Raw genomic sequence first — 144,179 nt, 5'->3', positions numbered from 1 at the left:
AATCTAATTAGTATATTACTTATCAAGAACCAATTATGAAACAACACTATAACAAGCATTCACTGTAAACATATTTAATAAAACTGAACCACATTAATATGGTTGATTTTTCACAATTTTTCATGGTCATTTAAATATAAATATCCTTTTTATATTATTATTCATGAAAAAACTGGGAGAAGAACCACATTTTGATTTTCCCTCATGTAATATCAATAACTCTACACCATACCTTTCTTCTCCATTCCAAAAAAACTTTATTGAAAATAAAGAGAATAAAATCATTAGTTGAAAGGCCCACAACAAAGATTAAACCTTATATTATATTACTCTCCAAATACATACATTTTTCATAACCAATACTTAAATGTACAATCACCCAAACTTACCACAAGCCTGTACTTTTCCAGAAATGATGTAATTTTCCTGTAGAATTATTTGCATTAATTTTTATAATGTAGGTTGTAAAAGTCCTTTCAGATAAGTAATGTTTACCTTTCTGCATTGACATACGAAATTCATTGGTAATATTTGATTTCCCATGAGGTTTAAAATATATTTTATTATGCCAAAATTTATTAACATGATTTTCAACATCATAGGCAGTTTCAATCAATAGTTTTGATTTTATATCCTGTTTCATAAAATCTAAATAATATATTCCATTCAGATAATTATCAGTTAATGATTCACAAGTTTTATTACTTCTCAATAGTAAAACAATTAGGAAAATTTGTAAAAACAATAAAATGTTACAGACAGTCTGTATCCATAACATCTTGTTACACAGAAGAGCTGCTACACGAGTCAAGAATCCAACCTTGGTCATAAGTGCTTCATAAGTGCCTGAAGAAAAAGAAAAAAATCAATTACAATGTGAAAAATCTGAAAAATAAATATTTGCTAACGGACGACTTAATGTAAGTTACACTCTTTCATGTAACTATAACCTAGAATTAAACACCTCAAAGTAGCACTATTTAAAATGAAAAAAAAAAAAACATTAAGGGAAGTTTAGGGCTTGTTACTTTCAAGAAAAAAAATTCCTCAGTGAAAAAAATTCCATTACTTTCAACAGGTTCTTTAGATCAAGGAATTAATGTGATGTGAAATGATAAAAGCAGATGTCCACGTACTATTAAACTGAGGTTAAATGCACATTAGTTCAGAACAGAGTAATCAAAGCTGCAAAACCTAAATAAAAATAGATCTACATACTTATTAAAACACCCAACAATTTAAATATATTTTACATAACAGACCTAAAGACATTATTAAGCAAATAATTTCTGATTTATAACAATAAACACTATTCATGAAGTCCATATAAAACAAATTACTGTGTGTGTTTTTAAACTGTTAATTCACTACCCCTAATATTCAAGTTTTAACTTTTCAGGCATGTCTACTCTGTCTAAAGATTTATTTAAAAAATATTGCATTTTCCCAATTTGCCATTTCACTAGTCACAAGCAGATTATTAAAACCCTGATAGTTTTAATTTTAATAAATGCATCAAGTCACTGCTTGCTTGTTTATACCGCTGACAAAGAAAGATTAAGTCTCTTTTGCTAAACATGACATTATTTCAGAAATCTGTTTTTGCACAATATCCACATTTTTGTTTCATTAATAAAATAAATGGTACCAAACTTTAAACAAGTTCAAACATCACTTCAGTGGGTATGTTTTATGATAATGATACATATAATACTTTTATATTCAAATTTTTTATAAATACATGTATTTAATCAAAATGTTTGTCTCTTGCCTGCAGCTAAACTCCCAGTAGAGGATTTAAAATTTTTACCAACAACAACTGTATATTTCTCCTCAAAATTAAAACTCCTCTCACAAGAAAAATCAATAAATACTTTGGGGGTTAGAACAACATTTGGAACAATTAGCTGTGAAAAGACCAAAACTGTATCTGAAATAAATGTATATAAAATTAAAATAATCAGATTTTACATTCCATTATTATGTGTATCTACACAGAATTACTTAAAAAGATTTGAATCTTGTCCAAATGAGTTTAAAAGAATGCTTAAAAATGTATCTCAAGAACTTGGAGTCCCCAAAGTAACTGAAGGTAAGGTGTAGATTTGGTGTATCTGGATCTTCAAAAAGTAACAAGCAACGTAAAAGGTTTGTGAAACAATTGTCTCTGTAGGTATAGGGGATATCTTAACTAACTGAATAGAAAAGTGGCTTGATGGAAGATGGCAGAAGGTCGTAACAAATAAAGTTCAGTTAACTTAAATTAATATCACAAGTGGTGTACTTCATGTTTCAGGTTTAGGACCACTGCTCTTTTCAATTTACATCAGTGACAAAGATGAGGGAATAGTTAAAAAGTTACTCAAGTTTACAGATGATATTAAAGTTTTGAATGTTCTGTGAAGAGGATGCTGCTGATTTACAAAATGGTGTAGACCATTTAGTAAGTTGGGCAAATTAAATAGTTTATCTGCTATTTTAATTATGATAAATGCTGGATGGTGGATGTAGGTTATCAAAATTTAAATTATAATTTAATTTGAAAGGAAATAACCTAAAGAGTGTCATGAAAGATAGTGATCTTAGTGCTTTCCAAGCAGTGTGTTGTTATAAGGGGTAGGATAAATAAAGAAAGTGATCTTGGTACTTTCTGAAGCCATCCAAGCAGTGTGTTGTTATTAGGGGTAGGATAAATAAAGTAAGTGATCTTGGTACTTTCTGAAGCCCTCCAAGCAGTGTGTTGTTATTAGGGGTAGGATAAATAAAGAAAGTGATCTTGGTACTTTCCAAAGCCATCCAAGCAGTGTGTTGTTATTAGGGGTAGGATAAATAAATAAAGTGATCTTGGTGCTTTCCAAAGCCAAGTGTGTTGTTATTAGGGTTAGGATAAATAAAGAAAGTGATCTTGGTGCTTTCCAAAGCCAAGTGTGTTGTTATTAGGGTTATGATAAATAAGGAATGTGATCTTGGTGCTTTCCAAAGCCATCCAAGCAGTGTGTTGTTATTAGAGTTATGATAAATAAAGAAAGTGATCTTGGTGCTTTACAAAGCCATCCAAGCAGTGTGTTGTTATTAGGATTAGGATAAATAAATAAAGTAATCTTGGTGCTTTCCAAAGCCATCCAAGCAGTGTGTTGTTATTAAGGTTAGGATAAATAAAGGAAGTGATCTTGGTGCTTTCCAAAGCCATCCAAGCAGTGTGTTGTTATTAGGGTTAGGATAAATAAAGAAAGTGATCTTGGTGCTTTCCAAAGCCATCCAAGCAGTGTGTTGTTATTAGGGGTAGGAGAAATAAAGAAAGTGATCTTGGTACTTTCCAAAGCCATCCAAGCAGTGTTTTGTTATTAGGGGTAGGATAAATAAAGAAAGTGATCTTGGTGCTTTCCGAAGCTATCCAAGCAGTGTGTTGTTATTAGGGGTAGGATAAATAAAGAAATTGATCATGGTGCTTTCCAAAGCCATCCAAGCAGTGTGTTGTTATTAGGGGTAGGATAAATAAAGAAAGTGATCTTGGTGCTTTCCAAAGCCAAGTGTGTTGTTATTACGGTTAGGATAAATAGAGAAAGTGATCTTGGTGCCTTCCAAAGCCATTCAAGCAGTGTGTTGTTATTAGGGGTATGTATGACAACAGTATATTTATATTATGTTTAAAATAACACCCGAGAACAGTTGTTGTCAGACAGAATGAAAGTATGTAAGACAACAGTATATTTACATTATGTTTAAAATAACACCTGAGAATGGTTATCACACAGAATGAAAGTATATGACAACTGTGCATTTATACTATGTTTAAAATAACACCTGAAAATGGTTGTCATCAGGCAGAAAGAAAGTATATGACAACTGTATATTTATATTATGTTTAAAATAACACCCGAGAATGGTTGTCATCAGGCAGAATGAAAGTATATGACAACTGTATATTTATACTATGTTTAAAATAACACCTGAAAATGGTTGTCATCAGTGATCAAAATGTTGTGCCTGTTCGAAAAGAAAACATTCTTAAAGTTGAAGTTGTAACTTGGTATAGGATATTTAAAATACTCATTACATGGTGTATGTGAATTTTAAATTACCAGTCTATGTATATAAAACATTACCAATCACTACATGTGATTGTCTTTATTTAAAGATAAACCTCTGGGTTTAATTATTTCCATCAATTTACTTTCATTCAGTTCTGTGTGTTTAGTCAAGAAAACAAACACATTAATGTTGATTTGGTCTGTTTTGAATTTTGTGCAAAGCTACACAAGAACTAACTGCACTAGCCGTCCCTAATTTAGCAGTGTAAGACGAGAGGGAAGGCAGCTAGTCATCACCATTCACCACCAACTCTTGGGCCACTCTTTTACCAATGAATAGTGAGACTGAAAGTCACATTATAATGCCCCCATGGCTGAAAAAGCGAGCATGTTTGGTGTGATGGGGATTCAAACCCACGACCCAAAATTGTAAAATCATCCAACAGTACACAGTTGTTACAGCTAATGACATCTTTTGATACACTTGACAATTTTTGTATTTTATAGTAAATTTGTGTTCATTTAAATAACATTTTAGTTCATAAATTGTCTTACTGATGTAGACTTTCCTACATTCACAGATTATTTTATAAATTCTCTGTCTGAGCTTGTTCTCTTATAATAATTACAAATCTTTTTCAGAGTACTTCGGTAGACTATTAAAAACATTTTTCCATTTGATTTAAGATCATATAGTTAAATTATAGAAAACAAAGTAAGTATTACCTGTATTGTCCTTCCATCTACTGTTGACTTCAACAATGTAAGTATTACCTGTATTGTCATTTCATCTACTGTTGACATCAACAAAGTATTACCTGTATTGTTATTTCATCTACTGTTGATATCAACAAAGTAAGTATTACCTGTATTGTCATTTCATCTACTGTTGATATAAACAAAGTAAGTATTACCTGTATTGTCATTTCATCTACTGTTGATATCAACAAAGTAAGTATTACCTGTATTGTCATTTCATCTATTGTTGATATTAACAAAGTAAGTATTACCTGTATTGTCATTTCATCTACTGTTGATATCAACAAAGTAAGTATTACCTGTATTGTCATTTCATCTACTGTTGATATAAACAAAGTAATTATTACCTGTATTGTCATTGTGTGTTGTTATTAGGGGTAGGATAAATAAAGAAAGTGATCTTGGTACTTTCCGAAGCCATCCAAGCAGTGTGTTGTTATTAGGGGTAGGATAAATAAAGAAAGTGATTTTGGTGCTTTCCGAAGACATCCAAGCAGTGTGTTGTTATTAGGGGTAGGATAAATAAATAAAGTGATCATGGTGCTTTCCAAAGCCATCCAAGAAGTGTGTTGTTATTAGGGTTAGGATAAATAAAGAAAGTGATCTTGGTGCTTTCCAAAGCCAAGTGTGTTGTTATTAGGGATAGGATAAATAAAGAAAGTGATCTTGGTGCTTTCCAAAGCCATCCAAGCAGTGTGTTGTTATTAGGGGTATGTATGACAACAGTATATTTATATTATGTTTAAAATAACACCCGAGAACAGTTGTTGTCAGACAGAATGAAAGTATGTAAGACAACAGTATATTTACATTATGTTTAAAATCACATCTGAGAATGGTTATCACACAGAATGAAAGTATATGACAACTGTATATTTATATTATGTTTAAAATAACACCCGAGAATGGTTATCACACAGAATGAAAGTATGTAAGACAAGAATATATTTATATTATGTTTAAAATAACACCCGAGAACAACTGTTATCAGACAGAATGAAAGTATATGATAACTATATATTTATATTATGTGTAAAATAACACCCGAGAACAACTGTTATCAGACAGAATGAAAGTATGTGATAACTGTATATTTATATTATGTTTAAAATAACACCCGAGAACAACTGTTATCAGACAGAATGAAAGTATATGACAACTGTATATTTATATTATGTTTAAAATAACACCCGAGAATGGTTGTCATCAGGCAGAATGAAAGTATATGACAACTGTATATTTATACTATGTTTAAAATAACACCTGAAAATGGTTGTCATCAGTGATCAAAATGTTGTGCCTGTTCGAAAAGAAAACATTCTTAAAGTTGAAGTTGTAACTGGTATAGGATATTTAAAATACTCATTACATGGTGTATGTGAATTTTAAATTACCAGTCTATGTAAATAAAACATTACCAATCACTACACATGATTGTCTTTATTTAAAGATAAACCTCTGGGTTTAATTATTTCCATCAATTTACTTTCATTCAGTTCTGTGTGTTTACTCAAGAAAACAAACAAATTAATATTGGTTTGGTCTGTTTTGAATTTTGTGCAAATCTACACAAGAACTAACTGCACTAGCCGTCCCTAATTTAGCAGTGCCAGACGAGAGGGAAGGCAGCTAGTCATCACCATTCACCACCAACTCTTGGGCCACTCTTTTACCAATGAATAGTGAGACTGAAAGTCACATTATAATGCCCCCATGGCTGAAAAAGCGAGCATGTTTGGTGTGATGGGGATTCAAACCCACGACCCAAAATTGTTATATCATCCAACAGTACACAGTTGTTACAGCTAATGGCATCTTTTGATACACTTGACAACTTTTGTATTTTACAGTAAATTTGTGTTCATTTAAATAACATTTTAGTTCATAAATTGTCTTACTGATGTAGACTTTCCTACATTCACAGATTATTTTATAAACTCTCTGACTGAGCTTGTTCTCTTATAATAATTACAAATCTTTTTCAGAGTACTTTGGTAGACTAGTGAAAACATTTTTCCATTTGATTTAAGATCATATAGTTAAATTACAGAAAACAAAGTAAGTATTACCTGTATTGTCATTCCATCTACTGTTGACATCAACAAAGTAAGTATTATCTATATTGTTATTTCATCTATTGTTGATATGAACAAAGTAAGTATTACCTGTATTGTTATTTCATCTACTGTTGATATCAACAAAGTATGTATTACCTGTATTGTTATTTCATCTACTGTTGATATCAACAAAGTTAGTATTACCTGTATTGTTATTTCATCTACTGTTGATATCAACAAAATATGTATTACCGTTATTGTCATTTCATCTTTTGTTGGTATCAACAAAGTAATTATTACCTGTATTGTCATTGTGTGTTGTTATTAGGGGTAGGATAAATAAAGAAAGTGATCTTGGTACTTTCCGAAGCCATCCAAGCAGTGTGTTGTTATTAGGGGTAGGATAAATAAAGAAAGTGATCTTGGTACTTTCCGAAGCCATCCAAGCAGTGTGTTGTTATTAGGGTTATGATAAATAAAGAATGTGATCTTGGTGCTTTCCAAAGCCACCCAAGCAGTGTGTTGTTATTAGGGGTAGGATAAATAAAGAAAGTGATCTTGGTGCTTTCCGAAGCCATCCAAGCAGTGTGTTGTTATTAGGGGTAGGATAAATAAAGAAAGTGATCATGGTGCTTTCCAAAGCCATCCAAGCAGTGTGTTGTTATTAGGGGTAGGATAAATAAAGAAAGTGATCTTGGTGCTTTCCAAAGCCAAGTGTGTTGTTATTAGGGTTAGGATAAATAAAGAAAGTGATCTTTGTGCTTTCCAAAGCCATCCAAGCAGTGTGTTGTTATTAGGGGTATGTAAGACAACAGTATATTTATATTATGTTTAAAATAACACCCGAGAACAGTTGTTGTCAGACAGAATGAAAGTATGTAAGACAACAGTATATTTATATTATGTTTAAAATAACACCCGAGAACAGTTGTTGTCAGACAGAATGAAAGTATGTAAGACAACAGTATATTTATATTATGTTTAAAATAACACCTGAGAACAGTGTTAATTTAGGAATATTATATTTTAACCTTACATTATTTATTCTATCCCTTATGGATTTTCGAGATGAAGAAGAATGTATGATAAAATTTCAACCACAACCTGTTCGCCATATCTGTTATCGATGACGCACTTCGGTGAGAACAGCGCTCTACATGACGACTTAAACACAACATAAACCCTAACGGGTCCTGGCAGGGCCAAGCGCATAAGGCGTGCGACTCGTAATCCGAGGGTCGCGGGTTTGAGCCCGCGTCGCGCCAAACATGCTCGCCCTCCAAGCCGTGGGGGCGTTATATGTTTCGGTCAATTCGTTGGTAAAAGAGTAGCCCAAGAGTTGGCGGTGGGTGGTGATGACTAGCTGCCTTCCCTCTAGTCTTACACTGCTAAATCAGGGACAGCTAGCACAGATAGCCCTCGAGTAGCTTTGTGAGAAATTCCAAAAACCAAACCTAAACCCTAACGGACTGGGAAAATATTAGGTCTAAAGTTTGCAGCACTGATGACACAGATAGACTTTTCACTCAAAACTGAAAGGTTCAGTTCATAATAAAAACAGCAGGAGGTGATCTAATTATAGTTTACATTAAGTGGAAGATCGATATAATGAAGACATATATGACTTTTTTATGTTAAATCTCAGAAATAATAGGACTTAAGATCGAAAAATACAGGCCCTCAGCTGTTTTATTTTTCTAAGTGGTTAACAAAGATAGGATGTGAACAGCAAGGTATCATTAGGTTATTCTAAGCTTTTCTTGCACACCAATAGAAATATAAATCAAACTTTTACCGTTTTTTTATTTTCTGTTTCTCCCATTTTTTCATATGCACATCGTATGTATTTGTTTACGATATAATTACCTAAACTCCCTCGGAATTGTACATTATTAACCTACAATGATTTGTTTCTCTCCTTCTGTTGATAATTCTGCAATGTAATGTTGTAGTTTTCTGATGTAGAAAGAAACACCTATCCATTATTCAAAATTAGCATGTAAACTAAATGTTCTCAGGTGTAGTTTATGGAATCTATATCGTACAGTTAGGTCATTCGGTCAAACTGGTCAACAGCGTTTCTTATAATCATGAGTAACTTATCAACAAGAATCAAAAGTAACTTTAAACATAACTCTCTGCCAAAACTTAGACTTCAAGTTTTTTTATTTATTCATTAAATTATATGTTTTTTAAGAAGCGTGTGTATTTTTTAAAGTAAAATCAGATGAAACTATCTTGTGTTTGCCAAATGTCATCGAACCATTGATTTTAATGTTCTAAATCCGTAAACTCACTGACTGCCCGCAGAAGAACATTTTAAGAAGCTTGTCACAAAGATTCTTAAAGACTCGACTACATTCAGGAATTATTCGTGCATAGCTTCGAAGCTTCTTTCTTATCTTATTTTATTTAGTATCAGAGCAAAACTGCACAGTGTGCTAGCTTCATTGTATCCGCCAGGTGGATGGTGGAATCAAACTAAAATTTCTCACGTGTAAAGTTCCTGAGCTACTGGAAGGTTACATTCGTTTCTTCCCCGGTAGATTAGCAGTAAGTTACGGACATACATCGGAATATTTTACTCATATAAAAAGGTGTTGTAGGTGTTTTTGCAATAACATGGCCTTAGTTTGGTGCGTGACCAAGACTGGTGAGTCCGTGCGATTGCATAAAAATAGTAAAAGAAAATATTATATGTTGAAATTCACAACATTGACACGACTTCCAGTTGTACAAACTGACGTATTTGTTTTTGAAATATAAAAACAAAAACAGAGATCGGTCAGTGTTATGTCGGTTGTCATGGTTACGAAGCGAAAGTCTTGTTGAGAAATGCTTCATTGATTTGTTCAGTCAACAGCTAATAGTTGATTTACTTACGTGTTTTTACTTCTTGAACGTTTATTGCTTCAAGCAGACATGATCCTCAAAAAATATAATTTTGTACTGATTCTTTAGTCGTTTTAGACAAGCTGTGTTAAATTTTTAATTGCTTGTAGTCTTTCAGTAAAGTATGATAAAATTTATCAATTCAAACGATGATTGAATAGCTATAATGAAGTGGTTTTGATCCAGTCCACTGAAATGGGGAGTGCAAAGCCGATTTAAAGAGTTTTGACATGTCGTGTCTTTTCCTTCGTTCGTAAACCTGGCCAAAGTCATCATAAATTTCATATTTCCCCCAATGGCTTAGTGGTACCTCTAAAAATCAGGTTTCAAATGCGTGTTGGGTACAGCACAGATGGCCTGTTGTGTAGAATCCTAAGAGATTCAGGCAGTCTTATGAATGTGATTGGAAATAACATTTGTAAGCTAGAACCCACAGTATGATGTGTCCAGCATTACAGTAAGCGAGATACACTGAAAGGTGATGAGAATTATCTAATTGATTACAAAACCTTCGTATCTACTCTGAAAACAAAGAACAAGACGCAAACAAACAGCTAAGAACATAACAATCTATGTTTGATCTTAGCCAAGAACATAAACTATATTTGATGTTAACCAAGAAGCCGAACGGGTAAGTCAACACCACAATATCACACGTACAGTCTTCTAAGTTTACTACTGTGTACTAAGGAAGTCAAAAACTTGGGATAGCGTCACTAAATCTGCGAATGTTTTCATAAAACTTTGTGTTGAATTTGAGTTCAACCTGAAAACACTAAAAATGACGTGAAACATTAAGATCTGTCACAGTCCTGGGTACCAGGCTCGTGGAAACACTGTTTACATTTTTAGATTGTCTTTAACTTATGATTTAATTGTATTCCTTTTTTAATACATACAATGATATGTAACTTTAAAAATAACGTCATTTTCTCAGCATTAAGAACCATGGTGGATATTAACACTAACGGCTGATATGGGTATTAACAGTTTTACTGATAAAACAGATAACAATGTTTCAATCTTCTTAGGTTAACCTGAAGATGATCTAAGAAGGTCAGTACGTTATTTTCTGCTTTATTAGTGTTAATACCTGAACCACCTGTCCTGAGATACAGAAAGTAAGACCGAAAGGAGGACAGAAGTATGCTGTCCATTGATCTTCCTAATCTTGTTCCATATTACTTTGAAACTGGTGGTAAAAGATATGCTGACTGTGAACTTAATCGAAGATTCCTTTTAGCTTTGATGTCTTACCTGCCGAGCATGTGCATGGGCCCACTGAAATACGATGCAGTTGAAAAGTGTGAAACATCTACAAAAGGTATCCTTGGCCCGTTTTTTGAGCCTTTTGTCCCACGTGGCAGAATGATTCCACCACGGACGAGGATACCATGGAAAACGTGTCAAGGTTTTAAGAATACATTGAGCAGCTGCCTGGACAATACAGTCAGTCACTGCTGTCATGCAGTCATTTATTGACAGATTACAGAATCAAGTTCTAAGAGAGCAGTGAAAGAGAGCCAGTTTGTCTGGTCCAACTTCCATTGAAGCACGTCGGTCAGGTGACATTGCCCATGGCCACTCTCTCTCAAAATCATACAAAAATGGTCACTACCCCGTGGGTCACTGTCGGCCCTCTATGAAAAGTGAGAGAAAAGTGAAGGGGAGCAGACAGAAAGATCAGTAGCAGAATAAAGACTGACTAGGTGCATGAAAATAAATATAAGAACCAGTATTGAAGAAAGAAAGGTTGTGATCTGAGCGCATACACTGTATGAAGCGATCTTTTCCATAAATATCAGTACCTCCACAGAGAGGGATTATGTTCATTAAAGTTTCCCAGGATTAAAAGGGAGATGGCAATTGTTCAATGAGAGCAAGACAAAGAGAAGGTAGAGAGAATAAACAGTGATGGTACAACTCAAGGAAACACAGATGGCTATGGTTTCCAAGGGTGAATTAAGTGGCAATGACAGAGTGGACACATGCCGATCGGCCGGCAGTGTCACCCCTCCATGCACTCATTCATCACAGTACCTGTCATTTCTGTACAAAGAAAACTGCAGAAAGGTGACTGTATCAGAAAGTTTCAGAAATATTTCTAGCAAGGAAAGACACACTGGATGGTAAGAATCAATCAGCGCTTTGGTGACACAATGTGGGCCCATTTTGCAGTCACAGGCATCATAGTTCTTGTCACTGCAACAAGCACACGTTAAGGAACTACGACATGATGTTTTTGAGTGACTGAACTGCTGACACTGGAAACATCTGAGAGGGTTCGGAATATATGGCCGTATTTTGCAATTTAGATAACCTGGCTTGATTGTAGCAGGTGGAAATTTAAATTAGGACAGTGGTCGGTATCACAATCCCATCTTTGTGGAGGTGGAGATTTAAATCAGAACAGTGGTTGGTATCACAATCCCATCTTTGTGGAGGTGGAGATTTAAATCAGAACAGTGGTCGGTATCACAATCCCATCTTTGTGAAGGTGGAGATTTAAATCAGAACAGTGGTTGGTATCACAATCCCATCTTTGTGGAGGTGGAGATTTAAATCAGAACAGTGGTCGGTATCACAATCCCATCTTTACGAGTGGAGATTTAAATCAGGACAGTGGTCCGTATCACAATCCCATCTTTGTGGAGGTGGAGATTTAAATCAGGACAGTGGTCGGTATCACAATCCCATCTTTGTGGAGGTGGAGATTTAAATCAGGACAGTGGTCGGTATCACAAATCCTTCTTTGCGGAGGTGGAGATTTAAATCAGGACAGTGGTCGGTATCACAAATCCATCTTTGTGGAGGTGGAGATTTAAATCAGGACAATGGTCGGTATCACAAATCCATCTTTGTGGAGGTGGAGATTTAAATCAGGACAATGGTCGGTATCACAAATCCATCTTTGTGGAGGTGGAGATTTAAATCAGGACAATGGTCGGTATCACAAATCCATCTTTGTGGAGGTGGAGATTTAAATCAGGACAGTGGTTGGTATCATAAATCCATCTTTGTGGAGGTGGAGATTTAAATCAGGACAATGGTCGGTATCACAAATCCATCTTTGTGGAGGTGGAGATTTAAATCAGGACAGTAGTGGGTATCACAATTCTATCTTTACTATGGAGATTCGCCTCACTGCAGAAACTCCTTGGGTGGATAAAACAGTGAGATCTCTTCAGTGATGTCGAGAAACCCACTTGTTGAGAAATTTATATGCAAAAACGGCTCGTTTGGGTTGAGAAAATATTTTACATAGAAGAGCGAACAACGTTTCTCAACCCAAACGAACCGTTTTTGCATATAAAAGTGAGATCTCTTACTCGGGGATGTTCTTTAACTCTCTTTCAACAATAACTCCTCATGACGAATTCAAAGTAGCATGTGGTGTTACCTCAATGGGTATATCCCCAATGGCCTTCGAATGCAAGAGGAGTTCGCTATGTTTAGGAGTGGATGTTTTTACCAATATGTCACCAGGACGAAGCTTTTTGACTGACTTAGGAGAGCCAGCTCTTCTGGTCCCTTCTGAATAAAAAGAAGCACAGTTGCTCCAATGGTTTGTCTGATGAAGAAGTAATAGCAGAAAATTAGGAACAGATGTTCAATAAGTTGAAGGTTGTTGTTAACAATCTTCAAAACGTGGTCGTTTACCTATGGTTTGCCTTTTGAGTTGGGGAATCTATAATAAAAAAAATTTTTGTTTTTTGAATTTCGCGCAAAAGTACTCGAGAGCTATCTGCGCTAGCCGTCCCTAATTTAGCAGTGCAAGACTAGAGGGAAGGCAACTAGTCAACACCACGCACCGCCAACTCTTGAGCTACTCTTTTACCTACGAATAGTGGGATTGACCGTCACATTATAACGCTCCCACGGCTGAAAGGGCGAGCATGTTTGGCGCGACGGGGATGCGAACCCGCGACCCTCAGATTACTAGTCGAGCGCTGTAACCACCTCGCCATGCCGGGCCTAATAACGAAAAAATATTTCTGTGCCCCTGACCTCACCCACCATGGAACTCTCCAAGGGGACGTACTAGAATGCCAGACAAGGACATTGCAGCAACGTCAGGGTTTTGTGAGCACTATACCGAAACACAAGCATCAGACATAATGCTCACAACACCCGTTGAAAAATATATATGTAAAAACGGCTGGTTTGGGTTGAGAATTTTTTTATGTAGAGGAGCGAATAACGATTCGACCTTCTTCGGCCATCGTTAGGTTCACAAAGAAAGAAAGAGGTAATTGACCAATAGCTGACCAGATGTTTGAAGGGGATTGTGTAATTGAGTGTAGGAATGTAGAGGGCGTGTTTATATGTTGGATATATTCATTAATATAGGTATAAAGGTGTTCCTTTGTATTGATTTATTTTGGGCTTGAGTTGTATAAGTAAGGCTTCTTTATTTTTGCGTTTGCTTCTTTATCTAGTATTTGAGTGTTTTCTATGGTTATGTTGTGTTTATTTGATTTGAAGTGTTCGAAAACGTGTGAAGGTGACTTTTTATGTTATTTGAATCTGGTTTCCATTTTTCTACTTGTTTCTCCAATATAGAAGTCGTAGCAGTTATCACATTGTATTTTATAAATAATGTTAGTGTGATGTTTGTCAGTGTAGTTTTTACATAGTATATACCTCAGTTTTGTACCTGGTTTTTGAATAAAACTGGTATTAACTGGAATGGGTGAGTGGACGTCCCAGAGAAGGTTCTGTTTTTTCTCTTTACCGCCTCTGGAATTTAAACATCTACCCATGTGTTCACTGTGTGTGTCGACCCGTGAAGGAGAGGAGAGGATATTGTTGGTTGAGAGGGTCCAACCATAACACACCTTTTAGACCTTGAATTCCTGTAGACGGGCGGCCTTGCGATGGCCCCTCAGGGTCAATCAGTTGATCTATTTGGGCTAAGGTCAACTGAGTACCAGTGTTGGATGTTTTCAACGGGTCAGTGATGACGAGAAAACCCACTTATAGAGAAAAATATGTATATGTGTAAAAACGGCTGGTTTGGGTTGAGAAAATTTTTATGTAAAGGAGCGAACAACGTTTCGACCTTCCTCGGTCATCGTCAGAGGGACGTCCACTCACCATGTACAGGAATACAGGAGGGGACTATAACTGTCAATTTGAACGTATGTATTTAAACCAGGACCTAACAGAACAAACTCCTCAAGTTTCAACGTATGCATTGAACGATAAGGTCGATTAATTGATTAATTATTTGGAATTAACCACAAAGCTACACAATGGGCTATCTGTGCTCTGCCTACCACGGGTATCGAAACCCGGTTTATAACGATGCGAGTCCGCAGACGTATTGCTGTACCACTGAGAGCTCAGTCCTAGTGACCTACTTCTAATTTATCATCATAATTAAGTCAGGGACCACATATTTAAAAGATGTGTCAAATGATTAGGTCAGCATCTCCTCATGTTTCAAAAGACGTATAAAAAAGCTAGGTCAGAGAACACTTCTCCATAATTCAACAGGTGCTTTGAACGATTACGTAAAAGATATAATGTTTCAACAGATGTGTCAAATAATTAGACTAGAACTCCCAACAAGTTTCAAAATATATGACGAATGGATAGGTAAGACCCCAAGTCTCAAGCAAACCCATCTATAATTTAGAGTTTCTAACAAGTGGGAGAGCAACACATTATGAACACAATCCACTTACAAGTGGAATTGAATGCTAAGCCAATAATGTTCGAAAAACCATCCACCTGCTGATGGATTTGTTTGTACAGTTTAGTGTTCCACGCAAAGCTAAACGAGTGCTATTTGCGCTGGCCATCTCTAATTTAGTAGTGTAACACTAGAGGGAAGGCATCAAGTCATCACCACCCATCACCAACACTTAGGCTACATTTTTCCCAAAGAATAGTGGAATTAATCGTAACATAAAGCGTCCACACCACTGAGGAGACGCTCAAATTTCGTGTCAAGGGTATTTCAAACCGCGTCCTTAAGATCACGAGTCGAGCATCCTAACCACCCGGCCATACTATGCTCCTACTAGTGGAATTAAACACCAAATTCATAACCTTAGTAAGTTTGTAACGTTAGTTACAAGTGGTATTGAATACTCTACAACTATGTATGTTATGTTACTAATGTCTACATCTGAAACTATCATTGTTTCTTAACTCAACTGTGTATGTCATGTTACTAATGACAACATCTGAAACTGTCATTGTTTCTTAACTCAACTGTGTATGTCATGTTACTAATGACAACATCTGAAACTGTCATTGTTTCTTCACTCAACTGTGTATTTTATGTTACTGATGTCTTGATCTGAAACTGTCATTCTTTTTTTACTCAACTATGCATGTCGGGTTAGTAATGTCTACACCTGAAACCGTGATTGTCTTTTTATTCAACTATGTATGTCATGATATTAATGTCTACATCTTAAACTGTCATTTTTTCTTAACTAAACTATGTATTTCAGGTAACTAACTTCTACATGTGAAACTGTGATTGTTTCTTCACTCAACTATGTATGTCAGGCTACTAATGTCTACATCTGAAACTGTTATTCTTTCTTCACTCAACTATATTGTTATGTTACTAATTTCTTCATCTGAAACTGCCATTTCTTCTTCATTCAACTATGCATGTCAAATTACTAATGTATACATCTTAAACTGTTATTCTTTCGTCACTCAACTATGTATTTTACGTTACTAATGTCTACATCTGAAATGTCATTTTTTGTTCGCTGAACTATGTACGTTATGTTACTGATGTGTACATCTGTATCTGTCATTCTTTCTTCACTCAACTGTGTGTTATATTACGAATGTCTACATCTGAAATGTCATTTTTTCTTCGCTGAACTATGTACGTTATGTTACTGATGTGTACATCTGTATCTGTCATTCTTTCTTCACTCAACTGTGTGTTACGTTACTAATGTCTACATCTGAAACTATCTTTCTTTCTTCAGTCAACTTTGTATGTTATGTTATTTATGTCTACATCTGAAACTGTCATTGTTTCTTTATTCAACTATGTACCTCAGGTTATTGATATCTAGACATGAAACTGTCATTCTTTCTTCATTGAACTATGTATGTGAGGTTACTAATGTCTACACATAACTGTCATTGTTTCTTCATTGAACTATGTATGTGAGGTTATTAATGTCTACAGATAACTGTCATTGTTTCTTCATTGAACTATGTGTGTGAGGTTATTAATGTCTAGACATAACTGTCATTGTTTCTTTATTCAACTATGTACCTTAGGTTACTAATGTCTAGACATGGAACTGTCATTGTTTCTTCATTGAACTATGTATGTGAGGTTACTAATGTCTACACATAACTGTCATTGTTTCTTTACTCATTTAAGTACTTGCTTTTTCCGTATTAGGCTTAGCATTTCAAAGTTTCTTTGATCCTGTGCGATTGTAGAAGGTTTCGAAACCTAGAAAGTACAAGGAGAAATTATTAATTCATTTTTCACATTTGCCAGATATACCCGTACGTTATCTAATAATATAATATAATATAATGTAATATAATGTAATGTAATGTAATGTAATATAAATTCATTTTGCACACTTGTCAGATATACCCGTACGTTATTTAATTATCTGATATTTCGCGTTATTTTCAAACCTAATAATTCTTTGTTGTTATCCGTTTCTTACTCGTATTAGACGATTCATGGTTCACACCCCCTTGATGTAACGGAATGATCTGCACTCTGAGACCGTGGTGAGTACTGTTGACAAGCTGTCTGCTTCCTTGTATTAAGCTAGTTAGTGACAGAGTGCCTGGCATGGCCAAGCGCGTAAGGCGTGCGACTCCTAATCCGAGGGTCGCGGGTTCGCGCCCACTTCGCGCTACACATGCTCACCCTCCCAGCCGTGGGGGCGTATAATGTGAAAGTCAATCCCACTATTCGTTGGTAAAAGAGTAGCCCAAGAGTTGGCGGTGGGTGGTGATGACTAGCTGCCTTCCCTCTAGTTTTACACTGCTAAATTAGGGACGGCTAGCACAGATAGTCCTCGAATAGCTTTGTGCGAAATTCCACAAACAAACAAGTTAGTGACAGCGCATATTTTCGTCAAAACCATCAACTGCAGTTTCTGTGAGTTTTATCAGATGGTCTGTGGTTTATCTTTTTATCCTGAATGTATGTTATATTTCCAGTAATTTTGATGTCAGCTCGATACAGGCTAAAACTGGTGATTTTTAAAGTTGCTTATAAATCCAGTTGGTTCAGTTGATTGGTCTGTTTAAAGTAGCTTATCAATCCAGTTGGTTCAGTTGATTGGTCTATATACCTCTAGTTTATTTATTGGCTTCTCTTCTTTCAGAATTATTAAAACGTTTGGTAGCACCGAAGTACTTGATGTGTAACCTGATTGTATAAATAGTTTAAATATAGCAACTAGATGGCCACACAGTCTTGGTGTGTAACCTGGTTGTGTAGATAGGTTAAATATAGCAACTAAATGCGATACAATCTTGGTGTGTAACCTGATTGTATAGATAGGCTAAATGTAACAACTAGATGCTGATACACTTGTCTTTAAATAAATATATATTATATTTTGTAACGTCTTTTGTGTCTTATGTGTCTGTATGTTATTAGTTTATTTAGTTGTTGAATTGTGTTATCTCGATCATTGCTAGTTACTAGTTGGACCGCTAGGAGCCGACGGTTTTGTTTGTCTTAATATGAGTTTTAACTTTATTGTAGAATGACGTGTTATTTGTCGATTCGTTTGGAGTTTTGGATGTGTGTTGAATATTCAGGCTTGTTTGATTTGGTTTGAAATTCGTGAATAGCTGAGCGAGAGCTATCTTTGCTAGCAGATCCTTAATTAACAATGATAGTGGATGTGTGTGCATTTAGTTCTGGCAAAGCCATCTCGGGCTATCTGCTGTGTCTACCGAGGGTTATCGAACCACTGATTTTAGAGTTGTAAATCCGAAGACTTACCGCTATCTTAGTGGGGAACAACAGTGATTGACTAGTAGGAAGGCAGCTAGCCAACTCCACTCACCGCCAACTCTTGGACTACTCTTTTACTAACGAAACAGAATTGATCATAACTTTATAACGTCAGCAGGGCTGAAAGGACGAGTATATACAGTTCCAAGAATTTGAGCCCGTACCCACAGATTTTGCGTTAAACACCAGGTCTGGTTCTCTCTGGAAATCACGAAAGGGATTACAACAGCTTGCCTCAAGTTTTTGTTATCTAATTATACTTATCTTACTCCATTGTCTTGTTTCCCTGACAACCATTTCAGAAGATAAATAACAAGAACGACCACTAATAACTTCTTTTTCCTTTCACATCAGAGTTGCAGAATTCCAAACGTGTAAGATATATTTAGCTCCTCGGAGAACAGTGATCTGATACTCGCCCGCTTTCAGTTGTTTCTTCTACAGAAAATGTTTTTACGAACAGGACGTTTTTTCATCTATCATTTCACTCGACTTTTATATTCCAACCATCCGCGTTTGTTCCGGGATCTAGTTTCTAAATATAGGTCTAATTTTATTTTAAAAGAAAACATTCTAAGACAAACTTATTTCAACATTTATATCTCATGCTTGGGCTAAAGCACCTAAAATTCATCTAAGGCCCACAACGTCTAAGGATACTACAAATATACCTAATTGTCAGTTTCCAACGCTACGCTAGCCTTTTGTTTTAAATGAGTTTCAAATAAATCTTACTATGTTACTATTTTTGAAAGGATTGGTTAAAGAATTACACCTCTGGCATTACACACAATATCTGTCAAAAGAAGACTTGTCATCTCTAACCAATGTTTATCGTAATCTACAATTATTCTGCCTGAGTTTAACTCTTATTGTTATTAACATAGTCGGAGTTTCAGGTTTAAACAAACTTTCAGATGACGTCAACCCTTACTCATTGTTTATAAACCTAATTTTGGGATTTGACTAATGTCTGTGGAAGAATGAAGAACAGGGGATTAGTGTTCGTGGAAGAATGAAGATAAGGGGATTAGTGTCTGTGGAAGAATGAAGAACAGGGAGATTAGTGTTCGTGGAAGAATGAAGAACACAGGGAAGAGGGTCTGTGGAAGAATGAATAACGTAGGGAATAGTGTCTGTGGAAGAATGAAGAACAGGGAGATTAGTGTTCGTGGAAGAATGAAGATAAGGGGATTAGTGTCTGTGGAAGAATGAAGAACAGGGGATTAGTGTCTGTGGAAGAATGAAGAACACAGGGAAGAGGGTCTGTGGAAGAATGAATAACGTAGGGAATAGTGTCCGTGGAAAAATGAAGAACAGGGGATTAGTGTCTATGGAAAAATGAAGAACAGGGGATTAGTGTCTGTGGAAGAATGAAGAACAGGGGATTAGTGTCTGTGGAAGAATAAAGAACAGGGGGATTAGTGTCCGTGGAAGAATGAATAACAAGTGATTAGTGTCTGTCGAAGAATGAAGAACAATGGGATTAGTGTTTGTGGAAAAATGAAGAACAGTGGGATTAGTGTAGGTGGAAGAATGAAGAACAGGGGATTAGTGTCTGTGGAAGAATGAAGAACACAGGAAATAGTGTCTGTGAAAGAATGAAGAACAGGGGGATTAGTGTCTGTGGAAGAATGAAGAACAGAAAATAGTGTCTGTGGAAGAATGAAGAACACAAGAAATAGTGTCCGTGAAAGAATGAAGAACACAGAAAATAGTGTATGTGGAAGAATGAAGGTCAGGGGGATTAGTGTCTGTGGAAGAATGAATAACACAGAAAATAGTGTCTGTGGAAGAATGGAGAACAGAGGGATTAGTGTCTGTCGAAGAATGAAGAACAGGGAATAGTGTCTGTCGAAGAATGAAAAACAGAGGGATTAGTGTCTGTCGAAGAATGAAGAACACAGGAAATAGTGTCTGTGGAAGAATGAGGAACACGGGAAATAGTGTCTGTGGAAGAATGAAGGTCAGGGGGATTAGTGTCTGTGGAAGAATGAAGAACAGAGAATAGTGTCTGTGGAAGAATGAAGAACACAGGAAATAGTGTCCGTGGAAGAATGAAGAACACAGAAAATAGTGTCTGTAGAAGAATGAATAACAGGGAGATTAGTTTCTATCGAAGAATTAAGAACAGTGGGATTAGTATCTGTGGAAGAATGAAGAACACAGGGAATAGTGTCTGTAAAAGAATGAAGAACACAGAAAATAGTGTCTGTGGAAGAATGAAGAACAGAGGGATTAGTGTCTGTGGAAGAATGAAGAACAGGGAATAGTGTCTGTCGAAGAATGAAGAACACAGGAAATAGTGTCTGTGGAAGAATGAAGAACACGGGAAATAGTGTCTGTGGAAGAATGAAGGTCAGGGGGATTAGTGTCTGTGGAAGAATGAAAAACAGGGGGATTAGTGTCCGTGGAAGAATGAATAACAGAGGAATTAGTGTATGAAGAAGAATAAATAACAGGGAAATTAGTGTCTGTCGAAGAATGAAGAACAGTGGGATTAGTGTTTGTGGAAAAATGAAGAACACAGGAAATAGTGTCTGTGGAAGAATGAAGAACAGGGAAATTAGTGTCTGTCGAAGAATGAAGAACAGTGGGATTAGTGTTTGTGGAAGAATAAAGAACATGGGGATTAGTGTATGTGGAAAATGAAGAACAGTGGGATTAGTGTTTGTGGAAAAATGAAGAACAAGAAGATTAGGGTCTGTGAAAGAATGAAGAACACAGGGAATAGTGTCTGTGGAAGAATGAAGGTCAGGGAGAGTAGTGTCTGTGGAAGAATGAAGAACAAGGGGATTAGTGTCTGCAGAAGATTGAATAACAGGGGAATTAGTGTCTGTCGACGAATGAAGAACAGTGGAATTAGTGTTTGTGGAAAAATGAAGAACAGAAAGAATAGTGTCTGTGGAAGAATGAAGAACACAGAGAGTGTCTGCGGAAAAATGAATAACATAGAGAATAGTGTCTGTGGAAAAATGAAAAACAGGGGTTTACTGTATGTGGAAGAATGCAAAACACAGGGATTAGTGTCTGTGAAACAATGAAGAACAGGGTGATTAGTATCTATGGAAGAATGAAGAACACAGGGAATAGTGTCTGTGGAAGAATGAAGAACACCGGAAATAGTTTCTATGGAAGAATGAATAACACAGGGAAGAGTGTCTGTGGAAGAATGAAAAACACAGGGAATAGTGTCTGTGGAAGAATGAAGCACACAGGGAATAGTGTCTGTGGAAGAATGAAGAACACAGGGAATAGTGTCTGTAGAAGAATGAAGAACACAGGAAATAGTGTCCGTGGAAAAATGAAGAATAGGAGATTAGTGTACGTGGAAGAATGAAAAACAGGGGGATTAGTGTATGTGGAAGAATGAAGAACACAGGGAATAGTGTTTGTGGAAGAATGAAGAACACAGGGAATAGTGTCTGTAGAAGAATGAAGAACACACGGAATAGTTTCTGTGGAAGAATGAAGAACAGAGGGAATAGTGTCTGTAGAAGAATGAAGAACAGGAGGATTTGTGTCTGTGGAAAAATGAATAACAGGGGGATTAGTGTATGTGGAAGAATGAAGAACACAGGGAATAGTGTCTGTGGAAGAATGAAGAACACAGGAAATAGTTTCTATGGAAGAATGAATAACACAGGGAAGAGTGTCTGTGGAAGAATGAAAAACACAGGGAATAGTGTCTGTGGAAGAATGAAGCACACAGGGAATAGTGTCTGTGGAAGAATGAAGAATACAGGGATTAGTGTCTGTGGAAGAATGAAAAACAGGGGATTAGTGTCTGTGGAAGAATGAAGAACAGGGGGATTAGTGTTTGCGGAAAAATGAAAAACATGTTGATCAGTGTCTGTGAAAGAATGAAGAACAGGGGATTAGTGTCTGTGGAAGAATGAAGAACACAGGGAATAGTGTCTGTGGAAGAATGAAGAACACAGGGAATAGTGTCTGTGGAAGAATGAAGCACACAGGGAATAGTGTCTGTGGAAGAATAAAGAACACAGGGAATAGTGTCTGTAGAAGAATGAAGAACACAGGAAATAGTGTCCGTGGAAAAATGAAGAATAGGAGATTAGTGTACGTGGAAGAATGAAGAACAGGGGGATTAGTGTATGTGGAAGAATGAAGAACACAGGGAATAGTGTTTGTGGAAGAATGAAGAACACAGGGAATAGTGTCTGTAGAAGAATGAAGAACACACGGAATAGTTTCTGTGGAAGAATGAAGAACAGAGGGAATAGTGTCTGTAGAAGAATGAAGAACAGGGGGATTTGTGTCTGTGGAAGAATGAATAACAGGGGGATTAGTGTTCGTGGAAGAATGAAGAACCCAGGGAATAGTGTCTGTGGAAGAATGAAGAATACAGGGATTAGTGTCTGTGGAAAAATGAAGAATACAGGGATTAGTGTCTGTGGAAGAATGAAGAACAGGGGATTAGTGTTTGCGGAAAAATGAAAAACATGTCGATTAGTGTCTGTGAAAGAATGAAGAACAGGGGATTAGTGTCTGTGGAAGAATGAAGAACACAGGGAATAGTGTCTGTGGAAGTATGAAGAACACAGGTATTTGTGTCTGTGGAAGAATGAAGAACAAAGGGAATAGTGTCCGTGGAAGCATGAAGAACAGTGGGAATAGTTTCTGAGGAAGAATGAAGAACAGGGGGATTAGTGTCTATGGAAGAATGAAGAACACAGGAATAGTGTCTGTGGAAGAATGAAGAACACAGAGAGTGTCTGTGGAAAAATGAATAACATAGAGAATAGTGTCTGTGGAAAAATGAAGAACACCGGGAATAGTGTCTATGGAAGAATGAAGAACACAGGGAAGAGTGTCTGTGGAAGAATGAAGAACACAGGGATTAGTGTCTGTGGAAGAATGAAGAACAGGGATTAGTGTCTGTGGAAGAATGAAAACACAGGGAATAGTGTCTGTGGAAGTATGAATAACACAGGAAATAGTGTCTGTGGAAGAATGAAGAACAGGGGATTAGTGTCTGTGGAAGAATGAAGAACAGGGGAATTAGTGTTTGTGGAAGAATGAAGAACATTGGGATTAGTGTCTGTGGAAAATGAAGAACAGTGGGAATAGTGTTTGTGGATAAATGAAGAACAGTGGGATTAGTGTTTGTGGAAAATGAAGAACAAGGGGATTAGTGTCTGTGGAAGAATGAAGAACACAGGGAATAGTGTCTGTGGAAGAATGAAGAACAGGGATTAGTGTCTGTGGAAGAATGAATAACAGAAGGATTAGTGTATGAAGAAGAATAAATAACAGGGGGATTAGTGTCTGTCGAAGAATAGAATAACAGAGGATTAGTGTCTGTGAAGAATGAAATAACAGTGGGATTAGTGTCTGTGGAAGAATGAAGAACAGGGGATAAGTGTCTGTGGAAGAATGAAGAACACAGGAATTAGTGTCTGTGGAAGAATGAAGAACAGAGAATAGTGTCTGTAAGAATGAAGAACAGGAGATTAGTGTCTGTGGAAGAATGAAGAACAAGGGATTAGTGTCTGTGGAAGAATGAAGAACAGGAATAGTGTCTGTGGAAGAATGAAGAACACAGGAAATAGTGTCCGTGGAAGAATGAAGAACACAGAATAGTGTCCGTGGAAGAATGAAGAACAGAAGGATTAGTGTATGAAGAAGAATAAATAACAGGGGGATTAGTGTCTGTCGAAGAATGAATAACAGAGGGATTAGTGTATGAAGAAGAATAAATAACAGTGGGATTAGTGTCTGTGGAAGAATGAAGAACAGGGGATAAGTGTCTGTGGAAGAATGAAGAACACAGGGAATAGTGTCTGTAGAAGAATGAAGAACAGAGGGAATAGTGTCTGTAGAAGAATGAAGAACAGGGGGATTTGTGTCTGTGGAAGAATGAATAACAGGGGGATTAGTGTCTGTGGAAGAATGAAGAACAGGGAATAGTGTCTGTGGAAGAATGAAGAACACAGGAAATAGTGTCCGTGGAAAAATGAAGAATAGGAGATTAGTGTCCGTGGAAGAATGAAGAACAGGGGGATTAGTGTCTGTAGAAGAATGAAGAACACAGGGAATAGTGTTTGTGGAAGAATGAAGAACACAGGGAATAGTGTCCGTAGAAGAATGAAGAACACACGGAATAGTTTCTGTGGAAGAATGAAGAACAGAGGGAATAGTGTCTGTAGAAGAATGAAGAACAGGGGGATTTGTGTCTGTGGAAGAATGAATAACAGGGGGATTAGTGTTCGTGGAAGAATGAAGAACCCAGGGAATAGTGTCTGTGGAAGAATGAAGAACAGAGGGATTAGTGTCTGTGGAAGAATCAAGAACAGGGAATAGTGTCTCTCGAAGAATGAATAACACAGGAAATAGTGTCTGTGGAAGAATGAAGAACACGGGAAATAGTGTCTGTGGAAGAATGAAGGTCAGGGGGATTAGTGTCTGTGGAAGAATGAAGAACAGGGGGATTAGTGTCCGTGGAAGAATGAATAAAAACTGATGTGATGAACAAAGTTCTTTAATGAATGTAATTGCACTTTTCTTAGTGTCAAAGTGAAGCCCACACAGTTTGGAACAGTTCTATTATGTGGTATTCAATCAAACTGATATCTGCAAGTTTGGATACGTTGTATTATGTGGTATTCAATTCACAACCTCAGGTTCGCGGGTTCGAATCCTGGTCCTTTCCAACATACCCTCTATGAGCCACTCACAGTCGAAGCTATCATATAGACTGTTTTGTCCTTTCACAGTCAAAGCTATCTTTCATAGTTTTGTCCTTTCACAGTCAAAGCTATCATATATACTGTTTTGTCATTTAAAAACTATTTGTACCGTATCTATTCACGACCTTACGAATGATAAACATTTTGTGAAGTTAACAACAGTTAAAGTATAAATGTTATCATCCTTAATATTTTTAACACTTTGCACATCTATGTTGAAAATATACAGTTGACACGCCCCTTTTTTTAACCGTTTTCCACTTTACTCGGCGACGAGTAAACAAACAAAGCTTCGTCCACGTGTTTAACCTCAATAATGCAAGGAAATGACTATTTACAGCTACAAACCGGTTCAAGGGGTGGTGTACGTTTTTTTGATGTTCCTCAAGGTCGACGTCGTCATTTTTGTTATTTTTTATGAACTCTTAGAAGGTGAGTCATAAAGACTTGAAAGTAATTCAAGTTAAAACTACAATGTAACCATCGCCACACGTTAAATCAGTACAGTTTGTTTTGCTGAATTTCACGCGTACCTACTCTACGACTATCTGCGCTCGCCGCTCCTTATTTTGGAATAATGGACCAGAGGAAAGGTAGCCACCCGCCGCCAACTGGTAGGTTTCTTTTTACAAACGAATAGTGAGATTGACGGACACAAAATGACCCACACACTATTCAATGGGTAAGCATGTTTAATGACGAGATTCGAATTAGCGACTCGCAAATTGCTTATCCAGTGACCTTTCTTCTGGTATCAGGCCTTATCTTGGCTAATTGCACTCTGACTTATGAAGGGTTCGTCATTCAAAACGTCACAGAAGACACACGTTTTAAGAACTTTACTTGTGTGTTTGTTGTGACCCCTTTATTCTGACCTTTGCGGTTATCGACACGAGATTTTTAGTGTCATAAGCCATCGGAAATCTCGCGGTATCATTGGTGCACCAGGAATCATTTGCATAATTTGTAAGGTAAGATGATATTATAAAGCTCTAATTTGGCTTTAATCCTCAACTTGGTAAACAGACAAACGTATAGGACATTGGCATAAAAAACAGTGAACCTTATAAATCATCTAAAACTGAATGAGTTACATATAAATAAGACAAAAATAAGGAAAATGAGATGTAGTCATAATACAGTTGGTTTTTATCCGTATATGTGGAATATCTTTACTCTGTTAAAGGGTCTAGCGTGTGTTAATGGTTATCGTACAAGAATATAAATCTCTGGGTCCAGTGTTCGTGTCCTGTTACCGTCGGAAAAAGTTATAAAAAAGCGTTCGTGGATTTTTTAATCGGTCAAATATCAAATATCGCTACCTGGTCAAACAGTACTAGCCCACGAACTACTAGCGATCGTTATTGTCTATCTGCACTCCCTCTAGTCTGTCAGCTGAAAATTAGATATGACATGCGCAGTCCTCGAGAATCTTTTGACAAATATCTTAACACAATGAAACAATGTTGAGCTTAGCAATGACAACACTCAAATAAATCACCATCTGTCATCAAAGAACAGTGAATATCGTGGATGTACCAAGACATATTGATAATAAATATTTCCAAGACACGTCGATTTTGAAGAGAGCCTTTGAAGACTTAATAAATATTGAATGTTACTGTAAAAAACTTGATGGAGTCATTAGTATCTTCCGTTGTTAATTTTCTCACATTATAGAAAGTTTAACTGTTATAAAAATGAACCTACTTTTTATAAGATAAAGGTTTTGGGGACAGCTTGACAGGGTAATGACCAAACTTTATTACAAAGGTACGATTTGAGAACGACAACATTTTGTCGAAACGTCGTCCGTTTATGATAACGTTGTTTAAGTTATACAGTCAAGTCGTCCCCAAAATTTTGTTTAACAATTAGTTATTATAATTCAGGAAAGGATGATAAATTAATGGTGTCCCCCCCCTCCGGATTGCAGTTGTTCTGTTTATCGTTTAAATCGAAGTGTTGATGTTCATATGTCTTAAAAAAACGAAATGACCTATAAAAGAAAGGCTATCATTAGATATATCTGATGGAAGGTCGAGGTACGGCTACGGAGAAATCGTGTCCCGTAGTCTTTCGGACACGTGGTACGTCGAACCACGTGAAACAGTCTGTGTACTGTTTTCGTGTCAGCTCTCACTGGCCTCTCGAGTGTGATGTATAGGTTACGTTTCCCGTTACCGCTAGAGGGCGGCAAAACCTAACATTCTGATAGTTTTGTCTGGAGGTTGCGATAAATAGAAGACATCTGGTGGGTTGTTGACTGTCGTGTTCATTTGTGTGTTAGAAAAGTACCAGTTGTTTGGTAAGTAAAAGTAATGTCTTTTGTGATATATTGTAACGTAATGATGTGAGAATGAAGGTATTCTGTGTATGGTTGTCATCTTAATGTGATAAACGTACGTGAAAATATATAATAATAATAATAGATAGTTTGATGTCGCTGTATTTAAGCGCAAGAATTCTTATTGCTGGTATTTACCTTGCAGATTTGACGTTTTTTTAATTGAATTTTTGTAGTAGTTCTGGTTAAAGTTATAGTAACCAGTAATTATATTCTTAATATTAAGAGACGTAACCATGTCCTGACATCAATAGTAACGCTTGTGGTTAAAACGTGTTCGACAAACATCGCAATGTCCATCGTTATGTCGTGAATGTGAAGTTCTAACCGATTTAAATAAACGATATGTCCGTGTTTTATAATACCATTGGTCTGTCATCCGATGTGATTTTATGGGGAGATGAAAGTTAGAGGGGGGAAAGACTCTTGTGAGATTTAAAACTTAAAAACAGCGTAGAAATAAACATTGTAAACAAAAAATATCTATGGGGTTTAAGTTGTTAATGAATAAGGAACTCGTTGATTTAACAGTTTTAATAACCGTGGGAAATATGACTTAGGTTTTAGTGCCTCCGTTAACGATTTTTCACACAGTGTCAGTAGATAAATAATACGTTGTTGTAACATCTATTGATGGAAAGCGAGTTCTCGTGCTCTCTGCGTTAAAACATTTTGGTTTGTTGTCTGGCTGCCTCGGCAGACTGGGTTCTAACCAATGCGTCTTGTATACAAGATTCTGATTGGCTGGCTGTTCGGTGTTCACTGTTGCCTGGATATCGCTCAGCTAGGTCAAGTTTGACAACTGTGCTCCGCGTTCAAAGAAATTTCAAAGCTATAGAACGACTTTGAACTGATCGTATAGCACGTGATATTGAAACAATTCAATAAACTTTTTGTTTATCTTCGACGAAACCGTAAATCGTTGAAGTTAAGCTAAGCGAATATGTGATGAATTAAAATGCATTTACTATTAATGTGTATACCTGTATGTTTCGGGCAAATCTGGGTAAGCAGAGTCGTATGAGGTATCGAAAATTGCACATGTTTTTAATTATTTTTATAAAAGTATTTTATTTGTATACGTAATAATTACTTTGATTTATTAAACTACCAAATCTTGAGTAACGTTAACGAGTGCTGTCGTTATTGTTTTATTTTCCATGGATCTGTCTTGTAAAAAAAATAATAATTAATAAAGTAAGTCTTTTTCTCTGTTCGGTCCCAGTAATATAGAAGTAGAGAATGTTCTATGTTGTGTGGATACTCATAGCTGCACACGTGTGTGTGTGTGTGTGTGTGTGAAAGAAACTAAGTTTATTATGATAATCTTCAAAATACTTGCGTAAAACGTATTTATACATTGATATAAATACGTAACTATTTTAAATGGACATCCTTTTTGTATTAAAATAGATCGACGTAAGAAATATTGGCTCGTAAAATCCGTAACAAAATTATTGGCACGTTAAGATATTCCAAATATCTATTTTTCGTTTTCCAACGTCGCTTGTAACCTTTCATCTAAATAACAAGACTCTAGGCTACTTCCACGAAAAGGGGCCGTTGACCTTAGTATGTGACTTAGGCCTATTAGTTTTATCTGTTTTCATACAGACTACAAGCAACACTGGATCCAAGTCTCATCCTGATTTGAAGAACAGGAAAAGGGAAGCCTAAATCCGGTGACCATAACGTTGAAACCCCGTGTAAAACCATTAATGTTTAATACGCTTCAGAAGTTCTGGTCTAGTGTATGAATTTCAGTCTTTTAGCATTTAGTGTAAACAAAAAAAGTGTTAAAAATTCTGTAACAAGACAGTTTTCGATTTATGTATTTTTAACAAAGCTGCTGCAGTTATCTGCTTTTGTCTCCACTTTAGTCACTTTATTTCTGGTCAGCAGTTCATGTTACAGCACCAAATTTCTCACGCTACCCTATTGACTTTTCACTGTTATAATGCACCCATAATTTTTAAAGTGCGTGGAATATGTTGACACCTCTCAGAGTCGAATCCAACTTATCAATTTTGATACTCTGACCTCTACATGAAGAGGTTACAGTCTGAGGCAGGACAGCCCCACCCCTAAAAAAACAAAAATACTACTAATATCTGAAAATAATCTATTTAAATTTAGTTATAAGAGCAACGTTTTAGTTTTTGAAGTTTGTTTTCCGTTTCATCTCTTGGCATTTCCTTTCGTTATGAGAAACTGCAACATGCCAGTAGTTGGTTCAATCGCTTGTGTCGAAACATCAGTGGATTTATCCAGAGCAATAAAAACAGGTAACAAGTTATTCTAGTTACAGAACGCTCCACATACACTGATTTTATACTGTAACCACTTTTAACCTTCTTGGGGGACATGTTCCCCGCACTTTACAAGGACAAAACACTATTATCTACAACACGCACCCCTGGATATCCACTATAAGGATATCCTGTTTCTCCAGCTAACTTTAACTTGTGCTAAACATTTTTATAGGTCAATAACAAAACTAAACTACCAAGAGACACGAGTAACTGTAACAATCATTTTCTTTCTCTAGAAAGACCAAGAGTTCTAATGGTTGAATGTTGATTAATTTAAGGAGTAGTTGTATTTTCTATCTACAGGCTGTTTCTATTGGTCAGAGGAGGTCACATGCCTAAGATCAAGTGACACTCGTAATGAAATCCAGCTGTTCAATGAGACCTGAAGCGCAGCTCTAGCAGCCAGGTCAAAAGTTCTATCGTAGAATTATGTTAAACTACAAGATGTTTAGTTAAGTGATTTTGTGTTGTAAGGTCTGTTAACGTTAACTTCTTGCTCTGACATTTTCAGATATTAAAATCATAAATGTACACGCTATTGATAAGTCCTGGCGCGATATTTTGTGTCTCTGTACACATTAAAATGACCTTGAGATATTGGATCCTGAACGGGATCTCTGGCATGTGAGTTAAGTATTATGTTATCCTGTTTGTGATATTCTTGTGCGTGTTTCGTACCGAGCAAAAAACCTTTTCTGGTGGGTTTTGATTACATTACGTTCGTTTATTTATTCGATGTTTATTTCCGAGCAAGAAACAGCATGTACTATTTAAATAAAACTTGTTTTTATATCTGTTACGTCCAAAAGTATCAACTTGCCGTTGAAAACTCTCGTGTTGGAAAATACAATCTTGTGCAGAACGTATAACATAAGAGCCGATGCTACACAATACAGTATTTCCAAGAAAACACATTCTAGTCGGTGATGTTCGACAGATCCTAAGAATCAGTTTCTGTGGCAATCTTCAATGTATATACTCCTAACGTGTTTCTATATAAGCAGCTTAGACTGTCGTCCTTTAAACTTAATTTAACAAGTGAGTTTACTTCTTCAGGAGTGTGTGTGGGGGTGAGTCGAGGGATACTAGAGGTGAAATTTTATTTATGTTGAACGTATTCAGATCACGAAACGTCGAGACCATGGAACTTCCAAGTATTCTTAAATTGTCTTGAAACCTTTTCGGGAGGAGACTTAACATTTATTTAACTTTTACATAAACTATGTGTAGACTTTTTTTTTCTATGTATCAAAAAATGTACTGAACTTATCAATTTCTGAGGAAGTGATTCGTTGTTGACATCATAAAGGTGGCGCCCCCTCACGCAATATTTTGAATCTTTGTTTCAGAACATTAGTAGATTACTAATTTAACTTAATCCAATTCATTAGCCAAGTTTCACTCTTAACAATGGGACTTTTGTTTACGTGTTTGTCCACTTGATCATGCTTAGAACGAGTGATGAGACTCTAAACACGCTCTAAGATTTAGAATGAGAGTAATTTTCTTTGTCGTCCTGGTTTTCTTATGTAATGGCACAAATCTATTTCTGGCGACAATCTTTGATTAAAATTACTAGACGAAAACTCGCAGCCAGACAGAGGGGGAGAGGGTCGGCGACGGGTAATCTTCACTTGTAAACATGGAAGAATTTTGGTTCGATACTCCCAGTGGCTGTAAAATAGATAGCCCGTTGTGCGAATTTGCATGTAAACGCAAGTAATGAAGTCGTTTTTTTTTAAGTTTTCTTTGTATGTATAATTTCCGTCCAAAGCATATTCCCCCACCCCAAAGTATGTTTGAACTTCTGTAAATCGGGTTTGAATAACCGTACCGTGGGGAGCAGTACACACAAATACAAACTATGGTGTCTATCGTTGCATGGGTTCTCATGAGGATAAATCTGCCGAATTCCTTCACGAATTACTTTGTTTTTCGTCTGTTTCGTGCCGCATGAACTGGTTCTTACTCGTGCCAATAAATATAAAGTAAATTGATTTTGTAGTTGTTTTTTTTTTTTTTTTAACGTTTATAACCAATGACAGCTCTTCGTATTTTTCTCAACTTCGTTATCTGCTATACAACCTTGAATCGTAAACGGGAATGTTTGTGCTTTGTAACAAAGCCTTTTTGAAACAGGTGTGTCATGTCAATTTCATGTTACTTAAAGGTTTTCCAGCACTTCTGTGGAGGCCCTTTAACTTTATGAATAGAAAAGTATAAAACATTAGTATTTGAAGCCTCGCACTTTCCAAAACAGTTGCACACTATAAGACACCTGAATCGTATCGGACTAAAATACTGTATTTCTTTCTACACATCAAGCTTGTAATGTTTACTGAAAGCTTGCCCAATGTTATGAAGATACACGAACCATATCTGATGTATCGATACAATCAATTCGCGTATCTGCGTGTCGCCCCATCTTTAGTCTTAACTCGCATACTGGCTAAATTTTAACTTGCATTTAATTTACGTGTATTGAAAATAAGAATGAAATGTACATAACTTGATTACTTCCAGTACGCAGACTAAGTTTTGGCTATCTGTGGTTATTGAGTCCTTGGTTTGTAGTTATTACTTAACTGTTCTGCATTTGTTCACAAGGTAGGATGTAATTTTAATTTGGGTAGAGTATATAACACCTTTATATAACAAGACATAAAGGAAACGAAGTTATTTTGTTTTATCTAAATCTTATTTTTCTCTGCGATCAAAGAAAGAACTATAGGCGTGGTTTTTGTTGTATTTAGTTGGCCAGTACTTAATCTTCAGTTTTCATACACTTTCCCCAATCCTTTCATCTCTTTTTGAAAGAAGTGAAGTACATGTATACTGAAGTTGTTGTGCTTGTTTCTGTTATCCTCATTGATAAGTGCCTTTACTTTCAAGTTCAATTTCCAGTTAAAATTTACCGATGAGGAAAAACAAATTTAAATGGGCAACTTTTATTTCATCTGAATAAATGGTGAAGGGAACAGAGAACCTGGAAACTGGAGGGGTTACAAACATTGAAGGTTTACGCAGTTACTCTGTCTTGGACACAAACTATTGTTCATAATCACTCGTGAAGTTATCTATAATTCCATATTGTTGGTGTTTAGAAACTGCTATATGTAGACCAACATCATGGATGGATTGGTTCGTACATAATCAAACTGTTTATTATTTTGAAAGATTCTGATCTGTATTAACAGCTACTTCCAGTAGCTTGGGATCAAAGAAATCTGGTAATGTAATTAATAGTATAATTTCTATCTTTGTGATATTTTCATATGTTCTGCTGGCAAACATCTGTAAAACATTGACAAACATTAGTATGTTCACTGCAGCATTGCTTCTTTAATTTTTTTAATAAACAAAATTATAATCGCGGAAACTGAATTCTTGACCCACTTGTTTTAGGTCTAACTGTACTTAAGCCTTTTAAGCATGACCTTCGTTCCAGAAAGAAAGTTAACACTAACTTTTGTATGATTTTTAATTTAGTTAGAGCTAAACTTTATCGAAGTTGCTAGTATCAACTAGTAAACTTGACTACAAAGTAATGTTAAGACCTTTTTTTTTAATGTGTTGCATAAACTGATTTTATTAAATTATATTTACATCCTTCTTTTGTTTACTTTTATTAAATGACATGGCCAAGCGTGTTAAGGCGTGCGACTCGTAATCTGAGGGTCGTGGGTTCGCATCCCGGTCGCGCTAAACATGCTCGCCCTTTCAGCCGTGGGTGGCGATGAATAGCTGCCTTCCCTCTAGTCTTACACTCCTAAATTAGGGACGGCTAGCATAGATAGCCCTCAAGTAGCTTTGTGCGAAATTCAAAAACAAACAAACAAAACTTTTATTAAAAGGGAGTGCGCCCGTAATTTCGAGATGAACGAAACTGAGTATTGTTATTATAACACAATTTTCCTCCAGTCATAGGCTACTCGCTTCTAACTGACATGAAGCGAAATTATTTAACTACATAAAAACAAAACAACAAACTGCTATAACATTAGTGCATGATCAAGGGACGCACGCACAGTGTTATAGTGGGAGATTATATAATTTCATTGTTTTGTAATACTGTTCTGATAGTCTTGCATCGTGATAATGTTTTAACAGCCTAGCATTGTTTGTTTCTTCTTTCCAAACCCTACTACTGTGACCCGATCGTCTTGAACATCTACGAGCCTCTCAACTTTTGATTTTAGGCCTCGTTCAAATGATAGAGATTCACAAAATCAAATATTACAAAATGTGCATCTTAGTTTTGTTATGTGTTATTTGTTCTCGGAGGACATTTATCATATTTGCCAATAAGACAGAAATCTGTATGGATCATTCTCAACACATTTTAATATACAAACAATTTATAATAAAGCGTATTACAAATAATGATTCATGTACCCACTTGTTACAAACTTCCAAGCAATACGTCGTTTTCTATATGATCTGGAACTGTCTTGTTGACGGTTCGCGACGAGCCAATCAGTATCAAGTTCATCGATACAGTTCACTTAATGGGTCGCTCTTTTCTCGGCTGGTCTCAAGCTGTTTATAAGCTTTCTTGTTTTTCTCCAACGAAAATACTTTGTCCTCGTAAAATTACTAACGTCCGAAGTTAATTTACTGAAGTTAAATTGTTTTATAATGTTCGAAATCTTCAACCGTTTCTGGTCGAATATCTGTAGTTTTTCGATTAATAAGCATTTATTACATCTATAGCTGCCTAAATTTAGTGTTAACTGTGGCAAACAAACAATATAAAACTCTTCTGGCGCGTCTATTTATAAATCTTGGGCGAGGTTCTCGAAAGTTCAGTTCGCCACCAGTCTAGTAAGATTGTTTTTTATTCAAGAGGGTGTGTGTGTGTGTGTGTGTGTGATAGTACAAGTGTCAAGCTGACGAATAAATCCACTAATACTACTGATGAATTTGTATAGTCTATGTATCAAAGTGGTTTATTTAATATAACGTTCAAATATTAGTTTTAATTTCTACGAGTTACTGAATTAGATTCACGTCCTTGAACAAGGCTAATAACACAGGAATAACATCACAACCACAGAGCTTTGGGTATCGCATTATTGTCCGACATGACAGTGGTCACTTTCAAACTCTTACACGTGTAAAAACAGGTCCAATGTGTGTCGTGGGAATAAAAAGCAACAAGTCTCTAGTTATCGAGCCGACTACACTGAACAAAACTGGAATAGTTATCGCGTGCTTGTATCTGCTCTGTGTATCGTGGAATGACACATCAGAGGGAGGGGCCACGTTTGTTGTTTTGGTAAGAAGGAAGACTCTTTATCTTGCATTTCTTAACCAAACCTATTCATTGGTCACCTCAACTTTCCTTCAATACATGGTCACCTTAACTTTCCTTCAAAACTACCTGGGTAAAGGTTGAACCTTTATTCTGAAGCCATGCTTCAAATATTTTAAGTTGACAAAACTTGAATGTTGTCTTCTCTCTCAATTCCTGAAGAGAAAGGTATCTATTTTAGAGTAAGATTTTATTTGTATTAACTAGTCACATAAATAACTAAGTGGACAGTACTAACGTGATACACATTCGAAGATATACCGTTCACGGTTGGATTCAAACAATTCACGATAGGTTAATTGTCATCATAGGAAGAAATCGTGTGTGTATAATTTATCTTATTTTTCAAACTACAGTCTTAAATTCGTATCCTGGTTGTGATGTAAGAACATTAACAAATAAACGTTTTAGAGGAAGGATAGAAATCGGAATCTTACTGGGACGGGTATAACTAGTAATAGTCATCCGTCTCTCGCAAAAGACTCGCGACTCTTGTTTTTGTTCACGAATCCTATTCGACTTTTCTAAGTTTTTGTTAGAGGGACCGATCACACATTTCCAAAGCAATTGTTGGAACAAATGCACATGCTAGTTAGTGAACACAACCTCCAATGGCACGACATCTGTTTTTGTGTGAGCAAAGCCTCGATCAGTCCTAACATGATGGTTGATCATTGGTTTGATTATAAACTCCCGTCTTCGCTCCCCCAACTCGAAATATCGAATCTTTCACTGTAATGTATTCTAGTTCTTGTAAACTCAAGTCATTATTTTTGAGTATTTTTTTTAAGGTTTTTCTCAACCCTCAACATTCTAGGTTTAACTTAATTTGGTTGTTAGTGGTACTTTGTTTCCCTCCACAAAAGTGATAGAATAAACTAAAATACACGAAGTAATTTTGAGTTCTCTAAACCCTAATGACTTGTGATGTGGACTCAAATTCTTTATCAAAACAAGTGAAGTATCTGTTATCATTTTACCTAATTTTACATTGTTTCCATTTACAAACATGGACGAAATACCCTCAGCCATATTGTACTGTTTACCCAGACCTTTTCTCTTCCCCTTCTTACTCTCTGATAGTATTGATTGGCATCCCGTTAAACACCTGACACACCTGCACCATTTCTAACTTTCCCAGAATAAAACGCCTAGTTTTAGGTGTGCTTTAGGTGAAATTTAATTCTCTTCTCACAAGTAACTTTTAGACCGTTCGTTTGAAAAGGGCCCGACGTGGTTAAGACACTTTACTAGTAATCTCTGAGGGTCGCGGGTTCGAATCTCAGTCTCATCAAACATGCTCACCCTTTCAGTCGTGGGGGCGTTACAATGTGGCAGTCAATCCCACTGTTCGTTGGTAAAAGAATAGCCCAAGAGTTGGCGGAGGGTGTTGATGACTAGCTGCCTTTCCTCTAGTTTTATACTGCAAAATTAGGAACGGCTAGCTCAGATAGCCTACGTGTAGCTTTGTGTGAAATTCAAAAACAAACAAACAAAATAAAACCAATCATTTAAAAATAAACCTATATCGGCTGTAGAACACGTAAACAATTTTTCTATCAGTTTCATCAATATAATGCAAAACTTCTGTTCTTGTAACATTTTACAATAAAAACGTTACTGAACTATGTTTTTAGTCATAAATAATCTGACTGAAACTGCAGTTACGAAAACTAAAATTATATTTCCACGTTGTAGCATAATCTTTTTATCCAACCGAAAGTTGAGTATTTTAGCTTATCTGTTGTTTACCTCCTTTTGAATATGTGGATGATCACATCTTGCACAGAAAACGTCCACAGACATCACAGATCACATGCCATCGTATCTCTTCCGCTAGGAAATGCATTTCCTTAGACTTGTGTTTAAAAGAAAATATTATGCTGTGTGTGTGTGTGTATACGGCTTGTTTTTTCCAAATGTAACTTCTTTCTTTAATGTTTTGGTAATGGGGGGGGGGAGAAAGTTAAAATAGAAATTGGTAAACAACCACCACCTTAATGTTTGGTGTAAACCTTTCAATTGTAAGCTTGTCAACACCAAGTTCTCTATTTTAAGCTAAAATATATATTCGCCTTTGTCTCTAACATTCTGTGAAAAACAACTATATCTAACTACGCACATCTCCATTAAGCGTGTCGTTTTCTTACATTTACATTTTCTTTTGTGATTACTTACTTAAATTTATATTTCAACATCCTGACTTCTAATTCCAATAGTCGACGTTAGATGTCGGAGCGATCGTGTGCAGCTAACTGCTGTTTCAGATAAATCTTAACACTACTAAAGTGTATCGACCGGGCCATATTATTGGTAGTAACAGTAAAAACTTTTCCGGTTTGTTTGTTTTTTGTTTTTGGAATTTCGCACAAAGCTACTCGAGGGCTATCTGTACTAGCCGTCCCTAATTTAGCAGTGTAAGACTAGAGGGAAGGCAGCTAGTCATCACCACCCACCGCCAACTCTTGGGCTACTCTTTTACTAACGAATAGTGGGATTGACCGTCATATTATGACTCCCCCACGGCTGGGAGGGCGAGCATGTTTGGCGCGAACCCGCGACCCTCGGATTACGAGTCGCACGCCTTACGCGCTAAGCCATGCCAGGCTTAAAATATACTGTGTGTGTGTGTGTGTGTGTGTTCTTATAGCAAAGCCACAGCGGGCTATCTGCTCAGCCCACCGAGGGGAATCGAACCCCTGATTTTAGCGTTGTAAATCCGGAGACCTACCGCTGTACTAGCGGGGGGCCTTTTCCGGAGAATGCTGGGAAGACAACCTTTCCCACCAATATCTGCTTCGGTCTATTTTATACTTCCAACAAAATTCTGAAACTAGAAACTACGCAAAAACTGGATATTTGAGGGAGGGGGCTGGAGTCATTGTTATTTGTTTTTATTCTACACATGATTAACAGTAATATCAATAGTTCATTTCATAAAAAATAAAGTATTGTAATAACTGGTTAAATAGGTGTTATGATTATGTTCTGTAGTCGTATAACGTAAGTTTGTTTTGCTTTGTGTGTTTACGTTACAATATAATTCTTTCTTGTCAACAAGTTTTCACTAGAACTGACTACAGCTTTAACCTTTAACCTGTAACCTTTCGGAAAGTAAAAAGTAAGATTTCCTTAAGTTACCTCGTGAGATTAATTTGAAAACTGCCTAACAACAAGACTTAAATGCACATTCTTATTCATAGTAAAATCAAGTTTCTTTATATTCATGTTAAACTATTAAAAGCCCCGACTGGAGACCGGTAAATCTATGAACTTGTAACTATCTACACGTTGTAAGAACATTGGTCCCACACTTGTACATGCGTAAAGCCCTTTCTTTGTCTGTATCTGTAGGCACAGCTGGTCACTTGTACATATAGCAAATCAACGTTTCCATTATTAATTCGTATACAATACTATAGTGTACATGTAAATTTCGATTTCAATCGGCAGTTCACTGTACACTAGCAGCCAGTGTTTCGTTAATGAAACGATTCATAAGTGACGGAAGTAAGATTTGACGTATGTGGTTGTGGGACAAGTAACAGTTGCTACAACAATAACTATTCTTTATTTTCCTCTTGGGATTTTTTTTTTCATAACAACTTAAATTATTTCTCGATAACTAAACTTGTTCTACAACTGATCAGCAGGGCCGCAGCCAAGAAGTGTTGGCCCCAGTACATATTTCCCGCCCTTCATCTTCGATCTAAACTATATAAACTTTTTATTTCGCCTTTCTTTCAAATTATTCCAATCTTACTATTGTGGGAATGGGGACGACTTTCTTAAAAATACAGTAGGGCTATAAGAACAATATTTCGTTATACAGATTTGGAAATTAAATCGCACAGTAATTCGTATTTGTATGAAGTAGCGAGCTATTTTAACATGCACAATTAAACGATACGTATTAAAAACGATAAACGATACGTTCTGTGTATTGTATTATTATACGTCTATCCTCACCTTGTATCTACTTCAACATTAGAGTACACACACCGTACTCTTTATAGGTTGATTTAACCTGAGGCTGACTGTAAACAGTCAGGAATCTGGGGTGTCCAGCACGTGAGTCCATTAATCTAGCTTTGCCTCAAACACTGCGTTTATTATCCTGTGTGAAGCCAGATATACTAAGAACGATGGTGTTTCGTTTGTTCGCGCTTTCGCTCGTGCCCGAGCAATGATGGATAACGCTAAACCCATAGATCATTAGGCGAACTTTAAGGGAAGTCATTATAACCAGTGGACGACTCATGACGAGATATTTCTTGTTCTTTGCACGACTGTCGTTCGTTGTTGAAGTGTTTTCTGTCCTAAACTAATGTTCTATTATATAAACGTGGTATATGTGAACTGTATGAATCGTACATTGGAAATAACACTAAATTTCAATATATTTTAATCCCATCGCTGCACGTTTATCAAAGCCCAGTCCATGTCGTACATTAGACTATATAACCTAAAACTGTTATATTTCCAACTTAACTTTTCCACCACTAGAGGACGGTAGTGGCTAATGAGCGAAACTTTGAATCTTAAGATTGACGTTTCATTTCCATACAGAGTACCTAAAACCACTTCAAAGTTCATGCATAATTACTCAAATACACAAACAATACCAGATAGACTTCTACATAGTACAATAAAATATTTTGATAAAAAGTGGCGAAAAAATGAGTTGTTATGTGAACTAGATAGGTATTGCATATATGATGAAGAGAGATCTAAGCACCTCCCCATTAAATCTATACATTAGATCATTAAGACAAAATCATTCAAAATAATAATAGTAGTATTAGAATATGGATAAAATACAACAGGCCACCTATGTTCTAGACTTACTAAATAATTAGTAATAATAAAAGATCAAGAAGAATATAAATGGACAGTGTCCTGAAAAGGACCAGACTAAATTTAATCACTCCAGCCATCCTGTATTTAAATCGAAATGTATATTAATCTGGCCACTCCAACAAAGTTACGGAAGGAGGAAGAGGTCGAGTGTACCTGACCCTCCCGGGTATACACATAAACATACCCAAACACCAGAGAGATTAGACTAGTTTCATTTCCACAAAATGGCGCTCTTTTGTGCGTTTATAATTGATAACCAAATTCCGATATTCGATTAGCGAAGCCTAAGAGTTTGCAGTGGATTCCGTTAACTAATGCCCTAAGGACAGTTTTGCACGAATATCTGAAAGAAAACTTTCCCCCTCCTACGATTAACTCTCTGGATAAAAGGAAATTTCCTCATTCCCGAACTGAAATTTTCAACATAAATGTTAATAGGCTGAGGAGGCGGATTGCGATTTGTTGTTGCTGTTTGGTCTCTTGTTGTTGTGTTGTAATTGGCGCGTCGGGTTGTCACGAAAGACCAAAGGTATCAGTCGCAATATGCTGACGGACATGCTCTGTAATTCTAGTTGTTAGGGCGTAATAACCTTAACAAATTTTGATATTTATTCCATTTATAATTAACAGTATAGGCGGAAGGTACTGCTGACTAGTGGCTTCTTGTGTCTTCAGTAGTTCTACATCATCCTACATTTGAAGTGTGATCTGGCTACGTAACCTATTTAGCCAAATGTAAAAAGCCAAATACTGACATATGTCTTGGTTAGGTGTCGTTATTGTACTCTGTTGCTAAAGGACCCAAGTCTGTCTTCACTGGTTAAAGATGCTAAAGTTCTCCTAAATGTTGTCTTCACTGCAATGGCTGCTTGTGGTCTCTGTTTTCTTCCTTGGTTTTACCAATATTTTGCAGACTGTAAACTTTTGTTTTTAACATTTTTCTTGTTAAAATAAAATTATAGAAACATATTTCATTACAACAGTATCCAATATACTTTCTTTGTTTGTTTAACATGGCCTGGCATGGCCAAACGCGTAAAGCGTGCGACTCGTAATCCGAGGGTCGCGGGTTCGCGCTCGCGTCGTGCTAAAACATGCTCGCCCTCCCAGCCATGGGGGCGTATAATGTGACGGTCAATCCCACTATTCGTTGGTAAAAGAGTAGCCCAAGAGTTGGCAGTGGGTGGTGATGACTAGCTAGCTGCCTTCCCTCTAGTCTTACACTGCTAAATTAGGGACGGCTAGCACAGATAGCCCTCGTGTAGCTTTCTGCGAAATTCCAAAACAAACAAACAAACAATTGTTTAACATGGTCATGTGACTTACTGATCTTGTAATTTTGTTTAGTTTCTTGAACATTGTTGTATTAAAAACTGTTAGTCTTTTTACTAATATTGTAAACTTGAACTGGAGAGTAAAATATTTACTTCACTTAGATGAAACACTTTTCAGTATTTTCTTAACTTTTATAATTTTAAGATGTCGCTGAAACTTGCTAAACTCTATCTCCTGTATCAATAAAAATTATATATATTTTTTCCACTTTATGTTATTAAATTTTCTTGTTCACTTGTGATTCTAAAGGAGCCATGGCACACATTATTAATCGACTTGGGCTTTCCTTATCTGGATTAAGTAGAATTGTCAACAGAGGTTACCAAAGACCACTGACTTTCGTACGAATGTCTACGTCTAAAGCTGAAACCCCAGTATCTAGTGGTGAGTGAACGAATTCATCTAGTTACTTGTAATTTTCGTTAGAATGTTGTTTATTTGTACAGTACTATTATAAAATACTATGACCTAAGGACTTATCAGTTATGGTAGTTAATCATTTAAGATACAATAAATTAAAATATTTCGATATAATAAAACTAATCGATTTATTGTGATGAGTAATTCCTTCGAGTATATACCAAAATGTACCTTTATCTCCTCCATATCCTTTAACGTTTAGTAACTAGTAGACGGAAAGTGTGTGACCTCTAAGGATGAGTCATCTCTTCCAAATGGACTAGAAGACTTTTATTTTTCCGCTGCACGAGTTAGTGATCACTGACTTAACATTTTAAAATATTTTTTACTAGTTCTCTTCAACTGAAATTCTCTGGTACCAAGTTGTCAAACTGCTTTTGCTGCAGAAGATTCTAAGAGTGTTTAGGGTTAATGACATCTGAAGTGGCTACTAACCTTCAAGTGTTTCAAGTTTAACATATTTTGTGATTGGCCGCATCCTCTCGTATGGGCTATAATTTTGTCTCTTAAAGGGTCATCAGCACAAAATGGAGTAAAAACAAATTGCAAAAAAAACAACAAACAAAAACGCAAACACACACACACACACACACACACACACACACACACACACACACACACACACACACACACACACACACACACACACACACACACACACACACACACACACACTTGGTAAATATAATAACCAGAAGTGTGAACTTCCTGTGTTCAATGAAAACTGTTTACCTGAAACTGATATTTTAAGTAATGTACATAGAAAGACCAGTAGCACCGAATCAAAACTTTCAACTCTTGCAGTCTGTTGTCTTCAATATCTGTATTTTATACCAGAGATTGCTATAATAAATTCGTTGTTGGTCAATTGTGAATTTTACTGCTGTCAATGCTACAAGTAGTGACGTCGCATGCGTTACCTGTATAACGTCTAAATAGGTGGCACAAAAATTTCCTAGTTTACCTTTTTGGCAGAGCACTCTCGTGGAGAATGTTCCCACCGACAGTGTGTAATCTCTTTTAGAATTGTTGTTATTGGCCGAAGAAAATGACTTGTACTCATCGAACCACCTATCAATAATTCCCACGTGCTGGATTATTACGTCACATCTTTGGAAACTTTTTCAACCGGAATGTAAATATAACAGTTAGTTGGTAGAACATTTAAGTATTCATTCGCCCTTTAATAAATAAGCCAAGAAAATGAACATGTTCTTTCTTAAAACGGCAAATCTCCGTGTGTTTTATCCATCGCCATTTATGTTAGTTTTTGTGATATTTGTGTGCTACAGTTAAATGTCCAATCCTGATTTATTGAAGGAATTTGGCAATTAAAATATGTTCCACTTTACTAGTTGACCGTCTGCTTTTCCTTCTATCTTTTAGCAGATACTCCTTATCTGTAAGTACATTCCCCTTAAATCGACTTTTATAAAAAGACTGGCAGACAGTTTTTATAACCGGTCAAAAAAAAAAGCTAAATATAACCTGTTCTAGAATACCACATTTATTGTGGCTTCATAAAATCCTGACTCTTGCGTATACAAGTAAACGCAGTTTTCTACAAATATTTGGCTTCATAAAACTGCCTCTTTCTGTGGTGAAAAATTGCATATAAAGTAAGTTTTTTTATGTTTTATCTGCGTAAATTATTTCTCGTGAATGAGAGTTAATGCAGTTGTGTGCCTTTCTCGTGATGTAGAAAAACTGTTATATATATAACAACCAGGCATTTCCTAGAGGCGAAGTGTAGAACTTGTTTTTAATAACGCCTACATGGAGCAGAAGAGTAGGAATGGTTATCGCACAATCATGGTAACATGGTTCCAGTCTCTAAGAAGTACGAAGCTAGGTTACCCCGGATCATTTAAAATACGATCACCCCACTTCCCTAACAAACCACTTAAGGCATCAGAACTCGCGAATAAATGAACGTGAAAATGAAGTTTAGGGATGACGTCAGAAGCGTTGAAAGAAGCACGAGCATTCCGAAATTCATTTCTTGCTAAAGTTCACTTGCTCTTTATCTATATTCGATACGTAGTAAATTCTACATCAAAGTTTTCTCTCCAATAATGGAGAGAGAGGGTACATGTTCACGCATCTTATCGTATACTTCCTTGCATCTAGGAAGACTTTTTTAATCTTAAAATAAGTACTCAGAAGCAAATACCTTATTTCTAGTGATGAACCGAATAACAAAATGGTACAATAATGATAGATTAGTATTGAAAATTGTATACATCTCGTGTCTTTATGGTCACAAATCTTGGTGTTAAGAGGGAGTAACTCTAGTTTTAATAACGGCATGGTCCACTTCATCCAACAGGGGTAATACTAAGAGACTCTTTTTCGGGAAAATATCTCTAATTTTGGCTTCTATTACAACTATTCTGTCCTCTGTTTGTCTTCCACTCAACTTTCTGATGGTTATTCTGCCCAGGAAGCTGTTAGATGAGTTCTTCTCTGTTGAGGCCTGACGTAAATTGTGATCAAACAACCAGGTGGGATCAAAGTTGAAAGTTTGGTTACATGACATGTTTACCATAAAAACCTAAAATCTTGAGGGAGTGAAAACAAGAGTCGCTTCACAGTAGTACCTCATAAACAAGAGTCGCTTCACAGTAGTACCACATAACCAACCAACTAAGATCATGATGCCTAAATCATTTTCTGTTTATGGAACTTACGATGTCTGAATTCCTATAAGGTCAGTTTTTTGGTACCAAATAAAACTAAACTTCGTAGTAATATTTTAAAATCATTTTCTTGGTAGAATGAAGATAGCTATTAGTGGTTAAGTGAACACTATCAATCTTCTGTTTTTGATAACCTTTAGTTTCGTGTCATTCTGTGTACTGATGTTTTCCTTCAAAATATAAGTATGTTCTATTTAAGGAAAGAACTTATTTAAAGTTCTGACAGATGTAAACGAAATTTACTTCAGCTTATTCTGACGTAACTGATGCTAATATCATGCTTTTTGGTTCTGCATGGTGACGTACACAACAATCTGACGCTGATCATTAAGTGTTTAAAGTAACCTCAATTGGAGTATTTGTTCTCAGTGATGTCATTTTCATGAGTTAACCCTACAGTGGTTTAGGGTTGGGGAATTTTTACACATTAATCAGTAAATCTGCAAATCTATATTTGTACATTTCGTCACGGCTGTTAAAAGGAAGTAACGCAAAACAAAGTTTTATAAGTAAGTACATTAGGGTAATGTGTGTGTGGGATCCTCTTCTAACACTATAGTAAGGGCACAATGAATTTGTTTAGTGTATAATACCAAGTTTTAGGATGAAAGCTTAGATCGTCAATATACATTTATTATAAACAAAATTGCAAAAAGTTCATAATATCTAGTGGGAACGAAACCTATTCAGTCAGTACATATATCGTGTATAACTTCTGTTGTTTACTCTGAGTCTCATTGTTTATATTTAAAAAAAAACAACAACAAAAAAACCAATGAACAGAAAAAATGTTTTGAATAAATAAATGATGATTTAAAGTTCTTGTAAATTTTTGTGCTCATTTTAACTGTTACTTAATAGTTTATAAACTATCTTAGTTAAAACAGTTTATAGAATGTTTGTTTGTAATTACACATTGAGTTCTCCATTCTTTTTACTACCACAAAACCAAGTATAGCTGTGTCCCGGAACTGGTATTGGTCTAAGTTTTATACCTCTCTTCAAAACGCGTGTGAACAGCAATAACCACTTATTTGATTAAAAACCCTAATGTTTAATAAACTTAAGATCTTGTTTAATCATACTTATTTGTTTGATTTGTGAATTTCATGCCCTAATTTAACAGTATAAGACTAGTAGGAAGGCAGCTAGTCATCCCCATTCACCGCCAACTATTGGCCTACTCTTTTGCCAACGAATAGTGGGACTAACCGTAACATTATAACGCCCCCACGGCTGAAAGGGCGAGCATGACTGATACGATGGGGATTCGAACCCGCGACCCTCGGATTACGAGTGGAGTACCTTAACCACTTGGTCGTGCCGGGCCTACTTATTTATCCGATCTTAGTAAACTAGCCATTGTTCTTGAACATTGTGTTCTTACGTGTATTAATATTCTTTTAGTAACTTGTATCGTAGGATATATCCTGGAATACAGCCATGCAATTTAAACCTAGTTGTTAATTAAGTTCTTAAAATTAAGACCTGCACTTCTAGCCTTCAAATGTTTAAAAATTTCTTGGCCTCGCTGTCAAGTTTTTATATCGGGTTCTCTAGAAGAAAATTATTAAATGGTCTTTAGAAACCCATTTATAATCAGATGGGGGCACACTGAACAGTTCGAATGTGACGTAGTCTGTCATTTAGATTACTTCACAATCTTAGCGACGGCCAGTGACAAATGTATCGTCCGTATCAAAACTTTTCTACCCTGAGTGAGTTCCGAGATTAGCCAAGTGAACCTCTCATGTAAACTACATATATAATATAATCATGATGATGGACGAATGTCATGGTGTCGACGTTTTCTTTACTGCCCCAAAATGGACACTAGCTATTGTACAATAAAACCTACAAGTTCACCTGATTTGCAAATGAAACTGTTTTAACTTTTAGTTTCAATTCAAGCTAAATATTTTACGCAGGCCAATCTCTTCTGAAATCAGTCCAATAAGGGTATTGTATGAATATCTTAAGTTACATTTTCAGTAGTATTGACATGTAGAGATTTCAAAATATGTGACAGTGCACATGACACTGTAAAATGCTTTGATGAAGAATATCTTCATGTTTGAAATGATGTTTCGCTGTCCTTGAGGTTGGATCGCTGGTGCAAGCAGAGCCATCTAGTGGTTGTTCTAATGTAGCTCTAGTAACATTTGAGGCACAGAAAATCGTACACAACTGTTCAGGTAATCAAGTGAATTATTAGCTTATTTCAAAAAATGACTTTTAGCATGGTTTTCTACCTTAATTAACACTCGTAAAGTGGATGCGGTGAATACTGAAAGGAAGTGTAGCGATTAAACATGTATGATTTTACACATTCTAAATAGTAACTGAATTAAACGACTTTAAACTGTGATGCCGAGAAAACGTAAAAAAAAAAAAAATTCTCAACCCAAACGAGCCGTTTTACATATAGATTTTAAACTGTGTGTAAATTAATTAAAACCGATTCGAACTGTAAACTATTTGTCATTGATTGTTTTTTCTCTGATTTAGAACACGAACTTACCTACCATCGCCCTAATTCTTTTGAAAAACGTCTGTTAGTTTGGTTCCGAAAATACCCGTCGTACGGGGAAGTTCCCGACTTTGTTCCGTAAGTATTAATATAACCATTGTATTTGGAAGACTTTGAACAAGTGAGAACCTGGCGGGATTCGAATTTGTGTGTTTTCTTATTGTTTTTGTTGTTTTTTTTCAATTCAACTCTTACCTTTTTTAACAAGCCCATTTAGTTTTAGTGATTTTTATTTACGTTTGAAATATCTTCCTAAACTTGGTGACACTTCTTTCGAAATTCTCTGCGAAAATATGCCATTTGCTTTTCTTGAACGATGATGAGCGCTGTGTAGTTATTAACTTTGTTTTACATATTTGTCATTTTATTTCAAATCTACGTTTTTTTTGCACAATTTCTAAATTATGGACTCAGGTTCTATGATTAGATTTATGCTCTTTTTATAGTATTTGTATTTGAAACATTTTTCGCAAACAATAATTTTAATTACTTTAGATGTTTTGATTACAGCCCTATATTACGAAGTTCCGAGGGACAAATGTTCTGAAATGTTACCGTAAAAAGCAACTCGTGTAAGCCTAATATTGATTTCAAGTTGTTTGTGTAATGTTAAATTTAGGGATAACAATCAAGTACGTTTTATTTTTATTTCTGTAATTATTTCAGACATAATATTGTTATCTGTAATTAAATCTTTAATCTTTTTGTAATTTTGGTCAAAATTCATTTAAAAACCTGAAAAAGTTGAATAACATTGAACTTGTACTAAGGGCGGAAACTTTTCGGAATATCGGTCTGTTTGTGATGTTTAAATGACGTTTATTCAATACAAGTTAGTTTTACTTCTAACATTTTATTTTCTTAAACTATGTGATACAGTTAAAATTTTTTTTTTTTTTCTCTAAAATAACGAGCACTAATGTTTACTGTTTCAGACAAAACGTCATGGAACGTGTTCGTAACAAGGCTCGTATTAGAATGAACATATATTTCTGTATCTTGGCTGCCATTGGCTGTTTCGCTATGGTTGTTAGCGGCAAAAAGGCTCACAATAGAGGAGAATCCATGAGGAAGATAAACGAAGAGTTTCACGAGAAGCACGCGCATAAGAATTAGGTCTGATATACTGAGTACGTTTATGATGTTGTAATCGCACTTTCTTATGGTAGATCTATCTTCAAGATGGCTGTTATTAGTTTTTGGAATTTATTCGATAAGTAACTGTCATTTTATTTGTTGCATAATGTAAACCTGAAACCTTCAGTTTTGTCTTTTAAACACACTTGTTTACAACTAGTTATTGTTTTATTATATCGAGATGTGATTTGAAGGAAATTCGTAACGAAAAACAGAATATTGTAAGTGGTAAACCAAATACGCAAGTTTAGCCTTCTTTCTTCTAATAACATACCAAAATAAAAGAGAATAAAACTAATGTAATCTAATTCAATCTTGAACGACGGCGTTTTAACTAAAACATACATTATTTAGAAGATTCTCTAAAAATTTTGTTTTCGCAACAAACTGAGTAGACTAAAATATGAACACTTGTAAACTACAGTCACTTAATTTTTTATACTGAAAGCTAATATTCCAAATTTTAACTACTACAGCTTAAATATGGGGAAACTTGATTTTTTATATGGGAAATGAACTTTTGTGTGTTTTTATAATGTATTTCAGGTACGAAGAACGTTGAAACGTGTATAATTGTAATTCATGTTAATTGTAATAAGAGAAATCTGAGCTTGATTTTATATGCTAAGTCTGTGGATGTTTTCATACTTTAATAAAAAAAAAAGTTTTGCTAACCCTTCTCACTGTTTCATACAGAAATGTTTGCTGTAATTGTTAGATAACAATATAATATTGGTTAGTGTATTACATATGTCTAGTGAGATTGTTTGTGATGATGATGTACTTGCCAATAAAATATTTTTTGTCTGAATTTCGGATGTACTCCTTCAACGAAGGGAAGTTTGATTATAATTTATTTTTATTTGGATGTTTTTTTCTGACAATACAACTAAACTATTAGTTTACATTGTACATCTTTAATAAAATATGAAGTTCATTTGTCGAAACAGATTTTTTTTTTTTGTATTTTAGAATTTGCGAATATTATCGGAGAATTTAATACTGTTATGTAAAATAACTATATACTACTAAACCAAAATATCTAGTGCAGTATCCTACTATCCTAAATGACCACTTATAATTGTAATTCTTGTTAAAGGAGAGTAGCGTCCATCACATACAAAATTATCCTTTTAACCACCGTATATAAAAGCCTAGTTAAGTGAACACACGATCTCTTGAACGACCATTTGTTGGATGTTTTAAAAAGGACAACTAAGCTTGCACTACTAACATCTTGTTAGAAAGGTGTTAGTGCATAAACACCTTGACCACATTCTTAAATGTGTTAGTAAAGATGTATTACTTTTGAGTGCTATAAATGTTTGATAATATTGCTTTCTGGTACAATGGACGTCTTCACATGTTTACCTTCGTTGAGGTCATGGAAAGTGACATGTCTTAGTATTTAATTTCTTGCAAAGGTACTCGAGAGCTAACCGAATGAAACGTTGTTAATGTTAAAACGACAGACTGGAAAATGCACCTAATCAACAGTGCTTCTTCTTGACCTACTCTAATCAGTGGAATAGTTAGAGTTTGTTATCAGACCTCTTAAACAGCATAAGCTGAACCCAGCAAATATAAACTGTTTTCGACAGAACGATCTCCATATTTTGGTATCTCGTGTGACCTACCAAAACTGAGTGCTTTTAATTCTTAAAATAAAGAAAGAACAAACAAAAATAACTAAACTGTTTCTCAATCCTACAACCCTAAACTAGTAGTTTCAGTAGTAACATTTCAAGAAGAGTCGCGTTAACCATGAAATTCATAACTGAAAATAACAGTAATGAATTATCTTCATATATACCACTCAAAAAATAAGGGTAAAATATATTTACTTCTTAGAAAATCAAACCTATTATTGTTATAGAAGGAAATATAAGTTGACGAGATGAATTTGTCTTATCTAACAATTTTACAAAAAATAAAATTGACTAGAACAACTCAAAGGTTTATAACTACAAACTTAACAATAGAAAGTAAGTCCAAGAATACCCTTCAATCAGAATATGGGAAAACAAATGTTGAAAGTAAATCGACTAATCGTATTACACGATCCAACTAGCCGGACAAAGTTCAACACAATTTGCACAAATAATGGAATATTGAAGTAGTCGATATCTTGATTTTATAATTCTAAAACATAGGGACATTTCGAAGACAGAATGAAGAACTTCAGGTAGGACAAACTAAAATAGGACTGTGCACATTTATGGTTAGAAGCTATCCACATGTACCCATAAACCGAGAAATAATAGATATGTAATATTTCTCAACTTCGGTCGTCTTGGAACAGAAAATAAACTGGCCTAGTTGGAATCCATCGACGGCAAACACGAAACCATCAATATTTCATTGAGTGAACATTGGATATTTGTTTCAATTAATAATTAATTCTCCATGTTTTCAACTACTGAAAGAAAACATAAAATATATTTCAAAATTATTCCAGTCAAAAATACGTTACTTCAGTAGCTGAATTATGTTTGTTATTTCTAGATCACAAACTATTTAAAACTTGTGTTTCAGAGAAACCTTTTATCTGTAATGTAAACATATTTAAGACGTTAACCTTTTTTTCACGCTAATTCATAATAAGCGTATGTGAGGTTAATGGTTAGAATTAGGTTCGTACTTACTTCGGTCTATTTTATTTCTCATACATAACTTCAAACATGACGTCATATTTAGAACTGTGAATGTTGAACATGTTCACCGTACACTAGAGCACTTACTTTAAATAAGTTTCTAATCTAGTTACTTTGGAATAACTTATTCTTGCATAGTTAACTTTTAACTTCAAAGAAATGTAAATACACATATGGCAAGGAGATTCTGAAACAAGCGTTGCTTGTTCACAAAGAGTTGTAGCGAAAATATGTGTGCCTAGAACGGTTTATTTCATGCAGTAACCTTGATTTTTTGGCGTCGAGAAAGATCGATGTGTGTAAATCGTGTTCTGTTTAGTGAACGAACGATGATGAAATATCCGAAAGGAAAAAAGTTACGAAATTGTTAGAAAGAATAAAAAATTCAATGTAGTATTAGTTGTTTTTTTACTTGCATGGAAATTATATTTAAAAATACATTTTAAGAAATCGATACGCAAGCACTATTAAATTATGAGAATAGAGACCCTATAATGTCCAATGTACTGGCTTTTTCTTACTCTCGTCTGTCCATTTCTAAACAGACCCGAAAAGAAAGAGAAACAAGTTAAATACTAGTGTTTCAACATATATCTGTTAAAGTTATTGCTATAAATGCTGCCTGCTATTTAAATAATTCTAATAATATTGATTAATTATGACGAGTAGAATCAGTTACGAACGCCCTCCACAGATGAAGCAGTTTCCTGGAATGTTAATTTTTTACTGCTTTACATGACTTTCATAGTAACTCTAAACCGTTTATATTTCTGTTTCTTATTCATTTTGATCTTCGGAATAGCTGGCTTATGTCACTGATATGTATGGTATATTACAAACTAAAGACGTAGGTTTGTAATATTATCCAATACCTTGAAGTTAGTAGAAAACCATGTAGTTTTTCAGTCGTGTGAAATATTACAATCCCAATGTTTAAAATAAAAGCAGAATCATATTATCGTGTTGCTGAAGTATCAACAGAGGAGAGAAAACAACGATAGTTTAAACACATTCAAAACTACTAACATTTTAAGAAAAACACTTCAATCATCTATTCCAATTTTCTGCAATACTTCTATAACGGGTTACTGAGTAATGGTTTTTTCAGTTGGTCTTTTATTAGTTATAGGGAAATTAAATTTTTCTTGCATAATCATAGCAATATTAATAACTAGGTCCGTAAGCAATGAAATATAAATTATTTTATCAAAGAGTTTATCATACTGTTACGTATTATAACTTATTTTGGACGAATTTTTGATTTATTATGTAACATACGTAATGTATTACGGTTTCGAATAGTCGGTAATTTGAATATGAATTTAGAAGTCAAATAAAAGTTCAAATGTATCAAATTTATAATATTTGTCAACAAGATTGAAACACGATTTTTCTTTCTTAACACAAATATATTTTAATATACAAAAAACATCACAATTTTTAATAACCGTATTACAAATAATGGTTTATATACCAGAGTTTTACAAACTTCCAGACATTACTGAGTCTTATATCTGCTCTGGAGCTGAATATTTTGTCGACGATCCAGTTTCATGACGAGTAAATTAATTCTGAGTTGATATTGTCACACTTCGTTCAAGCTAACTAGGTTGGTTGGCCTCACACCGCTTCCAAGCTTGCTTTTCACCGACGAAGATATTTAATGTGCTCGTAGACATACTAACGTCCAAAATTAATTCACTGAAGTTGCACGAGTCGGAATGTTCAAAATCTATAAATGTTCCTGGTCAAATTCTTTAGTTTTCCGATTAATAAGCGTTAATCACAATTATAGCTATTGAGGATTATAGTGTACTGACTGTAGCTGACCGATAATAATAATTGTCTCTTGATGTGCCGGTTTTATTTACCAATCGCGGAATATTGTTGAACTTTCAACACTGTTCGAAAACACGCTAGAGTTTTCGTAAAACAAATGTTATTGATTCTTGCTCTCGAGAATATTCTACAGATTTAGAGAACAGACGGGACTTGCGCAATGCACATCCAACAATAAATGTAAAAAAGCTATACTGAAACAAATGTAGGTATTTATAAAAAAAACGTATATCGATAAATCCGTCACAGATTAACAATAAACATATATTGTATTTTAAATTTTAAACACAGTCGTGAAATAAGAACTCTCTCTTTCTTAACCTGAAAATGACCCAGGAAGGTCGAAACGTTGTTCTCTCCTTATCAGTAAAAGTGTTATTACCCATACCAGCCGTTCTGAGATACATTTTTATTTCAAATGGGTTTCTCGTCATCAAGAAAAACCTGTAGGTATTCTTCGATATTGCACATTAATATTTATGACTGGAAATTGAACACCTGTTATCAGTTTTCTGAGCTATTCTAAAATAACAATAATAAGAACGTGGACTGAAGATTCGATAAAAATAAATAATGGGCCCGACAAGGCCAGCTGGTTAAGGCTCTTGACTTGTAATCTGAGGATGGCTGGTTCGAATTTCTGTCACACCAAACATACTCGTGCTTTCAGCCGTGGGGGCGTTATAATGGACGGTCAATCCCACTATTCGTTAGTAAATGAGTAGCCCAAGAGTTAGCGGTGGGTGGTGATGACTAGCTGCCTTACCTCTAGTCTTACACTGCTAAATTAGGAACAGATAGACCTCGTGTAGCTTTGCGCGAAATTCAAACCAAACCAAACCAAACCAAACCAAACCAAACCAAACCAAATCTAAATAATGTGAGACTGGATAAGTTTTTGTTTGAGTACGTTTTTAAACACATTGATAGTTTCACAAACTGGGGAAGACTATCACAGTAAAAACATAATGTTTTAGTTCAATCTGCAATGTCTTGATTAAAAACGGTTGATACTTATGTACGATGTAGCTGTAAATGAATTAGAACATATAATATAAATTAAAACCAAATTCAGAACGCCGGTTTTACGGTTTATTTACTGAACACATAAGACATATTTTTAAGTCTGGCAGCTTTTAAGAGGTTTATTATTAGTGATTTTTTTTTCTACAAGAATATCCTTCTCCACATGGCCACTGTGAGCTTTAGGCTTGTCTTGAGGTTCTCTGGATCACTGAGACTTAGTTTTGTTTTCATTTTGAGAATAACAGAAATGCCTAGTAATAACAACTTGTGGCTAGTCTGATAAAAACAAAACAGCTTCTTTAGAAAGGCCAACAGTTTGGAGTTGTATAATGAAAGTCACAACTTAAAATGCCTGTTCAGCTCGGGTTTTGATAAGTCTAAAGTTCACCTAGTGATATAGAGTTACAACTAAAATGTACTCCAGATAATAATTAATTTGTTCAAGTCCGATTTCTGCAGACATCTCTATATAATAATTTTGTAGACTAGTTGGAGTGAGAAGGTGAAGAAAACTACAGAAGGTGTACAACACTTTTTTACGATAACATGTAACTAAAATTATTAAAAGTTTAGGTGTTTACAAAAGCCGGTGTTAAATTCGGATTTGAGACTACATTTCAACAGATCTCGTCGAGTGCTTTATAAAAACATCATCATCCACCGCCAACTCTTGGGCTACTCTTTTACCAAGGAATAGTGGGATTGACCGTAACATTATAACGCTCCCATGACTGAAAGGGCGAGCATGTTTAGTGTGACAAGGATTCGAACCCGCGATTCTCACATTACGAGTCGCACGCCTTAACACGCTTGGCCATGCCGGGCCACGCGATCACATATGGCACAAAACAGAATACACGAGAAATCTAATAATCAGATATAAAAACTGTCAACTGACGTCAGAGAAAAATTATTTGAATGTGTGTGTGAATTTATGATATGTATTTAAGAAACTCACGCCTGTCGAATTCCATGGTGCTTTTAACATTTTTTTTAATAGAAAATTTCTAAATTTTAAAATATCACACCTCAGTTTTCTATAATGTTCCCTGAAGCTTACATATCTAAGGAAAAGAGGTCGTTCTTTATGCAGCACGTGTCACCAAAACATTCGCGAATATTGACGCAGGAATATAGTGATTACAAATAGAAGAAGAGAAAGTGGAAAGGTAGTAAAAGAAATTTCTCTGAGTTTATAAATATTGTTAGATTTTATTGTAAGTTGTTTTTATGGTAGAGGAAGTATGAGAAAATTATGCATTTTGAACACTTCAAACTATGCTAAAGTCTGAACAGAAAAGTACGTGAGTTTTTAATGTTGAACCTTATAAGTTTTATTAATGGTATGACATTTTACTGCAGGCGATACAGTTATTAGTATTACAATTACCTCATAGATAGCAGGGGTATATTATAGATAAGTAACAAGTGTAATGAGATTCAGTATCGGATTTTTATAAGATATTTTATACATAGCTTAAATTGTTTCCAAATATTTCTTAACGTTATATTTTTGTTTATATTGTAATGAAACCACAATCGACTCGGTTGACTTTTGTAAACATTACTAATGAAAGGCGTGGTTTTTACGTACAGTACGTGCAGGTCAAGGACTGTATACTTTTTTTTTCTCCTGGAATTTTGCAGATGTCTTCTGTTATTACTGGAATATGCAGAATCAAAGAATTTGCGAGATTCCAAATTAAAATTTTTATGTCTGTAACATTCTCTATATATTTTCAGAATAGTTTACTTGTATTAGCACTACTTGGACTAATCAGATGTAATTTACAGGCATAATTATGTTATACTTACATTCTTAAACGAAATTATTTTCATGAATATTTCTCCTTTTTTATTTCCATTTCTAAAAATATCTTTCAATCACATCAAAAGAATAAATGTTTAAAATATGCTCAAAATTCTGATTACACTTTACAGATTCCCTTTTATCAGTGTTTTACTTCCTAAATAAATGAGAACCATGAATCTGTTATACCATTTGATATGATTTGATATATAAGAATGGTTTAGCAGTTTATAGAAAATGTAGTTGTGTTACTCCATGTTGTAGTTAATCTACAAAAGTTTAAAGTAGTGACACATTTGAAACATTTTCAGAGTTATTCATTAATTAAATTCACCATTAAAAGCATCTGCTGGTATAATGTAATGGTTGCTATTTGTGTTTTGTAAGAATTACCAAGTATCCCTGAAATATATTTTAATATAAAAGCATTTCTACACAAGTTAAATTGAAATAGCTTGCACATCAAGGTGGATTTAAGTTTCAAGTTGAAGTTAAGTAACAAAAGGTAAAGAGCTTGCATTTTGAGTCCATGGACAGTTTGTGCTTTGGTAACTCTTTCCTTCTGTTATCTTTCATGTGAAACATTTGGTATATGAAAGAGCTATTTAAAATTCCTTTTGTGCTTATAAAAAAATGTTTAGCCTAGTTTTAAATCTAAGTTAGGAAATTATTGACTTTATAGCTTAACAATTCATAATTTCTGATTTCACTTGCATCATTTAAAACATTATAAATTACATTTAAATGTAAAATAATAAAACATGTAACATAAATGTTACATAAAAATGAGAAATAACTGTAATTTTTGTAATAGAAGAATAGAATAATACATATAAAAAACTGTTGAATAAAAACAAGTTATTGCAAAATTGAGCAGCTGTGCAGGAATCTCACAGTTGAGCCTTATCTTACACTGTAGTGTTGGTGAGTTCCATGTTTGCAGGGTGTTGGAATGAATTTGTGGAGTTCCAAACACAACTGTTGATTTAGTCTGTAAAGAGTCATAGAATTTTTTAATACTGTTACTTTGTGATTTATCAAAAGCTGGATTTGAGGCCAGTGAATTGTATCTATTTGTCTCTATAACTGGGAGAAGTGTGTTTTTACCTTCTCAGTAGTTATACTCTTAGGAAATATTTGTTTTGACTTGAGTGCTGTTATGTACTGAAATTATCATAACCACTTAAAGTTTGTTGATATAACAGCTATAGATAGATGATAAAAACAACCAATGATTAGATAACCAATAACAGCAGCAGAACAAATGCAAGAGAAACAAATAATTCCTTAATGTGTTAAGGAATTAAGAAATTATGAATTATGTTTGTCTTTCTCCTTCACTTAATTCATTACCATTTCTATAATGCAACTATGTTCATCATTAAATTGGTTCTTATAACCCTTCATAGAGTTAAATTTTACAATTAGTTTCAATCTAAACAATTATTCTTTTTTTAATTATTACTATTAACTCTAAATAAAACTTGTTTCTTGACAAGCGATTCAGTTTGTAAAGGTCTTAGCAAATTACCATTATAACCAAGGTCAAACAAATTTTATTAAATATAACAACAGAATAAAAAACAAACAAACAATCAAACAACAAAAATGTAGATTTTATCATTTACAAAAACAATTAGTAAACCCATGTCTGGTCAGGACAAGATAAACATGTTAATAAACAAGACAACATGAATTTCTTTGGGATTAATTTTAGTAAGTATCAGAAGAAATTAGGAAAAAAACCTAATTCAACAAAGAATAACATAGGTTGAAAATTAAACCACTTCTCTATTCAAGAACAATACTGAGCAATAATTAAGAATAATTGTTTTTTAACTAACAACATCTCATGAACTTATCCATTTTTAACATCAAGGATGTGGTTAGACCGAGAGGTTATATTTCATGTGACTTGCTATACCACAGATTTACATAAGCTTTCACAACATTAATATCCTGAATGTTATTGCTGTATTAATTGCCAGGGAAGCACCTGTTCTTTCTGTGGTTGGATGTCTGATCTCTATTTGTGGACTCTGTACAATATTCATTTTCATATAGTGTCATCTTTTCCTCACAGACAAAGTTTATCCAGCAGAGTGGTCTCTTGATCCTCATGTTTTCCAGTGGTTATGCAGTCAGTGAAGTACTCCACATCTGGGTGCATTTGTCGCAATCTTCGATACAAAGTTACCTTGGTTTTGATTTGTCATTTAATCCATTTGCACTGACTGCAGTATACATTCAGTTAAGAATGATTAGAAAAATTCCTTTATGTGTATCCTCACATCTTGCTCCTTTCCAGGATGATCCATACCATTATTTATCAACTCCATCTGATTGCCTTGTACTGGCCAGCCCAGCCATGATTTTTGCAGGTGCTCCAGGTCCAACCTGCTACACTGTTGCCTCTTCCCATAACTTCATTCTTTATACAGCAATCTCGGTCACAGACAGTTTGTCCAGTCCTTCCTACCCTTTGTCTTCATGTCCAGAACAAAGAGATCCAGTTCATCATGACCAGTATCTCCACTTTTAGCATGTTCTATTTACCTTTCCTCCATGGAGAGTTATCATCATAAGTGTAACATTTTCTGCTGTTGGCCTTAGGGTCATAGGTTTCTCCTGCTGTCCCATTGTTCCTAATATTATGGATTTCCTGACTTAGTTATCAGAGGGCTTCTATTTCCTCAGTCAAAGGTTATTGGGTTTTCTTATCCCACACTGTTTGTGTTTACATCTTGTATCTTATTGCTGTTGTTGTGACCCTTCAAGTGTAGTAGGCCTCCAATGTATGCTGTTCTTTGAGGTTAGGATGTCAATGTGATGTTGCTCTGCTTTGCTTTACCTCCATTTGAATCTTTGCCATCGTGTTCCATATGTCATTTATCACTTAAGGCATAACCACAGAAAGCTTGTTTTGAAAAGCAGACCAAACCAAAATTATTCAGTGCAAGGAGTGACTGAGATCTGCAGTAATTTTCTTCACCATGAAGTCCATGGATGAGTATGGTCAGGAACAAGCATATTTAAAAAGCATATATGTCTCACAAGAATACCCTATGAGTAATCTCATGTAACACCCTATCTGTAATGAAGTTTTGTGCACGATAGTTTGCATACAAGAATTAATTCAACCATGTGAATCAAGGGTTGCATGGGAATGAAAGGGTTGTGGCATGCAAACAAAGTTTGGAAATAGAGGCACCACTGAACGAAAATAGGTGTATATGTTAGCACAATAAGTACCTGTCTAAAGAATATATTTTCAGTATAGGAAATTAATAACTATTTTATTAATTACTGTTTTTAAGCTTGGTTCTGTTCATGTTTCTCAATTATTTTTTATAATATCACAGAATCATAAAATTTGAACACATCTAATGGTCATTATTTGTAGAATATAAAACTACAGTTTCTTTTTTTTTTATCAGTCTTTGGTGACTAGTGCCATCAGGCTTAATCATCAATAGAGTGTTTAATTGGTTCTACTTGTAGTTTATAATGGAAATGTAAAATATTTTAATGGCACTTAAATTTGGAATATTTTCAGCAGTAGTAATTATTTATTTCTTGTTTTTCTGTAAACATTTTCAAATTTGTTAAATTGGATCTTACCATCTTTGAATTTAGAAATATGATTTTAGTTTGTTATTTTAACCTACTATATTATTGTTTTGACGTATCTTGCATTTTTTTCATTTAACCTGAATATAAAAAGTGACTTCAAAACCTAAGGCTTAACCTTACATTCCTTTCTTTGGTGTAGGCTGGTACATTAAACAAGAATGCCACAACTACAGCATGAACTTTGGCAACTTGGATTATTAATTTTGTGTGTACCATTACAGTTCATTCTAGTACAACAGTGGGGTCATAATGAGAGCTCACGTAGTTATGCCTTAAATGGGTAAGTTTTTATATACTCTAGTTAAAATAGGAAACAAAAGACTCATGTGAAAGTTGTTGGTTGAGGTTTTTGTTATGTTTCTTCTTGTACTATATTGTGATGACCACAGAAGTAAAGCTGATGTGTTACTTTAATAGTTTTAAATCTTTTCATGAGGATTTTCTTTGAAACATTTAAAAACATTCATAATAGATCCAAAGTTCTTATTAAAACTTTTTCAAAGATATGGAAAGATATACAGGAGTGTTGGTTTTTTCGCAGGTATTTTTCATAAAGCTGTGCTACAGGTTTTTTCTTTATTTCTCTTTAATTCTTGCATGGAATTGGACAAGATGGTTAATCAAAATTAAAACAAATGATAGCCTTGGTCAGTGAATATAAAACTGTCCTTCCCTTTTACTTGTATCACATTTCTCCAAAACCTTTCAAGGCATTTTGTTAAAAAAAAAAGTGTATTATGGTCAGAAAACTTTGAGAAATTCTGCAAAACAAATCTTATATTTGGATCACATTGAAATCAGTTCAAAATGAAATGAACTTCATTATTATGTATAAAAATTAAATAAAACTGTTTTATTGAATATGTTTCAACTCTGAAACTTTTTTTTTTTTAAATACATGGAAGATAAACTATAGACTTGTTTCCAGTTTGTCATCCATACAGTCATCTAGTGTGATAAGTTTAGCAAGTTTGCATCTGTAATATTCTGTTTTAATGATATGTGTTAAGTGTTACTAAGTGTGAACTACTGGCTGCTGTAGTTAACTCATGCAATTATGTACAGTCCTAAGTAAGTGATGTTGTGGCTTAAATGATCTTGTACAAATTAAAATGAGCCCTTAGAATACTAGAAGTCAAATTATCAGCTGTAAACAACATGCTTACAAATTTCTTCTCTGTGATTCTTATGTCCAACTTAGAGCACAAGTAATGTTTACTGGAACACTTATTTGTTCTACAAGTGATTCTAAACTCTCTTTCACGGGTCTTTTCACTGTTTCATCTGATGTGTCTGTTAATCTGTTTTGTGTAGTTCTTTTTTCAAAACACAATTATCAACATATAAGATCTTAGTCGTCCTTTATGAAAGTCATACTCAAAAAATCCAGTAAATACTGGAGCCCAGTAGTCAAGCTCTGTGTGGAGCCAATATGGGACAAATATTGTCATTCATGAAAATATTTAAGATTGGGAAGATATAAATAAGAAAAGTAATAAGTGAATACAGATGTACTAAAGGAAGGTAATGCCTATTTATTATGTTTTTACGTAGCAGCTTAAGGCGTTAGACTCATTACCTGAGGGTCACGGGTTCAAATCCCAGTTGCACCAAACACGCTCGCTCTTTCAGTCATGGGGACATTATAATTATGTCAGTCAATCCCACTATTCATTGGTAAAAGAGTAGCTGACTTCCCTCTAGTCTTACACTGCTAAATTATGGATGGCTAGCACAGATAGCCCTCATGTAGCTTTGTGCAAAATTCAAAAACAAACAAATAAATTCAGCAGTTTATCTAGTTGCATTTCAGTAATTAACAAAAATCATTACTACTTGGTGTTTAAAGTTTCTGTGATCTGAAAAATGTGTACTTTAAATACCAAAAGTGTAATGTTACTGAAAATGTCCTTTCTTATGACTTACTTGTATGTTTGATATTATGATGTGCTCTAAACTAAACGACACTGATAGGGTCACTACGATAGGTTGTCTATTAAAACTTAAGTTTTATTTTTAAACCACTGAAATATGAATAATGTTTTTCATGTTTCCATAATCCTCATTTGTTTCATATAAAAAAATTAAAGATTCATTGTGATCCGTATGGTTAGTGGTTGCTCTACTGGTTAATTAGTTTTCATGCTTTGTACGTGAAATGGATCTATTTACTCAAAATGTTCATATTGTCTTAAACAAAAGAATATTTCACTGGTACTTAGTGTCCTTGTTTTCTGCTAAGTTGGTATTTCATAGTCTCTCTGTTATATACGACTTTTATCAGAACGTTAGTGAGCTGAGTCTATCATTTTTTCTAACATTTATAATCTAATCTAATATATTAACTAATTTATCTTTGTTGTGAGATGCTATTTCACAAAACCATGGTGATAAAATACCTGACGAACAGTTGTCAGAAAACCATGGTGATAAAATCCCTGAAAATCAGTTGTCACAAAAGTTAAATTCTAGTTAAATTTTTTCATCATTTTCTTATATATTATCTTTCTAGAAAGAAAAATACTTTACACTTTGCATTTCTTTTATTTTTGATTTAGTGAATTTTAATGCGTATTGATTGGCCCATGTTGTGTATTTTTTGGACATGATTATTTCCCCATATTTTGGTCACATATTACAAAGAGATGATTAGTTAGTTTTTGCTCACAATGTGATTAGATCTTTTATGTGGTAGTTAATGAATTTAGTGTTAGCTGTTTTTTATGTGGTGGTTAATGAATTTAGTGTTAGCTGTTTTTTCCTGAAATTCCAGTACTGCATTCTAGCAATAATTTTGTTTGAAAATTGTTATTTTTACTGTTGAATAAATTGATTTATTGGAGAATTGCAGATTCAGTATGAGCTCCAGTTATTAATTTATGCATGTTTGTTCTCCCTACACACTAACAATAATAAGTACATATCTTGTACTTTCTGTATTTAAACTACATATACGTATTGCTTACAAGTAAGACTTGTATTTACCTTCCATTTGTGTAGACTTTTTAGCAGTCTTCAGAAGTTTAAATCTGAGTATTTAATATGGGATTCTTGGAAACGTTGGTGCAACCAACTTCTGTCCAGACTGAAAGAAGAACCAGAGAATAAATCCCCTTCAAATTTATATGATGTTGATTTAGACAATCCATTGGGTGAATCTCCAGCTGTGGAAGTGTTCCAGTATAAAAACAAAGATGGATTTTTTGCAAGTAGGTTTTCCAGACACTTTCATTCACTTAAAATAGGTTGTTTCGTTTTTTGCTTCTCTTTAATTAGAATTTGTAATATATTGCAGGAAATTTAAAGAGAACAAAAGACATGTTTGACCATCATAGTGTCCTATCTATGTAACTTTAAAATGAAACTAAAAATATTTAAAGTAAATCCTTCATCATTCAAATATTTATTAAGGCTTCTTTTAAATTCTCTTAAATTAATTATGTCTACAACATCTGAAAGTAAATAACTTCGATTACGATCCTGTTAGAAAAATGAAAATGATTAAATGCCAAAATACTTATCCAAGGCAGTGTATCCAGCTTTGAAATATGAAATTATCTGGAAGGCAGTGTATCTAGCTTTGAAATATGAAATTATCTGGAAGGCAGTGTATCTAGCTTTGAAATATGAAATTATCTGGAAGGCAGTGTATCTAGCTTTGAAATATGAAATTATCTGGAAGGCAGTGTATCTAGCTTTGAAATATGAAATTATCTAGAAGGCAGTATATCCAGCTTTGAAATATGAAATTATCTGGAAGGCAGTATATCTAGCTTTGAAATATGAAATTATCTGGAAGGCAGTATATCCAGCTTTGAAATATGAAATTATCTGGAAGGCAGTGTATCCAGCTTTGAAATATGAAATTATCTGGAAGGCAGTGTATCCAGCTTTGAAATATGAAATTATCTGGAAGGCATTGTATCCAGCTTTGAAATATGAAATTATCTGGAAGGCAGAATATCCAGCTTTGAAATATGAAATTATCTGGAAGGCAGTATATCTAGCTTTGAAATATGAAATTATCTGGAAGGCAGTATATCTAGCTTTGAAATATGAAATTATCTGGAAGGCAGTATATCTAGCTTTGAAATATGAAATTATCTGGAAGGCAGTATATCTAGCTTTGAAATATGAAATTATCTGGAAGGCAGTATATCTAGCTTTGAAATATGAAATTATCTGGAAGGCAGTATATCTAGCTTTGAAATATGAAATTATCTGGAAGGCAGTATATCTAGCTTTGAAATATGAAATTATCTGGAAGGCAGTATATCTAGCTTTGAAATATGAAATTATCTGGAAGGCAGTGTATCTAGCTTTGAAATATGAAATTATCTGGAAGGCAGTATATCTAGCTTTGAAATATGAAATTATCTGGAAGGCAGTATATCTAGCTTTGAAATATGAAATTATCTGGAAGGCAGTATATCTAGCTTTGAAATATGAAATTATCTAGAAGGCAGTATATCCAGCTTTGAAATATGAAATTATCTGGAAGGCAGTATATCCAGCTTTGAAATATGAAATTATCTAGAAGGCAGAATATCCAGCTTTGAAATATGAAATTATCTAGAAGGCAGTATATCTAGCTTTGAAATATGAAATTATCTAGAAGGCAGTATATCTAGCTTTGAAATATGAAATTATCTAGAAGGCAGTATATCCAGCTTTGAAATATGAAATTATCTGGAAGGCAGTATATCCAGCTTTGAAATATGAAATTATCTGGAAGGCAGTATATCTAGCTTTGAAATATGAAATTATCTGGAAGGCAGTATATCTAGCTTTGAAATATGAAATTATCTGGAAGGCAGTATATCTAGCTTTGAAATATGAAATTATCTGGAAGGCAGTGTATCCAGCTTTGAAATATGAAATTATCTAGAAGGCAGTGTATCCAGCTTTGAAATATGAAATTATCTAGAAGGCAGTATATCCAGCTTTGAAATATGAAATTATCTGGAAGGCAGTGTATCTAGCTTTGAAATATGAAATTATCTGGAAGGCAGTGTATCTAGCTTTGAAATATGAAATTATCTGGAAGGCAGTGTATCTAGCTTTGAAATATGAAATTATCTGGAAGGCAGTGTATCTAGCTTTGAAATATGAAATTATCTGGAAGGCAGTGTATCTAGCTTTGAAATATGAAATTATCTGGAAGGCAGTGTATCTAGCTTTGAAATATGAAATTATCTGGAAGGCAGTGTATCTAGCTTTGAAATATGAAATTATCTGGAAGGCAGTATATCTAGCTTTGAAATATGAAATTATCTGGAAGGCAGTATATCTAGCTTTGAAATATGAAATTATCTGGAAGGCAGTGTATCCAGCTTTGAAATATGAAATTATCTGGAAGGCAGTATATCCAGCTTTGAAATATGAAATTATCTGGAAGGCAGTGTATCTAGCTTTGAAATATGAAATTATCTGGAAGGCAGTGTATCTAGCTTTGAAATATGAAATTATCTGGAACAGTGTATCTAGTTTGAAATATGAAATTATCTGGACGGCAGTGTATCTAGCTTATTATTATTAGTGTATTATTCTCACAAGTAATGTGTGGTCATTGGTACATACACAAAATATCAGGTTTTTAAATTATGTATCAGTTTTATCAAAATTTTTCTCATGAATATTTTCTGAAATTGTTGACTATCCAATGTACAAAGTAATTCTGATTTTAAGGTTAAAATACTTTTCTTTGTCTAAAATTGTGAAGTTTTATTTGTTTAATCTCTATATCCATCTAGAAAAACATCTAATTTTTTAAAAATAAAAGTATATTTAATCTGCTAATTTATCAGTGTTAACTCTGTGGAGTTGGTCAAGTTGTTGAGTGATCTTGTAACAATCATAAAAATTAGGAAATACATCTACATTACCTTTCTTTTGTTCTTGAATAACTGAAAATTTATTAACTTATTAACAGTATAATTGTCACTACTAGAATTTTCTAAAGTACTGTGAAATGTTTATGGCAAAAGTTTGTAGAAAGTCTGGATCAGGCCAACAAACTTTGGTAGGTATGTTGGTCAATAAGCACACATTTTAAATCTCAGGTCTGAAAACAGAGTGGATACGATGTATCAGGTTGTTTACACAGTACAGTAGTTGTAAGAAGAATATCTAATTTACTGTATAAAAGTGAGAGGAAATATGCGAGATGTGGTTCTGTATAAAATTGAATCCAGTCAAATATACTGGAGTGGTTGTGGTATAGGTGAATATCCTGTTTCCTATTTTACCATATTACACAGGAACCAATAAATGCATATTTTCCAATATTTTATAAGGTACAGTGAGGTGTTGGTTACCATATATTGCACATGTATGTATATATATTATTACTATTTACAAATAATTTTTTTATTTAATTTATTTTCTTAATGTAGAACAATAAATAAATAAATAAATAAAAAATCCTAAAAATAAATTATCTCCATTACCTACAATATTTTGATGTTCTTTTTTTTTTTTGCACTTGAATTGCACTTGCTAACCCTTAATTTGTATTTGGATGTAGGAAAAAAATCATTTTATTAGACTTTATATGTGCATTTTGAAATAAAGATCAAAAATTTATAAATAGATATACTGACACCACAGAAGGCTACTGTAATTTACCAGGCTTCCTAACTATGCTGTATTTGGGTCTTAAAAATTAATTTCTGTTTGGAATACACTGTTGATCATAATACTTCAAACTCTCCAATGACGTAAGAGCTTTTCTCCCATAAGTAACTTAGAATGACTGACAGATTTATGAAGAAGTGTAGAGCTTTTTATTAGCTATAAACTTGTAGGTGTAGAAAGGTAGGCACGTATAAACAAGTCTTAAATTATGATGCGAGTGGATCCAGTATGGTGGATTTGATAAATATTATGATATCTCAGCAAATAGAAAAGATAAGAGGTTCTAATTTTATATTCCAGTTTTTCAATATCTGAAATATGAGTTTATAATTCATATAAAAATATAAACATTGTGTTGTGGGCATCATAAAATATAAAGTGACTAAACCCATAAGATGACATACCAGAGTGATACACAGAAACTAATGTCTAGCAACATTCATCATAAAATATAAAGTGACTAAACCCATAAGATGACATACCAGAGTGATACACAGAAACTAATGTCTAGCAACATTCATCATAAAATATAAAGTGACTAAACCGATAAGATGACATACCAGAGTGATACACAGAAACTAATGTCTAGCAACATTCATCATAAAATATAAAGTGACTAAACCCATAAGATGACATACCAGAGTGATACACAGAAACTAATGTCTAGCAACATTCATCATAAAATATAAAGTGACTAAACCCATAAGATGACATACCAGAGTGATACACAGAAACTAATGTCTAGCAACATTCATCATAAAATATAAAGTGACTAAACCCATAAGATGACATACCAGAGTGATACACAGAAACTAATGTCTAGCAACATTCATCATAAAATATAAAGTGACTAAACCCATAAGATGACATACCAGAGTGATACACAGAAACCTAATGTCTAGCAACATTCATCATAAAATATAAAGTGACTAAACCGATAAGATGACATACCAGAGTGATACACAGAAACTAATGTCTAGCAACATTCATCATAAAATATAAAGTGACTAAACCGATAAGATGACATACCAGAGTGATACACAGAAACTAATGTCTAGCAACATTCATCATAAAATATAAAGTGACTAAACCCATAAGATGACATACCAGAGTGATACACAGAAACTAATGTCTAGCAACATTTTTATATTAACATTCATCATAAAATATAAAGTGACTAAACCCATAAGATGACATACCAGAGTGATACACAGAAACTAATGTCTAGCAACATTCATCATAAAATGTAGTGACTAAACCCATAAGATGACATACCAGAGTGATACACAGAAACTAATGTCTAGCAACATTCATCATAAAATATAAAGTGACTAAACCCATAAGATGACATACCAGAGTGATACACAGAAACTAATGTCTAGCAACATTTTTATATTAACATTCATATGAAAAAATTGACCAATGTATAATATTAAAGTCTGAATGACAGTCGAAAGTGTGATACCAGGTTTAATGAGACATATTCATAAAATAGTAGGTCAGTAAAATTCTAAATGTAAGTCTACAAATGTGATGACTTTGCTTTTAAACCCTAGCTACATGTATCAATAGGACTAACAATTTTAAGCACCTCAGTTATATCATCTATAACAATTTTTTCTCAAGAGAAAACAATTTCAGAGATTTTAACCTGTCCTCGTATGACAATCTTTCCATACCAGATATCCCAGTAGATGTCTCCTTAACCTTTTCAACAATTCAATGTTCTTTCCAAGGTAAGTAACATAAGAAACCAAAGTCTAAATGAAATATTCCAAATATGGCCTAACTAAAGACCTATACAATGAAATTATAAAGTCTTTAGACTGGTAAGCAGTATTCCTGTAGATACATCCTAAAATTGTATTTGTCATTGATGGAAATCAAAAAGAGCAGCAAGAGTTACTCTACTTGTGACATTAGTTTGACTGAACTCCATTTATAACAACCTTCTGCTTTCTTCCATCAAACTACTTTTCTATTCAATGAATGAAACTATTCCCATATTTAGAGGCAATTTTTGGGGGTACCTTGTCAAATGCATTTTTGAAAATCCAGATGCACCAAATCTACATTCATACATAAGAACTAAACTCTACAAGGAATGTCAAAAGATCAGTAAGATATGAAAACACCATTCTTAATTAAAATATAAAAAAAAAACTTATCTTATAATTTGGTATTAACATGCCCAGTATACAAGCCTAAAATTAAAATATTCCATAATTATGATCTCATGAATTTTTTATATTGCTACAGAATTTTTCATTAATTTCATCACTATCATCTGGTGGTCTGCAACAAATTCCAACTTAGTATTCTTCCTTTATAACAACCAACAGAGGTTCCAAATAGATTCAACCTCATTGCTGTTAGCTTTGCTATCCTCAAGTTGAACAGATGTATAAAGCCACCCCTCTTTTTGGCACTCTATCCTTATTAATCATATTGCTGTGGGTTTTCTTATGCTAAGGGATCAAAGGGCACATTACATTTGTAGGCTTGTATTTAAATTTTTATTGAACTACTATTTTACAAAAGTATGTTAGTAAGTTTGGTGTTAAATTATAGATTATGCTGGTCTGGTAGAAGAAAGGCAAGACAGATTATTTTGTGAATACCATTATTATCCTGTTAGATGTTGTAACATGTGCCATGATTACAACTTATGTAATGTGTTAGAAATGGTTGAAGGGTCAATAAAATACAAATAGATGTATAGTGTTACAACTTTTAAACTATTTAGAATAAACATTTTTGGTTTCATTTTACAATTTGTAGTCATTCTAGAACAAAAAATAAGCACAACGTAAATGTTATTTTCAAATGTTATAGTGGTTACAATGTTGGTGAATTTGAATAAACCCTTACAGAGATAAAATAATGATGGATAAAATATAAAGTGTTTTAAATAAGTTTGATATTTATCTGTATCTTATCAGGAAGTTGTAGAGATTTTCAAAGATAAAATGTGACAAATTTCAGATGAATAAAAGTATTTTTAATCTTAAAATCAAAATTACGTGTTGCATAGTCAACATTAAAAAAATCCATGAGTAAAACATTACTTTAAAATTTAATTAAAGTTTTGTGTACAGAAATCATGTTTAATGATAACATACCAAATTTCATGAAGGTGCACATATTTCATTAAAAGTTACAGTATGTCAAAGTAATGAGGCTTATTACTTTTAATATTACATATAGTAGCAGTATTTAGTAAGTAGATTGAATAACATAGGTATTGTTTTTGGCTAAGAATTCTTCAGTAAGTGTCTGTAACTTGATGGTGATAAATTAAAAAAAATGAAGAGCACTTGCTTCTCATTTTACAAATAATGTATGTGTATGTGTATATATTTGGAACTAGCTAAATGTATGTGCAACAAATTCTTTACATTAGAGATTATTGTAGCCATATCATAAATACTATATTGCTCTCTTCTTGTCAATAGTCAGTCCATTTAGGCCTGTTCAATTGTTTTAGTTTCAATTGACAAGCAAAAATATTTTTTCACTGTTACTATTGCAAAACTATCTGAGGACAGTTAAGTTACATTTTATCAAGTTACCACAATTGGATCCTATACTTTTAAAAATCATCTGCTCTTTTTTTTTATTTAAGCCTGCTTCCAATAAACATCTACTTCTGTCAGTCCAAACAGGCAAGTTTAATTACTTTAGAACTCTTTCTGATGAAATCAAGTATTTAAGTCAAAATATTTACTCACAAAATAAATCAATAATATCTACACTTAACTGTCTTTTATATCATGACAACTCTAACAACCATGTAACTTTTATGAGTTTGATATTGAAAGGGTTTAACAGTCTACGAACCTTGTACACTTAACCAGGCTTCAGTTATTCCCAGTATATTGAACAGTCTACTAACCTTGTACACTTAACCAGGCTTCACTTATTCCTAGTATATTTAACAGTCTACGAACCTTGTACACTTAACCAGGCTTCACTTATTCCCAGTATATTGAACAGTCTACTAACCTTGTACACTTAACCAGGCTTCAGTTATTCCCAGTATATTGAACAGTCTACGAACCTTGTACACTTAACCAGGCTTCACTTATTCCCAGTATATTGAGATGCTCTGTTCTGACTAGCACTCTGACTTCCTATTCTTTAATTTGCATATTTCTATCATTACAATAGTAACAATTTAGCCTACATAAGGATTAACATCATAATTTGTTTTTACACTTTAAATTTTCTCCATATCTTACTTTTTCTTCATTATTCTGGCCTTTTCTACTGTCTAATCATAGCTTAAAGCTAGTCTTATAGTTAACTTAGAAGCCTTTGTAAACAAGTTTGTGCCTATCCTATTTGAATGTAATCCATGTATTCCAAAAAGCTCCCTTTTCCCATTGAACTGATCCAACAAATCTAACCGAATTACCTTAATCTAAACCTAGCATTCAGTTCTAGTGATGTTGATTGACTGCTTTGAGTTAAACACAAAGTTGCAAAATGGCTATCTGTACTCTGCCTGCAACATGTATTGAAATCCCATTTCTAGTGATGCGAGTTTGCTGACATACCCCTGTGCCACTGGGGACTCAGCCGTAGTGATTTGCTTCTAATTTATCATAATTAATTATGTCTTGGCAATATCCTAACAGAATTACATTATCATGGTCCTTTTCATTAAATGGCTTTATCAATCTTTTGTACTTATCAATACCTCCTCTGACCTTCCCTTTCTGACATCATTAGCTCCTACGTGCACTAAAAAAAATGTCTCACTGGTAACACTTTCTACTATATTAATTGTTCTGTCTCTGCTCCTTGCATATGTAAATTATTTTCTCCTTACTTACTTCACAGACTTGTCTTGTACTAAATGATTTGTCCATGATGTAGCTTTGTACTTAACTGCAAACAGATAAATACTAAAGAATCACCCATAACCATGAATAAGATTATTAGTTATCATATCTTTAATTTAATTTGTTTCTTTATTTAATATTTGAGTGTTTTCTATGGTTATGTTGTGTTTATTTGACTTGCAGTGTTCAAAACGTGAAGGTGACTTTTTATGTTCTTTGAATCTGGTTTCCATTTTTCTACTTGTTTCTCCAATATAGAAGTTGTGGCAGTTACCTCATTGTATTTTATAAATAATGTTAGTGTGATGTTTGTCAGTGTAGTTTTTACATAGTATAGACCTCAGTTTTGTGCCTGGTTTTTGAATAAATTTGGTATTAACTGGAATATCATATTTTGTTATTAGTTTTTGCCAAATGTTGGTTATTTTTCTGCTGATGTCAGGAATATATGGTATGCAGCAATATATGGTTTCATGATTTTTTAATTTGTGGGATATATTTTTGTTTGTTGATTTTGCTTTCTGTCTAGGTGAATGCGTATAATGTTTTCTATGGTTTGTGGAAGAAACTTGTTGATGTTGATGAAGTATTGTTTTATTTTGTCTACTTCATTGTTAATTTTATTTGGTGAGCATAGTTTTATGGCTGTGATTATTTGGTTTCCTAGTATGTTGAATTTTTGTTTTGTTTCATGTGCTGAGTCCCAAGGAATGTATAGTCCAGTATGGGTGATTTTTTGGTGGATTTCTGTTTTAAATTGTGCGTCAGTTCTTGTAATTTGGAGGTTAAGAAATGATATTTGATTGCTATTTTCCTGTTCACATGTGAAGTTAATGTTGGGATGTATAGAGTTAATGTGATTGAAAAAATTAAGTGTGTGTTCTGTAAATCTGAATCCTGCATACATGTATTCTACATATCTGTACCAGTATAGTGGTGGATGTAATGCTGTGTTTATTGCTTGTGTTTCAACTTGTGTCATAAAAATATTGGCTAGAACTGGTGATACTGGGTTGCCCATGCTTAGGCCATTTGTTTGTATATAGTTGTGGTTGTTGAACATGAAGTTTGTCTTCATTGTGGTGAATTCTATGAGGGTTGCTAATTGGTTGCTGGGAATGTCTATAGATGGGTTAGGGTCTTGGATATAGAGTTCTAAGGCTATCTTGCAGGCTTCAGTGGTTGAAACTTCTGTAAAGAGGGATATAACATCGAAACTGGCTATTAAGGCTTTATGATTAAGTTGATTTAGATTAGACTTGAAATTTAAAGAGTCTTTGATGAATGAGCTGGCTGATGTTACATATTTGGAGAATGCCCATGCTATGTATTTACCAAGATTGTAATTAAACGATTCATATGTGGACATTATTGGTCGTAGTGGACAATCTGGTTTATGAGGTTTGGGGATGCCGTATATTTGTGGTGTGCGTCAGTCGGTTTTACATAGGTAAGAATAAAGTGTTTGTGAAATTGTGTTGGCTTTTTCATTTTTAGTAGTATTTTGTTTATTTGCATTTCATGTCTTTGTTGGATTTGTGTGTATTGGTTTAAATTTGTTCGTGTATGATAGGATGTTATTCATTTTTTGGATGTATTCATTCGTGTTCATTATGACTATAGCGTTACCTTTATCTGCTTTTAGAATTTTTATGTTTTTGTCTTGTTTTAGGTTTTTAATGGAATTAATGTCTCATTTTGTAAGGTTGTTTTTTAGTTTTCTGTTTTGTGAAATTATGTTGATGGTTTTGTGAGAAAGTTCTTTGAAAAATTTGTTTAAGATATTTTTTAGGTGTTTCTGGAAAATATAAATTTTAAAATTTTTCTGGGAAGTTTGGCTGTTGGATGTCAATAAAATTGTCAAAGTTGTCTTCTTTCTGTTGGTTGTTTTCTTGGTTTTGTTTTCTGTAGAAAGTATCACAAGTCTCCTGGCTAGATCTTCTAAACATGTTTTGATTTCTAAGGTTGGAATGTACCTTGGTGCTATTGCGAAGTTGAGTCCTTTGTTAAGTAGATGTATCTCGTTTGTGTTTAATTGTTGGTCGGATTTGTTAATTATGAGGTAAGTCAATGGTTTGTCGCGATGTCTTTTCTGTTGTTTGCATCTTAGTTTTTCTAGTTTTTTGTTGTGGAAGATCTTTTTGTCTCTGTCATTCCTGGTGTGGATTTGGTTTGTTTCATTGTACAAGTCCGTAAATCTCTGGTTTAATGCAGCATGCCAGTTGATGGTCTAGGTTCATTTTTTGTTTTTGTAAGTCATGTAGTCCTTTGTATTTCATGTTCAACATGGCTTTTAGTAGTTTTTTCTGTAAATTTTGGATAATGTTTGTGTATTTATTAACATTTTTTGATGCATATACCTTTACAAAATTAGGGTTAGTTGTTCCTTTCTACATTGTTGAATGAAATAGATGTCATTTCTTCTATTGATAATTCTTTGGTTTAAATTTTTTAGCTTCTTAACGATCGTGTACTGTTAATAATGTTGAAAGGTGAAAATTTCCAGCAGTTGACCAAAAACATTGTAGTGCTACAGCAGTACTGTTTGTACATACAAACTGGCCAGGACAGAAAAACAGAGGCTTACTACATCAGTACCAAAAATATTATATCAAAGGGAACCAATATCTTGTCTGACTACCATCTGCACTATAAAGAAACTTTTAAACAGTGAGTAATCAACAATGTTCTATGAGGTGTCATAGATTCAAATTACTGAAGAAAACAACAACACCAGAAATTAATAGAAAATAACTCATTGATAATTAAAAAAACATAAAAACCTACAGTTCCAAAACTGGCTTGAATCCATGTCAGTCTAAAATCCAGGTAGAGGAAATTAATGACTGTGAAACATGTTATAAACGTTAGCTATCAACTGTACTATCACTTAAATATAATGTAGTGCAATTATTAGAAGACACAGAATATTCCAGAAACAGTCACAAAAGAAAATGATATAAAACCTCACCTCAGTGTTTGTCACTTCTGGTTGTAGGTGCATGCTTTGCTCTAAGTATAAAACTTACAGGAGCATTCATATTGTGATGCTAAAAGTAAAATTCTTGGACTGTTGCAAGACGAACTTCTGTGGAAGCAATTGCGAGATGGTACCCGTTGCTTTTAGATATTGAACCATCACATTCCTTGGCATCACATTCTTGGCATCCAGATTAACATGGAAAAAACATGTCAACAACATAAATTTATCCATCTAAAAATGCATTTCACATTTGTTGATCATAACTAGCAAACACTCAAATTGCTCACCAAAAACTATAATTCAAATATAGGAGGCTTACATCTGTGTGTTAATAGAATATGGATGTCAAGTCACTTACAATATGTCTAACAACACACTACAGAAGATCCAAATACAGCAAAATAAAATACTAAGAGCAGCAAACTGACTATCAACATACACATCTGTCAACTATGTACACAAAATCAGTAACCTACTCACCTTCAGAAATAGGTTCACAGAAATATCATACAAATATTACTTAAAGTAGAACACAGAAACAAACTGTGTCATTATGCAAATTAGCCAGTGCTTCTACAAAGTACATCTCACCATATAACATATTTCAACAATTACAAACAACTCAAAATTCATAATTATTAATAAGGTGCATATATGTTTATATGTATTTTTTCAGATCTGGGCACAGGACAGGTAAGACACTCAGCACCTGTCCTGTGAAAATGGGTATACTTGGAGCACTCCTGTTTCCCTCACATCTAATTCTTTGAAATTGGATCTTTAGATTCCAGCCAAGGCAATATCCTTGCCTGGCCTCGAATCGTGCCATTTGAGTTGATGTTTCGTTTCGTCTCATCAGCTGTGCAGACAATGGGTTCTGGCCTAGCCTACTTCCTTTGTGCAGACTTTATCTCACTCTCTTTTCACACCTGTCATTTTCATACTGCCCCACCTCACTTCATCATCTTAAGGCAAATCAAAATACAGAAAAACTCTCACATAAAAGTAAATAATCTTCTATCAGGGGTGATGAAGAGGAACCACAATGTTCCTGCCCACCCCTGGTGGGGAGAGAATTCATCCAACTTCTGTCTCTCTCTCTAAACTAAACCTCTGCCAAGTTCATTTCCTTTTGTGTTTAGACATCACTTGATAAAGTTGTATATAGTGTCTGCCCGTAAGGATATCATGAAACTAATGAAAGAAAAAACAGCTGTAAAAGAGCTTTCAACAAACAATAATCCAATTGTAACAGAATGAAACAAAGGGAAAGATAAAATAGAAGAACATATTCAAGACACTTCCATCTATGCAACATTAAACAAAAATTAAACAAAGACAGTTAAAGAAAAATCATAGATGCTTAACCATCTAAAAGAAGAGTGTTTTATCATTAAAATTACTAATAGAATTGAAACCCTCCCATAGCTTGTATACCTGGACTATATGGAATACCTGAAGACCATAAATAAAATTTACCTCTAAGACCCATAATGTCAGCATATGACTGCTTACTAGAACAACTGTTTAAACCTTGTCTAAACTAAGTTCTATTCCTTCTGTAGCTCCTGTTATATAAGAACACATGCACCTAATTTGCACCCAGTATTAGCAGCTGTAGTGTTAAATGACAATCATTTAACCATCTCCTTCAAACCTCATTCATTAAGAGCTGTGATTACAGCCTTGACTTGTTCTGATCCTGTCCTGTTTGCTAACTTTGCAACTTCCAGCAGCTGGGAGACCTTATCACCAGTAACAATAATTGACAGGCAGTTAATATGTTCCTTGGTTGTCAAGTTCCTGAGGGGTTTTTCATCCCAACGGAAAATCAAATCACATTATCTTGAAACTCAGCCTTCAGGGTTTCTGTGAACATTTTCCAGTGATTTTAACACGTGCGGTTGATGTTGAAATCTTCAGGATTTTTACTAATTAAACATGCCATTTCTGTAAGTAGCATCCCTGGCTGTCAGGTTTGTTCTGTCAAGATTCATTGACAGTGATTGAAATATTATGTTCTTTTTGGCTCTGAAACATTTTGAAAGGTTGGATTTTTCAACAGCAACAGCAGAACCTTCTTCATCATTTGGTAGATTCATCTGTGCTGCTGCTGAAAGATGGCTCCAATTGTACTGTTTGAGGATACTGTGGCTTCCTTCTTCCATTCACTTCTTAGTTCTTCTGTTCTCTTTTGCAGCTTGCTTGTAATCAGTTAGTCCCACTGTTCCTCTACAGCCTGCTTCCCATTGATCAATCAAGAATTCTGTCTTCTTGATTTGTCATTGTGAGGGCATCAGAGGTGGTTATGTCAAAGAAGTTGGATATTTCTGCCTCAGTCATTCTCCTTTTGTATCTGTGAGGCTGATATTCTGTTTTACTCTTTCTTCAAACTCTGATAAACTGTGTACAGTTTCTTGGATATTTCTGCCTCAGTCATTCTACTTCTGTATCTATGAGGCTGATCTTCTGTTTTACCCTTTCTTCAAACTCTGATAAACTGTGTACAGTTTCTTGGATATTTCTGCCTCAGTCATTCTCCTTCTGTATCTGTGAGGCTGATCTTCTGTTTTACCCTTTCTTCAAACTCTGATAAACTGTGTACAGTTTCTTGGATATTTCTGCCTCAGTCATTCTACTTCTGTATCTGTGAGGCTGATCTTCTGTTTTACCCTCTTCAAACTCTGATAAACTGTGTACAGTTTCTTGCTGCCTCAGTTATTCTCCTTCTGTATCTGTGAGGCTGATCTTCTGTTTTACCTTTTCTTCAAACTCTGATAAACTGTGTACAGTTTCTTGATATTTCTGCCTCAGTCATTCTCTGTATCTGTGAGGCTGATCTTCTGTTTTACCTTTTCTTCAAACTCTGATAAACTGTGTACAGTTTCTTGATATTTCTGCCTCAGTCATTCTACTTCTGTATCTGTGAGGCTGATCTTCTGTTTTACCCTTTCTTCAAACTCTGATAAACTGTGTACAGTTTCTTGGATATTTCTGCCTCAGTCATTCTACTTCTGTATCTGTGAGGCTGATCTTCTGTTTTACCCTTTCTTCAAACTCTGATAAACTGTGTACAGTTTCTTGGATATTTCTGCCTCAGTCATTCTCCTTCTGTATCTGTGAGGCTGATCTTCTGTTTTACCCTTTCTTCAAACTCTGATAAACTGTGTACAGTTTCTTAACTTTAGTAATTGCATTATCTTTATGGATCATTGGAATTATTGCTTTCTCCAGGATTTCTGTTACATGCATGATTTGCTATTATGGCACTTTGTCTAATGGTCTTCCCCTCCTTAATGTGAAGGTAGAGAAAGAATGAAAGAACTTGTCCTTTAGAAGGAAGTTTTGTTCCTTCAACCTCATCATCTGGTTTACATAAGTAATTTTTAGAATGAGTTATCATGATCAATCACTGATAGGTATCAATTATTCCTAAAAAAAAATGAAATTATTACAATATAATGAAAAAATTACAGTAAATAATTAATGATAATACTAATTAATTCATTAAATTTGTCCCACTGGTCTGTATACACCAGATTACAGGTGTACTGTACACATTTAAAAACAACTTCACAATGTGCAGATCATAGCTAGGACAACTGGAATGACAAAAATCACAAGTATAGCAGTGGAGAATAAATAACCAAACACGTATGTGAAATTACACACACTGTGTGCAACCCCTACATTTTGTCCAAATGACTTACAATTTCACCACAAGGGTTTTTTCATACATACAAAAAAGGTGAAGAGTTGGGAACCTGACTGTTACAAGTTTCATTTTGAAGAACTGTCTTGAATACATGTAGAAGATGATGTGCAGTATCGTTCACTCCACATTGATCAACACATTTTTATAGCGAACAACACATTATGATAGACTTGAAATAGAACATTACAAGCAGTTTTATATTTTATACATTGCACATTATGATAGACTTGAAATAGAACATTACAAGCAGTTTTATATTTTATACATTGCACATTATGATAGGCTTGAAATAGAACATTACAATCAGTTTTATATTTGATACATTGCACATCATGATAGGCTTGAAATAGAACATTACAATCAGTTTTATATTTTATACATTGCACATCATGATAGGCTTGAAATAGAACATTACAAGCAGTTTTATATTTTATACATTGCACATCATGATAGGCTTGAAATACAACATTACAATCAGTTTTATGTTTTCTACATTGCACATCATGATAGGCTTTAAATAAAACATTACAATCAGTTTTATATTTTCTACATTGCACATCGTGATAGGCTTTAAATAGAACATTACAATCAGTTTTATATTTTATACATTGCACATCATGATAGGCTTGAAATAGAACATTACAAGCAGTTTTATATTTTATACATTGCACATCATGATAAGCTTGAAATAGAACATTACAATCAGTTTTATATTTTATACATTGCACATCATGATAGGCTTGAAATAGAACATTACAAGCAGTTTTATATTTTATACATTGCACATCATGATAGGCTTGAAATAGAACATTACAATCAGTTTTATATTTTCTACATTGCACATCGTGATAGGCTTGAAATAGAACATTACAATCAGTTTTATATTTTCTACATTGCACATCGTGATAGGCTTGAAATAGAACATTACAAGCAGTTTTATAATTTAGCGAATATACAAACATCAAACAGTTAACCCTGAAGAAGCTGCAAAGGTGAAATGTTGGCTTGAATAAAAATAAAAATATTTTATATTTATATGGAGTTAAAGGTTATTTCTTAAGTTTTAAAATAAGAACTGACAAGTAGGTAGTATTTATATATTTAAATTTCTGGAAGGGTAAAGAGTAACTATAGATTTTATCTGTTAGGATATTACATTTATAAATAGTTTTAAGACTAGAAGAAATATTTAGTGGTTCAGTGTAACTTAACTTTTATTCAATTTGTGATAATATACATGCATCAAAGACAGTTAAAGCAGGTACACAGATATATGAAAGAAAATAACATATAGAAATGATAAAAGAAAAGTGACAAACAAAAGAATTCCAGATTCTGCTAGAAGACATTTTCTTCTCAAACAATAAAGTGTCATTTGTTTTGCAGCCTCACCTGAACCAAGAAACCCAAGGCTACCAACTATAAAATATCGTGTTGGTCAAGTTATTGTGCATAAGATTTGGAAATATAAGGGAGTTATTATTGGATGGGATGAAATTGCAAAGGTGTGTATTATGAACATATGATGTTTTAAATATATTTCACATAATTAACACTAATTTAAATTTTTAAACCAGATTACTACTAATGGGTGTATTGTCCCAAACGTTTTTGGTAATATCGTTTATTTTTAACTATTTTTACATGAATTACCCATAGTTTCACTGATCATAATACATCATGCAAAAATTTCTGAACAGATCTCTATTTGTTTTTTAGGTGAGTCAGTGTACTTTTACTACTTAAATTCTGATAATTTATGAAAATATTTTGGATCATTTATCTGTTAGAGAATTAAGAATGATTTTAACCAATAGTTTACACACACAATTTTTATATCATCATATTGGTGGAGATGTAGGTTACTACCCAGAATAACAGTAATAAAAGACTAAAGCTAAGAAAGACAGTTTTATGACTCCATGTCTTATAGGTATTGAAATTTTAAGAGAACTTAAGTAATTATTTCTGTTATGCAAGTCATAAAAAAGAGATTGTTGAAAATTTCCCCTTGAAATACTGTAAGCCTTTCCTTGTTGACTTTGTTCTCATGCTGCCATACAGTATCACCCCAAATTTTGAATGTATTACATAAGATGTATCGTTTGTCTATAATCTTTCATGTTAAGTGGGTCAAGAAGTCTTGCATACTTTCTGAATTCCTACCATGAATTGGATTTTCTTTTTTTGATAGACATGCTGTTCATCTTGCATGCAACCATTTTGTTTTTTTGAGAGAGAAATTTTGTGGTTTGTTAAAATCTTTGGCTAATTCACTCATGTTTCTAATGATATGAATACCTTCACTTCATGTCATCATTTTCTGACATGTAACCCAGATAATATTTATTGACCAAAGTATTTGGGTCCCCTGCTGGTACAGCGGTAAGTCTACGGACTTACAACTTTAAAATCGGGTTCGATTCTCCTCAGTGGACGCAGCTGATGGCCTGATATGGCTTTGCTATAAGAAAACAAACTAAACCAAAGTATTTGGAACATTAGTTCTCTGGGTTTCACTAGTAAATAGTAGGGTTTCTTGCATTCTGATGTAGTTTCATTTGAAGTATGGGTCAGATTCTTTACAGTGGGTGTCTGTCAGTTGTTGGTGATAAATTTCAACAATAAACAAACAGCACAGAGTCAACTTGTTTTAAAATTATATATTATAACAAGTTGAGCATGTATACAAATGTTCGTTACACTGTTAGTTATCACAGTTGTAGTCGCAGCTTTAATCTTTTCACAATGGTCAGGTGTAAGTTAAACCAAAGGATGTGTGTGTAACAATACATACATTAATTCTTTATGTATTCTCACAGAAACTAAGATTTTATTAAATATTATAAATACCTTTTACACAAAGAATAATAATATTTTAAATCTTTCTGATGCAAATATTTTATTTTATTGTAGTTATTTATACTCAAATTCTGAATGGTTTGAGTGCAAAGTGATTTACATTTTAGTTATAAAAATACCCATCTTTATCTTTCACTTTTCATATTTAATTTGCATAATCTCTAGAGGTTGGTAAAATTTATTACTTGTTTCTACTGGATTCAACAAAAGAACATTGAATTATTAGTGTTAGTAGAACAAATAAATGTACTTATGGTCTAGACATAAATGTACAAGCATGGGTTTATTCCATTGAATACAGAGTTTGCAAAATTAGAAATTTTTCATAACTCGGAGAAGGGTCATGTGACAAGAAGATGAAATTTAAGTATTTTTCAGGTTGTTTTTTTTAAATAAAGGAATTAAAACTTAGATAAAACATTGAATTGTAACATACATTACAATGTTAATTTCCTTGAGACAGAGTTATAGTAAACTTGTTTAATTACATGTTGAATGTAATTCAGTGACTTGTGTAGAGAGGAGTTTAAAGGGGGTACCCATTATGAAAGGATAAAATAATTATATTTTCATTACTTAAAGTCCACACAAAATGGTTAAATTATTTTAGGGCACAATTAACCAAACAAATTATTCTTCTCTACAGTGTTATTACAATACAATCCATGATAATTGCATTTTGAAAATCATCACTATACACTCTTATGGCAAAACTCACAATCATGCAGCCTATATTGAACTATCAAACTGCAATTTTTAATGCATATTATTTATACCTCAATAGATGTCTAGAATGATTTACACACTACTAGATATTATGATGTAATAATACTGAATTTAAATGAGAAAAATTCAGAAGGTGCTAGTAACAGGACATAATATAAACAATCACCAGTTTATAACTATTAAACTCTGCAGCATATGATTCATAAACAAACTTGTGATAAACTCTTGCTTCTAAAAATAAGTATATTTTTTCTTTTTATATATTTAACAGGGTCATCACTTTTTGTTTTCTTTTCTCCGAGAACAAACCATTTCATTTTTTCAGGCTTTTTTACGTTTATCTAAGAAGAATAATTTATTCTCCAACCTTAGGCCTGATAAAGCTAATGCTGAACGTTTCTTGTGTCTCAAGTATGTAAAATGTTTAATGTTTAGGAAATCCTGTTTCACTTAGTCTATGATTCATTACAAAACTCCATTTTGGAATATATATTTTTTTCTACCCTCTTCTGGCAATTGGGTTATAGCTGATGCTTTTAACAACAGTGGCTATTATGAAAGACCTAATTTGTGAACAGTGGTCATTATGAAAGCTCTAATTTATCTTGTATTTTACATTTCTCTTGCTTTTTAGAAGGATCTGTTTGTCCTTTTAAACCTTGGACCTTAGGGGTTGCTCCCCTTGTGTTTTTAGCTTTGCCCAATAATTGTGCTTATTTTATAACTGTCCTCCTCAGCTCATTATCATTCTCATTCTCCTAATTATTTTTCAGGAACATCTGAATGTTTTACATGTTTTTCTTTTTGAAGCTCTTTTTAACTTGGTTTCATTTACCTTGTGGCTTGCTTGTTATTTTAATTTATTAGATTCTGGAGCTATTTTACATCACTCTTCCTTCCAGTATATCTTACTTGCATAACCTTGTGTTTGCAGGTGTTCCTTCCATATTAAAACCTTAATCATGTGAAGCTTATCAACAGGAGCTGAATGAGGATCTGATTGTGTGTTTTTGTCTTATGTTGTCCTTATTATTTTATTCTTTAGACTTGTATAACAACTCCTCCTTATGTTGTCCTTATTATTATTTTATTCTTTAGACTTGTATAACAACTCCTCCTTATGTTGTCCTTATTATTATTTTTATTCTTTAGACTTGTATAACAACTCCTCCTTATGTTGTCCTTATTATTATTTTTATTCTTTAGACTTGTATAACAACTCCTCCTTATGTTGTCCTTATTTTTATTCTTTAGACTTGTATAACTCCTCCTCCTGTTGTGTTGTCCTTATTTTTATTCTTTAGACTTGTATAACAACTCCTCCTTATGTTGTCCTTATTTTTATTCTTTAGACTTGTATAACAACTCCTCCTTATGTTGTCTTTATTTTTATTCTTTAGACTTGTATAACAACTCCTCCTTACGTTGTCTTCTTTATTTTTATTCTTTAGACTTGTATAACGACTCCTCCTTACGTTGTCTTTATTTTTATTCTTTAGACTTGTATAACGACTCCTCCTTATGTTGTCCTTATTATTTTTATTCTTTAGACTTGTATAACGACTCCTCCTTATGTTGTCCTTATTATTTTTATTCTTTAGACTTGTATAACGACTCCTCCTTATGTTGTCCTTATTATTTTTATTCTTTAGACTTGTATAACGACTCCTCCTTATGTTGTCCTTATTATTTTTATTCTTTAGACTTGTATAACTTGTATAACGACTCCTCCTTATGTTGTCCTTATTATTTTTATTCTTTAGACTTGTATAACAACTCCTTATGTTGTCCTTATTATTTTCATTCTTTAGACTTGTATAACAACTCCTTATGTTGTCCTTATTATTATTTTTATTCTTTAGACTTGTATAACAACTCCTTATGTTGTCCTTATTATTTTTATTCTTTAGGCTTGTATAACAACTCCTCCTTCCCTTTTTTGGGAGGGAAGGGGATATTATATTCCTGTCCTTGACTTTTGGACCTTCTGGTCCATAAGATTCTTTAGTTTGAATTTTCACATGTTCTGATTCACCCACTATTTTCAACTAATATTCAGGTTTGGTTCAATTGACAGTTTACCATTGTACATTCCCTCTCCTTACTTCTAGGTTGCACCTGCTTTATGATGCATCCCACCTGGCACTGTATTTTCATGCCTCATTTGGCTGTTTTTTTACACACAGAAGGTCTGCTATTTCTTCCTTTGGCCTTTTTCTCTAGGCCCAATTGACTAAAATGTGTTTTGAAATTGAATGACATTACATAATTCAATGATCAGCCAATCACACCACAGCTTGTTACCATCCTCTCATGTGATGTTTCCTTAATTAGTATGAAGAAACTGTATATACTCAACTGGGTACAATCACACCACAGGTTGTTACCATCCTCTCTTGTGATGTTTCCCTAATTAGTATGAAGAAACTGTATATGCTCAACCAAAACTACCATCTTCTCTTTAATGGGCACTCTTCAGATCATTCTCCTATTTTTATGGATGGTTCAAAAGTGGAAGACTTGGAGATATCTTATGGCTTACTGTGATTCTGTGGCTGTTTGTAGGATCCCCTGAGTTGTATATTTCACTTGCTCTGGATCATGTAGCAGGTAAGAAGTATCTTCAGTGACTTGTTTAACTGTTTGAAATCATTTGATTTCAGTTCTCACCCAGATGTCTTGGATATTCAGAAATGGTTGGCTCATTTCTTTTGTATAATCCATCTGTACTAAGTTTTTATTCCTGGTCATGTCAACATTTTGTAATAAGCTCCCAAATGCTACGAGCAAAGCAGATATGTTTTAGCACTTTCCATGAACTTGCTTGTCTCTTTTTATGGACTTCAGATTTGTCATTAAAGGCAATGCTCTTGCCAGTTGGCAGCCATATTTTGATTAGCAATATCAAAATAAGGTTGTTTTTTTTCACATAATGTCTTCTGTATCTGTCTTTTTTTAATGTAGGAACCAGAGGGAGGAGATTGTTTTAAAGACTCTACATTGGGCACAGTTTCTTTTAGAAGGAACTTGTTACATATTTGTAGCTTTTGTTACACTAAAGTCAGAACTGCCCACATTTTGTGCCTTTGATAATCAGCAATGATATGATTTTCAACATTTTGTGGTTTGTCTTTGACACCTAGAGACTTGTAATATGTTCCAGATTGTTTTTTTAGCTCTTCTTTACAGATTTTAGGCCTTTTTTTAATGTTTCAGTTTTTAGCCATGTTTCATATAATACACACCAGGGCATTGACATTTTATTTTCTACATATAATTTGTTTGTTTTGGGGGGTTTAACTACCTTTGTAATCTCTGTTACATGTATATAAGGCTTGCCAACTGCAGTCAGTGTATGTTCAATCCATCTTCAAATGTTTCTGGTCCTGTATCCTGCTACTAATGTGCTTGAGTACACCCTTATAGCAGTTTAGATTATTTTATTCTTTCACTGTAACTTTCAGATTTATAACTTTTTATATCATTTTTACACCCACTCACTAGTTACCACCTTTTTTGTTTTAAATGAGAGTATTCTTGCCCACAGTATTTGAAAGGAAAGGTTATTCAATGTTTATTTTACATTTAGAATTAAAATAGATACTGTTGAAGCACGTTCACATTTTCTTTCCCACAACCAAACTAAATGTAGTTTTCATTACAACTTTCAAAACAACTGAATTAAGTTAGTAAAGCAGAGCTCTTATAATAAGTCACATTGAATATTGCAGAACAAAAGGTTATGGGTAGGTGATGCATGCACTGCAATTTGTAAATGACATTTAAAATTTTGAGTCATGTTTGTTGATAGTATGAGAACAAAGTCAGTAAAGACTAGACTACAATATTTTAAAGTTAACTATCTGGTTGAAATGTATTTTAACTTTAAAAATATAAAATATTTTACCTTTAAGATGGACGGTCATCACTCTTGCATGTCTTTAGGTATATAATGTAAGACAAGAACCAGTGACACATGGCTACAACTTCAAAGATCACTGTTTTTCTTTCATTGAAGTACTTTAACTTTATGTAATCTGTTTTTCTTACTATTTGATGAATTTTGATTTTCTGTCATAAGTGAATGTCATGAAGGTAAACTGATCACGTGAAATTTTATATTGTTTGTTTGCCACTATTAGGCTCCGAAACAATGGTTACAAGAAATGCATGGGAATAAAAATCCTGTAAGTATAGATTGTTCTGTCTTAACTTGGCAAGTTTTCCATTATCTAGTGATTGTGTCATAAATTGTAGTCCATTGTTGTAAAATGTATTCCATAACTTTGGGTCACAGGTATAAGAATGATTATCAACATCTCAGTATCAGATGAGATACGAGAAGCCCAAGAGTAGGTAATGGATACTGTTGTCTATCTGCCTTCCCCCTCTATACTGTCAGTTCACAATCAGAAATGACTGTGTGTAGGTAACTCATTTCTAGATTTTTGCAGAATTCTGAAATAAAGCAAGTAATAAGTTAAAAACAAAACATTATTATAATTTAAAGATGGCAATGCTGAAAAATAAAGAAACAAGATAGAGATGAATACACAAAACCATTTAAAAATCATTCCATTAGTTCTCAAATTTTTCCAAGAATAACATTTAAATACAACTAAATGTTAAATTCCTGTCAAGTGTGTAGATTCAGGTTTGAATAAAAGTACTTAAACTGAATAGTACTATATGGTCTTACATTTACTAATAACCATAAACTAGTAAGGTTGACTCAGTACTTACTGACTGCCTATATAGAGATTTTGGTATTGTTTTCTGTATTCCTTTCTACATTGTATTTAATTTTTTGTAAACTTTGTGTTTATTACTTGTTTCCTTTCCTTTCTTTTTAAAAAAAAGTCATTGAAGTACGTTGTTAAGTAAACATTTGTTATATTTTTATAATTCAGTATTAATTTTCATTGTTTATATCATATGAGTTTTGTCAGTTTCTGTAATTTTGGATTACATTGGGGGCTAATGAAACTGAAATGGTTCCTTCAGGATGGTAGAATTACCTTGGTGTGTCATAATATAAAAGATTGTGTAATGGAGATGTTGTTATTTTGTATATTTTATGAATGAATATTATATGAGTGTTTAGGTTTTTATTATAAGAGAGTTAAAAGCAGATGATTATTGGAAGTTATATTTGTAATTCATTGATAGCAAACAGATGATTTAGTAATAAACAAATAAATAGTATGAGATGAGAAGGAAACAGCAGACAGACATAGACAATAGCAGAAGAGAGTAAAGTCATGGCCAAAGAAAAGTTTGGTGTGAAGTTAACTGCCTTGGAACTAATAGGCCTAACATTTAATATGTTCAGTAAGACTACCGTGTTTCTCCGAAAATAAGACAGGGCTTATATTAATTTTCACTCCAAAATATGACACTAGGGCTTATTTTCGGGGGATGTCTTATTTTGATATATTAAAAAAATGAAGTTACAAAGTAAAATTATTAAACTAACCATTTAAAATAAACTATTATTAAACTATTAAACTAACTGATTAATACTTAAACAAACTAATTAACTAACTATTAAACTAATTAATAAATTAATTTTTTTTATTTTTTTCCTCTTCCTGCCACTCTTAACTAGGGCTTATTTTAAGGGTAGGGCTTATATTAAAACTATCCCCAAAAATCACATTAGGTCTTATTTTATGGGTAGGTCTTATTATCAGAGAAACACTGTAACAGTAGAAAAGGAAGAATAGTTTATTCTGCCAAAGAGTGGTTTTAAAGTAATTTAAGCTGTCTGAGTGCACTTTGAAAAAGGAATAGAAGATAATATATTATTGGAAGAGCAGTATATGGCTGCAGTAGCTCGCACCACATTGTCAGTGAATTATACACAGAATACTAATGTAAGAGAAATAGGTAAAAGTAGTTTGGTTTATCAACTGAAATTCTAAAGTAACTGAATAGGCTTAAGTAAACTTTTGTCACGAAGAGAACCATATAGTGTTTATCCCTGTGATCACAATGTAAAGTATTTATTGTACATCCATTAAACTAGTTTTGTATATACATTATTTTCAACACAAGTTGGGAGTGTGTTGTTTGTGTATCTTTTAATTTATTACTAGCAAGTCACAGACACCTACTGTAGAAGAATTCTAAGTCCAACAACACGGTGTGTGTGTATAGTATTGAGAAGTACAAGTAAAAGCCTTTAATTGACAGTTGGCAAACACCAACTGAACATGTAATGTGTTGGGCTGATGTTAAGAGGATATTCACAGAACCCTTACCTTCCAACTTCATGCCTTCTCACTCAGTATGCATACAGTTAACTCCACCACATGTTAAGATCATACCAGTTAACAGGGAGAACATCATACACATCCCATACTGTGAAGTGTGACACCACACGTACACACACAGCTACCAGTCTTTGTCCCACTGGAAAATGAAGAAAAGTAAACCACTGTATAATGTATTGTTTTGATAACTTGTTGTTAAAGTTAGATATGGATAACATGTACACCAATTTGTATAAACCCTTGATTACCTTGAATATTTATTTATTTATTCATGTTCACTCAAAGTTTGGCAGATACCATGCTTGTGCAATGAAATGTCACAAATAGTCATTATATAAGAAAAATTGCTGTCATCTAGTGACCAGAAATGAAACTATTTATGAAATATGGAAACAATATATATTTATAAACTGAACTCACTGCTAAGTAGTAGTTTTCCTTTCATTATTTCCCCAGAGAAATGATTGTACAATAACAACAGAATAATATGAATATTAAGCTGTGAAACACTTGGTAATAGCTGTTAGGTGCTCAAATAAGGCTGTAACTGAACTTCAATAGTTATTTGTCAGCATCATAGAAAAACAGATTGAATGTGGTGTCCAATATTGTTTTGGCCTATCCATACATACTAAGCACCACCATGTCTAGTAGTAGCCTATATCCATGTGTTTTTTGTTTTGGTGGATATCTGATTTGTAATTATTCAAAGTAGGTGTATGTGTAGTTCTATAAGACTAAGTAATATTAGTAGATGCCAGTGATTTTTGAACCAAATGTACCAACTATAATTAAGTGTAAAGTGCAAATTTTTGTACTTAAATTTTGTGTTTATCACTTGATGTAAACAATAGAATGTATTGCTTTTTTGTGAGTTAACCCTGGTAATTGAAGTCTTGTTTGCATAGGACGAGATATTTAATCATCATTTATTTTTACTTACATTCTTTGTAGCTTAACATAATATGAGCTGTTTCCTTGGTATGCTAGGGGTTGGTGATCTAATTAAATGGAGTTCTTAAAGATCAGAATTTGATTAGGGTTAAAAATATAGCTATTACTAAGTGTTGGTTACTAATACAAATTACAGTGTGAATTGACTTATTTTACATTTGTTTGATTTGTTCTTAACTTTTTAAGGTATTGACTAGGGTACCTCATCTCAACTTATTCAGTCAAAAAAACGTTTAAGTCATGCTCGAGTATGTACTTACAGTTCCTTCATTTCTGTTCTCATGCAAGCCATACATACAGACTTAATAAGCAATATTTTTTACAAAAAATAAACACTATTTTAGAAAGTGTAGCATAATATAGGTTGAGTATGAAAGTTAGTACAAATTCACTAGATTCATAACATATTAAGATGGGGTTATCATGATCTTTATTGTTTTAATAATATCAAAGCTCCTGCTGTCTGATAGAATCACAAACTGTTGATAAATTAAAAATCTTGAGTTTTTTTCAATTTGAAAATCTTTTTTATTTTGGTAATCAAAGAATTTCAACTTTGTCACTGTTGTAATGGTTTTACAATTTTCACAATCTCTGTTTTTGTCTAATATAATTTCTTTATATCTTGCAGCATGTGGTAGTTACAAAAGTGTGAAACTTTCAGTTTAAACTTTTATGTAAATAATAATAATAGTTTATTCCCTGAAGCATTGGCTACAGATGCCTAATTATGCTGTACTTGTGGACACCAGGGACAGGATGACACCTCAAATGACCTATATTCCTGAAGAAAATATTGAAATTATTAAAAATACGAGGGTAAGATACCCACTTGAGTTTTCTTTCTTCTCCTCACCATCTGTTATGTTGACGTTACATTTTTGTTTACACATTTTTATTGAACTCAGTGTTTTGTCATTTTGATAAGTAACAGAATTGGTGTAGTCAGCAGAGGATTATGTTTGTTTTAACCAAGAATTCAACTTACGTAAAGAAACACAATGACGTGAGAAAAAAGGAAAGAAATAAGTGTTAACTTATAGCAACAAAAGTTTGTTCTTTTGTGAATATCTGGATGAGGCAGGTTGTAATTACATACTCTGTACTATATAATAATCAAAGAGGAACAAACAACCTTTATGAAACTTTATACATACTGGATGCTTGATATTGAGTTTTTCTTAAATAATAAGAAAATTAGTAAATATGTGAAATTTTATGATAAATCTTTGGACTTTTTTGCTTTTGCTTCATAATATTTCACATCAGAAAGTTTTTCAGTAAAATGTGTTATGAGCTAAATAATTCAAGTGTTAAAACCTATAAGCCTGTGCTATGCTATTTTTGTATGCCACAGAGTTCGGGTTAACTTCAACTTTTGTTGGGAATTTGTTGGGATGCATAAGATTTGATACCCCTTGCTACTGAATATATACCGCAAAATGACCCATATGCAGACAAGCACAAGTACTGTGTTTCCAACACTATATAACAAACTAAACAACATACAGTTTGCACACAGCTGTTTACAATCAATTTCTAACAGGTTTTATCAATAACAATAAATTGCATTAAAAATGAAGCCATTTTAAAGTACCATTTGATTAACTCTTTCACTTTAGGTATGCCAAAGTGTGCATGTGACAACCTTTCACATTCAAAATGTAATTAAACTACTTTGTTATTAGTGTGTATTAATAAACTTTAGGAATGTAGATTTGAAATACTTTTGTTTTTCACATGTTTTCTATATTTGTTGTTGTAAAAGCAAACAAAACTTTTTAGTTAGCTAAAATAAATAATTATAATAATGATTTTTATGAGGTAAACTCACAAGTAGTCTCTGAGCTATGTTATTTGATAATGTAATGTAAGCTTTGCCACATGATTTGCAATTTATATGGCACAAATAATGAAGATAGTTCAAAGGGTTCCAAAACATAAAATTTAATTAATATATTATTAAACTGTATACTTTTACAAGATGCAAGCTACTTAGGATAAAAAAACTGATTTTCTGTTAAAATTTGCATTTATTTCAGAAAGTAAATAGTGGAAATCTGTAACTAGTTTCTGATTTGTTATCATAACAATGCTAGCCCTCAGTGATACAGCAATATGTCTGTGGACTTGCATCATTAAAAACCAGGTTTTGATACCAGTGGTTGACAGAGCACAGATAGCCCATTGTATAGCTTTGTGCTTAACTCCAAATAATCAATCTCATTATTCAATACTTACGTTGAAACTTGAGGGATCTGTTCTGTAAGGTCCTGGTTTAAATACACATTCAAATTTATGATTGTAGTCCCCTTGGTGTGTATTCCTATATGTGGTGATGGGATATCTCAAAGAAGGTTCTGTTCTTTCAGTTTACCTCATCTTGGATCTAAACATCCATCCATGCTTGCCGTGTGTGTTGATCTGTGAAGGGGAGGAGAGGATTCTCGTGGTTGAGGGGTTCAACTAAACACACCACTTTGGCCTTGAGTTCCTGCATACTGGTTGTCAACCAAGTACCAGTGTTGGACGTTGTCTGATGCTTGTGTTTAGGTATAGTGCTGACGAAACCCTGGCGTTGCTGCAATGTCCTTGTTTGGCATTGTAGTGCATCTCCTTATAGGGCTCCATGGTGGGTGGGGTCAGTGGACACCAAAATATTATTATTTTTTATTGTGGATCCCCCAAATGTAAATTAAAATAGTAAAAAAATAGACCATACATAGATGACAATGTCAGAATAGGGGACTAGCATCTAAATATCAACCTTTCTTCCCTCTGTTGTTTCTTGGTCACCATACAATATCAAATTTGTAAATTGCTCTCTTTGTTAGTCATTTCATCTCAGTCTGTAGTTGACCGAGATCTATGTTTTGGATGCCTTTATCCACATTCTAGTCACTTTGTGTTTTTTTCCTATTCATCCATGTAGTTTTTCTGTTCTGTATATCCTCAGTCCCCCTATGTTCACATTGTGAAGGACTTGATTTCATCACATTCATGGTGTCTAATTCACTTTAAACTAATGACAAACATCTTACCTATTCCCGTGCTCACTTCTCTTCCTCTTCATTACTCCAGTAATTTGGGATGGCCCATCAGTTTTCCTAATCCTTACCCTCATTCTTACTTACAGTAATTCCATCTGACTCATCTCTCCTATTCACCTTCTAGACCTTTAACATCTAGTCACTATGTTTTACACCTTGCATTTCCTTTCTGCACCTAAGGTACTCTCTCCTCTATGAACAGCAGCACATCCAGAACCTTTCCTTCCATTTGGCTGTGCACATGTGATACCTTATACAATGGATGTTACTCAACCCAACTGATGGAACCTTTTCAAGATCCCACAAATCCACTTCCTTCTCTTCTGGTGAATCTTGCTTAGTGGCTAGACTTTTCAATCACTAGGTCTCCCAAAGTGATTATTCAGAAAGTAAATAGTGGAAACTTATAATTAGTTTCTGATTTGTTATAATTACGATGCCAGCCCTACAAACAAGGTTTTTATAAAATAGGATGTTATAACAGTTACCACAGAGAACACTTGTTGAGAAATGACATGTATATATGTCCTTACATATGAATATAATTTTAGTGAGCACGATAACGCTAAGTAACGAGTTTGCTGTTGAACTGTGAGCACGATAACGTTAAGTAACGAGGTTGCTGTTGAACTGTGAGCACGATAACGTTAAGTAACGAGGTTGCTGTTGAACTGTGAGCACGATAACGTTAAGTAACGAGTTTGCTGTTGAACTGTGAGCACGATAACGTTAAGTAACGAGGTTGCTGTTGAACTGAGCACGTTGAGGTTGCTGTGAACTGTGAGCACGATAACGCTAAGTAACGAGGTTGCTGTTGAACCACGAGCACGATAACATTAAGTAACAAGGTTGCTGTTGAACCACGAGCACGATAACATTAAGTAACAAGGTTGCTGTTGAACCACGAGCACGATAATATTAAGTAACAAGGTTGCTGTTGAACCCGTTGGTAATCGGATTTTCTTGTATATAGATGCTGAATTCGTCATTAACATTGTTTAAAGTCTTAAAATAATTTGAATGTTTAGCTGTGTTATTTATTTACAAAGCATTTTCAAAATTCTTTTCTTTCAGATAATGCATCCTATCTTAGAAGATTATTTTGAAACATTTGATGGAGAGCAGTACATACCACGACCATGGCTGAAAGCTGTCTATCCACATGATTGAATATATTGTTGGTGTCTGTATTATATTTTTGACCACAAAAGTACAATTAATTTTGGACTGTATTCAGTAATTGATGAAAACAGTCATCCGTCATGGAATGTTAAATTATGCCTGATCTTTTAGAATATAATGATGGTGTTGAATATTCTGTGACAGTTCTTTAAAGCTGACTCTATTTGAGATGCATTAATATGTACATTATAAAATGTTAAATATAACTTACTATAGTTATATGATGGAAATATGTAGATATGAGGTTTTACCACAAGGATATTCTTATGATGAATTATTAGTACAAGCAACTCTCACAAGTTGTATGTGTTGAAACATACCTAGTTTCATGATTATTAATTTTTAACTGAATCTTCTGTTTTTTCTCTACTATCTTCATGAATCAAAATTTACATTTTTCTTTCGTTAACTAGATTAAACAACTGATCCTTATTCCCCACCATGTTTTCTAAATTTAGGTATTAGCATACTGTGTTTAACTTTTTTATACAAAAAATAGTAATGTATTGGAATATTCTTTAATTTTTATACAGTTTAAATGTTTGTTAACTTAATTTGAAGATTTGACATCTTAGGTATATTAACCCTCATCTGCACACCTTTGGAAAGTTGCACGGTGGAATACCTGGGTCTAACTGGACTGAAGCACAAAATTAGCATTATTGTAAGCTTTGGGTTGAAATTCAAAAAACTAAATGTAATACAACACAAGTTTTATTAGAGTTAACATGCAATATGAACAACATAAAAATACATATGTTTTAGAGGAAGTATGTTGAGAAATGCAGAAATTACAAAATTATATTGTATACAAATAAGTAATATTAAACAATTCCATATACAAACAGTGTATCAAAAAAATGACAAGTTTTAATTATACTCCATTATCCATCAATATATGATGACATTACTAATAATAGTAAAATAAAACAATATACACTTGGGTTTTTCCAGACACAAACACAAATGTACTCTTTTAGAAAGCTATGGATTACAAAATCTAATAGGCAGGATAATTATAACAATTATCAAACAATGTTTTTATAAAATAGGATGTTACAACAGTTATCACAGAGAACACTTGTTGAGAAATGAGATGTATATATGTTCTTACCATGATGATAAGTAAACAGACAGACCAGATGATCCTGTACTACTATGGAAACACAGCTTATATAATGAAATGAACTTTTATAAATTTCTTTTGTATGCTATAGAGTGAACTACGTGTATACTAAGGGTGAAAGATAGTATGGAGCCTGTGTAGATTCCAGATAAACACAAAATTATAGTTTTTTACTCCATATTTTTGTTTTGTTAACAGTAGTGCCTCACTGATCCAGGGTTTCTGCTTGACAATTACATGGGGTCTGTGTGGACCACAGGAATGCTAACAAGGGTTTAAAAAAAATATATATTTTACCCGTAATTCCAAAGTACGAGTTTTGTGAATTATAAAAATAAGAATATGCTTCTGGATTTATTTGAGCAGATTGGAATTTTTCAGAGACAATTCTGGTTTTTCCATACAAGTGGAACAGTTTCAGGTTTACAGTGCTGCATTTACATTTACTGTTCTTGAGTTATATAATGTTAACTTACAGAAACATAGCCTGCTACAGTAACTGGAGCAAGAACAGCAGTTATTAGCATCTTATACATTTATTCCACTTACTACAGTAAAACAAGTTCAGCAATATTTGAACTTGATATTCTTGAAAATATAACACCCTCTAGTAATTATTTTTATTAATGAAAAATAACAAATGACATTTTAAAACATTAGTATTAATAATCATTGTTTTACTTTAATTTTGATTATGGATATTTGTAAACCTATTTACAATATCAATTTGTTATTGAGTGTAAATAGTAAATACTGTTGCTAAAATACTTATAGGTTTAACATATAAACCCAGATGAAGTTATCAAGCCATACTATGATATTAAATTAATTTTTACTAGAAGTAGTGCTTGGTTTTCTCTTATTAAATTATGTTCATTTAATTTTGTATTATATTATTTAAAATAAGTGTTTATAAAATGTATTTATAAGATAAAATATAATCACAGTTTTACTTTATTTCTACTGTCAAGTGAATGAAAATCTTGTCTGTAGTTGTGTGTAAGCTTCATCTTTAAATATAATTTGTTGTTTCAAACTCAAGTGATGTTGAACTAGAGTTTATACATTTCTCAAAGTTCATGTTTGTATTTTAAGAGTACATTAAGAGCAGAAAAAGCTTATACCAGATATTTCAATGCTCCATTGTTTCTTGTGTGAAAATTAATCTAAAATCATAATCGTTTTAAGCATATTGTATTCTTTTGCTGTAGCTTATGATATGTCTGCTACAAAACTAGCTTTAAGAAATGACCTAATAAAGTAGGAAACCTGAAATTATAGAAGTTTATATGAACGTTAGTTCTTTAATGACTTAGTAAGGATAGAGTGGTTGAAGGTTTGCTGAAGTACCTTCATGACATGGTTTCATGTACTTTCTTCAGTTATAGTGCTGTAATGTCTTACAGAAAGTATATAAAACATCAAAACTTGATATAAAGAAAGTAGCATATGCACAGACTGTTACTGAATGTCGACATAAGACATTACTAGTTTCGATGAATGTGTGCTTACTGCTATCACTAAAAGATACAACTTAAAGCACTTACTAACTTTGTATTGTGTTCATAGATAAATAAATAATTCTGGAATTATTAGTTAAATTGTGAAATGTAAATACAGCAATTTTATTTGGTAGTACCAAACTCTACACATGTTCAGGTCTTGACATCCCAGCTAGTTAGAGGTGAATCATTGTCTTTAGGTGAAGAAAATGATAGGTTGCAGTTTTATTAGATATATACGATTTTGTTATTTCAATAACAAAATAGTATTTTAAAAATGAAAATATTATGATGGCTGTGATGTGGTTTTAACCAGTAGTTGATTTTACTCTCAAGAGATGGTGACCAGTCTGAAAGTTGCAAGTACAAATTCTCTTCCTGAACATACTTTCCTTATAGTTGTAGGGACATTATAATATGATGGTCAGTCCCACTGTTTATTGGGAAAGAGCAACTCGAGAGTTAGTGGTCTTGATTAACTGTCTTCCCTCAAGTCTGTTGCTTCTAAATTAGGGACAACTACTGTAGATAGCCTGTTTAGAGTACCTGTGTGCAATAAACAGAGTTGAAAGACAGTCTCGCTTGTCGGCGTGATGAGAGCTGACGTTACTTGAAACTATACTTCTTGTCTGTATCTCTGTTCTTGTTATAATCCACTCTTAATAAGTCATGAAGAAAACCTGTGTTAAACTTAGTTGAATAAGTAATAGTCCCAAACTAAGTTGGTATGCCAGAATACAAGTTTCTTAAAACCATGCCTGTTAATGTTCTCATTGTGTTATTATACACACATGTGGATAATATTACATCTTAACAGGATGAAAAAAAATTAATGGTGTACTTTGTGAAATGAATTAAAATTTCATGAGGAATATATCTAGTCAAAACTGTAACTTTAAAATATATTCATGTCTTTTCTTATGAAGTAGGAAATTAAAAAAAAAAATTGTATTCACCATGCATAACTGTGTATCAAAAATACGTTGCATCAGTTTGGGTTGAGAAAATATTTATGAACCTGATGATGACCGAAGAAGGTCGAAACGTTGTTCACTCTTCTATGTAAAATATTTTCTCAACTCAAAGAGCCGTTTTTGCATATATATTTCTCTACAAGTGGGTTTTCTCGACATCACTGATGTTGAATCAGTGCTTGGTATTAGTGTAAAAATTACACCTGAGTATTTCATTAAAAAGGATTGTTTAATAAGAATGTTAGATTGTGGTTAACATGTTTATAAAGATAAGTGGTTCTCAGGTTCAGATTATAACTTTGATTTACATAATCATAGGATAGCAAATGAATGTTTAAATCACCCTTTATTTTATAGAAAACTATATTCTTCTGTTAAATTCTTCCAAAGTGGTGGCTTTCACTTCTGGTGATGGCAAGTCATTCCATTAATGAATCACCCTGTTAGAGAAATAAAATTGTCTTAACTAAAGATTAACTTGTATATATATTTTGTAATCTTAATCTTTCTTCTGAGGTCATACTTATCTCTTCACACAGAAAACTTTCTCCTCCATGCCTTGGTAGTTTGCATGCTTCCTCCATGCCTTGGTAGCTTGCATGCCATTAGCAATTTCCACCTGAGGTTTATTATAATTTATGCTACTACACAATGATATTATTCAGAAAAGCCTCTCCAACAATAGGAGGGTGAAAGCCTCCCTGCACACTAGCTTCCTCTATGCTTTATCATTAGTGTCTTCATTCTGTTCCTCATCATTAAACTAGTATTTTTCTTCAATTTAATGAGAGTTTGGACACTGAGGAAACTTAATTTCCTTATTTTTTTTCTTCAAACTATGAACACTTGTTCATGTAATGTTTTCTATTACAGGTATGAGTGACTAATTTCTTCACAAAGCTCATGGCTTATGGAGGCATGGTGCTCATTGTGGATAGGACAGTGAATTCCCATTCTGTCAAATACATCATCTTCACTCCTTTCATCAAGAATTCTCTTTTTATTTGTTAGGTAAATGAAGAGAAATATGATTGTTTCTTCTCCTAGGGCCTTGCATGGCCAAGTAGTTATGGTGGTTGACTCGCAGTCTGAGGGTTGCAGGTTTGAATTCCTGTCCTGCTAGACATGCTCACCTTTTCATGTATGGGGGCATTATAATGGATGGTAAATCCCATTATTCTTTGATAAAAGAACAGCCTAAGAGTTGGCAATGGGTGGTAATGACTCGCTGCCTTCCCTCTAGTCTTTCACTGCTGATGATGATTTGTTTTTGAAAGTAAGCTCAAAGCTACACAATGAGCTATCTGTGCTGGGTCCATTGATTAATTCTCTCTACATTCACACACTTGATCTGCTAGTAGATGATTGAGCATGTTCCTATTCTTACCCCTTTTAGTGATTAATTTCAATAGTGTTTGTTCTGACTTCTTGGATTTTTGGCAGTTAGCCACAATTGGGTGATCCATTCCAGAACCCTTTACTTTCAAACTCTGGAGCATCCTTTTTGGACTTATTTTCAATCTGTTAATTTCCACATCTGCCATATATCAGATACTATGAACTGAGTTGCAGAATGCTGCTCTTGGCTGAACAGTGATCTGCTCACAGAATATCTCTTCTCCAACTTCCATTGAGGGTTCTCCTTGAGGACTCTACTCAGTTTAGTAAGTCCACTATTTCTCATGCTGTTTCTCATCATCTACTCTTTATGCTTCAGCCCTGGCTGTTGCTGCCTTCTGTCAGGTCTGCTCTTTTGATTCTTATAAGGCTCATCCACCTTTCCTCTAGGTCTTGTCCTTGACTACTTGACCCTATTTGTGGTACTCTCTTCTGTACTGGCCCCCTGCTAGTACAGTGGTAAGTCTACAGATTTATAACACTAAAATCAGGTGTTTGATTCCCCTAGATGGGCTCAGCAGACAGCCTGATGTGGCTTTGCTATAAAAAAACAACAACAACACACTTTTATACCACCTGACAACCCAACCCTCTTCCCTTACAAAGCTTACTCTGTTGCATCACCATCTGTTGTTTTCATCTGTAACAGGATCTTGTCCTTCATGGAGTTTCATCTAGTCTATCACTTGTGAATATGACTTTCCCATCTGGTAACCCTTTTCATTCCAGGGATCTTTATACATTGTCCATCTACCCAAGTGGAGGTGTAGCATATGATGTTGGCCTGTCAGTCACCCCTTTCTCCTAATAGTTCTACTGTCAGACACCTTTGCTTTCCTTTTCCAGGCTGTTATACACATGTTCCCCACCATCCTACTTCCCACATGTCTGTTCCTGGCTGATCTGGCATTGGATGAATGTTTGACATAGTTATTAGGCATCCTCTTCCTCCTAAAGATCAGATGACAATTTTCTCAATGATGCCTGGTTTTTAACCACAGTTTACCCACCATTTTTGCATTCACTTTCCTACCATTGCCTAGTGTCAGGCTCCTGGGTGATTTAGTGTTAGCTATGTTTTAGGTGCTCACATGTGCCCAGCCTTGGTTGTTGAAAGAGAAGTTACTTTTTCCTTCAGCTTCCTGGTCATGAGGTGAAGATTGTTAAGACCCTTCTTCTACTCTTGATCTCATATGGCCGTGTTATTATTCTGCCCTTAATTTTAAAATATGGGACTTTTTGCATCTTCCTCCCTTCAAATCTGGGTGAAGAGTGTACCCTGGAAAAGATGTGATATGGTCTTTCATGAGTGTACTCCTCTGGAGCCCCTTTCTGTGGAATGTCACACTTCATGGATTTCTTTCAGATGCTTTCTGAACATAGCTCATTTAGAAAACTTTTGTACTTGTCCCTGTACCATATCAATGTAGGATTGTAGTTTTCTGTGTATTGCCTCTAATGTTAACATTTTCCTTACATGAAAATGTATTTCCAAAAGATACCTCTTCACAAACTTCCAACCATTCCTTGTTACTTCTGGTGCAGTTTAGTGTTCCTGGCATCATCACAGAGTGAAGATCATAAGTGCAAAATGAAAATGTCTGATCTTCTAAACTTTTACTGAAAACATCCATCCCATTTTTCTTTGAGTCTTGAATAATAAAATTACAGTGAAATCCTGTTTTGAGAATCTAGAGTAATTTCATTCCTTCCTTCTAATAGCTGTGAGATGTAACACCATAATCCTTCTCTCAGATGAGAAACATTTGTTTATATTGCACACTCTTTTGTCTCTGGGTTGAAGTGGTGAACTCATTTCAATCCTTAGTTATGAACCTATTGAATCCTTGGGAATACATATTGGTTTCAACAATTCAGTCCTGCTTCTGCTCAGGTGACAACATGTTTGTAACCCCTCTGGCACTGACCACACTAGTGTCTAAATTATTACTTGAAATGCTTTCCATGATGCTGTATTAAGGCTCTAAAGTAACCTGATACTTCCCTTCTGATAGCTGTAGACAGTGCTTCTCTCAGATAAGGAAGATTTAATGCTTTCTTTATAACTAGAGATCATTCAATAGAACAAGTGGTTCACAGAGAATCTTGTGATGCATTTAGGAGTAACAGGGTCTCTCGTTTGGGTTGGCATTTCACTCTCATAAATTAATTTTTCACATACAGTTGAACTTTTGATGTATAAAATATACCTGGTTTCTTTAATGTTCCTGCCATCTAGCTTGATGATGTATTCTGATTATGGACACATTTTGAAAATTAAAATTGTACATTTAAAATGATGTTTATCTAAGAATTATTTTATATATCATTCTTCCTCCTACATTTTGTACACTCCCACAGTAGTGGTTAGCTAGCCATCTGTAGATACAGGAAGATGTTGGTTGTTATGGAGAAAATCTTCCTGGCTGATGATGACGTGATGTTTGTTGTGTATAACTGGTTGCCAAAGGATTGGTGTTAATATGTAGGAGGAAAATTAAGTTAGATATATCAAATCCTTTGAGAAATATTTTTTTTCCACAGAATAACTTTGTGATGTAAATTTCAAAATATTTTCAAATTTGATTTCAATATTAAAGTAGAACCCTTATTCTAGATAGCTTATCAATATATATATATAAATTCTTAATAGATCCATGTTGACTGGTAATTATTTTTGAGATTTGTAATAAGTATGTGTCAGCTTTTGAGATAGAAATGTTACATTTCAATTATGCACACACAATTTTAAGTTTGAGAAGTAGAACGTTTTATGTGTAGAAACATTTGAAGACAGCTATTCACAAGAATATAATGCTGCCAGTGTAAAGATATAACAAGATCAACTACACAATAACAACAGTAGTTTTACATCACTGAAATTCAGGGTTCAGTTCCTTACTGTGCATGTGGTTCATTGTGTACATTTGCACTAAAAAACAAAAACATTTTTAAATTATATTTTTGTTTAATACACTTATTTTTAGTGACCTTTCTAAGGTTTTATTATGACTACAGTGTTCATCCCATTTTTTCACTGCTAGTAACAAGAAACCTGTGATCCTGAGTATATATTTTAATTTTATAATAGATCCAAATTTATGTTTGTTAGGATTGATTACGTTAATAAATATTGAGTCAACAAGCTTTGACCAGTTAATATTAATGTTCTGGTTTCTTGGTTGAGAATCATTTAGAATGTGACATCAATAATTTTGTGAATAAAATTGTATTTCAAAAATTGTCTCTGTTCTTTCATGTAATTACCAACTATAATATAATAATGTAAACAACACAGATTGAGTCATATACCAAGTAAAAAAAACTCTATCCTGATGGTTGTAACAACTAAATATTTCATAGCTTGGAGTTTTTCATGCGAGTAAACTTAAAATTTAAGTATAACGTAAGTGACTGGGTAATAATGACATGTTAAACTATCAGGCTAGTGCTATAATAGGTACAAGTTATTCTTGATTGGATACATTTTATTACAGAATTTTCAGAAAATGCTTGAAACTCTGACTTAGTGAAGGTCTTGGGGTACATGTTGATGGCACAGTTTCAACATGCCACACAACTATCGGAGAAGACATAGTTTTTTTTCTTGTTAATCTAAAACACTATAAATATTTCTGGCACACAAATGGCTACTCACATAGGCTTTATAGCAAAGAAAATTGTTACCATATGTAGATAATTTCCTGGTGTTACAGTTATATATTATGGAAGATGTTGTAGAAATAGGTTGGTTGGTTGGTTGGTATAATATAGTCTCTCTCTAAAAGATATCAAATCTGTAGCAGTGTAGGAAAATCAGTCATGCAAAATTCAAAACAAACCAAACTGTTACATAACAACAGACCCAGGTTGAAAGCTATAGCTTCTTTGGTGATGGGATTTGAACTTATAACTGACGGATTGAGAATTAATAATCCTACCCACCATGCCATTTCAGCCTGTTGTACTAACTTCCAACATACAAGTATAGGTTACAAAATAATTATGAAGCCCAATCTCCATTTGCCAGTTGTTACTGAATTACCCCACTTTTGAAAAATACCACTCACTATCAATAACTGGACGAAGGCCAGTTGAATGGATAAGACTAAACTTCAAAAATGTTGGCTTGCTTTGGTGAGCAAAATACGTCTCGAAACATTGTACATAAAAGGAGAGCCTCATGCGAGTACAAAGGTAAGTCTACAGATTTACAATGTTAAAATCAGGGGTTCAATTCCCTCAGTGGGTTCAGCAGATAGCTCAATGGGGCTTTGCTGTAAGAAAAACACACATAAAAGAAGAGTTTAAGTTTATAGGTTTGTATGTATATGTATTTCTATCTCGTGTCTTATGAACAGTGTTTTTCCATTTCCTTTTAAATGAATTTGAAATAAATACTAATTTTCATTTCAGTCCATTTAAGTATATTACATGCAGCACTTATTTAAGTTCAGAAATCTGTGTGTGTGTTGATAGCAGTCACATTGGGCTGACTGCTATGTCCACTGAGAGCAGTCAAAACCTTGAATTTAGTGTTGTAAATCTGTAGACTTACTGATATCCCATCTGAAACGGAAGTTGGTTATTAGCTTAGATCCGTTCTCTGACCTGCTTTTTTCTTGTGTAAACATATTTTGTTTCTACAAACTCAGATGATGTCACTGTTTGTTTGAAATTAAGCATAAAGCTACACAATGGGCTATTTCTCTTCTGCCCACAACAGGTATCGAGCCTGGTTTGTAGTGTTCTAAGTCCACAGACATGTCACTGGAAGAAGGCTGATGTCATTGTCTAAAATTAAAGGTTTAATAAAGTTTATTTCTTGTTGCAGCCCGACATGGCCAGGTGGGTTAAAGCATTTGACTCGTGATCTTAGGGTCGCAGATTCAAATCCCCATCGCAACAAACATGCTCACCCTTTCAGCTGTGGGGGTGTTATAATGTGACAGTCAATCTCACTATTCGTTGGTTAAAAAAATGGTAATGAGTAGTGATGATAAGTAGCTGCTAAATCAGGAATTACTAGCGTATAAAGCTCTCGATAACTTTGCACAAAATTAACTCACTTATCGTGAACCCTTGGTAAGACATCAAGAAAGTTCCAGAAGCTTCGATATTGTTTGATGATGAGCACTGGGTAAGTGTTGTTAGTGTTACATATTGGTTAATTCTTTTTTATTTCTAATTTTATTTATTATATAGCGTAGATTAAGGTACTGTATTTAATAAATTGAGTTTATTTAAAGCAACCCTACAAGTTTAAGAATATTTTCACTTATCACTCTCACAGGTATATATTTTCAAATTGTGATTATAAATAATACATGATAGTTTTAGAGGGGAAAACTGTTGGTCGCCTCCATATTTGCTTCTGACACAATATTTTTTTATACCATATGCATGGCATTCAAATAGTTTTATTCATATGCCCCTAAAAACCTGGAGCTCCATTGTTCCATGGAAGGAGAAAGCACCCCAGATCATGATGGAACCTCCTCCATTGTGTCGTGTAGAAAATGGCTCCTGTGGGATATCTTTATTGTGCCAGTAACGTTGGAAGCCATCTGGACCATCCAGGTTAAATTTTTTCTCATCAGAGAACAAAACCTTCATCCACTTTTCTACATCCCATGTTTGGTGCTTCTCAGCAAAGTCTTTGATTCAGTTCTTTGACACGAACCCTCCATTTATTATTGTTATATAATATAATTTATCTCGAACAAACATCCAATTCACTATGTTGTGTATTACAATTTACAAAGGAAGAAGGATATTGGTAAATAAAAAAGATGAAGCTACATGTACAACTAATCCAATAGCCACATTTAAAGACAGAGAGTAGTGATAGCAAATGATACATTTAGCACTGAGTCTAATAAAGGAGTGATAGTTAAAGAGGAAGTGCTGAGGGAATTATTCCCTGAAGTAAAGTAAGGACTGGAAATTAAGTTTGAGATCCCATAAAGGTCCTATCAGAAGGACAGATGCTGGTATGGACTGAGTGATGGATAAAATCTAGAGAAGGAAGTAGGCAGGTGTATTAATAAGTTGGTCTAATCTTGTATAAATTAATTTACCATCACTGAAGGCTGTGGTACTGGGTACCAGAAAGGATTTGGTAAATGTATACAGACGTTGAGTATTCAACTGGTTATATAGCTATCAGAACTCTTGGGAATTGAAAAACACACTGTACAAAGGATCTTGTAGGATAGATAGGGATGAATAGAGGTTTTCAGGGAACCTACAGAAATGTTCTATTAATTATAGCATACTCAGTAACATGTGTGAAAGTAAGTGTGACTCAAAGGTATAGGGACTTCTATCATAGACATGACTCTCAAAACAGAAATAATTTCACTATAAGACAGATTAGGAGTGGATCAACCTAAAATAAAAGGAAGAAAATTCAGCCCAATTGAGAAATGTTTTGAAAATTCTCCGTGAAAAGGGTAGAAAAAGTCATAAGAAATTCAAGATTTATGTTCACTGGAATGAAGTTTGAAATTATAATTAATTATTTATGATAAAATAAAGGGAACACTAACAAACAGCAAAGCCTTGAAGTAAAAGAAAGAGGAAAACTTTTAACACATCATCAGGTGAAGATGAAAAACCACTTTTATTATCTCCTGCTGGTTGGTCACCAGAGATCTGGTTTTGAAAGTTAACATTTTCTTACGAGAAAATGTGTTTCTATTAGATACTTACCAGTTCAGAGAAAGATTATCTTCTGTTAGCATCTTCCATGAGTATTTGCATGACACTAGCTTTCAGGCAACTCCTACGTAACCTCTCGTAAATTCTCATGAATTATATTATTGAATAATAATGTTATTGTGCAGTAAAATCCCTCTTTCTACGAATAGGAGAGTGACGTCAACTCCCTGTTTGCTAGCCCCATCTATACTCATGAAACTTCATTATTGACCAGGAAAGAAGTCGTAAGTACCCAAAAGAAAGCAAGCATACACATCAGGAAACTTGTGGGTGAAGTGGATACTTAAAAGGCAGAACATGATACAGATGGTCTGCTATGAGGTACATCGTTTTAATACATGAGAATCTATAAAGTAGTTTCACTGCATAGATTCCCATAAGGTCGAGTGTTTAAAAACAAAGAGTTAAAGATCTGGTACTTACTCTATTATTGATGTAAGAATGGATAATAATCAAACAACCCACTAGCATTGGTAAAAAATGCAAACATTTCCGTTTGACAGAATAAAGGTCAATCACACTGATGAGGAGGAATTGCTTGTGCTGGTCCAGATGTCTAAGGTGAGACTGTTGTTCAGTGATGTACTACAAACAGGAAGATAAGCATCTGTGAAGAGGTGTAGGTCTGGTATGAATCGATTGTGATTTATGACATAAACATTACTTCATAAGCAGCTGAAGCTTCAAATATTGATCAACATTGGGAATAGAACCCTGGATTTCAGTGTTATAAGTCCATAAACGTAAAATTGGTCCATCGATGACCCAACAGAACAGAAAAAAATAAATCATATTTGTCTGCATGTAAAATGTAAGTAACGTTTACACGTGAAACTGGTAAATGTCTTCCTCGTGTACAGTGAGCTTATAACATAAATCAGTCAGTAACAAACGTCGTTGGAAAGTCCTTGTTTGACTTTTTCTGTAGAGCCCTACAGGATACCCTATGAGAAAAGAGAGGCCAACAAATGTTGACTATATAAGAAGACTTAGGATATGAACTAAGAACAGTGTTTGTATATAGTGTTAAAGATCATTGCTCAGAGTTTCATTGAAGAAGGGCTTATTTTTGGAAATACAAGACTGTTTAGTGTTGGTGTCATTAGTTGGATTATTTCATGACTTAATATTTATGATTGTTTAGTTCTTCTTTTGGCATTGGTAAAGTTAAAATACAGTGTTTATTTTTAAAGACTGTTTATCTTCTGAAACCACAACATGAATCATGCCTGCTGTTTAAAATATTGATAGTTGAATGTTATCAGAATGATGACATATTTTTACTTTCCAAATCAATGATTAAAATGACCCCCTCACGTGACACAGCTGTATGTGTGCGAGACTCAAAACGCTATAAACGGGGTTTCGATACCCACGATAGGAAGAGCAAGAACAGCTCATTACTTAGCTTCGTGTCTAACTTAAAACAACTGAGTAAAATTCAACTAAAAACTTCATATATAACTACACAACGATACATTTATAAAACAACACAGATATGGATTTAGAGCTGATAATTTATTATATCTGTGAAATTATCATACAAAATCAATTAGTAGTTACATTAAAAAGACAATAAGTACTAATACAGCTAGAGGTATATATCAAAATGGGCTCGGCATGGCCAGGTGGGTTAAGACGTTCGACTCGTAATCTGAGGGTCGCAGGTTCGAATCCCAATCGCACTAAACATGCTCGCCCTTTCAGCCGTGGGGGCATTATAATGTGACGGTCAATCTCACTATTAGTTGGTAAAAGAGTAGCCCTAGAGTTGGCGGTGGGTGGTGAAGACCAGCTGCCTTCCTTCTAGTCTTACACTACTAAATTAGGGATTGCTACCGTAGATAGCCCTCGTGTAGCTTTGCGCAAAATTCCAAAACAAACAAACAATCCTCAAATAAAGCAGTTGTGTTCTTTTTATCTTTTTATTTATCAATAAATGTTTTTACGAGAGCTCTGTTTATTATGATGGTGGTGCATACAGTCCTCTATAGCTTTGAGACAAGTTTAAGAAAATAAATACAAATAATAATATATACTTGATCACACTTGAAACATGGCTATCAATGTTTAACTGTATTATTCATGATTCGCTATTTATTTTGGATATATTTGGTTTCGAGAACAAATCTATATTGGGCTATCTGTTGTATCCAACACAGGAAATCTAATCGTATATATCAGCGTTGTAACTCAGTAATCTTACCTCTGTCTTACTAAGGGTCTTGTATTTGTTACTTTGCCTTCTTCGTATTTCATTACAATATTAACCGAATTCATTTCACTATTAGAAAAACAGAAAAAATGCTCAAACTTTATATTTTTTTAAATAACCGTATTTTCAGGATTTATCTCAGTAGTACTAGTCAATGTTAGGATTTTAAACACTCGAGGGAAGAAGCATTATTAATAGGGAGACTTTTTTCAGTTTACAACAGATTAGACTAAATATCGACACAAAATCAGAAGAACTAACACTAAAGACTGTGCTTGTTTAGAATTACAAAACTTCTCTATTTTTAATTAGCATTCGTTTCTGACGTCAGTTCTTCGTGGTTTTGGAATTAAAAGCACAACAACAGTTTCAGTGAATAAGAAACCAAAATTATTATTTTACGCTTCACTTTCAGTGTTTTAACATATACGATAGCAAATGAGTTCACGATGTTGAGCTTAAGAAATTTTCACTGAAAACTGGACATGGAAACTTTAGTGGTAGGTATGAGTTAGTTCGGTGATCTAGATTTCAGTAAAGTATTTATAGAGCAGTGATTAGAATTCAGCGATGTATTCAGTGTATGAAATATCAAGTAGTTGTTGACCTAGAAAAGTCAAGTTTGTTATCAATCGATTAAATGTTAGGATACACGTTATTACTGTATTATTAAATGTTAGGTTACACGTTATTACTGTATTATTAAATGTTAGGTTACACGTTATTACTGTATTATTAAATGTTAGGTTACACGTTATTACTATATTATTAAATGTTAGGATACACGTTATTACTGTATTATTAAATGTTAGGTTACACGTTATTTCTGTGTTATTAAATGTTAGGTTACACGTTATTACTGTGTTATTAAATGTTAGGTTACACGTTATTACTATATTATTAAATGTCAGGTTACACGTTATTACTGTGTTATTAAATTTTAGGTTACACGTTATTACTGTGTTATTAAATGTTAGGTTACACGTTATTTCTGTGTTATTAAATGTTAGGTTACACGTTATTACTATATTATTAAATGTCAGGTTACACGTTATTACTGTGTTATTAAATTTTAGGTTACACGTTATTACTGTTTTATTAAATGTTAGGATACACGTTATTACTATGTTATCAAATGTTAGGTTACACGTTATTACTGTGTTATTAAATGTTAGGATACACGTTATTACTATGTTATCAAATGTTAGGTTACACGTTATTACTGTGTTATTAAATGTTAGGATACACGTTATTACTTTATTATTAAATGTTAGGATACACGTTATGACTGTGTTATCAAATGTTAGGTTACACGATATTACTGTATTAGCTCCACTTGCGGTAGTTTTAAAGTTTGTTTATAAATTTTGGCCTGACCTTTGTATTACTGATGATCAGATAATTCAAGAGACCTTGTAAGGACTAAAACAAAACATTGCTTTAATCAGAGTTGAACAAAGAAAAAATGATAAAACTTTAATGACCACAGAAATCTAAATTAAAACTTTCAAACCATTATAATATAAAGTTCACCAGTTACAATAAAATGTTATTAAATCAATGCCTAGCCAGGACTTGATATAAACGTTACTAAACAATGCAGAAAAAAAATATGAATGTTATTAGTTTTAATAAAGAAAGGAATTAGTGTAAAGAAGAAACACTAATTTCGATAAAACAATATCCTGACATTATACCACTTCAATATCAATAACAATATCCTGACATTATACCACTTCAATAACAATATCCTGACATTATACCACTTCAAGGTGAATAACAATATCCTGACATTATTTCACTTCAATATTAATAAACAATATCCTGACATTATACCACTTCAATAACAATATCCTGACATACCACTTCAAGGTCAATAACAATATCCTGACATTATTTCACTGCAATATTAATAAACAATATCCTGACATTATTTCACTGCAATATTAATAAACAATATCCTGACATTATACCACTTCAATAACAATATCCTGACATTATACCACTTCAAGGTCAATAACAATATCCTGACATTATACCACTTCAATAACAATATCCTGACATAACAATATCCTGACATTATACCACTTCAAGGTCAATAACAATATCCTGACATTATTTCACTTCAATAAACAATATCCTGACATTATACCACTTCAAGGTCAATAACAATATCCTGACATTATTTCACTTCAATATTAATAAACAATATCCTGACATTATACCACTTCAACATCAATAACAATATCCTGACATTATACCACTTCAATAACAATATCCTGACATTATACCACTTCAAGGTCAATAACAATATCCTGACATTATTTCACTTCAATAAACAATATCCTGACATTATTTCACTTCAATATTAATAAACAATATCCTGACATTATTTCACTTCAATATTAATAAACAATATCCTGACATTATTTCACTTCAATATTAATAAACAATATCCTGACATTATATCACTTCAATATTAATAAACAATATCCTGACATTATACCACTTTAATAACAATATCCTGACATTATTTCACTTCAATAAACAATATCCTGACATTATACCACTTCAAGGTGAATAACAATATCCTGACATTATACCACTTCAATAACAATATCCTGACATTATACCACTTCAAGGTGAATAACAATATCCTGACATTATACCACTTCAACATCAATAACAATATCCTGACATTATACCACTTCAATAACAATATCCTGACATTATACCACTTCAAGGTCAATAACAATATCCTGACATTATTTCACTTCAATAAACAATATCCTGACATTATACCACTTCAATGTCAATAACAATATCCTGACATTATACCACTTCAATAACAATATTCTGACATTATACCACTTCAAGGTCAATAACAATATCCTGACATTATACCACTTCAATAACAATATCCTGACATTATACCACTTCAAGGTCAATAACAATATCCTGACATTATTTCACTTCAATATTAATAAACAATATCCTGACATTATACCACTTCAATATCAATAACAGTTTCCTGACATTATACCACTTTAATATCAATAACAGTATCCTGACATTATACCACTTCAATAACAATATATGCTTATATTATACCACTTCAATATCAATAACAATATCCTGACATGATACCACTTCAAAATCAGTATCCTGATATTATACCACTTCAACAACAATATCCTGACATTATACCACTTCAACATCAATAACAATATCCTGACATTATACCTCTTCAATATCAATAACAATATCAATGCAACAATTTGTTTTAAATATATGTATGTTACTAATTAGTTGGAACTGAAGACAAAGTTTTTATTCATTGGTTAAAGCACCAGGTTACATCTCGTGACTGACGAGGATTGATACAGAAGATAAAAGTGATTCCTAGCAGAGGGAAAAGAAGTGCAGTAACTTTGATGACTTTCCTATAAAAACAGTTATTTATTCTATTCTGATATTTATTTTCCTTTGGAAAACTGTTTATATTTCATTTGAATAAAATCCTAATATGTTTCGTGGATTGTCGTTTTATTTCTGGTGATTCAAGGACTGAATGATTATTATTAATGTTCAGGTGTAAAACGTTGAGGTGTGGTTATTGAAGTAATGAATATAATTATAAATAATTCATAACACCAGAACATTTTGTGAATTTCTATGTTACTTCTATTAAAAAATATAATTGCTTATAAAGTAAAAAAAGCAAATATTTCTCTAAATATGCAAATATTTTTATATTTTCCCGTAGTTTTATAGATTCATATAGCCAGTCACTCATGGCCACTCGGTTAAGGTACTCGATTCTTCATCCTGAAGTCGCTGGTTCTAATCACCATTGCACCAAACATCATCACCCTTTCAACCGTGGAGGCGTTATACTGTGCCAGTCAATCCTACTATCTGATGGTAAAAGAGTAGTCCAAGAGTTAGCAGTAGGTAGTTATGACAATTTATCTTCCTCTGGTCTTACATCGCTAACTTAGGGACTGCTAGTGCAGATAGCCCTCGAGTAGTTTTGCACAAAATTCAAAAAACAAAACATAAATTTTAAAAGTATCGAAACTCCCTGAAACACAAAATAGTTTGTTTTCTTTCTCAGGCGATAGATGAAGGTAATGCATTTCGAATTCACAAATAGTTTTCTATATAATATAAATAAAACAAAACAATTTATTTTTCTTTCAATTATTTGGAATCTAAATAACTGCTCTATGCATACCATTCACAATGATATTTAAATACTGTATTAATAATATTATTGAGTCTTGTTTTCAACACCATTAAATTATATTTATTTCAACAAGGCTAACATACTAACTTTACGTGTATATCAAGTCTAATGTTAAGATCTTAACTCCCTGGTATTATTTGGCATTTATTTCAAACAGATTTAAATATTCAACTACTGAATCCTTATTCTAACTTATATCTCTTTTGTTATTATACATATAAACAAAAATATAAATATTTCTGTAATAACTTGTTAATAAAGCAAGTTTTATTCATTATAAGTTTTAAGTTACAGTGTATAGGAACTTAGTTTGTAATGTCATCTATTTTGAAGAAATTAAAATTGAAATGTATTATATTCCATGGAATTAGTAAACCTTATTGTGAAGATAACTGTCTTGATTTCAAAATATGTATTTTATTTTACATGGATTTGTAACTTTCTTGTAGTTGTATTAAAAGCATTTTTGTTTGTGAAATTCCATGTTGAACAACTTGTTTAAATGTAAGAATTATGCTACACTTTATAATAAGGTTTGTAGCCCAATTTGTAGCATCATGTCTTTATAGACCATATTGGGCAAACTTTTCACTATCAGTTAAAGAATTTTGTTCCTTAATATATTTCCTGAAGTATAATTGAAGTTAACAAGAATAGTAAAACTGTTTTTGCTTATAATTGTCACAGATCATACCTGTAACAGTTTAATTAAGGCACTCAAGTGATTGATGTTTCTCTGAAAGTTTATATACTCTCAAACCATGTACTCTACTGTAAACCATAAATATGTAAAAAGCCACTGATCATGTAAAAACTTAGTTAATACACTGAACTTTCAGAAAAACATGTCATTCACATACCGTTGACTTGCCAAACCTTTATCTTTATTTATAATTACTTTCACTTTCATTTCTTTTGTACATTACCTGATATTTCCAGCTGTTATTTCATTCAGTTGATCAAAATAACAGTTCTTTTCCAATGAATGATAAAACTTATATAATATGGATGTTCACATAATGTAGGAATTATCTTTTTTTTTACCCAACATTTAACTTAAGTTTATTCATTCTAAATTTTAAGTTTCTTTCAGTTTGATTTATGTATACAACAAACTAAGCTTAAACTATGGCTTGTCAAAATTCCATCAGTAACAGCCTTTTATTTACTAGTATTCTACAGCTTTCCTCACTACCAACGATAGAATAAGTTGACTAAATATCATTAAACAATGTTTATATCCATTTGTTTCTTTAAATTATACATTACCATCTACATCACACAGTCAAAAAACAGCATTCACTTATTACTAAAAGACAGAAAATGTATTATAAATTAAAATATACATATTGAAAGACAATCTCAGTTCCTATTAAGCCTCATTCGAAACTTGGATAATTTAAACTGAAGCAAATTACTTTCACCTGCTTTACCTAATTATTAATAAAGACAACTTAAACTTCCAAGACTCAATAACTCTGTGTGTTGCCTGTGACTAACATGGACATTTTGGTCTATTTAAATATGTATAAATATCTATTTATTTTGGCTAGTGTTGGTTTTTAATTACCTTACTATGTTAATAAATAAATGCTGGTTAAATTAAACTGCTGAATGGTACCAAAATTTTCAACAAACTGAATGACAAGTTTTTTTTAAAGTTACATGAAACTAAGCAGATACTAAATACTATAGAAATTAACTTACTTTCCACTTACAAGAGTGTCCTCACACATTCAAAATCACAGAATCTTGGCAGATGGTTCAATTCACAGAGACAATGCCCAGCTTGTTGAAGCTTGTTTCTGTTTGTGTCATGGGACAACACCACTGATATAATACAAAATTCTGCTTTACCACATGTAAGAAAGGAGTGTATTATTCAATGTAAACTTTTAGATAGGCTAGAATCACGATTTATCTGGGTGATAAAAACACAGCATTAGAACATTTAAACATGAGGTACAGCTCAACACAAGTAACTGTTTATAAAAACTTATTCTGCATTTTGAAAGATTTTGTTGCTCAAAATTATATCACAATGATCCATTGATTTAGTCTGAATATGTAGATGAAGATCAAAGTTATAAAATAGTAGGTTATGCTCTAAATAATATATATTAAATAGAAGGTGTTATTTTTCTACCTCATTGTGTGAAAAAAATACTTTTTATTTACCTGAAAGAAAAAATAAAGACACAAAAATATAACTACTTTTTTTTACCTTTAATCCACTCATGAATTTTAATACTTACACAAAAAGACACAACATATAATTTGATGTTAAATCTTTCTTATACAATACTTTAATAATAATTACATACAAACATACACTTTGAAGATGTTTGGTTTTTATTTTGTTGTTGTTTATTAAATATAACAGCACTATAAACCTCACAATGACATAATTTGAAAAAAAAACAGACAGCTGTCAGTTGGGTTTGCACTTAGCTGAGCCAATTTTCTATCACAGTGAGCTTCAGAAAGCTCTATACAAGTCATACTTAATCACCAAACTAATATCATATCTATGTTACTGTACACAAATGTTCAAAATTTTGTTGACAAGGAAGTTTGGTAAACAAGTTTCCAAACATGAATTCAAATGTTATAAGTTTAAGACTGCAACTTGAAATGTCAACTCTATATATTTCATCAAATTTTCACACACTTTACTAGTAGGATAACATTATTTGTGAATTCGGATGTCTGTCTACTGCATACAAATAAGAAAATAAAAAGAAACAGGCACAAAACAATTACATATTATTATTATAATACAATATATATATATATATATATATATGTATATATATATAGGTGCAAGGTTTTAAAGAGTGAATTTACTGGATGCATATTAAATCCTATGAATGTTTATAATCAAAATCTTTTTTAGGACAAACGCTTTTAAAATTCAATTTTCATCTAAATACAAATAAGAAAATAAAAGAAACAGGCACAAAACAATTACATATTATTATTATAATAATAATATATATATATATATATATGTATATATATATAGGTGCAAGGTTTTAAAGAGTGAATTTACTGGATGCATATTAAATCCTATGAATGTTTATAATCAAAATCTTTTTTTTAGGACAAACGCTTTAAAATTCAATTTTCATCTAAATTTGTAGCATCAAAATAATTTTGAAAAGCCAAGTTTAATAATATTATATGTGTTATTTTATGCTTAAGACATATTTTTATTTTAAAAAACAATACATGTGAATTAACTGCACCTCAACATTTGTTGTTTATATTTGAGTTTCAGTTATGTTTGTTGTATAATTTTTAAAATTTTGTTCAGAAACTAAATGTTTTGTTGAGTTCTAAGTATTTATGTGTTTGTAATTAAGCACAGATATACACAATAGGCTATCTTTGCTTTACCCACCATGTGTATCAAAACACAGAACCAATTTTCTAACATTAAAAGTCCACAGACTGTGCTGCTGGTAATGGTGCAAGAATTCTAAGAACTCTGTTAACAAGTGCAAAAACATGAATAACTCATTCAAACTTTTGACATAGGGTGTTATAAAGTTATTCTACTCTTAACAATTACATAAAAAGGGAAAATTGTTTGAAAATGTGATAAATACTCATAATACCAACACTACTGTAAGTGTATTATTACAAGTTACACCTTTTACAGTAAGAAGGAATATTTTAAAAACAAGTACAATGTTTCTATCACTCATGCAATCATTCTCAAGAACAAAAGTTTTAACGATAAAGAAGGTTCCAGTAATTATAAACATTCAACACCCTTAAGATGTGTTTAAATTTTATAATTGAGTGATTACTACACATGCATATCAACAGAAACAAACTGACAGATTATTTATGTACTTATAATAAATGAATAAAGTTAAAATGAAACTACTGTCATAAAAGGTTTTGAAGCTTTTAAAGAGTTTTAGAAAAAGTATCTACATTTTGTGGTGAGATAAGAAATGTAAGTATTACAACTCTAAATATTTTGGTACTTTCTACTTGTCAACTGCAGTTAGGAAAGAGTAAATAAAGCACAAATAATTCCTACCAGAATAACTAAAATTTTCATCTTGAAAGGCACCTGAGGGGCTGAATCAGTAAATGAACAGATCAATCACACCTAGGATTCCCTGCTCTTAATTTTACAGTAGTATGTTCCCTTAAAATATCAAAAAATATCACAATTAATGTTTTACATATTTTTAATCCTTATCCCTATATATTCAATGTCTGATCAAAAAGTCTCAGAAACACTGTTAACCCTTAAAAAGTATGAAAACTAAAAGATGTTCTCTTTAAATGCACTATTTACATTTCACTTTCATGGAAGTGTGATCCACAATTGTTTTTATCCTTTTCTGGTGATACTTTTACCCAGTTTGTCTGTAATTTCTCCTCATTATCAAAATACAGATTTTCTTATTGCTACTTCCTTTGAATGGACTGTACCAATAACCTTTTATTGATGAGTCAATCATGAGTGTTAAACTCTATGTGTTAAACAAAGAAAGTACTTTTACTAATTCATGTAGTCTAACACAAATGTTTATTACCACTGTAATTCCTGAATATTTTAAGATGGACATAAAGCATGGTCCTCACTAATCAGAGAACAGGAACTTTCATGGCAACAGATTCACATGAAACAAGCAGTTGAGTGAAGACAAGACTAGTAAGCTTAGTGACGGTACAAGGGAATCACTTGTAGTCACAGGCTGATGATACTCATAGTGTAAGTACCAGTTTTGAGACTAACATCTAAGCATGATTCCATGATGCAAGGTGCTTCTAAGAGAAAATCTGGACATTTGTATACTTTTGAAGGAACTGTACCAAAGAAAAGAAATATTACATAAGAAAATATCCACAGTGGTAACATGTTTGTTGATACAGACAATCTATTAGAAGTAGCAAGGGAGTTTTGTCAGTATTTGTGAGAGATTGGTTGGTTGGTTTAGTGTTTTATAGCTAAAAGCAGCTAGGCTATCTGTGCCAAACATCCAGTAAAAAGTTAAAAGTAAATTTAGTAAAATTCATAATAGGAAATTAAGGTAAAACAAAACAAAGTTTAAAAATACATAAATAGCATAAAACCAATGTTTACATCTAGTCTACAACATTAAGAGAAAAACTACAATAATACAAGTTGTAAAGGTCTTTCTGTAGCGTAACTATAATTATCATAACTCGCCAGGAAGACCAACAGATAAGTACAAAAACCACTGTCATCACCTGAAGTTGGCCTTTCCAGACCTGGTTCCAAATTATTTAACATTATGGCCATTTTCAAAAAGGAAAGTAATAAAAAGATTTTAAAAGACGTGGAGCAAAATTATAATAATAACCCGTCAGGATGACTAACATAAAGTTCAAACAGCAGCATTAGTCACTTGAAGTTGGCCTTTCCAGTCCTCGTTTGCAGTTATTTGATGTTACAACCAGTTTCTAATTTCAAATCAAATTAGATGAACTGTGATTTTTAAAATGGAGCCACAAAAATGGGGGAATGTATAAATTAAAAACAACTTAAATGGTATTAAAAAGATAATGGCCTTTAAAAAAACTAAAAACATTACCAAGGTGGACACTGTCACCATCACCATTAACACTATCTTACGTTATGGACAAACCTTAGGACAAAACATGTTTAAAATGGTGTTGTCTTTGAGAATCTATTGATGATATACAGATAATAGCAGGATCAACTTCTCCGAGAGCAATGAAAGAGGGCCAGTTTGCTTGATCCAGCTTCCACTGGGGCATGTGGGATGGGTGACATCGACCACAGTCAGTCTCTCTCAAAATTATAGGAAAATGATCACTGCCTCATGGATTATTGTCAACCCTGCATGAAAAGTAGGAGAATAGTGATGGGAAGCATTGGTGCATCAGTTCCAGATAAAAGAAAACAATGAGTTAAAAAACTGTGACCAATGTGTAGTCTAGTTGGAATAATTCCTCTTTCCAAGACTTATGGAAGCAAGACGCCAAAGTCCAATATAGGGTTTTATTTGGAAAAGCTTTTTTTTTAGTGTTGCTCACTCATGTATAGTCATAGAGACAATCAGCTCCAAAGGAAAGAGGTGATAGCACTGTTTGAGTCTTGATGGCAAAGAAGGTGGAAGAAGCAGAAGTGCTAGATACACGGCTAAAGCTTTTATTTGGAGTATCGGCAATGCTCTGGGTATCAGCTACTTCTTGGACATCAGAGAGCAAGATCGAGAGGGGAACAGAATTATATTGCCCTCTAACCTGTTGAATCTTGTCCCACATGACTTTGGAACAGGTGGTAGAAGATATGCCGGTTCTGAACTTAATGCAAGAATCCTTCTGGCTTTGACGTCTTACCCACTGAGCATGTGCATGGGCCTGCTGAAAAGCAAAGCAGTTTGAGAGTGTGGGATAACTTCGGAAAGTATCCCAGGACCATGTTTGAGCCTTCTGTGCCATGTGGCAAGCAGGAGTCCACCACGGACGAGGATATAGTGGAAAACGTGTTGAGGTTTCAGGAATACATTGATCAGCTGCCTATATAATACAGTCAGTTGCTACTGCCGCAGTCATCTATTGATGGCTTACAGACGAAAATACTGGTTATGTGGCATTGACCATGGCCAGTCTCTCTCAAGATTATAGAAAAATGATCACTGCCTGGTGGATTATTGTCAACCCTCCATTAAAAATGGGAGGATAATGAAGGGGAACAAATTGAGAGACCAATAGAAGTAAAGGACTGACTAGGTGTGTGGAAATAAGTAGATGAACCAGTATTGAAAAGAGAAAGGTTGTGAGACTGCACCTGTTGAATGAGAGCATCAAGGTCTAATTGATCACAGGTTTCTCCAGACAACAGGTAGAGAGAACAAATAGTGATGGCACGACCCAAGAAAACATGGATCGCTACAGCCACCAAGGGTGTGTCGAGTGGAAAAGACAGGGTGAGCACGTGCTGATCAACCAACAGCGCTACCCCTCCTGCACTCATGACTAAATAAATAGTTATGACCTCATGTCAGTACACATGAATATGAGTTAACAGATGTTATGTTTCTATTGAAGAACAAATAGCCTTTTAAACAGTTGCAAAACTTAATTTCCAAAACATACATGTTCTTCCAATGGTTTCATGGAGTGTGTACTGCTATTCAGGAACTGCATAACAGCTGGACTTAGATGGCATATTTGTTTCTTAAAAAATGAAAAAGTCTTCTTAATGTAATTAAAACCACTTTCATACTAAAGTTTATTCTAAGGTTTGCTTCGACTTTTCTTGAGCAACAGTGAAACAATCACATTAAACATTTTTAATGGTTAAAGAAAAAGGCAAATGACAATCTCATTGTATGTGAAATAATTTTAAAATATGACAATAATTTAACATAATATATTATAACACTTGGAATACACAAAAACTTTTCAAAGTCAGAATTCATTTGATCTTCATTTAGAAACTGTGGAAACAAAAGAGCACATTTATATTAAATCAGAAATGTAGTCTAAACATATTACAAGCTCAATCTGTTTTATAAATAAAATACTATTAGCATGCCAATAAAGTTCCTCAGACCAGTAAACTTGTAAATTAATACAATGTAACTCCTTTGATTCTCAACAGAAACAAGAACCATAACTTAAAGTTTTGAATTACAGGAATAGATCTACAGTTTAAATTTTACAAACAGCGAAATAATGTTTTTGTTATTTCAATGATACTGGGAAACAATAAGATGTGTGTTATACAGCATTACATTTTTTCTAATGATGTATGCACACCCAGTACCAATGTGGAAATTACAAGGACATGTGGGGGTCCCAACTGTTGCACCATAAGGAAATGTTTTTGCAACACCGTTGGGTAAATCCACTTGTTGCACCAGATAGCTTTAAATGTCAAGTCAGATAAATCCAATGATAGCATCCAAAGAGTTTTAAAAAATCCCATTTGCTAGAGTATAGAAAGGTTGGATGAGAGAAAGCAAAATATTGTTATTAATGGACTTGCAAACAATCTGTACACTAGTTAAGGTCACTTCATTTTCTGTTACAATCCTGTTCTTATTGTGTAAGAAAGGATAGTATTTATTCAAATGTATTCAAAGAACTACTAGGATTACTTCATGAATGGAAGGATTGAATCATGGGGATGGGTTAATCATACAGTCTAAGTTCAGTTGAAGTGCACCTTATAAGTTATATTCAAAATTGAACAGAACTTTATTATCCGTGCATGTTAATAAACTAGACATTAAACCATATTTATAATTAAAAGTTTTATATTATCTGATGGTCATGATTTAATTTGTCAGGTATGTAGCTTTGTGCTCAGCATCAAACAAAGTAACATTTTTATTACTTGGATAAATATAATTACCAAAAATAGAGGAAGTTGTTATCTCTATTGGCAGTTAGTTTATTATTATAGTGACAATTGATTTAGTCATAGTTTTGATTAGACTGCATAAACCTAATCAATGTAAAAACTGCCTGAAGGTAACCAATTACATTTTGCAGTTCTAAACAGTTCTCTCAGTTGTTTAGCATGCAAGTGGCACTAAAATACATGCTACAATAACGTAAAGAGGGAAGCTTGAAGTCATTTCCACGTAGATCACAAATTATTTATAGACACTGGAAGGCTATATTTAATAAACAAACAATACTGTCATCATAAACTGAGACAAATACCTTAATAACGCAATTTTTTTTATACATATGATGTAACGTAGGTTTTTCCATACCTACTGAAAGTTTAAGAAATCCACTTAATTCTTAAACATAAAATTCAACTTCTAGAAGAAACTCACTTCCTTCCCCCTGAATCAAATACACAACAGAATGTTTTAAAACTTTCCAAACAATCACATTTAAATAGTTCTTTCTCCATAACATTCCTTAATTGTTTCTAGCTTCATGATCAGGACAGAAATTGTTGTTCACATTTGCACAAGATATTGAAAATTTGTTCACTGACCACAAACCTTTGTACCAACAGAGACCAATTCTGATTAATTTTAATTGACAAGTTGACTTGTTCCCAAAATTCTGCTGTCATCCCATGTCTGAAAGTAATGATGAAAAGACAGTAAAAGACCATATTTATGATGGATGTCCTGAGATAGTATGTTTCACCATGAGAAACCCATTCTTAAATTTTAAAATCATAGAGTGTATTTTAATAAGCTAATTTATTTTCTTTACTCTTATAAGAAAAATATCAAAGGTGTCACAAATTAGCCTTAATATTTGCAGAACAAGTGTCTTATCCTCCATAAAACAACTCTACTGTTGATCTTATCAGTGAAAAATATTTTCCAAATTCATGTTCATTCATTAAACCTTTTAAATTAAAGACTTTTTCAAAACCATCATCTTGTCATCACAGTAATCACTCTAGTAGGTCTCAAGTCTTTCCAAACATTTGAATTTGTTTGATTTTCATGTTTTGGATTTTATAAAATTTTACACTAACAACTTTAGTTATGCAACATGAATGTACAACATGTTTCTGTCAGTATCTTTATCACAATCATTAATGTGTATTAGTGAAACTAAATACATTTTAATGAAGGTAAATAGTGAAATATGTAAAATCAGAAGGAAGGACTGGATTGAAAACAGCAAACCTAAACCTCTAACTAATAATACTAGTATGTTATAACTCAAAAACATGTAAGAATTTGTGGACTTGAGCACCCACACCTCTCTCTCCTAATATCTAATTCTATATCTATTGCTACTATTTATTTCTTTTGTGAGACTGGCAAATGGAGATTAAGACTGATAGATGGTGTATCCCCACTGCAATGTGGGTCCTATTTCTTCAGTCACCTTCAAACCCTAGGGTACATGTTATGATCCCACACTGTAGCTTGTACCCTGGGATATTTTCAGTCAATGCAGCATTTTTTTATTTAATTTGTTTTTGAGTTATAACAAACTAACACACGCATCATTTCTTTGATTACTGATATTCCATTTCTGCCTTTACTAATGCATCATTAGTGAAAGAAAAAGGCATAACTTGCAAGTGTCTAAGTTTCCCCATTTAAACCCATACAGTTCCCCTGGAATTATATAAACAAGCTTTTGATACATATAAATATCAAAGGTCCCAAAATAAGACACTGATAAACTTAAATTATAATGGTTATTCTAATCAAATGATGTATACTTTATACCAAACTCTTCTTGTTACTTAATTAAATTTTTATTCACTTCTGAAACTCTTCCAACTGATGGGCCTGGCATGGCCAAGCGCGTAAGGCGTGCGACTCGTAATCCGAGGGTCGCGGGTTCGCGCCCGCGTCGCGCCAAACATGCTCGCCCTCCCAGCCGTGGGGGCGTTATAATGTGACGGTCAATCCCACTATTCGTTGGTAAAAGAGTAGCCCAAGAGTTGGCAGTGGGTGGTGATGACTAGCTGCCTTCCCTCTAGTCTTACACTGCTAAATTAGGGACGGCTAGCACAGATAGCCCTCGAGTAGCTTTGTGCGAAATTCCAAAAAAAATCAAAAAAAATCCAACTAATATTACAAAAACTAATACAATAATTAAGTTTCACGCAAAATGATATAAAAATATTAAAATGATTAACATCAACAGAGAATGCGTTTATAAATTGTATAAACCTCACAAACATTATTATAAGTTAGTAAGAAAATAAACACTTTATTAACATTGTACAAACTTCTAAGTATCAAACGTTTTGTACTGTCAGTACAAATATTTAATACTAAATGTTAAGCTATATGTTAGACCTCAAGCATGAAGCAAGAACATCATAATTCATGGTTTAATTACAAGTACTGAACTAACAAAATTCAAATCATAAAACTATATAAAAATGGTCCTGTATACTATAGACCAGGGGTGTGCAACATTTTTCGTCGGTGGGCCATATAACCAACTTCATCAATCAAGCGGGGCCACTTAAAAAACAAGCTTATTCGTGTACATGCACAATAAATTAAAAAAAAAATTCTCAAAATGCAAGCAATAATATTTTATATTTTTGCATGAGTGATCATTTTAGTGCGACACTTGAAATTTAGAGTCCTTGCAGAGCTTGTCAATATCAGCTTTGACAGAAGTGGTTGCCACTCTTAACTGACTGGTCAAATGTTCATCAGTCAGCTGACTTCTACATTTGGTTTTGATGAGCTTCATTTTGGAGAAAAATTGCTCACAGCAGTAGGTGCTACCAAAAAGGGAGGCAATTCTTTGTGCATGACGAGACAAATTGGGAAACTTTTCACGTACACAGAGTTTGTAAAAGTCTAGCAAACTGTTTTCAGAGAATTTCCTTTAGTGTCCATGTCAGCCTGCAGTTCAATGAGTTCCATTTGGCAATCATCAGGACTGTCTTCCACTGCCAAATCAAAAGGTTGAGCGAACAATTTCAATCTAATTTCAGTTTGTCTGAAATCTGGAAATCTGTTTGCAAACTCATCACGCAGCTTTTGTACACTGGTTCCATATTTGGTGCAATCCAGATTAGGAAATTCCAGTTTCCTGGTTGCAAGACATGTAAAATGGGTCAATATGGCTCTTCTCAACTGAACCTGGATATTCGCGGTTTTTCGCTATTCGCGGGAGGGTAAAGAACGTAACCCCCGCGAATAACGAGGTCACACTGTACATAGAATCAGATGCATCTGAAAGCAAAATTTTAATAAATTCAGTAAAGTCACAACAATATGCTAAATAATAATCAATTTACCTTCAATCTCTTGTAGTAACTGTAAAAGGTAATAAAATTTTCACCAATAATGAATGACGGACAGCAGAGGTTAGGGAAAATTGTCGCCAGCGGGCGAAGGCGAGGTTCAGGACATGACGTTGAGTCGTAGACAATAGTGCTAGTGCACGTCACCTATTCATGCCCTAAGGAGGCCGACCAATCGAATTCGGCCTGCTCCTCTCTAGCAAAGATAATTTTAGAAGTTTGTCGAGTCGAAGCCTGGGAATCCCGTGGGATCGATGCTTTTAAAAATATTCCATTTGCGTTGGATTACAGATCAGGCCACATGGTTAGATTACAACAACTAGGGCCACACTAAATGGCTTGGCGGGCCGGGTTGTGGCCCGCGGGCCGCCTGTTGCACACCCCTGCTATAGACAATATATGTTATTCATTTACTCAGATTATTGTTAATATAGTGTCACTCCCACTGGGATTCTTAACCAACCTAATTCAAATTATCTTACGTCTTATTCTTACTTAGTGGCCTCGCATGGCCAGGTGGGTTAAGGCGTACGATTCGTAATCTCAAGGTCGCGGGTTCGAAACCCCGTCGCACCAAACATGCTTGCCTTTTCAGCCGTGGGGGCGTTATAAGGTTCAGTCTATCTCACTTTTTGTTGGTAAAAGATAAGCCCAAAAGTTGGCGGGCGGTAGTGATCACTAGTTGCCTTCCCTCTAATCTTACACTGCTAAAGTTGGGGCGACGAGCGCATAACCCTCGAGTAGCTTAGCGCGAAATTCAAAACAAACAAACTTTAATTATTACTACATTTTTATCACATTGTTACAACTTCCTTCGCGCTTTATTATTAATAACTTACAATATGTACATTTACAACTTGAAATTATAATTAAATCTAAGCCTGGAAACAAGAGGCGTACATATACATAACAAGTTGGTGTGTCACTTCAGTTTCCAGATAGCTATATTTGGCTCGAAATCGAATAAGACATCCAATTTCATTCAGTTTGAATCGGATTCTGAGTCATAATCTATTTTTTCTTCAAAGTTTAAGTATCAAATATGTCCGCATAATTAAGATATTCTAGTTATCGCAGATTAATAATATATTATTGTGGTGATACATAACAAAAAATTAATTAACAAGAATCAAATTATTATCACTAACTACAAATTTCAAAGACAACATTCTCTGTCGGTGTTTGGGTAAAAAAAGTTCATACCCTGGAGGGTCAGATTCTCTGTGACCTCTTCCTCCTCCCCGTACTTATGGTCTTGACGGATTGGTATTTGTAATTGAAGAACTGAATATTATTTTGATCCTTTTCAGGGCAATGTCCATGTATTGTGGAACATATATAGTTATTATTTTACTCTATCAGCAGAATGTCAAGTTTGCTGATGGCACATTATTATTATTATTTAATATTTTTTTTTTTATGTATTTATTTATTTTTATGTTTAAAATATAAATTAACTGAGGAGAGATATTTAGGACTAGCTTCATCACGTATGAGGTACCTGTCTAGTTCGCATAGTAATTCGTTTTTCATCCAATTCTTATTAAAGTACATTATTGTACTATGTTGTAGTCTATCTGGTATGGTTGGTATGTCCTAATTTCTGGCACTTCAATAACCAGTTGTTGAGGGATGCCGAATATGTGAAAGCCATTAAGCTGTTAATCGCCAGAAGTCGAAGTTGGACAGTATATGGGACTAATAAAATTTCGTGGTATGAAACACTGAAATCCGCGTTCCGTTCACTTACCCAGCGATATTCGCTTCATCGAGCGCGGGCATCCCATTCTCGCAAATGTCAGCTTGAGTCGTCCATTACACGTGAGCTTCGAAAGCTGTCCCGTTACCCTGGTAGGTCTAAGGTAAAATTATATGAACTCGAAGATGAATTGGAGAATTTGGATCACCATACGATAGAGGGGGCGAGGATTCGTTTTCATATTCGTTGGTTTGAGGAGGGTGAGAAGTCTACCTCTTACTTTCTTCGTATGGAAAGAGTCCGACAGAGCAGAATTGAGTTTCGATCCATGCTCACTGATGGGGGTGAAGAAGTGTCCGATGCGGATGATGTCGCTGCTGTTCTGCATCAATATTATTCAGCACTATATAATAAAGATATTGTTCTGCAGGACGACATCGATTTCGTTTTCACCTTTGTTGATAAAACTCTCACCCATGAACAAGCTGATATTTGTGATGCTCCATTCACGATTTCGGAAATTCTCGCTGCTCTAGACAGTTTACCGATTGGCAAATCTCCTGGTTTGGATGGTTTTACGTCCGAATTTTCAAATATTTTCTCCCTCTTTTTGTTAACGACTTTTTATCTGTGTTGTCTGAACTGTTCCACTCTCCACAGTTGCTCCGTACAATGTGTTCTGGGGTAATTGTTCCTATACCGAAAGGTGGGGATCGACGGTTGGCGGCTAACAGCCGGCCTTTGACATTACTTTGTTCTGACTATAAGCTTTTGGCCAAAGTGCTGGCTCGTCGCCTTTCGTCTGTGATCTCCAGTTTAGTTTCAGATGACCAATCCGGGTGTATACCTGGTCGGGACGTTGCTGATACTTCGTTAACACTCGTTTTGCTATTGCAATCTTTAGCACGTACCGGACAGGGTGGAATCTTTTGAAGCTCGATCAGATGCAAGCCTTTGATCGGGTGGCATATGACTATCTATTTCAACTTCTTGTGCGTATGGGTTTTGGTTCTACTTTTGTTCATTGGGTTCGTCTTTGCTATACTTCAATTTCTAGTTGTGTTAAGTTTAATGGATTTCTCACTAATGATTTTGCTGTAACTCGGGGTATTCGTCAAGGATGCCCAATGTCTGCTCTACTTTACGTTCTCAGTGTCGAACCGTTACGAAATATGTTAGTTCATAATGTACATATTACTGGTATTGATGGTGATGTGCTACTCACCACGCCTTCACTTACTTATCAGCATGCTGATGATACCACCTTAACCTTACGAGACGCCAAATCTTTGCCGCATGTGTTGGATGTCTGTCAATCGTTTGGCAAAGCTACTGGTGGGAAGATCAACTGGACCAAGAGTCAGGGTTTGTGGGTTGGGTGTTTGGCCTCTTCTGCAGACTTCGTCCTTGGTGAGTTGAGAATTTCCCAGGATCCTATTCGGATTTTGGGAATAGTTTTCCACTCTCATTTCGATGTCATGCTGCAAGAAACGTGGCAGGGTGTTTTGCGCAGGTTATCTCGTGTCTTGGTGTCGTGGCGATTTCGTTCTTTGTCGCTAAAGGGTAAATCTCTTGTGGTGAACTCCTTGGTGGCATCGGTGTTATGGTACCCGTTGAATATACTCCCGTTGCCAAGACAGTTTGAGGCTCGATTTCGCAAATGTATACTGGATTTTATTTGGCGGGGAGGTATACATAAAGTGGCATACGGTATTCTGATCCGGAGTTATGATTGTGGAGGTATCAACTTGGTTGATGTTAATACTCGTAAACTCGCATTCCGTTTGAAGTTGTTGCAGCGTTGTTTGGATGCTTCTTGTCCTACCACCTTGCGACAACTTCTTTCTGGATTTTTTTCTTGTTATGGTAATCTCTCTTTGGGCTTTCGGATTCTTCAATGCCGTATTTTGCCACGTTTTGTGAAATCGTTACCTTTCTATATTCAGGAAATGTTTCATGCCTGGAAGGTTCTTCTTGGGGATAAAGGGGTTGTCCCAGCTCCTCTTTCCCCACAGATTTTTGATGAACCTTTGTTTTTCAATCCGGCTATTGTTGATGTTCGGCACCGACCATTTCATTTTCCTGAATTTATTAACGCAGGTTTGGTTCAGGTCCGCCATTTATTGTACGAGGTGCTCCCTGCTTTTCTTCCGGTGGGGGCAGTGATTGAAATGTGTACGGACGCTGACCCGTTGGCCAATGCCCGCACAAGTTTTTCACATTTTCATATGCTCAAGGAGGCGTTGCCTGTGGACTGGTTGCCGGTTTTGTCCACCCAGCCGGCTCCTCTTCCGTCGTCCACATGTGTTGTAGATTTATATTTTCTGGACCACCTGATAATCGAGTTCATTTTCAAGGTTTATCTGTGAGGCAACTGGTGGGACATTTACAGTTTTCACTCGCTACTAATTTCCCTGCTCCATTCTACTGGGGATATTGTTCCTCCTGGAGACTGGAAACGCATTCGAAAAAAAAGCTTATTCTTCTTTTGTGGGTTTTTATGTTTGTGATGTGGATTATTTACTGTGGTTGCGGGCGATAACCACTAATGTCAAGCTGATACATATGGACAGACATCCCACAGGGTTGTGCACTTTCTGTTCACAGGCGCGGGAAACCATAGACCATCTGTTTTTCCAATGTCCTTTTGTACAGCCCTTGTGGTCATATGTATATAAATTATTGGAGTTTTATTTTGGATGTCCCATATCTAACTGGGTATGGAGGAGATGCCTCTTAGTGGGATCTCATCCTTCGTTACCTAGGAGATGCTGGAACATATTCCTTTTGATTACTAGTTTGGCACGTCAAGTTATATGTTCTGCACGTTCAGTTTCTTTGGCACGAAATCGCGTCATTCATTTAATTTCAATGTTTAAAGTGCGTGTACGTAGACATATTCATCTCCATCATCAGCGATCTTTGTTACATAACTCATTAAATGTATTTTATTCTGTGTATTCTTATGTTGGTAGCTTGGTAACCCAAGGTGCCCAAGGTTATATCTTATGTACTGTGTTAAGATAAATTGTTATTTCATACTATTTTTGTTAGCAATGAAAGATACATTGGTTTCTTGTTTTCTTAATGTTCACTGTAATGTTTGGTGGATTACCTGCTGTTTCATATACCACTTTTATTTATTTTTACTTAATTTTATTAACTTTGTGGTGCTGTTCAGCATGGTAATCTGTTGCGTTGTTGTTACTTGCTAATTCATTACTTGTGTTTTATTTGTTGTATTTCTGTGCATACCCCCTCGTTGAGGTGGGATAAATAAAGAGAAAAAAAAAAAAGCCGGTTCTCGTCCGATCACCGAAGCTAAGGAACGGCGGGCCCGGTTAGTACTTGGGAGGGTGACCACCTGGGAATACCGGGTGATGATGACTTTTTTTTTTTTTTTTTCTCGTTGAAATTTGTAGGTCTCGCAAAGAGCTGATCGATACCTCTTACTTTTTTCACAATTTCTGATTTAAGAGATAAAAAATCCTTCCCGAAAGCGAGAAAGAAAGTGGTTGGCTCAATTGAAAAACCTTAATACTAGGTGTTTATAATGGTAAACTGTTGGGAAAACATTCTTGTTATAGGAACTAATCAACTTTTCCCATCAACAAGTCAGTTGATAAAACACGCTTCGAAAACGAAGTTCAAACATTCATTTCATGCGATCGTTCAAGAAAATTAGCAGCTCTCTAAGCAGGTGGCGTGAGCCGCGTTCCATTTCACTTTAAACCAAACCCCTCCAATCAGACGTATGTTGGAGAGAAAAGAAATAAACTATCTTCGCGGGTCGATCTTCGGAATGCACAAAGGGTGCGAAATCTACAAAACAGAAACTTCGTTAATGAGTAGATCCAGCCCACATCAATCTAAGGCAGTCTTATACAGATGGAATTTAAAACGTTTCCCTATTTCACAAAATTGTCTCGCTCGTGCACGTTTTGCCTAAGAAAAAGCAATTGTCGAGGGATCTGTCTGCTACACAGAAAAGGCGATGCGACAAATATTTCGAGTTTCCTTACATAACGTTCGTTCGCTACGTTTTGTAAAATTACTTTGTCTAGAAATATAACCCAGCAGAGAGAGCCTTCACTCGGAGACACCGACGATTGCACACCTTATTTATAAATCAAATATCTATTTTATATGTATGTGCATTTGAAAATTAACTTTCCAATAACGACAAGAGTCTTTGCTATTGGAGTATAAAACAAAATAGGCGAGTAGAAACAACAAGAAAAAAAAAAGTTACAAAACAGTAAAAGCAAAATTGAAAACATAGCAGTGAAAGCAAAACGCGAAGAAAACGTCTTCAGATAAGTAGGAACTCGGTACGTGGCACGCTTCCGACTCGCGAACGGTAGTAGCCGAGTGTGACAGGTGCTGTTCCTTTATTCATTCTGTTTCTATAACGTCAGAGAATTATTCCCAGTTTTTGCAACGTACTTTCATTAATATCCATACACTTCTTTAGCGAGAGACAAAAGAGCGACTTCTGAGGCACTCCCACTAGACGGTAACCAGCGTTTAATACTATTTTGTTGTAGGGGGAGAAGGAGGCGAGTACACGACTTCTCCCGATGGAAACCAAAATACACGTTAATAAACACAGGTAAATTAATGTGTATAGCCAAATGACGAATAAAAGAAGGTGAATATTAAATAATTCTAATCCCGATGCAAGCTCGTGTTAAAAATCTAAATTCTGCACACATATCTGTAAGTGATGGGATGTGGGCCTGTGTAACGAGAGTAAAATACCAGATTTTGCGAAAGTAGGTCCGAAAGAAATATAAAGAAGACATAAACACCAACATGTGACTAAAAGACGTTTGAGAAAAGTTCTCAGAGGCTAAATTGATCAATTTAAGTCAATGACACACACGCCTGTGAGCGACAGTTTCCATACCCCCGAAATGACACTCGTGTAGTTCCGGGGATGTGTAACGCAAACCAGAGTTATCAGGCTCCACTTTCCAGCGTCCTCCAGTAAAAGTGAATTCCTAAAGCATCTCTTATATTTCACAACTAGGAAATTTTGGGCTGCGACAACGATTTTCTTTTAGAGTAACACTTAAAACACCAAATAAGAAAGAAAATTAAACTGTCATCGTTCATACCACGTTGAAAGCGCCGGTTCTCGTCAACGAGTACAGACGTGTTTTTCGAGCTCCTCATTGCCTTAGTGTAAATTTAACAGCTAAGCCTAGTGAGTGTGTAGTTTTTTTTTTTTGCTAGATTTTGTATTTTTCAAGTTGTTTGACGATGTCTTCATCAACCAAGAAGGTCATGGAAGTTATGCGTCGTACAGTTTTTGTTGAAACGACAACTTCAAGCCATGGGGACGTTATCCATTCTGTTATTTCTACGTTTGGTGCTGCTTCGGTCACTGCTGTTGTTCCTCGCCCGGGTGGATATGAGGTAACTTTTGTTCTTCCCGACGATGTGGACCTGGCTATAGATGCTGGTCTAACTGTAAATGGTGTGCACTGTTCGGCTAATGGTGTCACTAAACGTACTATTACTGTGTCATTTATGGACGTACCCGAATATATCGACGATGATATTATACTAAATAAACTTAAAGATTATGATTGTGAAGTTAAAAGCCCTATTGTGTGGAAGAGGGACCAGGGCATATACTTAGGTATACGCCATGTTCGTGTGTGTTTTAGTGAGAAGTGTATTTCTTTGCCGTACGTAGTAAAAGTTTTTGATCCTTTGGGCAAGGCGGTATTGGTAAAAGTGAAGCATGATCGCCAGTCAAAAGTATGTAATTTATGTTTGGGGGCGGATCATCTATATCGCGATTGCCCCCAGTTTATATGCCGACATTGTCATATGCAGGGACACGTCCGTCAACGTTGTCCCAAGCTTGTTGTTCCTCGAACTTCCTCTAGTGACGACGCTGAAGTGGCCACGCCTACTACTTCTCGTGACGCCGCTGAAGTAGACACGGCTGCTCCCTCTCGTGCAGTGCCTCATGATGTTGACACCATTTCTGTTTGTCCACGCGTTGATTCGGAGGTTCCCCTTTCAAAGAAGGCTGCAGCTACCCATCGGGTGGTGGACGATGTTTCTGCCCGACGATCGACGGTTTCTGGTGGGGCCAGGGAACGGGCAAGTAGTCACCCCCCCTGCTGCAAGTCGCAATTTTGATCGTCACTTCCCGCCACTTCCGGTTAGTGGTGTGAGTACCGCCGGCGATGTGGAGGTGCCTCTTCCTCGTCGTTGGAGGTATGCTAGTGTGGTGGCAATGTCTCCTGGTGACACTTCTAAGAAGGGCAGTGGACGAAAACGGGTGTCGGACGTGCCAATACTACGGATATCTCGGGCGAAGGCGGTGTCGCAGCCTTAAATGTGTTTTTTGTGACAGTTTGTTTGTTTCAGTTCGTGTAAGACTGTCATTTATTGTTATTTGAACTTTGTGCATATTTGCTTAGATCTTTACATTTATTCTTGTTATTTTTGTGTTTGTGACAGTTTCCTTTCAATTCTTGTACCTTTACTTTCTCTTTAGCATGGTACATTTACTAAGGGTGGGAGTTTTGAATTGTAATGGGTTGCGTAATGTTAGTAAGCTGGCTTATTACCTGGATTACTTTGTTACTAATTTTGATGTTGTTTGTTTACAGGAAACGTTTTTCACTGATAATTTTTATGATGTCGTTCTGAAATTTTGGCCAGGTGTAGTTTTTTTTAATAATTCTACTTCTGGCCGACAAGGGTTACCATCTTGGTACAGCAGTTTTGTGTGATAATGTTACATTCGTTTCTTCTGATGGGGTGGGTAGGGTTCTGACAGTCAAATTCAGTTTCGAGTCTTTGTCTTATCTGTTATCATCTGTGTACGCTCCTCGCGATATCTCCGAGCGACGGGAATTTTTCCAAAACTTGGTGTATTGTTTGGATGGTTGCACGGGATTGCTTGTTGTGGGAGATTTTAATTGTGTGGTGGATGTGGCACGCGATCGATTTCCGGTCCGTTTCTACCGTGACGCCAGCCGTTCGGCTTTTGTCCAGTTTCTTAATAGGTTTGATTTGCTTGATGCGCATTCACTCATATCGCCGACTACACCTGGTTTCACATGGAAGCGTTTTGTTAATGGTGAGATGATGTCGTCACGTATTGACAGGGTTTTGCTTTCTTCTACCTTGCAGGGGACTGTCCAACGTTTCCGTACGTTGTGGTTTCCTGCTACAGATCACGCTTTATTGGGCTTCGACCTTACTCTGCGACCAATTGTCAGAGGTCCTAATTTCTGGCACTTCAATAACCAGTTATTGAGGGATGCCGAATATGTGAAAGCCATTAAGCTGTTGATCGCCAGAAGTCGTAGTTGGTCAGTTTATGGGACTGATAAAATTAAATGGTATGAACAATTGAAATGCGCGTTCCGTTTACTTACCGAGCGTTATTCGATTCTTCGTGCGCGGGCATCCCGTTCTCGCAAATGTCAGCTTGAGTCGTCCATCAATCGTGAGCTTCGAAAACTGTCCCGTTTCCCTGGTAAGTCTAAGGTCAAATTGTATGAACTTGAAGATGCATTGGAGACTTTGGATCACGATACCATAGAGGGGCGAGGATTCGATCTCATATTCGTTGGTTTGAGGAGGGTGAGAGATCTACGTCTTACTTTCTTCGTATGGAAAAGGTCCGTCAAAGCAGAATTGAGTTTCGATCCATGCTCACTGATAGGGTGTGGAGGTGTCCGGTGTGGAAGATATCGCTGCTGTTTTACATCAGTATTATTCCGCACTGTACTCTAAGGATATCGTTCTGCAGGCAGACATAGATTTAGTTCTCTCATTTGTTGATCGAACTCTTTCCAGTGAACAAGCTAATATTTGTGATGCTCCATTCACGGTTCCGGAAGTTATCGCTGCTTTAGACAGTTTACCGCTGGGCAAATCTCCTGGTTTGGATGGTTTTACCTCCGAATTTTTCAAATATTTTCTCCCTCTTTTGTTGACGACTTTTATCTGTCTTGTCTCAACTGTTCCACTCTCCACAGTTGCTCCGTACAATGTGTTCTGGGGTAATTGTTCCTATCCCGAAAGGGGGGATCGACGGTTGGCGGCTAACAGCCGGCCTTTGACATTGCTTTGTACTGACTATAAGCTTTTGGCCAAAGTGCTGGCTCGTCGCCTTTCGTCTGTGATCTCCAGTTTAGTTTCAGATGACCAATCCGGGTGTATACCTGGACGGGACGTTGCTGATACTCCATTAACACTCGTTTTGCTATTGCAATCTTTAGCACGTACCGGCCAGGGTGGAATCTTTTTGAAGCTCGATCAGATGCAAGCCTTTGATCGGGTGGCCTATGACTATCTATTTCAACTTCTTCTGCGTATGGGTTTTGGTTCTACTTTTGTTCATTGGGTTCGTCTTTGCTATACTTCTATTTCTAGTTGTGTAAAGTTTAATGGATTTCTCACTAATGATTTTGCTATTACTCGGGGTATTCGTCAAGGATGCCCCATGTCTGCTCTACTTTACGTTCTCAGTGTCGAACCGTTACGAAATATGTTAGTCCATAATGTACATATTACTGGTATTGGTGGTGATGTGCTACTCACCACGCCTTCACTTACTTATCAGCATGCTGATGATACCACCTTAACCTTACGAGACGCCGAATCTTTGCCGCATGTGTTGGATGTCTGCCAAACTTTTGGCAAAGCTACTGGTGGGAAGATCAACTGGACCAAGAGTCAGGGTTTGTGGGTTGGGTGTTTGGCCTCTTCTGCAGACTTCGTCCTTGGTGAGTTGAGAATTTCCCAGGATCCTATTCGGATTTTGGGAATAGTTTTCCACTCTAATTTCGATGTCATGCTGCAAGATACGTGGCAGGGTGTATTGCGCAGGGTATCTCGTGTCTTGGTGTCGTGGCGATTTCGTTCTTTGTCGCTAAAGGGTAAATCTCTTGTGGTGAACTCCTTGGTGGCATCGGTGTTATGGTACCCGTTGAATATACTCCCGTTGCCAAGACAGTTTGAGGCTCGATTTCGCAAATGTATACTGGATTTTATTTGGCGGGGAGGTATACATAAAGTGGCATACGGTATTCTGATTCGGAGTTATGATTGTGGAGGTATCAACTTGGTTGATGTTAACACTCGTAAACTCGCATTCCGTTTGAAGTTGTTGCAGCGTTGTTTGGATGCTTCTTGTCCTTCCACCTTGCGACAACTTCTTTCTGGATTTTTTTCTTGTTATGGTAATCTCTCTTTAAGCTTTCGGATTCTTCAATGCCGTATTTTGCCACGTTTTGTGAAATCGTTACCTTTCTATATTCAGGAAATGTTTCATGCCTGGAAGGTTCTTCTTGGGGATAAAGGGATTGTCCCAGCTCCTCTTTCCCCAAATTTTGATGAACCTTTGTTTTTCAATCCGGCTATTGTTGATGTTCGCCACCGAACATTTCATTTTCCTGAATTTATTAACGCAGGTTTGGTTCAGGTCCGTCATTTAATGTACGAGGTGCTCCCTGCTTTTCTTCCGGTGGGGGCAGTGATTGAAATGTGTACGGACGCTGACCCGTTGGCCAATGCCCGCACAATTTTTTCACATTTTCATATGCTCAAGGAGGCGTTGCCTGTGGAGTGGTTGCCGATTTTGTCTACCCAGCCGGCTCCTCTTCCGTCGTCCACATGTGTTGTGGATTTATATTTTCTGGACCACTCCGATAATCGAGTTCATTTTCAAGGTTTATCTGTGCGGCAACTGGTGGGATATTTACAGTTTTCACTCGCTACTAATTTCCCTGCTCCATTCTACTGGGGGGATATTGTTCCTCCTGGAGACTGGAAACGCATTCGTAAAAACGCTTATTCTTCTTTTGTGGGTTTTTTTGTTTGTGATGTGGATTATTTACTCTGGTTGCGGGCGATTACCACAAATGTCAAGCTGATACATATGGACAGACATCCCACAGGGTTGTGCACTTTCTGTTCCCAGGCGCCGGAAACCATAGACCATCTGTTTTTCCAATGTCCTTTTGTACAGCCCTTGTGGTCATATGTATATAAATTATTGGCATTTTATTTTGGATGTCCCATATCAAACTGGGTATGGAGGAGATGCCTCTTAGTGGGATCTCATCCTTCGTTACCAGGAGATGCTGGAACATATTCCGTTTAATTACAAGTTTGGCACGTCAGGTTATATGTTCTGCTCGTTCAGTTTCTTTGGCACGAAATCGCGTCATTCATTTAATTTCCATGTTTAAAGTGCGTGTACGGAGACATATATATCTTCATTATCATAGATCTTTGTTACATAACTCATTAAATGTTTTTTATTCTGTGTATTCTTATGTTGGTAGCTTGGTAACCCAAGGTGCCCAAGGTTATTTCTTGTGTACGTTGTTAAGATAAGTTGTTATTTCATTATATTTTTGTTACCAATGAAAGATCCATTGATTTCTTGTTTGTTAATGTTCATTATAATGTTTGTTGGATTACCTGCTGTTCCAATTACCTCTTTTATTTCTTTTTCCTTAATTTTATTAACTTTGTGGTAATTTTCAGCATGGTAATCTATAGAGTTATTGTTACATGCTAATTCATTAACTTGTGTTTTATTTGTTGTATTTCTGTGTATACCCCCTCGTTGAGGTGGGATAAATAAAGAAAAAAAAAAAAAAAAAAGCCGGTTCTCGTCCGATCACCGAAGCTAAGCAACGGCGGGCCCGGTTAGTACTTGGGAGGGTGACCACCTGGGAATACCGGGTGATGATGACTTTTTTTTTTTTCACGTTGAAATTTGTAGGTCTCGCAAAGAGCTGATCGATACCTCTTACTTTTTTTCACAATTTCTGATTTAAGAGATAAAAATCCTTCCCGAAAGAGAGAAAGAAAGTGGTTGACTCAATTGAAGTGCCTTAATACTAGGTATTTATAATGGTAAACTGTTGGGAAAACATTTTTGTTATAGGAACTAATCAACTTTTCCATCAACAAGTCAGTTGATAAAACACGCTTCGAAAACGAAATTCAAACATTCATTTCCTGCGATCGTTCAAGAAAAGTAGCAGCTCTCTAAGCAGGTGGCGTGAGCCGCGTTCCATTTTTAAACCAAACAATCAGACGTTTGGAAACTATCTTAATCTTCGGAATGCACAAAGGGTGCGAAATCTACAAAACAGAAACTCAATGAGAGATCGTATCAATCTAAGGCAGTCTTAGATGGAATTTAAAACGTTTCCCTAAAAAATTGTCTCGCTCGTGCAAACAATTGTCGAGGTCTCTGTCTGCGAAAAGGTCGACAAATATTTCTTTCCTTACATAACGTTCGTTCGCTAATGTCACAAGAAAAGTAGGTGCGAGCCGCGTTCCATTCACTTTAAACCTCAATCAGACGTATACATCTTCGCGGGTCGAAACTTCTACAAAACATAAACTTCGTTAATGAGTAGATCCAGCCCACATCAATCTAAGGCAGTCTTATACAGATGGAATTTAAAACGTTTCCCTATTTCACAAAATTGTCTCGCTCGTGCACGTTTTGCCTAAGAAAAGCAATTGTCGAGGGATCTGTCTGCTACACAGAAAAGGCGATGCGACAAATATTTCGAGTTTCCTTACATAACGTTCGTTCGCTACGTTTTGTAAAATTACTTTGTCTAGAAATATAACCCAGCAGAGAGAGACTTCACTCGGAGACACCGACGATTGCACACCTTATTTATAAATCAAATATCTATTTTATATGTATGTACATTTGAAAATTAACTTTCCAATAACGACAAGAGTCTTTGCTATTGGGTATAAAACAAAATAGGTGAGTAGAAACAACAAGAAAAAAAAAGTTACAAAACAGTAAAAGCAAAATTGAAAACATAGCAGTGAAAGCAAAACGCGAAGGAAACGTCTTCAGATAAGTAGGAACTCGGTACGTGGCACGCTTCCGACTCGCGAACGGTAGTAGCCGAGTGTGACAGGTGCTGTTCCTTTATTCATTCTGTTTCTATAACGTCAGAGAATTATTCCCAGTTTTGCAACGTACTTTCATTAATATCCATACACTTCTTTAGCGAGAGACAAAAGAGCGACTTCTGAGGCACTCCCACTAGACGGTAACCAGCGTTTAATACTATTTTGTTGTAGGGGAGACGAGGCGAGTACACACGACTTCTCCCGATGGAAACCAAAATACACGTTAATAAACACAGGTAAATTAATGTGTATAGCCAAATGACGAATAAAAGAAGGTGAATATTAAATAATTCTAATCCCGATGCAAGCTCGTGTTAAAATCTAAATTCTGCACACACATCTGTAAGTGATGGGATGTGAGCCTGTGTAACGAGAGTAAAATACCAGATTTTGCGAAAGTAGGTCCGAAAGAAATATAAAGAAGACATAAACACCAACATGTGACTAAAGACGTTTGAGAAAAGTTCTCAGAGGCTAAATTGATCAATTTAAGTGTTCCATGTCAATGACACACACCTGTGAGCGACAGTTTCCATACCCCCGTAATGACACTCGTGTTGTTCCGGGGATGTGTAACGCAAACCAGAGTTATCAGGCTCCACTTTCCAGCGACCTCCAGTAAAAGTGAATTCCTAAAGCATCTCTTATATTTCACAGCTAGGAAATTTTGGGCTGCGACAACGATTTTCTTTTAGAGTAACACTTAAAACACCAAATAAGAAAGAAAATTAAACTGTCATCGTTCATACCACGTTGAAAGCGCCGGTTCTCGTCAACGAGTACAGACGTGTTTTTCGAGCTCCTCATTGCCTTAGTGTAAATTTAACAGCTAAGCCTAGTGAGCGTGTAGTTCTTTTTTTTTTGCTAGATTTTTATTTTTCCAAGTTGTTTGACGATGTCTTCATCAACCAAGAAGGTCATGGAAGTTATGCGTCGTACAGTTTTTGTGGAAACGACAACTTCAAGCCATGGGGACGTTATCCATTCTGTTATTTCTACGTTTGGTGCTGCTTCGGTCACTGCCGTAGTTCCTCGCCCGGGTGGATATGAGGTAACTTTTGTTCTTCCCGACGATGTGGACCTGGCTATAGATGCTGGTCTAACTGTAAATGGTGTGCACTGTTCGGCTAATGGTGTCACTAAACGTACTATTACTGTGTCATTTATGGACGTACCCGAATATATCGACGATGATATTATTCTAAATAAACTTAAAGATTATGATTGTGAGGTGAAAAGCCCTATTGTGTGGAAGAGGGACCAGGGCATATACTTAGGTATACGCCATGTTCGTGTGTGTTTTAGTGAGAAGTGTATCTCTTTGCCGTACGTAGTAAAAGTTTTTGATCCTTTGGGCAAGGCGGTATTGGTAAAAGTGAAGCATGATCGCCAGTCAAAAGTATGTAATTTATGTTTGGGGCGGATCATCTATATCGCGATTGCCCCCAATTTATATGCCGACATTGTCATATGCAGGGACACGTCCGTCAACGTTGTCCCAAGCTTGTTGTTCCTCGAACTTCCTCTAGTGACGACGCTGAAGTGGCCACGCCTACTACTTCTTGTGACGCCGCTAAAGTAGACACGGCTGCTCCCTCTCGTGCAGTGCCTCATGATGTTGACACCATTTCTGTTTGTCCACGCGTTGATTCGGAGGTTCCCCTTTCAAAGAAGGCTGCAGCTACCCATCGGGTGGTGGACGATGTTTCTGCCCGACGATCGACGGTTTCTGGTGGGGCCAGGAACGGGCAAGTAGTCACCCCCCTGCTGCAAGTCGCAATTTTGATCGTCACTTCCCGCCACTTCCGGTTAGTGGTGTGAGTACCGCCGGCGATGTGGAGGTGCCTCTTCCTCGTCGTTGGAGGTATGCTAGTGTGGTGGCAATGTCTCCTGGTGACACTTCTAAGAAGGGCAGTGGACGAAAACGGGTGTCGGACGTGCCAATACTACGGATATCTCGGGCGAAGGCGAAGGCGGTGTCGCAGCCTTAAATGTGTTTTTTGTGACAGTTTGTTTGTTTCAGTTCGTGTAAGACTGTCATTTATTGTTATTTGAACTTTGTGCATATTTGCTTAGATCTTTACATTTATTCTTGTTATTTTTGTGTTTGTGACAGTTTCCTTTCAATTCTTGTACCTTTACTTTCTCTTTAGCATGGTACATTTACTAAGGGTGGGAGTTTTGAATTGTAATGGGTTGCGTAATATTAGTAAGCTGTCTTATTATCTGGATTACTTTGTTACTAATTTTGATGTTGTTTGTTTACAGGAAACGTTTTTTACTGATGATTTTCCTGATGTCGTTCTGAAATTTTGGCCAGGTGTAGCTTTTTTTAATAATTCTACTTCTGGCCGACAAGGGGTTGCCATCTTGGTACAGCAGTTTTTGTGTGATAATGTTACATTCGTTTCTTCTGATGGGGTGGGTAGGGTTCTGACAGTCAAATTCAGTTTCGAGTCTTTGTCTTATCTGTTATCATCTGTGTACGCTCCTCGCGATATCTCCGAGCGACGGAATTTTTCCAAAACTTGGAGTATTGTTTGGATGGTTGCACAGGATTGCTTGTTGTGGGAGATTTTAATTGTGTGGTGGATGTGGCACGCGATCGATTTCCGGTCCGTTTCTACCGAGACGCCAGCCGTTCGGCTTTGTCCAGTTTCTTAATAGGTTTGATTTGCTTGATGCGCATTCACTCATATCGCCGACTACACCTGGTTTCACATGGAAGCGTTTTGTTAATGGTGAGATGATGTCGTCACGTATTGACAGGGTTTTGCTTTCTTCTACCTTGCAGGGGACTGTCCAACGTTTCCGTACGTTGTGGTTTCCTGCTACAGATCACGCTTTATTGGGCTTCGACCTTACTCTGCGACCAATTGTCAGAGGTCCTAATTTCTGGCACTTCAATAACCAGTTATTGAGGGATGCCGAATATGTGAAAGCCATTAAGCTGTTGATCGCCAGAAGTCGTAGTTGGTCAGTTTATGGGACTGATAAAATTAAATGGTATGAACAATTGAAATGCGCGTTCCGTATACTTACCGAGCGTTATTCGATTCTTCGTGCGCGGGCATCCCGTTCTCGCAAATGTCAGCTTGAGTCGTCCATCAATCGTGAGCTTCGAAAACTGACCCGTTTCCCTGGTAGATCTAAGGTCAAATTGTATGAACTTGAAGATGCATTGGAGACTTTGGATCACGATACCATAGAGGGGGCGAGGATTCGATCTCATATTCGTTGGTTTGAGGAGGGTGAGAGATCTACATCTTACTTTCTTCGTATGGAAAAGGTCCGTCAAAGCAGAATTGAGTTTAGATCCATGCTCACTGATAGGGGTGTGGAGGTGTCCGGTGTGGAAGATATCGCTGCTGTTTTACATCAGTATTATTCCGCACTGTACTCTAAGGATATCGTTCTGCAGGCAGACATAGATTTAGTTCTCTCATTTGTTGATCGAACTCTTTCCAGTGAACAAGCTAATATTTGTGATGCTCCATTCACGGTTCCGGAAGTTATCGCTGCTTTAGACAGTTTACCGCTGGGCAAATCTCCTGGTTTGGATGGTTTTACCTCCGAATTTTCAAATATTTTCTACCTCTTTTGTTGACGACTTTTTATCTGTCTTGTCTCAACTGTTTCACTCTCCACAGTTGCTCCGTACAATGTGTTCTGGGGTAATTGTTCCTATCCCGAAAGGGGGGGATCGACGGTTGGCGGCTAACAGCCGGCCTTTGACATTGCTTTGTACTGACTATAAGCTTTTGGCCAAAGTGCTGGCTCGTCGCCTTTCGTCTGTGATCTCCAGTTTAGTTTCAGATGACCAATCCGGGTGTATACCTGGACGGGACGTTGCTGATACTCCATTAACACTCGTTTTGCTATTGCAATCTTTAGCACGTACCGGCCAGGGTGGAATCTTTTTGAAGCTCGATCAGATGCAAGCTTTTGATCGGGTGGCCTATGACTATCTATTTCAACTTCTTCTGCGTATGGGTTTTGGTTCTACTTTTGTTCATTGGGTTCGTCTTTGCTATACTTCTATTTCTAGTTGTGTAAAGTTTAATGGATTTCTCACTAATGATTTTGCTATTACTCGGGGTATTCGTCAAGGATGCCCCATGTCTGCTCTACTTTACGTTCTCAGTGTCGAACCGTTACGAAATATGTTAGTCCATAATGTACATATTACTGGTATTGGTGGTGATGTGCTACTCACCACGCCTTCACTTACTTATCAGCATGCTGATGATACCACCTTAACCTTACGAGACGCCGAATCTTTGCCGCATGTGTTGGATGTCTGCCAAACTTTTGGCAAAGCTACTGGTGGGAAGATCAACTGGACCAAGAGTCAGGGTTTGTGGGTTGGGTGTTTGGCCTCTTCTGCAGACTTCGTCCTTGGTGAGTTGAGAATTTCCCAGGATCCTATTCGGATTTTGGGAATAGTTTTCCACTCTAATTTCGATGTCATGCTGCAAGATACGTGGCAGGGTGTATTGCGCAGGGTATCTCGTGTCTTGGTGTCGTGGCGATTTCGTTCTTTGTCGCTAAAGGGTAAATCTCTTGTGGTGAACTCCTTGGTGGCATCGGTGTTATGGTACCCGTTGAATATACTCCCGTTGCCAAGACAGTTTGAGGCTAGATTTCGCAAATGTATACTGGATTTTATTTGGCGGGGAGGTATACATAAAGTGGCATACGGTATTCTGATTCGGAGTTATGATTGTGGAGGTATCAACTTGGTTGATGTTAACACTCGTAAACTCGCATTCCGTTTGAAGTTGTTGCAGCGTTGTTTGGATGCTTCTTGTCCTTCCACCTTGCGACAACTTCTTTCTGGATTTTTTTCTTGTTATGGTAATCTCTCTTTAAGCTTTCGGATTCTTCAATGCCGTATTTTGCCACGTTTTGTGAAATCGTTACCTTTCTATATTCAGGAAATGTTTCATGCCTGGAAGGTTCTTCTTGGGGATAAAGGGATTGTCCCAGCTCCTCTTTCCCCCCAAATTTTTGATGAACCTTTGTTTTCAATCCGGCTATTGTTGATGTTCGCCACCGAACATTTCATTTTCCTGAATTTATTAACGCAGGTTTGGTTCAGGTCCGTCATTTAATGTACGAGGTGCTCCCTGCTTTTCTTCCGGTGGGGGCAGTGATTGAAATGTGTACGGACGCTGACCCGTTGGCCAATGCCCGCACAATTTTTCACATTTTCATATGCTCAAGGAGGCGTTGCCTGTGGAGTGGTTGCCGATTTTGTCTACCCAGCCGGCTCCTCTTCCGTCGTCCACATGTGTTGTGGATTTATATTTTCTGGACCACTCCGATAATCGAGTTCATTTTCAAGGTTTATCTCTGCGGCAACTGGTGGGATATATACAGTTTTCACTCGCTACTAACTTCCCTGCTCCATTCTACTGGGGGATATTGTTCCTCCTGGAGACTGGAAACGCATTCGTAAAAAACGCTTATTCTTCTTTTGTTGGTTTTTTTGTTTGTGATGTGGATTATTTACTCTGGTTGCGGGCGATTACCACAAATGTCAAGCTGATACATATGGACAGACATCCCACAGGGTTGTGCACTTTCTGTTCCCAGGCGCCAGAAACCATAGACCATCTGTTTTCCAATGTCCTTTTGTACAGCCCTTGTGGTCATATGTATATAAATTATTGGCATTTTATTTTGGATGTCCCATATCAAACTGGGTATGGAGGAGATGCCTCTTAGTGGGATCTCATCCTTCGTTACCAGGAGATGCTGGAACATATTCCGTTTAATTACAAGTTTGGCACGTCAGGTTATATGTTCTGCTCGTTCAGTTTCTTTGGCACGAAATCGCGTCATTCATTTAATTTCCATGTTTAAAGTGCGTGTACGGAGACATATATATCTTCATTATCATAGATCTTTGTTACATAACTCATTAAATGTTTTTTATTCTGTGTATTCTTATGTTGGTAGCTTGGTAACCCAAGGTGCCCAAGGTTATTCTTGTGTACGTTGTTAAGATAAGTTGTTATTTCATTATATTTTTGTTACCAATGAAAGATCCATTGATTTCTTGTTTGTTAATGTTCATTATAATGTTTGTTGGATTACCTGCTGTTCCAATTACCTCTTTTATTTCTTTTTCCTTAATTTTATTAACTTTGTGGTAATTTTCAGCATGGTAATCTATAGAGTTATTGTTACATGCTAATTCATTAACTTGTGTTTTATTTGTTGTATTTCTGTGTATACCCCCTCGTTGAGGTGGGATAAATAAAGAGAAAAAAAAAAAAAAGCCGGTTCTCGTCCGATCACCGAAGCTAAGCAACGGCGGGCCCGGTTAGTACTTGGGAGGGTGACCACCTGGGAATACCGGGTGATGATGACTTTTTTTTTTTTTTCACGTTGAAATTTGTAGGTCTCGCAAAGAGCTGATCGATACGTCTCACTTTTTTCACAATTTCTGATTTAAGAGATAAAATCCTTCCCGAAAGAGAGAAAGAAAGTGGTTGACTCAATTGAAGTGCCTTAATACTGGGTATTTATTATGGTAAACTGTTGGGAAAACATTTTTGTTATAGGAACTAATCAACTTTTCCATCAACAAGTCAGTTGATAAAACACGCTTCGAAAACGAAATTCAAACATTCATTTCCTGCGATCGTTCAAGAAAAGTAGCAGCTCTCTAAGCAGGTGGCGTTAGCCGCGTTCCATTTCAATTTAAACCAAACCCCTCAATCAGACGTACATTGGAGAAAAAGAAATAAACTATCTTAGCGGGTCGATCTTCGGAATGCACAAAGGGTGCGAAATCTACAAAACAGAAACTTCGTTAATGAGTAGATCCAGCCCACATCAATCTAAGGCAGTCTTATACAGATGGAATTTAAAACGTTTCCCTATTTCACAACGTGTCTCGCTCGTGCACGTTTTGCCTAAGAAAAGCAATTGTCGAGGTCTCTCTGCTACACAGAAAAGGCGATGCGACAAATATTTCGAGTTTCCTTACATAACGTTCGTTCGCTACGTTTTGTAAAATTACTTTGTCTAGAAATATCGTTGAAGAAAAGTAGCAGCTCTCTAAGCATGGCGTGAGCCGCGTTCCATTTCACTTTAAACCAAACCCCTCAATCAGACGTATATTGAAGAAGAAATAAACTATCTTCGCGGGTCGATCTTCGAATGCACAAAGGGTGCGAAATCTACAAAACATAAACTTCGTTAATGAGTAGATCCAGCCCACATCAATCTAAGGCAGTCTTATACAGATGGAATTTAAAACGTTTCCCTATTTCACAAAATTGTCTCGCTCGTGCACGTTTTGCCTAAGAAAAAGCAATTGTCGAGGGATCTGTCTGCTACACAGAAAAGGCGATGCGACAAATATTTCGAGTTTCCTTACATAACGTTCGTTCGCTACGTTTTGTAAAATTACTTTGTCTAGAAATATAACCCAGCAGAGAGAGACTTTACTCGGAGACACCGACGATTGCACACCTTATTTATAAATCAAATATCTATTTTATATGTACGTACATTTGAAAATTAACTTTCCAATAACGACAAGAGTCTTTGCTATTGGGTATAAAACAAAATAGGTGAGTAGAAACAACAAGAAAAAAAAGTTACAAAACAGTAAAAGCAAAATTGAAAACATAGCAGTGAAAGCAAAACGCGAAGGAAACGTTTCAGATAAGTAGGAACTCGATACGTGGCACGCTTCCGACTCGCGAACGGTAGTAGCCGAGTGTGACAGGTGCTGTTCCTTTATTCATTCTGTTTCTATAACGTCAGAGAATTATTCCCAGTTTTTGCAACGTACTTTCATTAATATCCATACACTTCTTTAGCGAGAGACAAAAGAGCGACTTCTGAGGCACTCCCACTAGACGGTAACCAGCGTTTAATACTATTTTGTCGTAGGGGAGACGAAGGCGAGTACACGACTTCTCCCGATGGAAACCAAAATACACGTTAATAAACACAGGTAAATTAATGTGTATAGCCAAATGACGAATAAAAGAAGGTGAATATTAAATAATTCTAATCC

At 34.8% G+C, this 144,179-nt stretch overlaps 3 protein-coding genes across 5 annotated transcripts in view; 2 read left to right on the top strand and 1 right to left on the bottom strand.

The window, feature by feature from the left end:
• Idua (alpha-L-iduronidase) overlaps positions 1–7,985 on the bottom strand; it is a 165,373-nt gene extending 157,388 nt beyond the window's left edge. The window contains 2 exon segments of the mRNA XM_076452166.1: positions 390–846; positions 7,884–7,985. Coding sequence (XP_076308281.1) covers positions 390–829 — 440 coding nt within the window. The 5' untranslated portion in view covers positions 830–846; positions 7,884–7,985.
• Positions 7,986–25,997: 18,012 nt separating this feature from the next.
• Positions 25,998–49,200, top strand: LOC143223762 (UPF0389 protein CG9231-like). 2 transcript variants are annotated; one of them, XM_076452164.1, is made up of 4 exons: positions 25,998–26,049; positions 41,853–41,987; positions 47,231–47,330; positions 48,188–49,200. In XM_076452164.1, exons 1-4 carry the CDS (start codon positions 26,013–26,015, stop codon positions 48,366–48,368), a joined length of 453 nt encoding a protein of 150 aa, XP_076308279.1. In that variant the 5' UTR covers positions 25,998–26,012; the 3' UTR covers positions 48,369–49,200. The 2 variants fall into 2 exon arrangements, with proteins under 2 accessions (XP_076308279.1, XP_076308280.1); XM_076452165.1 differs by lacking the exon at positions 25,998–26,049 and adding an exon at positions 27,579–27,743.
• Positions 49,201–54,942: 5,742 nt separating this feature from the next.
• On the top strand, positions 54,943–100,822 carry LOC143223760 (uncharacterized). Of its 2 annotated transcripts, none has more exons than XM_076452161.1 (7): positions 54,943–55,077; positions 59,491–59,631; positions 62,352–62,560; positions 78,919–79,037; positions 85,263–85,307; positions 89,058–89,168; positions 92,474–100,822. In XM_076452161.1, exons 2-7 carry the CDS (start codon positions 59,510–59,512, stop codon positions 92,567–92,569), a joined length of 702 nt encoding a protein of 233 aa, XP_076308276.1. In that variant the 5' UTR covers positions 54,943–55,077; positions 59,491–59,509; the 3' UTR covers positions 92,570–100,822. The 2 variants fall into 2 exon arrangements, with proteins under 2 accessions (XP_076308276.1, XP_076308275.1); XM_076452160.1 differs by having other exon boundaries at positions 55,000–55,208.
• Positions 100,823–144,179: the final 43,357 nt, after the last annotated feature.

The sequence above is a fragment of the Tachypleus tridentatus genome, chromosome 8 (genome assembly GCF_004210375.1).
Source record: "Tachypleus tridentatus isolate NWPU-2018 chromosome 8, ASM421037v1, whole genome shotgun sequence".
NCBI classification, from domain to species: domain Eukaryota; kingdom Metazoa; phylum Arthropoda; class Merostomata; order Xiphosura; family Limulidae; genus Tachypleus; species Tachypleus tridentatus.
This window is presented reverse-complemented; position numbering and strand designations above follow the sequence as displayed.

Bases quoted from the DNA above. Each gene is read 5' to 3' on its own strand.
- LOC143223762 (XM_076452164.1), top strand. From the start codon at position 26,013: ATGGACCAGAGGAAAGGTAGCCACCCGCCGCCAACTG. The intron at 26,050-41,852 runs GTAGGTTTCTTT...GTGATTCTAAAG, and splicing joins TAGCCACCCGCCGCCAACTG to GAGCCATGGCACACATTATT. The intron at 41,988-47,230 runs GTGAGTGAACGA...TCTCTGATTTAG, and splicing joins TGAAACCCCAGTATCTAGTG to AACACGAACTTACCTACCAT.
- LOC143223760 (XM_076452161.1), top strand. From the start codon at position 59,510: ATGCCACAACTACAGCATGAACTTTGGCAACTTGGATTATTAATTTTG. The intron at 62,561-78,918 runs GTAGGTTTTCCA...TTTGTTTTGCAG, and splicing joins CAAAGATGGATTTTTTGCAA to CCTCACCTGAACCAAGAAAC. The intron at 89,169-92,473 runs GTAAGATACCCA...CTTTTCTTTCAG, and splicing joins AAATTATTAAAAATACGAGG to ATAATGCATCCTATCTTAGA.